The sequence below is a fragment of the Ranitomeya imitator genome, chromosome 1 (genome assembly GCF_032444005.1).
Source record: "Ranitomeya imitator isolate aRanImi1 chromosome 1, aRanImi1.pri, whole genome shotgun sequence".
Taxonomy (NCBI): Eukaryota; Metazoa; Chordata; class Amphibia; order Anura; family Dendrobatidae; genus Ranitomeya; species Ranitomeya imitator.
Genome location: NC_091282.1, coordinates 805,902,246 through 806,046,424, shown reverse-complemented (window position 1 = coordinate 806,046,424; position 144,179 = coordinate 805,902,246). Strand labels below are relative to the sequence as shown.

The 144,179-nt window shown below is 46.5% G+C and overlaps 1 protein-coding gene across 1 annotated transcript; it reads left to right on the top strand.

The window, feature by feature from the left end:
- The first annotated feature begins 81,649 nt into the window (after nt 1–81,649).
- On the top strand, nt 81,650–141,774 carry FRMD6 (FERM domain containing 6). The gene is made up of 15 exons (XM_069738935.1): nt 81,650–81,821; nt 81,948–82,088; nt 119,886–120,127; nt 120,202–120,292; nt 127,862–127,941; nt 129,676–129,752; nt 130,422–130,608; nt 130,861–131,016; nt 133,621–133,686; nt 134,116–134,184; nt 134,479–134,653; nt 137,357–137,692; nt 139,213–139,332; nt 140,568–140,659; nt 140,756–141,774. Exons 3-15 carry the CDS (start codon nt 120,029–120,031, stop codon nt 141,038–141,040), a joined length of 1,833 nt encoding a protein of 610 aa, XP_069595036.1. The 5' UTR covers nt 81,650–81,821; nt 81,948–82,088; nt 119,886–120,028; the 3' UTR covers nt 141,041–141,774.
- The last annotated feature ends 2,405 nt before the right edge of the window (nt 141,775–144,179 follow it).

Here is a 144,179-nt window from a genome sequence, read left to right as displayed (position 1 = left end):
CCCAATGCCAGAGAGGTTCCTTGGACCGGAGAAGACGTGGGCGCTGGCGTTTCGCTGGCCATGTGGATGAAGTGGGCTTCCAGCCTCTGCTGCTTCTTCTATGAGCAGCCGCGCTCTACTACAGTCCAACGGGAGAGTTTGGAACTGTTTTATCCAATGTTTTCCTAGCTCCTGCTGTTTCATGACCACATCAAAGTTCAGGCAAAGAAAGAGCCTATAAAAACCAAATGGTGCAAACATTTAGCAACACTCAATGGCAAAAATGATTTTTTTTTTATCTATATACATGAATTTAAGTAAAAAAAAAAGTCAACACAGGTGGACAATCCCTTTAAGATTTTTCTGGTGCCATAAAGTTTCATGATCTGTCTTACTCCTGGCATCAAGGCGCACGTTCATTTAGCTGGGCAATGAAAGGAGTGTGTTTTAATGTTTTTGTAAATTGGCACATACCGGTAATTGTAGAGAGAGTTATTTACACTGTGGTCTCGGAGATTAAAGGGAATCTGTCACCAGATTTTTGCTGTGTAATCTGAGAGCGGTATGATGTCAGGGCAAAGACCCTGATTCCTGCAATGTATCACTTAGTTTAGTTGTGATAGAATCCCAGTTTTCTCTGCTGCAGCAAAACTCAAAATGCTGAGCTATGTATAACCCCGCCCACACCACTGATTGGCCACTTTCTGTGTTCATTGTATCAGTTCTGGGGGTGTGGTTGGACTAGGAGGCGGAAGACACCTAGTCCTGTAGTGATAATCTCCTGCTGATAAAACATTGATTTTATTGAACCTGCAAAACACAGGCTAGTAAGTGCCACATTGCTGGAATCAGTATCTCAGCCCCCAGATCATGCTGCTTTTGGATTACATAACAAAAAAACTGCTTACAAATCCCCTTTAAAGGTGTCCAAGTATTCATTTTATATAGGGTGGCAACTTTCGTCCCTCCCTACCAGTCACACGGCAGACTAGTATAAGATCAGGACTAGTACATATTCTATGTATCAGTGAACAGTGTCACAAGATCAGGTCAGACGAGCTAATGGACGGCCATGCAGAGCCGCGGTCCCTCGTTGATTAGAGTCTTATCCTCTGGTTTTATCTAGGAAGTGCATCTGGTTCGGAAATGCAGACTAAACATCTGGAAGAGGCCAAGACACAGGAGAAAAACAGGAAAGGCTTTTATCTCACTGCAACAAATAACACGCTTCCCAGGAATTTATACCCAATCTATAGAAAACCTGCACATTCCTCATGTCAATAAATGGGGGCTCCGACCTCTAAAAATCTGGAAAAATTCGAACGCATTTGTATTTTGCCACCATTTTCATGCCAATGGGCAATTTATGCCGCAATATGAGAACTTTTTTTGACCATTGTTAAGCACTTTTAGAGGTAAAAAAATGAGGATCATTAAAGGGAAGGTCTAATTTGGGCACAAATAATGAATTACAGGAGGAGCTGTTGGAGAGAACTTCCCTCAACAGTGTAGGTCCACGACAAGATGGGTGACCACCTGTAATGGCTTTCATCTATTGCCCATGTGGGACGGCAATCTTTTTAAAAAAATTATTAACTGAAATTTTGGTAATTCTTACGGGTGATCACAGGGCCTAGTAGTCTGGGGCGCCATTAGAGGTCAGGACAGGGCAGCACGGAGCCTTCCGGGGTCCTGCAGCTGAAGGCTAGGAAGCTGGAGGAGCTGTGGTGTCCAGCATGTCTCGCAGGAGAAGTGCAGATCACAAATTAGGGAGGATTAGTAGGAGACTGGCTGAGGAAGGGCAAAGAAAAATGTAAAGATCTTGTCCCCTTCCTCATCCGCATGTCCAGATAGGTACGCAGAAGTATGCGGATGGAGGCGGGGCTTAGCGGAGGACTTGCGCAACCCTCTGCAAAGCCCCAAATGCTAATGTGAACCCGGCCTCAGTAGGTGTTGCATTATTGCTCCTGAACATGTGCAACATAAAGACAGGAGAGCAAGAATCTCTCATGTCTGGGAGACTTCGTAGTAGCTGGTCTTTATTCACTAGCCCAGAGACAACTGAAAATTAGAGCCAGAACCTGCAGAGGAGAAAAGTGCTGAAAGAATCGGCATATAAATCATATTATGGCCAGAAAGTATTATTCCTCATGTACAAACACACAACAGCTTATACTAAATGCCACCTGAGACGATCTGTATGTTTAAGAGATCAAACACATTGCAAAGTCCGGTGCATGCATTGTCTGTGCCGCAGTGCGTGAAGACCATATGGCTTCTTAGTCAAGAGCCTCATGGCCTCAGTGGCACCATCATATCAGCTCCACACAGTTGGACAAGGTTCTTCCCATGAATAAGGCATTCAATAGTTCAGGTCAATGGAGATGAAGCAGTAAGGTTCCTCTAACAAACTGAGCCCTCCTGGCCACTGGATCCCACAGAAAGTAATCTGGCACCCACAGTTTAACCCCTTCATGACCTTGGAATTTTCCATTTTTCCGTGTTTGCTTTTCGCTCCTTCCTAGAGACATAACTTTTTTATTTTTCCGTCAATATGGCCATGTGAGGGCTTATTTTTTGCGGGACGAGTTTTACTTTTGAACGACATCATTGGTTTTACCGTGTCGGGTACTGGAAAATGGGAAAAAAATTCCAAGTGCGGTGAAATTGCAAAAAAAGTGCAATGCCACACTTGTTTTTGTTTGGATTTTTTGCTAGGTTCACTAAATGCTAAAACTGACCTGCCACTATGATTCTCCAGGTCATTACGACTTCATAGACACCAAACATGACTAGGTTCTTTTTTTATCTAAGTGGTGAAAAAAAATTCCAATTTTTGCTAAAAAAAAAATAAAAAAATTGTGCCATATTCTGATACCCGTAGCATCTCCATTTTTTGTGATCTGGGGTCGGGCGAGGGCTTATTTTTTGCGTGCCGAGCTGACGTTTGTAATGATACCACTCTTGTGCAGATGCGTTCTTTTGATCGCCCGTTATTGTATTTTAATGCAATGTCACGGCGACCAAAAAAACGTAATTCGAATTTTTTTCTCGCTATGCCATTTAGCGATCAGGTTAGTCCTTTTTTTTTATTGATAGATCGGGCGATTCTGAACGCGTCGATACTAAATATGTGACTTTTTTTATTGTTTTATTTTGAATGGGGCGAAAGGGGGGTGATTTAAACTTTTTTTTATTTTTTTCACTTTTTTTAACTTTTTTTAACTTTTGCCATGCTTCAATAGCCTCCATGGGAGGCTTGAAGCTGGCACAACTCGATCGTCTCCACTACATAGCAGCGATCATCAGATTGGTGCTATGTAGCTGAATTGCAGGCTTGCTATGAGCGCCGACCACAGGGTGGCGCTCACAGCAGGCCGGCATCAGTAACCATAGAGGTCTCAAGGACCTCTATAGTTACTATCCTGATGCATCGCTGACCCCCGATCATGTGACGGGGGTCAGCAATGCGCTCATTTCCAGCCCGATGGCCGGAAGCACCGGTTAAATGCCGCTGTCAGCGTTTGACAGCGCCATTTAACTAGTTAATAGTGGCGGGTGGATCGTGATTCCACCCATCGCTATTGCAGGCATATGTCAGCTGTTCAAAACAGCTGACATGTCCCGGCTTTGATGCGGGCTCACCGCGGAGCCCTGCATCAAAGCGGGGGTTATGACCTCGGACGTACTATCCCGTCCGAGGTCAGAAAGGGGTTAACATATACAGTATCTGTCAGCTGTCTTTGACCACTATGAAATGAAACCAATAGGGGAACAGATGAAAAACATGGCTGTCACAAATGGCAAATAATCTTAAAGAAACAGTAAACCTCATACTGTAGAAATGGGAGTGGTTTAGACAAACCTAGTTTCTATACATGGTAATTCACACTAAATCCCACCCTTCCCAAATCTGTTGTTCCACCCACTAGGGCAGGAAGGAGGAGAAAAAACTGAGGCCTCCGGGAGAATATTAGAGAATACAGAAGATTTTCAGCCGGAGCACTGGTGGTTAAATTGATAGAAACTCATTGATATGAGGCATGATTAATATCTGCGGCAGATCTGTGTCTCCGTTAGGACAGGACTCTGCTGGGAGCATGGAGTAAGCACTAATCCTTTAAGCTGCAATTACTTTTAATTAAATCTTTCAGTGTTGTCAGCAATTAACCGTTATGAGAAAAGCAGTTAATGAGGTCAGTGCACTAAAATCATATCATAAACTGCCCACGACATGTTGGAGATGTGAGAATTATCTCCGGCTCCGTCTTTGGAATGTGTTATTTAGCGGAGCTCATATTGCTGGCGTCCACTACATTCCTGGCTCGTTAGGATCCTGCCTTATTATAACTGGACATGTGATATGTCGGTACCCAGCTCTCTGTTCCTGAGCTGTTGTTTTTTTCCCTTCGGGTGTCTATTTTCAAAAACTATTCCAAGCTTATGTAAGAACATAGGCATGAGGCTATTTATCAGCATCCCCAGGCTATATGGCTCCTTACTGCGGGTCTGTGGCCAGATGGCATCTCCATATACTGCTGTATGGTAGGAACATTACCCCTGGAGGCAAAGCTACAGCTCTGGTGCCCTATAGAAGTCTATAAATGCTCTAATTTGGCTCCTCATGGGCGGGATGAGGGATAGGAAGAGTAGGCGGCAGCCAATGTCACCACTGTAAAGGAAAGAACAAATCATTATTATTTTTTTTTTTTTTTAAATCATAATCTACTTTTTAAATGTTTTTTTCAATGTCTGATGAAACAACTGTGTCTTAAGTGACGGAATTTGTATACGGCTTGTGAAGCAGTGACTTGTGTCACAGGTAGGGGTCGCTGTGTGTTCTCCCCAGGTTGTGTATGGAGACGGATGAAGTCCGTGCATGGCAGTCACGGATTTCCGATCCGGGTTTTCCATGTGTCTGGAAGCCACAGGTTTGTCTGTTAAAAACCCTGCAGTAAGGGGTATGGGTGTGTCAGGTGTAACGTCAGTGTCAGTCTGGTGTGTGCTCTTGTGCAGAGCAGAGGCCTGCAGAGCGTTGGCTGTGTGTGTGAGAAGCAGCATAGGCCAGCGGAGCCAGCAGCATGGCACTTGAATAGCCTGGCACCCGCAGCGTATCCAGCGATGCAAGTCGTCCCTGGTAGCTGTTCTCGGATGTGGACAGTCCTGTGCCCGGAGGTGAACCAGAGGTATTGAACTCTGATGTCATGTACTATAAAATGCTATGCACCTTTATTTGTGAAGTAACACATTAAAGAGACTTTTGTGTTTGAACTTTGTGGGTCACTGCCTCTTCACTGCGAAAAGCGCTACTGCAGCATTACAGGCTTTTTAGGATTCCTGACATGTTTTTTTTTGTTTGTTTTTTGTCAAACGGGCTTGTCCTTACTCACTAATTGGTTAATGTCAGGGTGTGCATGGATACACCCCCTACACCCAATTGTCACGTAATTCATATATTTCCAGGAGGAATGACACAGAAGCAGCACAATATACATCATTTTGAACAACTCCTCCAAATCTCAACACCTCTGAAACCAAGTAATATTGTTTAATCCAGATGAACCTTTGTGGTTTATGCCTGATTTCCTCACCAAGCAGGAAGATCTTTGTTCTGTGTTTTATGCAAATTGTCTCTTCATAGAGGAAGAGAACAAGAACTCTAGTGCCACCTATTGGAAGTAGCAATCCTACAAGTCAATGTCGACCCTTTAACGAGCCTTGTCACATGACTTAGGATAATAGCCAAACCAGAATGTCAATTTGCAGACACTGTGTTTCGGGGTACTGCCCCTCGTCAGTGCAAAGCGGAGATCTGGTTTGACTGAGTGAGAGGCGTCCGACCGATATCCAAGAATTATTGTTTCTCCTTGCTCTGTTCTGTTATTAAAAGAAAACTCTTCTTAAGGCTTCTTAGCAAAAGTGTTTAAACAAGGAAGAATAATGGAGAATATCGGATATTTTAACGCAGGTTCAGTATATTTTAGTGTGTCACTGGAGTGAGATATAAGGGCACGTACTAAATACAGAGGTGGCTTATAGCAAAGAAAATAACCAACTAAAATATACAATGTAAAAAAAATCATGTGGCTCTAAATACAGGGTAGGAGCATCACTGCTGACACGTTGGGCCCCTGCTGGGTTTAGGGCCACTTTCACCACCTTTTTCTGGCATTTTGGCATTCTTAAAGGGAGACTGACAGTAGGATTTCACCCCCCAAACTATTTATATGCTCTTGTAGCTCTTTCAAAGGCGAGTCGAGCAATATCTTTCCATGGCCGATCCGATCCTCTGTGTGAAATCAGCATTTGAATTAATATGCAAATGAGGCTGAAGAGCTATTTATAGGTCTGAAGCCTCCATCACTCCAGCTCTATAACCCCGACCAGCGCCTCCTCCTGCTTCACTGATTTTCTCCTTTGCCTGAAGTCACGCACATAGACCATCAATAATGGAGGAACGGAGTTGTCTTTGAAAGAGCTATATGCACAGAAATATAATGTTGGGTATGAAAAACATTCCCTTTAAAAATTGTAAAAGTTTGAAAAGATGTTATACCTTTTTCATCTTTACATTATTCACTAATTATTGGCAAAAAAAATGTATAGAAAAATGAGGCAAAATTATTTCAATAAGCAAATGAGAAAAAAAAGTTAGAGCTGTTAAACCCAGCCAAAAAAAATGAAAAATGTGCCTAATCATGAACTGGGAAAAATTAATAGCCCGGAGTTGAACTGGTTAATATTAAACTGATACTGCCTGGTCTGTTACTTCCCAGTAGTCATCTATCATCATAAACAGGATAACAGGTAACACCTACAGTACAGACCAAAAGTTTGGACACACCTTCTCATTTAAAGATTTTTCTGTATTTTCATGACTATGAAAATTGTACATTCACACTGAAGGCATCAAAACTCTGAATTAATACATGTGGAATTTTATACTTAACAAAAAAGTGTGAAACAATTGAATATATGTCTTATATTCTAGGTTCTTCAAAGTAGCCACCTTTTGGTTTGATGACTGCTTCAAACACTCTTGGCATTCTCTTGTGAACTTCAAGAGGTAGTCACCGGAAATGGTTTTCCCTTCACAGGTGTGCCCTGTCAGGTTTAATAAGTGGGATTTCTTGCCTTATAAATGGGGTTGGGACCATCAGTTGTGTTGTGCAGAAGTCTGGTGGATACACAGCGGATAGTCCTACTGAATAGACTGTTAGAATTTGTATTATGGCAAGAAAAAAGCAGCTAAGTAAAGAAAAACGAGTGGCCATCATTACTTTAAGAAATGAAGGTCAGTCAGTCCGAAAAATTGGGAAAACTTTGAAAGTGTCCCCAAGTGCAGTTGCAAAAACCATCAAGCGCTACAAAGAAACTGGCTCACATGAGGACCACCTCAGGAAAGGAAGACCAAGAGTCACCTCTGCTTCTGAGGATAAGTTTATGCGAGTCACCAGCCTCAGAAATCGCAGGTTAACAGCAGCTCAGATTAGAGACCAGGTCAATGCCACACAGAGTTCTAGCAGCAGACACATCTCTACAGCAACTGTTAAGAGGAGACTTTGTGCAGCAGGCCTTCATGGTAAAATAGCTGCTAGGAAACCACCGTGTCTTTGTGCGACACAGAAAAGGTGAACAGATGGACTCTACATGCCTGGTTCCCACCGTGAAGCATGGAGGAGGAGGTGTGATAGTGTGGGGGTGCTTTGCTGGTGACACTGTTGGGGATTTATTCAAAATTGAAGGCATACTGAACCAGCATGGCTACCACGGCATCTTGCAGCGACATGCTATTCCATCCGATTTGCGTTTAGTTGAACCATCATTTATTTTTCAACAGGACAATGACCCCAAACACACCTCCAGGCTATTTGACCAAGAAGGAGAGTGATGGGGTGCTATACCAGATGACCTGGCCTCCACAGTCACCAGACCTGAACCCAATCGAGATGGTTTGGGGTGAGCTGGACCGCAGAGTGAAGGCAAAAGGGCCAACAAGTGCTAAGCATCTCTGGGAACTCCTTCAAGATTGTTGGAAGACCATTTCCGGTGACTACCTCTTGAAGCTCATCAAGAGAATGCCAAGAGTGTGCAAAGCAGTCATCAAAGCAAAAGGTGGCTACTTTGAAGAACTTAGAATATAAGACATATTTTCAGTTGTTTCAGACCTTCTTGTTAAGTATATAATTCCACATGTACTAATTCATAATTTTGATGCCTTCAGTGTGAATTTACAATTTTTATAATCATGAAAACACAGAAAAATCTTTAAATGAGAAGGTGTGTCCAAACTTTTGGTCTGTACTGTATATATAGACAGCATAATGACTGATAGCACCTCTATATACAGCAGATATCCCAGGATCCACCATTCACAATAGGTGATGTCACAGCTCACCTCCTCATCCTCCTGTTCAATGACTGATAACACCTCTATATACAGCAGATAACACAGGATGCACCATTCATAACAGGTGATGTCACAGCTCACCTCCTCCTCATGTGCAATGACTGATAACACCTCTATATATAGTAGATAACACAGGATCCACCATTCACAACAGGTGATGTCACAGCTCACCTCCTCCTCCCGTACAATGACTGATAGCACCTCTATATACAGTAGCTAACACAGGATCCACCACTCACAATTGGTGATGTCACAGCTCACCTCCCCCTCCTGTACAATGACCAATAACCTCAATATACTGTAGATTACACAGGATTCACCATTCACAATAGCTGGTATCACAGCTCTCCTCCTCCTCCTGTACAATGACTGATACCACCTCTATATACAGGAAATAACACAGGATCCACCATTCATAATAGATGATGTCACTGATCACCTTCTACCCATTGTGCACAATTGTAAGAGGGTGAACTGTAGTCCCACTGAGAGGGCACTAGGACCCTGTGGTTTTTGCCTATTGCAGAAGAGAACAGACCGTGCAAAACTCCCAGAGACAATGTGTGCTGCTGGGTGGGGTCTAGTGTCTCGGGTGTAAAGTGAAACTAGGAAGTGAGAGCTGAGAGAGAAAAAGGCGGGAAGCAAAGGCAGAAGCTGCTGTGATATCTTAAAGAGAGACTGTGTGTGGATTTACTGCAAGTGTTTTTGGAGGAAAAGAAGCTTTTGAGAGACTTTTTGTTGCTAACGTTCCCCTGGAGAAGAATTAACCTTTTGTTTAACTCTGTGAGAGACTTGTGTTGCTAACGTTTCCTGGAGAGGAGTTAACCCTTTATTTAACAAAAGACTGAGACTTTACTAAGAACCCAGTACGTATTTGGAAGTCTGTGGATTCCCTGTGCATTGAGTGGAGAACCAAGTCTGGACAGACTGCTGATACAGAGACGGACGGGTTATCGTGGAACCATTCCTAGGAGCTACAGAAGCAGAGACTACATCGTGAGACCACTAACTAAGTCCCCGGCGTTTGGGCTCGGCATCGGCCGACAAGACAAGAGGAGCTTGCTGTAACTTATTGGCGCTGAAAATATGAACTGGCTGCAGCCTGTGCGGATTCCTGCCTGAGAGGAAATCTATCTCAGGATACGGTACCATAGTTATAGATACCCGGGTATCTCTGCTCAGAGTGTTAAGTTGTTACTTTAGAGGTGTATCTTATATTAGAGTTGTGTAAGTTATACTCAATGTGCCATTCCAGGGGCTCCCTTAATAACACTACATTCAATTTACACTTGTTCCTGTTTTTAGTTGCCTGTTAGGTAAATTTCTTACTAGTCTGTTGTAGTACACAGTTCTCAGGAGACCTTTGAGTGGCACAGTGATTTCAGCTGCTGCTGAATTAGTGTATCTTTGGGGTGCATCTGCCTTAATATTCTCCATATTACCTTGATTATTTTGCCTTTGAGTAAATACCGTTGGAGATTTCTGCCTTGGTCTTGGTTTGTGACTCACTGGATCTTATTCGGACCTCTGGTCATTACATTTTTGGCGTAGTCGGCAGGATCCAGTGTTTGTCATGGACGAGGGCGACGGTGGAAATGACCCCGCTGTATCCGCATCCTCCTCGGGGGTTGGGGTTCCCCTGGCAGCCGCGGCGACTTCGGGAGGGTATGTGCCTGTAGGAGCTTTACTTCAGCACATGCCGAAATACGATGGGCGCAATATGGCGTTGCAAGATTGGGCTGAGAGAATCCGGAGTATTCTGCGCATGTGTAATTTGACCCCCGCGTTACGCGCTGAGCTGGCATTAAATGCACTGGAGGGTGATATTAGGCGTATGGTGATGGTGCGCCCAGAATCAGAGAGGGATACATTAGAAAAGATTTTGGAACTGTTAGAGGGGAGTTTGGGGGGCCGAGCGCGCGTGGCCCAGCTTCGGTCCCTATTCTTTAATCGTCCCCAGAGAGAGTGTGAGTCCCTGATGCAGTACTCTAATATTTTGCAAGAGATGTTGAATGAGATGCAGCGACTAGACCCGGGGGCCATGGGGGCATTCCGGGAGGTAGACCGCTTGCTCCGGGACCAATTCATCACCGGTGTAGCCAATAGACTTCTCCGGGACAAACTGTTGGAAATGGCCCGGGTTGCACCAGAGTTATCTTTCTGGCAGATTTACCGAGCTGCAGTGGAAAGGGAAGAGAAATCGGCCTATGTTCCCGAGGGGTCAGTGAACAGTGCCCAGCTGGAGGAAGGTGTGTCATCAGGGTCGGGGGGAGAGGGGCTGGTAAGCGTGGTACAAGCTCTGCGTGCTGAGGTGAAGGAGTTGAAGCTGAAATTGTCTCAACTGACAGTTGATCCCGCCTCTACCCCCTCGCGGGAACCTCCTGCCTCACCCCCTGGAACGGTGACCCCGCAAATGGCCAGGTCGTCCTATCAGAATGAGTCAAGCCCTCGCCCACGAGGAACAATCACCTGCTGGAAGTGTGGCCGCCAGGGACACATCTCGCGTTACTGCCGGGCGCTTACAGCCCCAGAAACCCCGTCGCCGGCTTTAAACTTCCGGCCGCTGCCATGAGAGGGCAAGCAGCAGCGGCCCCACCCACACAAAGCCCTCGACGGAATGAACAAGATTTGTTTGCATGTAGTCCAGTGATAGAAGCAGAGTTTGAAGGGCGGAAGATGAGGTGCTTGGTTGACACGGGATCCGAATGTACTATAATGCCTCTAGAAGTATATGAGAGATACTTCAGTCGACTAGTGATTCCAGAGGATGGCCGAGTGATACGACTGACCGCCGCAAATAATGGTCAATTGTCAGTAAAAGGGATCGTGTGGATGCAACTAAAAATGTTTGGTCAAGAGCTGGGGCAGAAAGGGGTAGTACTGGTGGATCACCCCCCTAGAAGAGGGATGGAAGTGACGCTCGGAATGAACGTGCTGCGAGATTTGAATCACCAGATGTATGCCAGTGAAGGACCCCGATACTGGGCCCGTGCGACAAGACACCGACCCACACAGAGAATTCTACACCGTCTAGTGCTGAGTTGCGACTTGCTGAAAAGTGCGGTCCCAGGTGGCCGGGTGGGCCGGGTCCGAGTGACTTCGAAGGCCCCGATCCTGCTGGGACCCAGACAAGAGGAACTCTTAATGCTGCCTGTGGGAGCTGCACAGAGATTGAATGGGCTTGAAGTGCTACTTGAGCCCGTCCGAGAGGGTTCCTCATTTGCCAAGGTACATGTGGCCCGTTCTTTGGCGATTGTGAAGAATGGACGAGTACCGGTCCGATGCATCAATGTTTTAGATGAAGCTGTTGCAATTCCCGCTGGGACCATACTGGCTGAACTGTTCGTGCCGGCAGAGAAGGTGCCGGAAAATGCAGGGTTCGAATTGCGACCAGACCAACAGTCATCCTGGACATTCGCAGTCGAGGTAGGCCGGACTGAACCTCCTACGGAGGAATGGAATGTTCATGTGATCATGGAGCAGATGGGAGTGGATCGGGAGAAGCTGACCCCCGTGCAGTTGGAGCAGTTGGAGAGAGTTTTGTGGGAACATCAAGAGACCTTTTCCCGACATGGAGAGGACTTCGGGTGTACCCAGACGATTGAGCATGAGATTCCAACGGGGGATACTCCACCCATTAGAGAAAGATATCGCCAAATTCCTCCGGCGCTCTATCAAGAGGTGAAGAGCATGGTGGCCAGTATGCTGGACAACCAAGTGATCCGAGAGAGCCGGAGTCCCTGGGCGGCCCCTGTAGTCTTGGTCCGCAAGAAGGATGGGACACTCCGATTTTGTGTGGACTATCGGAAATTGAATGCCCACACCGTACGGGACGCATATCCTTTACCCCGTATTGAAGAATCCCTGTCGGCCCTGGGTCGGGCCAAGTATTTCTCAACGTTGGATTTGGCAAGCGGGTACTGGCAGGTCCCAATGGCTGAAAAAGATCGGGCCAAGACGGCGTTTGTATTGCCAATGGGGCTCTTTGAGTTCAACCGGATGCCCTTTGGCCTCGCTACCGCCCCGGGAACCTTCCAACGCCTGATGGAACATTGCTTGGGTGATCTAAATTTTGAATCAGTCCTGATATATTTGGACGACATTGTGGTGTTCGGAACCTCATTTGAAGATCATCTGGAGAAGCTGCGTCAAGTTCTCCGGCGGCTCAAGAGCTACGGCCTGAAAATAAAGCCAAAAAAATGTCAGCTGTTACGAAACCAGATTGAATATTTGGGGCATCTGGTGACCCCAGACGGGGTACTACCTTTAGCCAGTAAGATTAAGGCGGTACAAGAGTGGCCACCTCCTTGTGACCTGCGAGAAGTGCGGGCCTTCCTGGGCCTAGCAGGATACTATCGGCGGTTTGTGCCTAAATTCTCACAAGTGGTGAGTCCCTTGAATGAACTTTTGAGAGGGACAGCGCTGGGTCCTCGAAATCGCCCCATTCCATGGGGGCCCCTACAGAAAAAGGCATTTGATGGAGTGAAAACCGCCCTAACGAGTGCCCCATTGCTGGCCTACGCCCGGTTTGACACCCCTTTTTTGTTGTATACTGATGGTAGTCTTCATGGGTTGGGGGCAGTACTAGCACAGGTGCAGGACGGCCGAGAACGAGTGATTTCTTATGGCAGCAGATCTTTAAGAGACTCCGAGCGAAATCCGGCTAACTACAGCTCATTCCGTCTGGAATTGCTGGCCCTGGTGTGGGCAATGACAGAACGCTTCGCCGAGTATCTAACAGGAGCTGAGGTGCTAGTCATGACAGATAACAACCCGCTAGCTCACTTAGAGAATGCAAAACTGGGGGCGTTGGAGCAGCGGTGGGTCGCCAGACTGGCCAAGTTCAATTACCGCATTAAATTTCGCTCTGGTCGAGAGAACGGCAATGCAGATGCATTGTCAAGAGTGCCCCTTGGGTCATCCGGGGAAGATGTTGATGAACAACTTGAGGATACTGAAACTCCAGCTTTGGGGCAAATACCTATCTTCCAAAGTGTGGTACACTCAAGTGGGGTGGCCACCGGGATGCCCTGTGTCCTGGGTAAAACACCCTCAGATTGGACAAGAGTCCAGGATGAGTGTCCGGACGTTGCACTTGTGCGCCGTTGGGTACAAAACAAGGCCTGGCCCAGTGCAGAGGACAAGGCTCAGTTGTCCATGGAAGGAATGAAACTCCTTCGACAATGGGATAAATTGTGTGTGGAACAAGGTCTTTTGTATCGTAAGGTGTACCTGCCATCGGAGCTGCAGCATCGGTACCAACTGATAATTCCTGTGGGGATGGGGCCGGTGGTCGCTCGTGAGGCGCATGAGAAGGGGGCCCATTTTGGAAGTGAAAAGACACTTCAGTGGTTGCAGCGAGTCCTCTACTGCCCTGAGTTGGGAGGGATGGTGGCCGACGCGTGTCGGCAGTGCCGAATTTGTGGGCTCAACAAAAGCCCTGAGCAGCGGGCTCCCACACAGTCTATTAAGACTTCAGCTCCACTGGAACTACTCATGATTGACTACGTGTTGATAGGGTACTCTACATCAGGGTACTCCTACTGCCTGGTGATGACAGATCACTTTACCAAGTATGCTGTAGCGGTGCCGACAAGAGATCAGACGGCCAAGTCGGCGGCTGAGGCAGTGTGCCGACATTTCTTCCAAGTGTTCGGGTGTCCGCAGAGAATACATTCAGATCAAGGGGCCTGCTTTCAGGGAACGCTGATGAAAGAGTTGCACCAGCTCTATGGTATCGAGCAGTCGAGAACAACGCCTTACCACCCTCAGGGTAACGGGGCGTGTGAGCGTTTTAATCGGACCCTGTTGCAAATGTTGAGGTCCTTAGAGAGTCAGCAACAGACATGCTGGCCTGAGTATCTCCCCGAATTGATGTGGGCTTACAATAACAGGGTGCACAGTACTACTGGTTACTCACCACACATGTTGATGTTTGGTAGACCTGGCCGAGACATTGAGGATTTGAGCATGCCAGATCCCTCCTCCGCCCCCCTTCGGACTGCATCCGAGTGGGTACGAGAGCATCGGCGGCGGTTGAGGGTGGTGCATCAGGTGGTGGGTGACCGCCTTCGCCAGGTGGTCCATAAGGACACGCGACCTGTACAAACAGAGCTGTTCTCTCCGGGAGACAGAGTGTTGGTGAGGACAAAACGACGGTCAGGAAAGCTGAGTGACCGATGGGAGGCGATACCGTATCTGATAAAAAAAACAGGTGAACCCTGAGATTCCAGTGTACGAGGTCGAACCGGTGGGGACAGGGGGGCCAACCCGTAATTTGCATCGTAACATGTTACAGCGGTGCTGGTTTGAAGATTCGGCGCCTACCCCCCTAGAGCCAGAGGCCATGTTTCAAGGGGCGGAAGCTCTGAATGATCTTGAGTTTGATGGTGTGCTTACTCCTGCGCCTGCTTATTTGCCCCCTGTGACCGATCTGGCCTCGGGTGATGAGAATGTTGGGGATATGGAGGATGTTGTTGAGGAGAGTGCATCAGGTCAACTGCTTAGTCCTGACGCTGTATCACAGGACATCGAGCCGCAGGAGGAGACAACTCCACTTACGCCCACTGACACGACCATGGAAGAGACTCTAGCTCCCTCTAAGGTCGCACCTGTTGATGTAGGACTCAGGAGAACTACACGATCTACGGCAGGAATACCGCCTCAGCGATATGCTCAAGATGAATTTGAGTGGGAAGGTATGTCGAGGACGCCAACCTCTAGTGGGGTGGCATGTAAGAGGGTGAACTGTAGTCCCACTGAGAGGGCACTAGGACCCTGTGGTTTTTGCCTATTGCAGAAGAGAACAGACCGTGCAAAACTCCCAGAGACAATGTGTGCTGCTGGGTGGGGTCTAGTGTCTCGGGTGTAAAGTGAAACTAGGAAGTGAGAGCTGAGAGAGAAAAAGGCGGGAAGCAAAGGCAGAAGCTGCTGTGATATCTTAAAGAGAGACTGTGTGTGGATTTACTGCAAGTGTTTTTGGAGGAAAAGAAGCTTTTGAGAGACTTTTTGTTGCTAACGTTCCCCTGGAGAAGAATTAACCTTTTGTTTAACTCTGTGAGAGACTTGTGTTGCTAACGTTTCCTGGAGAGGAGTTAACCCTTTATTTAACAAAAGACTGAGACTTTACTAAGAACCCAGTACGTATTTGGAAGTCTGTGGATTCCCTGTGCATTGAGTGGAGAACCAAGTCTGGACAGACTGCTGATACAGAGACGGACGGGTTATCGTGGAACCATTCCTAGGAGCTACAGAAGCAGAGACTACATCGTGAGACCACTAACTAAGTCCCCGGCGTTTGGGCTCGGCATCGGCCGACAAGACAAGAGGAGCTTGCTGTAACTTATTGGCGCTGAAAATATGAACTGGCTGCAGCCTGTGCGGATTCCTGCCTGAGAGGAAATCTATCTCAGGATACGGTACCATAGTTATAGATACCCGGGTATCTCTGCTCAGAGTGTTAAGTTGTTACTTTAGAGGTGTATCTTATATTAGAGTTGTGTAAGTTATACTCAATGTGCCATTCCAGGGGCTCCCTTAATAACACTACATTCAATTTACACTTGTTCCTGTTTTTAGTTGCCTGTTAGGTAAATTTCTTACTAGTCTGTTGTAGTATACAGTTCTCAGGAGACCTTTGAGTGGCACAGTGATTTCAGCTGCTGCTGAATTAGTGTATCTTTGGGGTGCATCTGCCTTAATATTCTCCATATTACCTTGATTATTTTGCCTTTGAGTAAATACCGTTGGAGATTTCTGCCTTGGTCTTGGTTTGTGACTCACTGGATCTTATTCGGACCTCTGGTCATTACACAATGACTAATAACACCTTTATATACAGTAGATAACACAGGATCCACCATTCACCATAGGTGATATCACAGCTCACCTTCTTCTCCTCCAGTACAATAACCTTTGCTCAGGTCGCAGACTATGCCCACAAGACTTTTCCATAGAAGTCCATGAACATCTCCAGTCTATTGTTTTCTGTGGTCTATGTGGTTGTGGATCGCCCCCCAAGGGCCGTGGGCTACTCAGCACCGGGCCCTGCGGTTCACAGGGGGATGTAACGGTGGATGACCCGGTCCGTGGCCCTGGGACGTCCGTACAAAAAGGGAAAGGTCTTTAAGGGGAATGTTCGTGACACCACCTGTGGTATTTGGTCAGGGTGACCGACGCTGCTTCAAGGGGGTCCTCTGGGGTGATGTTATGGCAGCTAGATGGTATACCTTCCCACAGGTGAAGTATATCCCCAGGGCTTCCCGGTGTGTAGATGGTGATATGGTGAATGGCGCAGAGAATAACGAGGACACAAGGTTGCAGTCTCTTTACCTTTACTGAAGGCTTCAACGTCCACAGTCCAGAGCACCAGATCACAGGGCATGCAGAGTCCGGCCGGTTTGGAGGCAAGTTCAGAGTCCCCTTGTCCAGGTGGAAATCAATAGCCTTCCCTTGCGCTGTAGTGGTGTAGTCCCTTACTGCTAAGCTTCTCATAAGGGTCTCACATATGTGGTGTCTCTCTCTGTCCCCCATATAGGATAGGATAAAACCCGAATGACTGGTGGCTTGAGGCTGTTTATAGGGACTCTAGCATGCCCTGGCCTCTGAGGGGTGCCACCGTGCCTCCTGGGTGTAGGTGCGGACAGGTAACCTGCAATTAGCTGTCCTGCCGGTCTCTGGAGTAAAGCATAGAGGTCCTTACTCCCTCGGTGTTCCGGCTACCGGGATTCTGTGCCTCAGAAGGAGGCAGCCTGTGTAGGGCTAGTCCCCTTCTGGTATCCTTCTGGTATCCTCTCCTTTGCTTTGCTTTTCTTGCACGCTCGCTGCAATACAAATAGGAGCAGAAGGTCCCCCTGGTGGTCTGGAGTGTGAAATGTGTTGCATGTTTGTGATACCTGGATGCAGTTATCCTTCTTTGCCTCCAAATGTAGCATCATTCTCCCCGAGAGGAAAGCAATACCACTGCGACGACCAGGACCCTGGGGCGCCGCACTTGTCGTAAGTTATATCTCTAAGTGTTGTTACCAGCAACTACGTTAAGACGGTTGCCCCGTAATCACATATAGAGAACAAATGAATAAGAATTCCATTAGAATTTTTTGTAAGAACTAAAAATATGTGGAAATGAAGTATCTCTATGGGATTTCCATGAGGGTAAATAATTCCTATTGCTATGGTCCTTCAGAAATGATATGTGACTAAGAACCTTTGCACGAGATGCTGCAGGCTAAGCAGATGGTAACAGAGACAGTTTTATCTGTTGTTAATTCCAAATAAAGCTTCAAGTTTTATCCGATTTGTCCGAAGTGCTGGATTCTCTCCTTATTGGATTTAGCCAGGATTTCGCACTGTGGTGCACTTGGGGAGAAGACTGTGGCGTGGCCTGCGGACAATCCTCATTCCAGTGTCCTGAATGAATATAGGATTAAAAAACAGTGTTGTAGAAAAATCAGCTAAGGCGGAGTTCACATGCAGCGGTTTTGCTGCGTTTTTTTCTGCTGCCAACACTTGCTCTCTTTTCAGGAAAAATGCCTGTTTTTCAGCGTTTTCTCTTCAGTTTTTTTTTACATTTTTGGGTGCAGATTATATTACAAGTTTATTCAACAAAAACACTTAAAAAAGAAAAAATTAAGAAAAAGAATGTCAAAAGTGCTTGTTGCAGCTTTTTACAGTGTTTTTTCACCTTCTCATTGGTTCCTGTGGCTGAAAAATCGCTGCCAAAACGCTGAAAGAATTGTCATGCCTCAGATTTAAGACATTGCATATGAACATAGCCTTAAAATGTACCAGTCACGTCTGGTTATCCCTCAGAAAAAAACTATCATGAGTGTGTACATGAGGAAAAACACAATTTCTGGATATTATATGACTTGTATTCCTAATCAGTTTCCCCCTCAGCAAGCTCTATCTATAGTTGTCTCTGAGTTAGTGGGTGGAGACCAGCGGCCATGATGTCTCCCATACACAGCACACACAAACATGAGGGATTGCTACTCTTCTGTCTTTATATAGCTCATGTTAAGAAGCACCAGCAGTTTGGAGGATATTGCACATCAGTGCTGAGCAGTGTAGCTGTGAATCCAGGTCTGTGGCGAGTTAATCACTTACAAGATAGTAGCAACATGGAGGACAATTCTGAGCAACACAGCTGTGAATCCATCTATGTGTTGAGATAAACACTTTCTATAGAGTAGAGGCCTGGAGGATATTAAAGCTCAATACTGAGCAGTGTAGCTGTGAATCCAGCACTGTGGTGAGATAAATCCTTACTAGCGAGTAGTGGCTTGTGTGTGTGTCTCTGCCCCTCTTCCTCATTTCATAGACATTGCAGTTCAACTTGTCTTGACCAAGACTCATTTTAGCAGTGTTAAACTATTGATTAACACAAAGTTAATAGAAATTACTGATAGTGATAATTATCACTATTTAAATGGAGATTATGAGAATATAAAGGATCTTCTGTCAGATCCAGTACCCCTCGTGACCATGGCTGTATCTTGAATTGCAGCTTTGCAAAATTAAAATGATTGCTGTAGTACCAAATGCAGCCTGTTGATAAGAAAGGCGCCGTTTCTGGATAAAAAGCAAAAATATGATGGGATCTGATGGCTGCTTTAAGTCCATAGTTGTGAAAGGTGGTTACTGTACCTCTCACATTCAATCAGTCATTATCTCTAATTTTGTAAGGTTTGAACACCAGTCAAATTATAAAGTGTAACTGGTGGCCCGTAGACGTGTGATTCATTGAGGTATGTATACATATTTTTCAAAGCCGCTGATGCTGCTCCTATTTGAGCGCACTTGGCCTGTCTTCAGAAGCCGAGTAATACATTTCAGGGACTATGCAGTATATGATTTCATTCTAGAACGTCTGCGCAGAAGCGGCACAAAAATCTGAGGAAAGGATCTGTCCTTTGGCTGTTACATTTCAGATTTTGGATGTGAAAAAAGAGACCCAAGTAATCCGACCTAATTACATCACTGTAATGAATATTTCACACCTCCAGACATTATATATTCAGAGAGAATTCAAAATGCACGTTCTCTGGGGGCGACTCGTGTTCTAGAGGGGAATGTACCTTAACCCCCAGCACATAATGCTGAAATACTAATACCTGCTGGTTATAAATGCTTATACACTCGAGAATATTCGGGAAAATTATACTTGGTTTTCTAATTATTTTAAAATTATAAACATGAAAATTGTGAGGTGCAATTGTATTCAGCTCGCCTAAGCCAATACTTTTTAGCATCTTCTTCCACATGCTCGCGGTGTCCCCTACATGGTATGTGGAAGAAGGTGCTCTGGTCAGATGAGACCGAAGTAGAACTTTTTAGGTGTAAAATGTTTGGTGAAAAACGAACATGGAACATCACCTTGAAAACACCATCCCCACCGTCACACATGGTGGTGGCAGCATCATGGTGTCTGTGGAGAGGCTTTTCATTAGCAGAGACAGGGAAGCTGGTCAGAGTTGATGGGAAGATGGACAACGACTCTAAACATACAATACTTTTGAAGGACCACCTTTCCCTGCAATTACTGCTGCAGTCTTTTGGAGTCTGTCTGTCCAGCTTTGCACATCTAGAGGTGACATTTTGCCACTTATCCTTTGCACACTCGCTCTCGCTCAGTGAGAATGGATGGAGACGCCTGTGAACAGCAATTTTTTAGTCTTGACACAGATTCTCAGTGGGATTTCGGTCTGGAATGTGAGTGGGCCGTTCACACACATGAATATGCTTTGATCTATACCATCCATTGTTGCTCTGGCAGAATGTTTAGGGTCATTGTTCTGCTGGAAGGTGAAATTACACCCCAGTGTCAAGTCTTTTGCAGCCTCTAACAGGTTTTCCTCCAGGATTACCCTGTATTTAGCTACACCCATCTTCCTATCAACGCTGACCAGCTTTCCTGCCCTGCTGGAGGAAAGCCTCTCCACAACATGATGCTGCCACCATGTGTGACTACGGGGATAGTATTTTCAGAATGATGTGCAATGTTAGTTTTCCTCCACACATAGCATTTTCATTTAGCCCAAAAAGTTCTCCTTTGGCTTCATCTGACCAGAGCCCCTTCTTCCACATACTCGCTGTATCCCCTATATGGCTTTTTGCAAACTGCACATGGGACTACTTATGGCTTTAAAAACTGAATTTCTTCTTGCCACTCTTCGATCAAGGCCAGATTTGTGGCGTAAAAGAACCGGGGTCCCATTAGCATATCGTATCCTAAGATTCTCTCATGCGATATAGTAATAACACTCGGCTCCTGCTTTGCTACGAGTGGGAGCCAAGTGTCTGTGCTCCGATCCTCTCATATGAGAGAATCTCAGCACAGCTGTGGAGGAGACAGAGAAAATAATTTCTCCATCTCCTCTGCTGCCGTTGTCAGCGGGAATTGCACTGCACTCGGTTAATATCAGAGTATAGTCTGATGTTTCACACGCACCCATAGACTTACAGGTGCTTCTCACAAAATTAGAATATCATCAAAAAGTGAATTTATCAGCGCTGACCCCGACTCAAAGTCAAAAGGGGTCTCAAGAGCCCTACATAAGTCATTGGTCCATTCAGTCCTAGATTCTAGGATTGAACCAGAAGGCATCTACATTCTCCTAAAACTTTGCATTAACTCAATGGTATTCACCATAGCTAATTGGTACCTACCCAATAAAGATCCGACTTTAGCTTGATCCGCTATTCTGTCGCTCCTGTCGGATTTCAGGGAGGGGAGTCTGATTGCAGGCGGTGACTTCAATTTTACCCTTGATCCGGAGGTGGATACTTCATCTCAGCATCATTTCCTGCCCCATAGACGTATCAATGCTTTTAAACGTAGGATTCAGAACCTACGCCTGGTAGACGCCTGGAAAGTCCTGCATCCTATGGATAGAGACTATACGTATTACTCCCCGACTCACTCTTCATAGAGCCGCATAGGTATGCTGTTAATAAGCCAGCATGCCCTGACCTGGCAAGCCCTTGCTTCTATTGGTCACATTGCCTGGTCAGACCATGCTCCGGTGTTTCTCCATCTTATCCCACCAAATGGCCTTCATCGACCATGGACATGGCGTCTCAATGATAACTTACTTAAAGACCCTCTATGCACCATGGAGATTAGGAAGTCTATCTTAGAATTTCTAGAAATCCATGAACGTGACCAGACGTCCCTTCCTAACCAGTGGGAAACCATTAAGTGTGTTATAAGGATTGAAAAAAAGAAAGGGCCTCTCTAATTTCCAGTCTGTTCCTGCGGATTAATACATTGGAATCCTCACATAAACAATCTTTATCCTCTTCTGTGTACATGGACCTGTTAAAAGCAAGGGAGGAGCTTAGGGTCCTACTGGATGAAAAATATTCCCGTCAAAAAATCAGATTCCATCTATTTATGTATGAACATGCGGATAAATGTGGCAGGGCATTGGCTAGGGTGCTGCATCTTAGAAAGGACACTAGTTATTTCCCACAAATCATGCAGATCGGGGGGGGGGGGGGAGGTCCAGCACACAGGATCCAACCCAAATTACCGAATCCTTTCGAGCTTATTATAGTGACCTTTATAATATTAAGGGACAATTCAGGGACATGTCAGCTTCATCTCTTCACCTTAAAATAAACCATTATATCAGACAAAATGCCCTTCCAGCTGTCCATCCTGAACTCGCAGACTCTCTGGAGGAGGACTTCTCAGAAGAAGAGATTTCTGCCATTATTAAATCAAATCCTGTGGGAAAGAGCCCAGGCCCTGATGGGTTCACACCAAAATTTTATAAGGTACTTAGCGAACAGCTTGTCCCTTTCCTAACAAAAGTCTTCAGTTCTGTGTCAGAGGGATCCCCATTCGTGCCCCAGTCCCTGGAGGCCCACATCAGCGTTTTACCAAATCCAGGGAAAGATCCATTGTTAATTTCCAATTATAGGCCCATCTCTTTGATTAATGTGGACATCAAAATATTTTCGAAGGCCCTGGCAAATAGGTTGGCACCTTTGTTACCCAGGGTTATTCATACAGCTCAAGTAGGGTTTGTCAAGGGCTGAGAGGCCAGAGATAATACGTATAAAATTCTTCTCCTGATGGCTCGGGCGAGGTCCAGATCACTCCCATTGTGTTTGCTTTCAGTTGACGCAGAGAAGGCCTTCGACTGGGTCAGTTGGAGTTTCATGTTGGCTTCCATGCATCAATTGGGCCTGGGCACCAAATTTATTGAGAAGATTCTCTCTCTATATAGGGGCCCTACAGCTAGGGTTAGGGTTAATGGGTTCTTGTCCTCCCCTATCCACATCAACAACGGTACACGGCAGGGGTGTCCTCTGTCCCCTCTCTTATATGTATTGATAATGGAACATCTGGCTCTGGCAATAGCCATTAGAAAGAACACCAGCATTCACGGTATTCCAGTTAGGGTAGGTCAATGTAAATTGGCCTTATATGCAGATGACCTTCTCATGTTTATATCACAGCCTTGCATTTCCTTCCCCTCCATAGTCAAAGAATTTGAGACATTTGGCCATCTTAGTAATTTTAAAGTGAATTATTCTAAATCAGAGGGCCCTTAATATAACTTTATCTAGAGATGAAGTTCAACATCTTAAAGATAATTTTCCTTTTAAATGGCAGGAAACAGCATTAAGATACTTGGGAGTAACCATCCCGACAGATCATACTAAACTATATTCTTTAAACTTCCAACCCCTTTTGGATAAGACTTTGAAAGACTTAGGTAGCTATGATAAGCGGAAGCTCTCATGGTTCGGCCGTATAAATGCGATAAAAATGGATGTACTTCCTCGTTTCCTGTATATTTTTCAGACAGTTCCTCTAATTCCTTCTCCTTCTTTCTTTTCCAGAATCCAATCAGCCATCTCGAGATTTGTGTGGGGGGGTGGTAGACCCCGGATCGGCATGGGTACTTTATATAGGCACGAAGGCTCCAGGGGTCTTCCGAATTTCAAATTGTATCACAGAGCAGCGCTATTGACACGCATGCTAGGCTGGCAGTTCCACAGTTCAGACAAACAATGGGTGGGAATAGAACAAATTAGCTCTACAATTCCACTCCATAACCTCCATAACCTTCCCTGGATCAGCCCTAAAAGTAGAGGTCAATTCAGTTCTGAAGCTGACCTCCTTAAAGATACACTTAGAGGATGGGATCTGGAGACCCGCAGAGGCTCTCTGTCCTTAGGCAGTGGACCGCTTATGCCTCTCTTCCCTAATCCGGAGTTTCCCCCGGGGGTGGAGAGGGATCGTTTTCTTGGGTGGGAGAGCGGGGACAATACCAGATGCCTTCATGTCCTCAAGGGTTTGGTCATGCCCGCTTTCGAATCAGTGCAGCCGTTAGAAGGAGAGGGCCCTTCTGATTGGTTGGAATACCTCCAACTAAAATCCTTCCTCTCGTCTACAGAGGGCGCAGGCTCATACTCTTCCCCTCCTACGCTGTTTGAAAAGCTTTTCCTGTTGGGGTTGCTGCCTGCACATGCTGTCTCCTTAATATATGCTCTTTTGAACCAAAATACCAAAGACAAGTTCCCCAAGTACGTATGTGGAGAGGTGGAGGGGTGAGTTGGGAGTTGCTATATCGGAGGCGAAGTGGAGGAAGGCGTTCGTATATTCACATAAATTCTCTATTGTCTGTGCCGCACAGGAAAAGAATTACAAAATTCTCACCAGGTGGTATCGCTGTCCTGATGTCTTACACGCCACTTTTCCCTCCGTCTGCGATAGGTGCTGGCGTTGTGGAGTAGAGAGAGGTACCATGCTACACATTTGGTGGGGATGTAAGCATATTAAACCATTTTAGGATTCTGTCTTTTCCGCATATCAAGCCATTAGCGGTCATTTGGTGACCAATTCCCCCAGGTGGCTTTATTATCTATCCTCCCGGGCTCCTAAGATTCTACTTAACTGCTGCGCGCACTGTGATCCCAAGACATTGGAAATCCTCCCAATCTCCTAATGTGTCTGAATGGGTCAAGGAGATGACCAGCTTTCAAAGTATGGAGGAATTGTCCGCTGAGGTTAACAGTTCAATGGAGAAATATCTGCAGGTCTGGAGTCCTTGGATTTTGTATATGGACTCTCAGGACTTTCAATCCCTCTTTTCTAAGCCATAAGGAAGATAGATTGAACAATACGGGTTAGACGGACGTCATTATAGGGGTGCAAGTTGCCCGCTTCTATATCAGACTCCATGGTTCCTCCACCTCCCTCCTTTTTTTTCATCCTCTCTCCTCCCCGATATTCCTCTTCTTAGTCTCATTCTTTCTGTTCGTGTTTATATCATTATTACTTGGAGTGACCTAGCTCCTCCTGTTTGTAATGACTCTATGTAATATATGAATTTCACTTTCTGTATTGGAAAAACTGTATATGGGTCCCTGCGATCCGATTGTCCGGTGCAATAGCAGCATGTTGCGATTATTTTGACATGCCGAATTGGCATGAGAATAAAATCGCAGATGTGAGCTGCATCATAGATAAACATTGGGGCGAGTGCAATACTATTTTTATCGGCTTGTGTTCGTCCGATTGCATCGCAAGCCCTAACAGTCATCCTTTGGACAGATTCTCCCCCTGAGCTGTGGATCTCTGCAGCTCTTCCATTAACTATGGGCCTCTAGGCTGCTTCTCTAATTGGTGCTCTCATTGCTTGGGATGTCAGGTTAGGTGGATGACCCTGTCTTGGTAGGTTTGCAGTTGCGCCATACTCTTTCCATTTTTGGATAATGAATTGAACAGCCCTCCGTGAGATGTTCAGAGCTTGAGCTATTTCTTAGTAACCCTAACCCTGCTTTGCTCTTCTCCATAACTTTATCCCTGACCTGTCTGGAGGGCTCCTTGGTTTTCATGATGATGTTTGATCCCCAAAGTTTTCACACAAACCTCTGAGGCCTTCACAGAACAACTGTAGTTATACTGAGAAGAAAATCTACCCAGGTGGACGCAATGTACTAATTCTGGGGGTGATTGGAGTCTCAGGATTTTATTTAGAGGTATTATTAGACTATACAGGGCTGAATACAAACGCAAGGCGCAATTTTCAGATTTATATTGTTAAAATAATTAGAAAACCTCTCATATCATTTCCTTTACATGTCACAAATACTTGCTACTTTGTGTTATCACATAAAATCCCCATAAAAAAAACATTAAGTGTGTGGGTATAAAGTGAAAAAATGTGGAAAAGTTGGCAGGGTATGAAGACATTTTCCAAGCACTGTAGACAATAGATAGATTGATAGTAGGCAGACATATGGATATAACATTCTGATTATTTTTGAGGAGACAAGAATAGAGAAAAAACCTTCATGATTGTTTTGGTGTTTTCACCGATTCCCATCATTTAATGATGATTACATTGTAGTGTTTGTCGCTTCAAGTATAGGAATAAGATAATTCTGTTTGGTGTTAATAGTACAATATGTTACTATTAGGGTTGAGCAAAACGTATCGGACAAATTCAAAAATCGCCGACTTTCGATCCTAGTGTGGGATCGGCCATGAGGTCGGCGATCTGCGCGCAAAAGTCGCGTTTCATATGACGCTTTCAGCGCCATTTTTTAGCCAATGAAGGAGGACGCAGAGTGTGGGCAGCGTGATGACATAGGTCTCGGTCCCTACCATCTTAGAGAACGGCATGACAGTGACTGGCTTGCTTTCTGCGGCATCACAGGGGCTATAAAGGGGCGTGCACGCCGGCCGCCATCTTACTTCTGCCGATCTTCGCATAGGGAGAGGTTGCTGCAGCCTCATCAGAAGAAGGGATATAGTTAGGAAGGGAAGATTAACCCCGAAACTGCTTGTACTGTAGCGATTTCCACTGTCCAACACCACCATTTTTTTGCAGGGACAGTGGAGGCTATATTTTTGTGCATCAGCTCTCTAGCTTATTAGGCTGCCTTATAAGGCTCCCTGATAGCTGCATTGCTGTTTGCACGCCGCTGTGCAAACCAACTGCTTTTTTAAAAGCAAAAATCCTGTTGCTCCTTTCTGCAGAGTTATCTTGTTTATTTGTTCACACTTTTGTGTGCAGCAGTCCTTTTTTATTGCTGCCATTCTTGTCCTGAGATCATTGTAGGGAGATTGAAATTGTACTACAGTCCTTGTATTTTTTCATATATCTTCCAGCCACTTTCTGCCACTTACATTGTGTTGTTTTATACACTGGGCCTGAGTTTTGGTTCAGTCTCCCCCCCCCCAAAAAAAAAGGGGAGATTCAAATTCTCACAAAGTGGATATACTGCAGTCCTGTTAGTTTGTCATATGTCAGCCAGCCACTTTCTGCCACTTAGATTGCGTTGTTACATACACTGGGCCTGAGTTTTGGTTCAGTCTCCCCCCCCCAAAAAAAGGGAGATTCAAATTCTCACAACGTGGATATACTGCAGTCCTGTTAGTTTGTCGTATGTCAGCCAGCCACTTTCTGCCACTTACATTGTGTTGTTTTATGCACAGGGCCTGAGTTTTGGTTCAGTCTCCCAAAAAAAGGGAGATTTAAATTCTCAACAAGTTTATATACACCTTCTACCTTGTTTTACAGTACCATATAACGGTTGTTATATTGGTTAGATTTTCCAAAAAATAAGGAAGAGCCCGTAGGCGGTGGTTGCCAGCTGGTACTGGTGATGGTGGTGGTGGTGCATCTGGTGGTAGTGGCAAAAGCACAATAGCACCTAAGGCTGGAGGTCAAGTTATTTTGCCCCACCGTCCCCTGCTGACACGTAGCTTGCCTGAAAAATGTCTTGCTTTTAGCCTCCTCTTACTGACTTCTCCAATTCCTCCATTTGCAGCTGCTGAATGTCCACCTTAGGCCATTTTTATACCTCCCTAAATGGGCTGACTCCCCCCACAGGGCCGTGGTCACCACCTGGCGCAAGCACCCGTGCGAGTGCCGTTTGCCTGGACAGGTGGGTGCGCCCACTCTTGGGCGACGGCACTGGCACAGGGTCCCCCATAGTACAATGAAAAGTCTCTAACGCTGGTGGTGCCCAACCAACGTCAGACACACTGTCATAATATGAGGGGCCCTGTGCCAGTACCGCCACCCATGAGAGAGTATTCCCCCAGCTCGAACAGTGCTCTACCACTTGCAAAACTTACCTCTCCCTGCTCCACCACTGTGTTGTCTGTGCTGTTAAATCCTTCAATGGCACTGCCAATACAAATTTGTTGAAATGATAGATGATAGTTAAAATATACAGGGGCCCTGGCCTCCATTTAGACCAGTTAATACTTTGCACCTACTACCACTGTCTGCTACTCAGCAGAGGAGCCCACCCCTGTACCTAGCTATGTCACCTGTTTATTTATGAACAATCTTTTGGCAGACATTTAGCCCACTTTAATATTTGGGCATACTACTAACTGTGTCTGCCACTCATTACAGTTTTCCTCCACTGAACAAAGCAATGCCGCCTGTTTAGTCCTGTTACCAATTTTGAACTGCATTTAGCCTACTTTACTATTTGGGCCTACTAACTGTGTCTGCCATTCATTACAGTTGTCCTCCACTGAACAGAGATATGCTGCCTGGTTAGTCCTGTTACCAATTTTGAACTGCATTTAGCCTATTTTATTATTTGGGCCTATATCTGTGTTTCCTCCTCATCCTGCCCATTGTCCAGCCACTGCTAGATGAGTCTGCTGGTACATTGACCCAGACCACTACATTCCCCTTGCACTCTACACAGCCAGAATCTGACCCTTCTGAAAGTCAGGTTCCCCTTCCCGCATACTACTATACCACCTTACACGGGGACAAAGAGGAAGGTGAAAGTGCAGGTTCCTTCATCAGGTGGGGGGGCATACTCGTTGGCGATGTCACTGGCATAGGGCCCCTCATAGTATGCAAAAGTGTCTCTGCCAGTGGGAGGCACCACCCGCCGTCAAACACACCGATGTACTATGAGGGGCCCTGTGCCAGTGCCAACGAGTGGGCCCCCCCTGCTTGCTCAGGATCACAGCACTTGCAAAGTTGAAATACTTACCTCTCCCTGCTCCACTGCCGTGACGGCAGGCTTAGATACACAACCTTAGATTCACTATCTCACCTTAATCTATCACATTTGATAATGTGTGAAACTGTGCTGCTAACCATTGTACCTAAGCCCATCGTGTGTAATATTGTCTGCTTACATGGAATCTCCTGGACTGTACCTAAGCCAAACACATAGGTAGCCATCATACCTGGCTCTGAGGCTGGAGGGTGTAAGAAATTGGGATCAGGGAACTTCATGATAATTCTCTGGATATATCTAAGCCTATATTGTGTGATGCTGTGCACTGAGCCAGTGTATCTAAGCATGTCAAGTGCGATACTGTCTGCCGAGCCAGTGTCTTTTAGCCTAATGTGTGTGATACTGTCTCATGAGTGAATGTATCTCAGTGCATCATGTGGGATGCTGACTGCTGAAACATTGTATCTAAGTATATCATGTATGATGCTTTGTGATACTGAGCTAGTATATCTAAGTATATGATGTATGATACTGAGCTAGTGTATCTAATGTATCGTGTGTGATGCTGAGCTACTATAGCTAATGTATCATGTGTGATGCTGATTACTGATAAGCGAGTATACTCGTTGCTCGGGTTTTCTCGAGCAAGCTCGGGTGACCTCCAAGTATTTTTTTAGTGCTCGGAGATTTAGTTTTCATCACGGCAGCTGAATGATTTACAGCTATTAGCCAGCATGAGTACATGTGGAGGGTTGCCTGGTTACTAGGGAATCCCCACATGTACTCAGCCTGGCTAATAGCTGTAAATCATTCAGCTGCCGCAATGAAAACTTAATCTCCGAACACTAACAAATATTCGGAGATATCCCGAGCAACGAGTATACTTGCTCATCACTAATGGTGAGCTACTGTATCTAATGTATCCTGTGTTATACTGACCTACTGCATCTAAGCATATCATGTGTGATACTGAACTAGTGTATCTAATATATCATGTGTAATACTGAGCTAGTGTATCTAATGTATCATGTGCGATACTGAATTAGTGTGTCTAAGCCTGCCATCTGTGATACTTTGCTAGTGTATCTGAGCCGATCAGGTGCGGTGCCGTCTTGGAGCACTGTCCAGCACTATTCCTCCCATCATGTAGTTGCTGTGTACAATGCCCGTGACACTGCGGAGTCATCAGTACATGGAGCTCATCCCATGTGCACGCGGCTCCATACGTGGCTCCTGTTTGGCAGGAAATGTACGAGACATCCACTCATTGTAAGTAACAGAGGAAGTGACATTACTGATAAATATTTACTGCCATACAGAAATATCTACAGCATGAAGACATTGATGTCATTGCCAAATCTTCAGGAATATTTACCTTGGGAAATCCACACGTGACTGCGCATTAAAGCTGTTGTTTTTCCTTTTACCATCCCTCTGCTGGAGCAGAAGTGAGAAAGGTTTTTAGGATCCTAAGGATCCTAAAAAGGGAAACAGAAGGTGACCTGAGGCCTCATTTCTGCACAAAGTCCATAAACACTTTCCAGGAATGCTGTACTGATCCTGAGTTACATCCTGCGTTATTCTCCAGAGCTGCACTCACTATTCTGCTGGTACAGTCACTGTGTACATACATTACTGATCCTGTACTGATCCTGAGTTACATCCTGTATTATACCTCAAAGCTGCACTCACTATTCTGCTGGTGCAGTCACTATGTACTGTGATGTACTGTGATGCAGTGACTAGTGTTGAGCGATACCTTCCGATATCGGAAAGTATCGGTATCGGTTTGGATCGGCCGATATTCAAAAAATATCGGATATCGCCGATACCGATACCCGATCCCAATGCAAGTCAATGGGACCAAAATATCGGAATTAAAATAAACCCTTTCTTTCCTTGTAGGTTCATTCTACCTGAAGGAAAACAACTAAGAATAATGTAGGATGTATGGGGGAGGTGGCGGAGACATTAAAGGCAATGAGGATTAGTCCAATCAAATAGAATAGCATGTTTTTTTTTTTTTTTTAAAGACGTTCGGATTGAAAAAGATATTGAGTATGTAAATTTTTTTTATTTTGTCAGATATTGATGTTTCACTATTCCACGCCCTTCCCCTTCTTTTTTTTCTTTTTTTTTTTTCTTTTCCCACACTTTCATCTTCATCATCATCAGCATCCTTGACATCAACTTCTTCACCTTATTCATCTTCTTCTTCATCTTCTACCTATTTTTTTTTTTTATTACATTCTTCATATTCATTTTCTTCAACTATTATTATTCTTCCTATTCTACATATTCTTTTTATTCCACTGTTATTATTCTTCCTATTCTACTTCTTCATCATATTCTCATTTGTGACAGGCATTCCCGTAGTTGTTATCTATAAAAGTTGGAAGATTACACCTTCCGTTCTGCCAGTCACAAAAGTTACATTTGTCCGCGTTCAGTTTGGCCTGCAGCATCAGGCTTTATCCAGGGGCACCACGAGGAGGAACGGACTCACCCCCATACACTGCTTAGTCTTCTTCTGCATATAATTTAGATAATATCTTTTGCTCTGATATTAAGTCTTATGCTTAATGTTCTTCTGCTCTTTGTTCTGCAGCCTCTTGTTCTTCTGCTTCTCGGTCTTCCATGTTGTCGTCTCCAGGGTCTTCGTCTCCAGTGTCGTCATCTCCGCCGTCGTCGTCTCAGCCGTCGTCGTCTCCGCCGTCGTCGTCGTCGTCGTCATCGGGGTGGTCTTCCGGGTCGTCGTCATCGGGGTGGTCTTCCGGGTTGTCGACGTTAGGGTCTTCAACTTGGAAATGTAGCAGAAGGTACAAGAAGGCTGAGAAAATGCCAAGAACCAGCTGATGGAACTGGAACTCGGATGGCTACCCGAAGGTTCAAGAGCCTATGGAACTACCGAGGACCAGCTGACGTTACTGGAACCCGGTTACTAAGCAGGAGGTACCCGTGCTAAAAAGCACTACCAAGGACCGCCTGACGTTGGCGGAACTCGGATACCCAGAATGAGGCACCTAAGCCAAAGGCTCTGCCCGGAACCAGATGACGTTACTGGAACCAGGATGGGGAGCAGAAGGTACAAGAGCAAAAGACACTGCCGAGAACCAGCTGACGGTACTGGAACCCGGATGGGTAGCCGAATGTCCAAGAGCCAATGGAACTACCAAGGACCAGCTGACGTTACTGGAACCCGGTTACTAAGCAGGAGGTACCCGTGCCTGAAAGCACTACCAAGGACCACCTGACATTGGTGGAACTTGGATACCCAGAAGGAGGCACCTAAGCCAAAGGCTCTGCCCGGAACCAGCTGACGGTACTGGAACCAGGATGGGGAGCAGAAGGTACAAGAGCAAAAGACACTGCCGAGAACCAGCTGACGGTGCTGGAACCAGGTGGTGGACCCCAAGGCCCACAGGAGAGGAGAGAACAGCTAGGCCGCGAGGCAGCCGCAGTTACCGAACCCCAACAGTCCTACAGGGGGAGCTGGGCCTACTGGCACTACAGAACCAGCCTTGACTACCAGTTCACGCAGCCCACATAGGAAGCTCCTAAACTGGAGGCACCCTGGAGTTGGCTAACTCGACCGCCCCACGACGGGGCAAGCATAGGCGTCTCAGTGAAGTTGACACAACCCGGAAACAGCTGACGGTGCTGAAACCAGGCTTGGCACGAGGGAGTACCTGTGACAAGAACACTGCCGAGAACCAGCTGGCGGTGCTGGAACCCGGATGCGTTGCCCCAGTGTGCAAGAGCCAATGGCACGACCGAGGACCAGCTGACGGTGCTGGAACCCGGTTACTAAGCTGTAGGTGCCCGCGCTTAAAAGCACTACCAAGGACCGCCTGGCGTTGGCGGAACTCGGATACCCAGGAGGAGGCACCTAAGCCAAAGGCTCGGCCCGGAACCAGCTGACGGTGCTGGAACCAGGTGGTGGACCCCAAGGCCCACAGGAGAGGAGAGAACAGCTAGGCCGCGAGGCAGCCGCAGTTACCGAACCCCAACAGTCCTACAGGGGGAGCTGGGCCTACTGGCACTACAGAACCAGCCTTGACTACCAGTTCACGCAGCCCACATAGGAAGCTCCTAAACTGGAGGCACCCTGGAGTTGGCTAACTCGACCGCCCCACGACGGGGCAAGCATAGGCGTCTCAGTGAAGTTGACACAACCCGGAAACAGCTGACGGTGCTGAAACCAGGCTTGGCACGAGGGAGTACCTGTGACAAGAACACTGCCGAGAACCAGCTGGCGGTGCTGGAACCCGGATGCGTTGCCCCAGTGTGCAAGAGCCAATGGCACGACCGAGGACCAGCTGACGGTGCTGGAACCCGGTTGCTAAGCTGTAGGTGCCCGCGCTTAAAAGCACTACCAAGGACCGCCTGGCGTTGGCGGAACACGGATACCCAGGAGGAGGCACCTAAGCCAAAGGCTCGGCCCGGAACCAGCTGACGGTGCTGGAACCAGGTGGTGGACCCCAAGGCCCACAGGAGAGGAGAGAACAGCTAGGCCGCGAGGCAGCCGCAGTTACCGAACCCCAACAGTCCTACAGGGGGAGCTGGGCCTACTGGCACTACAGAACCAGCCTTGACTACCAGTTCACGCAGCCCACATAGGAAGCTCCTAAACTGGAGGCACCCTGGAGTTGGCTAACTCGACCGCCCCACGACGGGGCAAGCATAGGCGTCTCAGTGAAGTTGACACAACCCGGAAACAGCTGACGGTGCTGAAACCAGGCTTGGCACGAGGGAGTACCTGTGACAAGAACACTGCCGAGAACCAGCTGGCGGTGCTGGAACCCGGATGCGTTGCCCCAGTGTGCAAGAGCCAATGGCACGACCGAGGACCAGCTGACGGTGCTGGAACCCGGTTACTAAGCTGTAGGTGCCCGCGCTTAAAAGCACTACCAAGGACCGCCTGGCGTTGGCGGAACTCGGATACCCAGGAGGAGGCACCTAAGCCAAAGGCTCGGCCCGGAACCAGCTGACGGTGCTGGAACCAGGTGGTGGACCCCAAGGCCCACAGGAGAGGAGAGAACAGCTAGGCCGCGAGGCAGCCGCAGTTACCGAACCCCAACAGTCCTACAGGGGGAGCTGGGCCTACTGGCACTACAGAACCAGCCTTGACTACCAGTTCACGCAGCCCACATAGGAAGCTCCTAAACTGGAGGCACCCTGGAGTTGGCTAACTCGACCGCCCCACGACGGGGCAAGCATAGGCGTCTCAGTGAAGTTGACACAACCCGGAAACAGCTGACGGTGCTGAAACCAGGCTTGGCACGAGGGAGTACCTGTGACAAGAACACTGCCGAGAACCAGCTGGCGGTGCTGGAACCCGGATGCGTTGCCCCAGTGTGCAAGAGCCAATGGCACGACCGAGGACCAGCTGACGGTGCTGGAACCCGGTTGCTAAGCTGTAGGTGCCCGCGCTTAAAAGCACTACCAAGGACCGCCTGGCGTTGGCGGAACTCGGATACCCAGGAGGAGGCACCTAAGCCAAAGGCTCGGCCCGGAACCAGCTGACGGTGCTGGAACCAGGTGGTGGACCCCAAGGCCCACAGGAGAGGAGAGAACAGCTAGGCCGCGAGGCAGCCGCTGTTACCGAACCCCAACAGTCCTACAGGGGGAGCTGGGCCTACTGGCACTACAGAACCAGCCTTGACTACCAGTTCACGCAGCCCACATAGGAAGCTCCTAAACTGGAGGCACCCTGGAGTTGGCTAACTCGACCGCCCCACGACGGGGCAAGCATAGGCGTCTCAGTGAAGTTGACACAACCCGGAAACAGCTGACGGTGCTGAAACCAGGCTTGGCACGAGGGAGTACCTGTGACAAGAACACTGCCGAGAACCAGCTGGCGGTGCTGGAACCCGGATGCGTTGCCTTGCCTATTAAAGATTGTCTTCCTAGAGCCCCAACTAGCGGTGTTGGAGCAAAGGGTAAGCAGGGGGAGATGAGTGTAGGCCGAAGCCTGCACTGGAGGCAGCTTTGTGTCTGCGTTGCGTTTGCAGGACACTTTGCCGGCTACACACTGGGGGAACAGCTGGCGTTGCTGAACCCCACTAACACAATGGCGTGTGTTTTTATCTGTGCAGCTAGCACTTGCGGGCAAAAACTAGCGATGTTAGAGCCCGTGTTGAAGCAGGAGGAGGAGGAGAGGAGCAGAGTGTAGGCCGAAGCCTAGTTGAACCAATTTCAAAGGAAACCTTTAACCCCCCCCTCAGGTGTTACAAAGTACAAGAGACACACCTTGTGCAGTATTAATGCTGCACAAGTGAAAGGTTGCTCTATTAATTTGTCTACTTGCACACGCTGAATGAAAGACATACACAATTTACCCCATTCTACAGTCAAACTGTAGTGGATGCGTGACTTGGTTTTTTGATGAGACGCAGCACAGGTGTCCAAAATAACGCCTTGGTGCTTGGCGCAGCTTCCTGAGCGTTGTTATTTGCTGTACAGGAGTCTGCGCTCTTGTGTTATCCCTTGGCAATGCCCTGTTAGCGCTGCCCATCTTATGACCTCATTTCATGTTGGCCGGTGCGGTTAACGATGGCCATAAATCCCAGACCCACAGTGTCTTTTCATAAAGCCACACTGCGGTGCTGGGATTCGTGGCCTTGAGCAGTAAATATTTTGGCCGCTCACACACGTCCTTACACCTGCTTCAGACTGGGCGGCCTCTGCTGATCCCTTCTCGCATGCCGCGGCCATGAGGCTGCACAGTCTGAAGAAGGCGGAAGGAGATGAGTTAAGACAGGCGAAGATATGCACTGCTCGTGCCCATCAATCACACCCTCGCAGTCAAAATAATTAAGACAACGAGGAGCATTTTATTCAGGCAGGGCGGACGAACAGGCGCAAGTAGCCAACCAATGATGTCAGAAGACGGGAAGCGCTACCAAGGGGGGTGCTGCGTATCATTAGAAAGGAAAGTCACACCTCAGGGACAGTGGAATGGTCTCAAAGAGACACATTTTGTACGTGTTGAGTTCCACGTGGGCAAGGAGAAAACATCAGCCACCTTGTACAAATGCAGCAGTACTGCTGTACAAGGTGGCTGTTATACATAGAAACACCTGGGGGTGGGGGCCAGGCTCCCTTCAATTTCAGTTCATGTGCCTGCGTGGCGTTTGCAGGTCACGTTGCAAGCTGCACAGCAGGGGAACAGCAGGCGGTGCTGAACCCCACTAACACATTGGCTGGTGTTTTTCTCTGTGCAGCTAGCATGTCCGGGCAGAAACTGGCGTTGTTTGAGCCCAGGGTCAGCAGGAGGAGGAGAGGAGCAAAGTGTAGGCCGAAGCCTGCACTGGTGGCAGCTTTTGTTCTGTTGTGCCAGCGTGGCTTGTGCTGGACACGTTGCCGACTACACAGCAGGGGAACAGCTGGCGGTGCTGAACCCCACTAACACATTGGCTGGTGTTTTTCTCTGTGCAGCTAGCATTTCCGGGCAAAAACTAGCGGTGTTTGAGCCCAGGGTCAGCAGGAGGAGTAGAGGAGCAGAGTGTAGGCCGAAGCCTAGTTGAACCAATTTCAAAGGTTACCTTTAACCCCCCCCTCAGGTGTTGCAAGGTACAAGAGCCACACCTTGAACAGCATTAATGATGCACAAGTCAAAGGTTGCTCTATTTAATTTTGCTCCTTGCACACGCTGAATTAAACACGTACACTATTTAGCCCATTATACTGTCAAACAGTAGTGGAGGCGTGACTATTAGTCTTTTTAAGGAGACGCAGCACAGGTGTACAAATTTACACCTAGGTGCTGTGCGCAGATTCCTTACCGTTGTTATTTGCAGTACAGGAAACTGCGCTCTTGTGTTATCCCTTGGCAATACCCTGTTAGTGCAGGCCGTCTCATGACCTCATTTCATGTTGGCCGGTGCGGTTAACGATGGCCATAAATCCCAGACCCACAGTGGCTTTTCCTAAAGTCACACTGCGGTGCTGGGATTCGTGGCCTTGTGCAGTAAATATGTTCGCCGCTCACACATGTCCTTACACCTGCTTCAGACTGGGCGGCCTCAGCTGATCCCTTATCGCATGCCGCGGCCATGAGGCCGCACAGTCAGAAGAAGGCGGAAGGAGGGGAGTGAAAACAGGGGAACATATGCACTGCTCGTGCCCATCAATCACACCCTCGCAGTCAAAATATATGAGACAACGGGGGGCGTTGTGTCGGGCAGGGGGGACGCACAGGCACAGCCAGCCAACCAATGATGTCAGGAGACGGGCAGCGCTAACAATGGGGGTGCTGCGTGTCATTAAAAAGGAAAGTCACACCTCAGGGACATTGTAATGGTCTGTAATGAGACACATTTTGTACTTGTTGAGTTCCACGTGTGCAAGGAGAAAAAGTCAGCCACCTTGTACAAATGCAGCAGTACTGCTGTACAAGGTGGCTGTTATACATAGAAACACCTGGGGGGGTGGGGGGCAGGCTCCCTTCAATTTCAGTTCATGTGCCTGCGTGGCGTTTGCAGGTCACGTTGCAAGCTACACAGCAGGGGAACAGCTGGCGTTGCTGAACCCCACTGACACATTGACTGGTGTTTTTCTCTGTGCAGATTGCATGTCCGGGCAAAAACTAGCGGTGTTAGAGCCCAGGGTCAGCAGGAGGAGGAGGAGAGGAGCAAAGTGTAGGCCGAAGCCTGCACTGGTGGCAGCTTTTGGTCGGTTGTGCCAGCGTGGCTTGTGCTGGACACGATGCCGGCTACACAGCGGGGGAACAGCAGGCGGTGCTGAACCCCACTAACACATTGGCTGGTGTTTTTCTCTGTGCAGCTAGCATGTCCGGGCAGAAACTGGCGTTGTTTGAGCCCAGGGTCAGCAGGAGGAGGAGAGGAGCAAAGTGTAGGCCGAAGCCTGCACTGGTGGCAGCTTTTGTTCTGTTGTGCCAGCGTGGCTTGTGCTGGACACGTTGCCGACTACACAGCAGGGGAACAGCTGGCGGTGCTGAACCCCACTAACACATTGGCTGGTGTTTTTCTCTGTGCAGCTAGCATTTCCGGGCAAAAACTAGCGGTGTTTGAGCCCAGGGTCAGCAGGAGGAGTAGAGGAGCAGAGTGTAGGCCGAAGCCTAGTTGAACCAATTTCAAAGGTTACCTTTAACCCCCCCCTCAGGTGTTGCAAGGTACAAGAGCCACACCTTGAACAGCATTAATGATGCACAAGTCAAAGGTTGCTCTATTTAATTTTGCTCCTTGCACACGCTGAATTAAACACGTACACTATTTAGCCCATTATACTGTCAAACAGTAGTGGAGGCGTGACTACTAGTCTTTTTAAGGAGACGCAGCACAGGTGTACAAATTTACACCTAGGTGCTGTGCGCAGATTCCTTACCGTTGTTATTTGCAGTACAGGAAACTGCGCTCTTGTGTTATCCCTTGGCAATACCCTGTTAGTGCAGGCCGTCTCATGACCTCATTTCATGTTGGCCGGTGCGGTTAACGATGGCCATAAATCCCAGACCCACAGTGGCTTTTCCTAAAGTCACACTGCGGTGCTGGGATTCGTGGCCTTGTGCAGTAAATATGTTCGCCGCTCACACATGTCCTTACACCTGCTTCAGACTGGGCGGCCTCAGCTGATCCCTTATCGCATGCCGCGGCCATGAGGCCGCACAGACAGAAGAAGGCGGAAGGAGGGGAGTGAAAACAGGGGAACATATGCACTGCTCGTGCCCATCAATCACACCCTCGCAGTCAAAATATATGAGACAACGGGGGGCGTTGTGTCGGGCAGGGGGGACGCACAGGCACAGCCAGCCAACCAATGATGTCAGGAGACGGGCAGCGCTAACAATGGGGGTGCTGCGTGTCATTAAAAAGGAAAGTCACACCTCAGGGACATTGTAATGGTCTGTAATGAGACACATTTTGTACTTGTTGAGTTCCACGTGTGCAAGGAGAAAAAGTCAGCCACCTTGTACAAATGCAGCAGTACTGCTGTACAAGGTGGCTGTTATACATAGAAACACCTGGGGGGTGGGGGGCAGGCTCCCTTCAATTTCAGTTCATGTGCCTGCGTGGCGTTTGCAGGTCACGTTGCAAGCTACACAGCAGGGGAACAGCTGGCGTTGCTGAACCCCACTGACACATTGACTGGTGTTTTTCTCTGTGCAGATTGCATGTCCGGGCAAAAACTAGCGGTGTTAGAGCCCAGGGTCAGCAGGAGGAGGAGGAGAGGAGCAAAGTGTAGGCCGAAGCCTGCACTGGTGGCAGCTTTTGGTCGGTTGTGCCAGCGTGGCTTGTGCTGGACACGATGCCGGCTACACAGCGGGGGAACAGCAGGCGGTGCTGAACCCCACTAACACATTGGCTGGTGTTTTTCTCTGTGCAGCTAGCATGTCCGGGCAGAAACTGGCGTTGTTTGAGCCCAGGGTCAGCAGGAGGAGGAGAGGAGCAAAGTGTAGGCCGAAGCCTGCACTGGTGGCAGCTTTTGTTCTGTTGTGCCAGCGTGGCTTGTGCTGGACACGTTGCCGACTACACAGCAGGGGAACAGCTGGCGGTGCTGAACCCCACTAACACATTGGCTGGTGTTTTTCTCTGTGCAGCTAGCATTTCCGGGCAAAAACTAGCGGTGTATGAGCCCAGGGTCAGCAGGAGGAGTAGAGGAGCAGAGTGTAGGCCGAAGCCTAGTTGAACCAATTTCAAAGGTTACCTTTAACCCCCCCCTCAGGTGTTGCAAGGTACAAGAGCCACACCTTGTGCAGCATTAATGCTGCACAAGTAAAAGGTTGCTCTATTTGTTTTGCTCCTTGCACACGCTGACTAAAACACGTACACTATTTACCCCATTATACTGTCAAACAGTTGTGGAGGCGTGACTTGTCTTTTTAACGAGACGCAGCACAGGTGTCAAAATTTGCACCTAGGTACTGGGCGCAGATTCCTGAGCGTAGTTATTTGCTGTACAGGAGTCTGCGCTATTGTGATCCCTTGGCCATGCGCTGTGAGCGCTTCCTGTCTTCTGACCTCATTTCATGTCGGCCGTTGCGGTTAGCGATGGACATGAATCCCAGACCCACAGTGTGTTTTCAAAAAATCACACTGCGTGGCTGGGATTCGTGGCCTTGTGCAGTAAATAGGTTTGCCGCTTACACATGTCCTTACACCTGCTCCAGACTGGGCGGCCTCAGCTGATCCCTTATCGCCTACCACGGCCAGGAGGCCGCACAGTCTGAAGAAGGCGGAAGGAGATGAGTTAAGACAGGCGAACATATGCACTGCTCGTGCCCATAAACCACACCCTCGCTGACAAAATAAATATGACAACGAGGGGCGTTGTTTCTAGCAGGGCGGATGCACAGGCGCAGCCAGCTAACCATGATGACAAAAGACGGGAAACGCTACCAAGGGGGGTGCTGCGTATCATTACAAAGGAAAGTCACACCTCAGGGACAGTGGAATGGTCTCAATGAGACACATTTTGTACGTGTTGAGTTCCACGTGGGCAAGGAGAAAAAGTCAGCCACCTTGTACAAATGCAGCAGTACTGCTGTACTAGGTGGCTGTTATACATAGAAACACCTGGGGGGGTGGGGCCAGGTTCCCTTTTAATTTCAGTTCCTGTGCCTGCATGGCGTTTGCAGGTCACGTTGCCGGCTACACAGCAGGGGAACAGCTGGCGTTGCTGAACCCCACTAACACATTGGCTGGTGTTTTTCTCTGTGCAGCTAGCACTTCCGGGCAAAAACTAGCGGTGTTTGAGCCCAGGGTCAGCAGGAGGAGGAGAGGAGCAGAGTGTAGGCCGAAGCCTGCACTGGTGGCAGCTTTTGTTCTGTTGTGCCAGCGTGGCTTGTGCTGGACACGTTGCCGACTACACAGCAGGGGAACAGCTGGCGGTGCTGAACCCCACTGACACATCACCTAGTGTTTTTTTCTGTGTAGACAACACTTCCAGGTGGCAACTGACAGTGTTGAAACCCAGGGAATCAAAGAGGAGCAGAGTGTAGGCCGAAGCCTGCAGTGGAGCAAGTTGAAAGGGAACCTTTAACCCCCCCCCCCCCAGGCATTTGTTGCTGAAAGAGCCATCTTGTACAGCAGTAATACTGCACATGGAAAATGGTGGCTCCGAAAATTATGCTCCTTGCAAACGCTGAAGTACACACTCATATAATGTGTCCCCTCACACCGTCAAACCATCCCGGAAGTGGGACTTTCCTTTGTAATGTGACACAGCACAGCCGTCATTCCAACCCCCTTGGTGCCGGGCACCACCTCCTCAACGTTGTTTGGTTCTGTCACGGAGCCCGCACTGTAATGTTATCCCTTGGCCATGCACAGTTAGCGGTGCCCGTCTTCTGACATCATGTAGGTGTCAGGCTGGCAGTGCCTGTGCGTCCAAGCTGCCCGAGATCCAACCTTGCAGTGTCATCTAATGTAGTCCCACTGCGGGCCAGGGATCCATGGGCATGCGCAGTGCATATCATCGCCTCTCACTCACCTCCTTCCTGCTTCTTCAGACTGTGCGGCGTCACGGCCGTGGCATGCTATTAGGGATCAGCTGACGCCGCCTAGTCTGAAGAAGCGTGAAGAAGGGGAGTGAGAGGCTAGTATATGCACTGCGCATGGCCATGGATACCAGGCCCACTGTGGGATCACATTAGACGACACTGCGAGGTGTGATTTCGGGCAGCGTGGACGCACAGGCGCAGCCAGGACGACAACAAATGATGTCAGAGGACGGGCAGCGCAAACTGTGCATGGCCAAGGGATAACATAACAGCGCAGGGTCCATGACGGAATCAAACAACGCTAAGGAGGCAGCGCACGGTGCCAAGGGGGTAGCAATGACGGCTGTGCTGCGTCACATTACAAAGGAAAGTCCCACCTCCGGGACGGTTGGACGGTGTGAGGGGACACATTACATGAGTGTGTAGTTCAGCGTTTGCAAGGAGCATAATTTCAAGAGCGACCTTTCCCTTGTGCAGTATTAGTGCTGCACATGGTGGCTCTTTCAGTAACAAACGCCTAGGGGGGGGGGGGGGACAGGTCCCCTTACATTTTAGTTATGCCAGCGTGGCGGTCGCATGACACGTTGCCGGATACACAGCTGGGGATCAGCTGACGTTACTGAACCCCAATAACAGAGGAGCGACTGTTGACTGTGCACACAGCACTTCCAGGCACCAACTGGCGGTGTTAGAGCCCAGGGACAGCAGGAGGAGCAGATTGGAGGTATTGCCGCACACACAGCTGGGGATCAGCTGACGTTACTGAACCCCAATAACAGAGGAGCGACTGTTGACTGTGCACACAGCACTTCCAGGCACCAACTGGCGGTGTTAGAGCCCAGGGACAGCAGGAGGAGCAGATTGGAGGTATTGCCGCACACACAGCTGGGGATCAGCTGACGTTACTGAACCCCAATAACAGAGGAGCGACTGTTGACTGTGCACACAGCACTTCCAGGCACCAACTGGCGGTGTTAGAGCCCAGGGACAGCAGGAGGAGCAGAGGAACAGAGTGTAGGCCGAAGCCTGATTGGAGCAAGTTGAAAGGAAACCTTTAACCCCCCCCCCCAAGACGTTTGTAGCTGAAAGAGCCATGTTGTGCAGCACTAAGGATGCAAAAGGAAAAGGTTGCTCTTTTAATTATGCTCCTTGCAAACACCGAAGTAAACACTAAAAATGTGTCCCTTTATACCGTTAAACCGTTCCGGAGGTGCGAATTTCCTTCGTAATGGGACACAGCACAGCTGTCATTCCTATCCCCTTGATGCCGTGCGCTGCCTCCTCAGCGTTGTTTTAAGCTGCCACGGAGCCTGCGCTGTTCTGTTAGCCCTTGGCCATGCCCAATTAGCGCTGCCTGTCTTCTGACATAATTTGGTGTCAGGCTGTCAGTGCCTGTGCGTCCACGCTGCTCCAGATCCCACCTCGCAGTCTCATCTAACGTAATCCCACTGCGGGCCTTGGAACCATGGGCATGCACAGTGCATAACCTCGACTCTCACTCCCCTCCTTCCCTCTTCTTCAGACTGTGCGGTGTCACGGCCGTGGCATGCTAGGGATCAGCTGACGGCGCACAGTCTAAAGAAGGCGGAGGGAAATGAGCGAGAGCCCGAGGGGAAGATATGCACTGCGCATGCCCATGGATCCCAGGCCCGCAGTGTGACTCAATCAGAAGACACTGCGAGGCGGGATCTCGGGCACCGCGGCCGCACAGGCGCAGCCAGCCTGACACCAAATTATGTCAGAAGACAGGCAGCGCAAATAGGGCATGCCCAAGGGATAACAGAACAGCGCAGGCTCCGTGACAGCTTAAAACAACGCTGAGGAGGCAGCGCATGGCACCAAGGGGGTAGGAATGACGGCTGTGCTGCGTCACATTACGAAGGAAAGTCCCAGCTCCGGGACGGTATAACGGTATCAGTGAACACATTTTATAAGTGTTAAGTTCTGCGTGTGCAAAGAGCTAAAAAAAAAGAGCTACCTTTTCCTTGTGCAGCATTACTGCTGCACAAGATGGCTCTTTCAGTAACAAACGACGGGGGGGGGGGGGGGGGGACAGGTTCCCTTACATTTAGGTTGTTGTGCCAGCGTGGCGGTCGCAGGACACATTGCCGGCTACACAGCTGGGGATCAGCTGACGTTACTGAAACCCAATAACACTGGGTCGTATGTTTTTACTGTGCAGCCTGCACTTCTGAGCCGCAACTGGCGGTGTTGGAGCCCAGGAATAGCAGTTCAGGTGGTAGAAAGATGAACACAGCAGGAGACCTGGATGACACCCAATTACTTAATCAGGCAGAGGAGTGGCAAATTCCTGCGAGATCCAGGCCTGGTTCATTTTCAGGAAAGTAAGCCGGTCAACGTTATCGGAGGATAGTCGCATGCGACGGTCTGTTAGTACACCACCTGCGGCACTAAAGACACGTTCCGATAAGACACTAGCCGCAGGGCAAGCCAGCACCTCCAATGCATACTGGCTTAGCTCTGGCCATGTATCCAGCTTAGAGACCCAAAACTTGAACGGGGAAGAGCCGTCTGGGAGTACAGTAAGAGGGCAAGCCATGTAGTCTGTCACCATCTGACGGAACCGTTGCCTCCTGCTGACTGGAGCCGCCGGTGATGGTGTAGACATTTGGGGCGGGCACACAAAAGTGTGCCAGAGTTGTGCCATACTGGGCTTGCCTTGGGCAGAGGCACTGCTTCTGCTCCCTCTTTGGGCAGAGCCTCCCCCACTGCCTCGACGCACTGAGCTGCTTTGTAAAGCACTAGCAGCACTCCTCTCAGTTGGACAGGAGAAGATGATGGAATTCACCAGTGTGTCGTGGTACTCCCGCAATTTACGCTCCCGGGTCAACGCAGGGATGAGGTTTTGGACGTTGTCCCGGTAGCGAGGATCGAGGAGGGTGAACACCCAATAATCAGGCATGTTGAGAATGTGGTCGATGCGGCGGTCGTTTCTCAGGCACTGCAGCATGAAATCCACCATGTGCTGCAGAGTGCCAACCGGCCCAGAAACGCTGTCCCCTGCTTGAGACATGATCTCTGCCCGCTCGTCATCACCCCACCCTCGCTGTACACACTGACCACTGGACAATTGTGTCGCTCCCTCCTCTGGACGGAGCTCTTCCTCCTCCATTGACTCCTCCTCATCCTCCTCACAAATTGGCCCCTGCGTACCCCTTTGTGAGGAACCACGTGGCGCTGACTCTCCAGAAGCTGATGGAAAAGGTGACTCCTCATCCTCCACCTCTTCCACCACATCATCCCTTAACCCTTGCAAAGTTTGCTGAAGCAGGCAGATAAGGGGGACAGTCATGCTGACTAGTGCATCATCTGCACTTGCCATCCGCGTGGAATAATCAAAAGGACGCAAAACCTGGCAGACGTCCTTCATAGTGGCCCACTCTGTGGTTGTGAAGTCTGATCGGCGCTGACTGCGACTTCTTTGCGCCTGATGCAGCTGGTACTCCATAACTGCTTGCTGCTGCTCACACAACCGCTCCAACATATGTAACGTGGAATTCCACCGGGTAGGTAGGTCACATATGATGCGGTGTTCCGGAAGGCGGAATCGGCGCTGCAGAGCAGCAATGCGGGATCTGGCCAAGCTGGAACGCCGCAAGTGAGCACACTCTAGGCGGACCTTGTGCAGCAGGGCATCAAGATCCGGATAGTCCCTCAGAAAACTCTGCACAACCAAATTGAGCACATGTGCCAGACATGGGATGTGAGTGAGGTTGCCAAGGGCCAAAGCTGCCACCAGATTTCGGCCATTGTCACACACTACCATGCCTGGCTGGAGATTCGCTGGCAGTAACCACACATCGCTCTCCTGCTTTATGGCATTCCAGAGCTCCTGCGCTGTGTGGCTTCGATGCCCCAATGAAACTAGTTTCAAGACGGCCTGCTGACGTTTGGCCACGGCTGTGCTCATGTCGGTCATAGGTAAACGTTCACGGGTCCATGTGGGGGTGGACTGTGACGGATCCTGCAGAGAGGAATCAGAGGAACTGGTGTAAGAGGAGGAGTCGATGCGTACAGACTGGATTCCTGCAATCCTTGGAGTGGGCAGGACACGTCCTGCGCCACTCGCACGATCTGTACCTGGCTCAACAACATTAACCCAATGGGCAGTGAGGGAAACATATCGCCCCTGTCCATGCTGACTGGTCCACGCATCGGTGGTGAGGTGGACCTTGCTACTGACGGCGTTCAGTAGCGCATGTTTTATGTTTGCCTCAACATGCCTGTGCAGGGCAGGGACAGCCTGCCTGCTGAAGTAAAAGCGGCTGGGCACCTTGTACTGTGGGACTGCCAATGCCATCAAGTCACGGAAGCTGTCAGTCTCCACCAGCCTGAACGAGAGCATTTCCAGGGACAACAGTTTGGCAATGCCTGCATTCAGAGCCTGTGCTCGGGGGTGGTTGGCCGAGAATGCCCGCCTTTTCTCCCATGCCTGTACTACCGATGGCTGTAGAGTAGACTGGGAGTGTGAGGATGACTGGGAAGGTGGTGCTGTGGGTGGAATTACACAAGGTCTCTGGGAGGAAGCCAAACCAGCTGTGCGTGAGCTGGAGGAAGAGGCAACACGAGCTGAAGAGGTGGTAGCTGCCGCTGTTGGTTGGCCTACATCTTCAGTGTGTTTCTGTAACTCCACCGCGTGCCTGGTCCGCACATGTTTCCACATATTTGTGGTATTGAGGTTGCTGACATTTTTCCCTCTTTTTACTTTATGATGACACAGCTTGCATTTGACAAAACAAATGTCATCTGCAACTGTGTCAAAAAAGGACCAGGCACTGCAAGTCTTGGGAGCGCCCTTTTTGGCTTTGGAAAGAGACAGGCTCCTAACGGGTGCCAAAGTGGAGGCTACAGGCTCCGCAGTCTTCCCCCTCCCTCTCCCTCTTTGGCCCGTAAGAGGAAGCTCTTCCTCTGAGCTGCTCCCACCACCTTCCTGTTCCTCACGCCACGATGGGTCAAGGACCTCATCATCTCCACTACCCTCTGCCACCAACTGCTCCTCCTGGGTAGTCTCAGCAGCACAGTACGCACGAGAAAGCGGCACCTGAGTTTCATCATCAGATGCGTACTGCGCTGTGGTCACCGGAGGCACTGGCCCACCTGCCTCTTCAGAGTCAGAGAGAAAAAGGTGTTGGGCATCACTGCACACTGCCTCTTCTTCCATTTCTCCAATGCTGCTTGGCTGGCCCCCTGTTTCCAAGCCAAGAGATTCAGAGAACAGAAGTAGAGACGGCTCCTGTCCTGGGCTCTCTGACTGCCTGGCCAATTTGGCAGGTGGTGAAGAGACAGATGGCTGCTCTCCAGTGCTCTGTGCCTGAGAGGATGTGGCACTAACTGAAGTCGATGCCGAGGCGTTAGCTGCCATCCACCCGACAACGGCTTCAATTTGGTCTTCACGCAGCAGCGGTGCACGGCGCTCTCCGACAAAGCTGCGCATGAAGGACTGTTCCCTGCTGAAACTGAGTGACGACGAGTCACCGGCGCCCGCAGCAGGCACAGAATCACCACGTCCTCTCCCTGCTCCTCTCCCTGCTCCGCGCCCACGCCCACGTGCCTTACTCCCTGCCCTCTTCATCTTGGTTGACAGATAAAGATAAGCAGAAAAGTACTAAGGCCTTAGTGTGCTTATTCCTGTAATGCTCCTCCTAACAGGTGTAAGAAACACTAATGTTGTAAATTGTGGACTAAACTTTATTATTTTTCAAATGTGGCCTACACAAGTGTAAGTTGTGTTTGGTGAACTTAACCTTTTTTTTGGTGCAGATCGGGCTACAGAGCTAGTTTAAATCACACGGAGACCGTGCAGACAGCCGTAAACGGCGCTGCAAGGCCAAGAAACCCTCCTCTAGGTTATCCTATATAGTGTTTTTCCACTATTTAGCTGGATACAAGTGGAAAGACACTAATAGGAATTTTTTTTTTCAAATTTTAAACTGGCTGCACTATTTGAAAAAAAGGAAATTGTTTTTCAAGGTATGAGGCAGTAACGCACCCTGAGCTGAATCCAACCGGCTATGGCTGCACACAGACTACAGGGCGAGCTGCGCTCACACAGAGACCGTGCAGACAGCCGTAAACGGCGCTGCAAGGCCCCCAAAAAAACCTCTAGGTTATCCTATGTAGTGTTTTTCCACAATTGAGCTGGAGACTGGTGGAAAGACACTAATAGGAATTTTTTTTTTTTTCAAATTTTAAACAGGCTGCACTATTTGAAAAAAAGGAAAATTTTTCTCAAGGTATGAGCCAGTAACGAACCCTGAGCTGAATCCAACCGGCTATGGCTGCACACAGACTACAGGGCGAGCTGGGCTCACACGGAGACCGTGCAGACAGCCGTAAACGGCGCTGCAAGGCCAAAAAACCCTCCTCTAGGTTATCCTATATAGTGTTTTTCCACTATTTAGCTGGATACGAGTGGAAAGACACTAATAGGAATTTTTTTTTTCAAATTTTAAACAGGCTGCACTATTTGAAAAAAAGGAAAATTTTTCTCAAGGTATGAGCCAGTAACGAACCCTGAGCTGAATCCAACCGGCTATGGCTGCACACAGACTACAGGGCGAGCTGGGCTCACACGGAGACCGTGCAGACAGCCGTAAACGGCGCTGCAAGGCCCAAAAACCCCCCTCTAGGTTATCCTATGTAGTGTTTTTCCACAATAGAGCTGGAGACTGGTGGAAAAACACTAATAGGAAATTTGAGAAAAAATGTGCAGCAGGCTGCACTAAGAGCAAAAAAGAACAACTGTGTGAGGCAGTGTGAACCCCCCCTGAGCTGAATACAACCGGGTATATGGCTGCACACAGACTACAGAGTGAGCTGCACACACACACACACACACACAGAGACCTTGCAGAACGCTGTTAAAACAGCGCTGCAAGGCAAGAGCAAGGTGAACAGTGAAGAACACACAGCGTTTTGCTAAATTAGCCTTTGGAAAGGAAAATAAAGCAATTAGCTAGCTCAACTGGCCCTCAGTTAGAACACAGCGTCCTGTCCCTAACTGAAATCACAGCAGAGTGAGCGCAAAATGGCGGCAGCGCTTTTTTATAGTGCAGAGTGACATCATTTCAGCAGCCAATCCAAGCCTTGCCAGTACTTACATGCCCACCATGCTAAACAGGATGTGCCCACACTTTCATTCATTCCTCATTGGCTGCTGCGTTCAATTTGAATTCTGGGAACTTCCGATTCCGGTATCCGATACGCGGGAAGTATCGGAATTCAGTATCGGAATTCCGATACCGCAAATATCGGCCGATACCCGATACTTGCGGTATCGGAATGCTCAACACTAGCAGTGACCCATGTTACAGATAGGCGGCGCTGCATGGTCTCTTCAGAATATGCACAGAGGCGTATTGAGGCCATAAGAATGCATGGCACTCGTGGGTATAACTGTGGTGATGAGACAAAGTCCGGCAGGATTGTAAATGGCCGGTATGTATCGCAGAGGAAGTCTGCGTGGTAAGCCTGCAATATTGTTGTTCTGGGACCTGTAGTCCCACAAGTATTTGTATAGTTTATAGAGGGAGGCTTACTGGGCTAGTTTGAAGAGCTGGGCAGGTCAAACTAGCCACACACACCTCCCACCTGTGGGGGTGGTTACAGCTTCATAATGTGACCAGGGTGTGGGTCACATGTTTGAGAGTGTTTGGACCTGAATGGTCTGTACTGTAGGTCCTGGAAGAGGTCTGGTCTGTGTTGGAAGCTCCTGTGAGTGGAGACATCCTGGAAGCACCTGGAGAGACCGTGTACCTAGACAGTCTGTGTTGGAAGCTCCTGTGAGTGGAGACATCCTGGAAGCACCTGGCGAGACCGTGGACCTAGACGGTCTGTGTTGGAAGCTTCTGTGAGTGGAGACTTCCTGGAAGCACCTGGAGAGACCGTGGACCTGGACAGTCTGTGTTGGAAGCTCCTGTGAGTGGAGACTTCCTGGAGAGACTGTGGACCTGGAAGGTCTGTGTTGGAAGCTCCTGGGAGTGGAGACTTCCTGGAAGCACCTGGAGAGACCGTGTACCTGCAGAGCCTGGGACAGCTTCTGTGTTATCAAAGACAGGACTGACAAGGAGGCCGCATGAGGAGCGGAGCTCCTGGAAGGTAACCCCAGACAAGGGGATTGTAACATACGGCAGAGAGGTTTATCTGCTGCATGAACAGATTGGTGGTCGTGATATGTTCATGGATGTAATGAAATGGATTTTATGTTATGCGGTTTATGCGGTATAAATAAACCAAATAGACTGTTTTTGTGAGAAAACCGTGCCTGACTATGTTAATCCGCTGCCAAGCGAGTGTCCCCCAACACAAACAGTAGGCGCAACGCCTCCTGCATTACATCACTATTCTGCTGGTGCAGTCAATGTGTACATACATTACATTACTGATCCTGAGTTATATCCTGTACTATACTCCAGAGCTGCACACACTATTCTGCTGGTGCAGTCACTGTGTACATACATTACTGATCCTGAGTTATATCCTGTATTATACCCCAGAGCTGCGCTCACTATTCTGCTGGTGCAGTCACTGCATACATACATTACATTACTGATCCTGAGTTACATCCTGTATTATACCCCATAGCTGCGCTCACTATTCTGCTGGTGCAGTCACTGCATACATACATTTCATTACTGATCCTGAGTCACATACTGTATTATACCCCATAGCTGCGCTCACTATTCTGCTGGTGCAGTCACTGCATACATACAGTACATTACTGATCCTGAGTTATATCCTGTATTATACCCCAGAGCTGCGCTCACTATTCTGCTGGTGCAGTCACTGCATACATACATACATTACATTACTGATCCTGAGTCACATACTGTATTATACCCCAGAGCTGCGCTCACTATTCTGCTGGTGCAGTCACTGCATACATATAGTACATTACTGATCCTGAGTTATATCCTGTATTATACCCCAGAGCTGCACTCACTGTTCTGCTGGTGCAGTCACTATGTAATACATTACATTACTGATCCTGTACTGATCCTCAGTTACATCCTGTAGATCTTTTATTATAAAATGAAAAACATAACAATAATAATAACAGAAACAAAACAGAAATATCAGACAGAAAAATAATCAGTATACTGAACAATGGTCCAGCCGTTCATTCTCTCCTCACACATTACACATACAGAATAATAACTAATATTAAGTACTTACACCTTCTGGTCCGGTCACCAAACAAAATAATAACAAAACAAATAAAATAAGAGCAAACAAAAACTATATAAACTTTTTTTTTAAATAAAATAACCACAAACTGTGCAAATATATACAATACTAAACTATCCACCACCCCACGGTCAAGCCCACTATTCCCAACACCCGCACTGACCTGAGAGCTGGTCCTGCGTCTCATGCCTCAGTCCATGTCCAACGTCCATAGGCCAGATCAGGCAGTGCCAGTTTTTCCCCTAAATACCCCATTGTCCCATAGTCCCACAAGATAAACCCACCTCCCGGTGACTTCCCCATAACGGGAAAGCCACGTCATTATGTCGACCCTAGAGAGTGACTCTTACTTGTCAGTACGGTCACCCTCTTTACACTATTTTGGCGAGACACCGCCTGTACGGCAAAGTCTTGCCAGCAGGGCTCCCCCTTTGCCAGTTCGAAATTCGACCAGAAAAGCTCTAAGCCCTCTGGCCGAACAAAACTGACATCGAAGAAGGAGGTGCCAAACGGAAGAATCAGGGCAAAGATATCAGTTGCCCTGAAGTCCAACTTCAGAAGGAGCTCCACAACCCTCGCCCTTGGCGGGCACGCTTCACTGTCCCTCGACCAAAGACGGACCACATTCCGCCTGGCCACCCTCTGCCCGGCTGTCGGGAGGGACCAAACCGTTTCCCCCTCCCTTTTATCTTGGAAGGCAGCCAGGCCGTGTCTATCCAGTCAAAAGGCCAAGTCCATCTCTATTTCATCGTTCGTTCTCCCTGTTTGAGGGCTTCCAGGAAACGGCACCGCAAGACGCTATCCCTGAGGTCCAGAGTCGAGGAAACCCCCTGACTAGACCTCAAGGCTCCAGCCACCACCCCTGAATAACTCAGAGGACCAGTGGCCGGGGGGCAGATGGACCGGCCCCCTCCTCCCACTACTATCAGACACCGCACCCACACTTGCCACCCTATTCACACTTGCCACCTTAGACACACTGCCACTCGCATCCTCAACCACAGACACTTCCATACCCGCACCCTCCTCATCCACTCCATCCGTCACCCCACTCTCACTCATATGCACACTGGGGTCAATATTATTTTGCCTCACCTTTTGGGTATTTCCAGGTTATGTTTCTCCACTGCTACCGCCACCTACTGGTGGCATCTTCCCTGCTAGGGGGTTCTGCACACACAGTGCTGCTGTCCCTTTAAAAATCGTGCTGCCATAGGGTTTAAGCAGCACTGTCTGACTTGCTAAAGGCTCTGCCACCACAGCATGCACAGAGCTTCCTCCCTCACTGGCAGGTAGGAAGCCAGGAGCAGATCAGCCTCCAGCTCCATCCTGCCTGGTCGCCGGAGCCCCCACCGCAGGTAAGCCCCCAGACTAAGGGGACCCCGCCAGGCAGGCGCCCTTGTTGCTGTCTGCTGCAGTCCCTGCTCCATTGCTAAGATAATTTTTTTTCTTTTCCTTGGGAAGCCACGCCTCCAGCCGCACAGCTATCCACAGCTGCACCTCCATGTTCAGCGGGTGCTGAGGAGGCCACGTCCCCTGAGACCAGCCGCATTGGGATCTCCAGAGCCGACCCGGAGCTGGGTCCACCCCAAGGAGCCCCCCCGGCAGTACCAGTTGCCTGGGGCACAGCGCCCCCACCACGCACCCTGGGCCACAGCAACTCCGACGGCCGTCCCCAGGCTAGGCCACTCCCCCTCAGCGTCCACCAGCAGCAGGGCCCCCAACTTCACCACAGACCCCTCCAGGGGAGCCGACCCCACCATTTTCTTTTTATGAGCCGGTTGTGCCGAAGCCACAGGACCCTCCCCTTTACTTTACTAGGTCCCTGGGTCCCCAGAAGTGATCCAGCTTTAATGGATCCGTAAGTAGGGGACCCAGACACCCCAGCCCTCACCGCCGGAGATGCGGTCCCGGCTGTCACTCTCTTGCCCACCACTGAGCCACCCTCCACATCATGCTCCATATCAGACACATCACTACCCCCTCCGTTACCACAAACAAAGGCAGCGCCCTGCGTGTCATGGCCGTAATCTCCCCGCTCCCATGCTGCGGACCCACAACAGAGCCCGAGCCGGGGTGGATAGCGGGTACCGCACAGCAGGACCGGGGGACCCCAGAGAGGGGGACATACACAAATTTCTGCACAGTAGATGTTTTCTTCTTATTTCTTTTCTTAGCCTTTCTCTTCATCCCCCTCCTGGTTGCCTCTTCCTCGCAGATTTCATCCCCGAACCTCAGCTGGTTAAAACGGACCGGGTACTCGATCTGCCGGATCTGCTGCATGACGAGGCAGCCCCCCTCACTGCTGTTGCTACCACCATTCTCATCTTTCCCCCTTTCTCCCGCTGCCCCCTGAAGGGCCAGAATCTGACGGGAAAGCCACCTGCTTGGGGGCTATCCCGCTATGCGATGCCTGGAGATCTCTTACCAGGCCACCAGGCGGTGGGTAGGGCACAGCCTCCTCATATTTTTCTTCATCCTCCTTCACCACCGGTCATGGCTCTGAATCGGTCATCGTCTCCAACTTTTCACGGAAGGGCCCGCTGCCGGCCAGGATCTCACATCTCCGGCTTTCCATGTCTTGTATGGATTTTTTTATCTTCCTGACCGCGGCGGATAGCTCGGCCTTCTTATTGCTGGAGGCCCTGTCAGACCTCTCCTTAGCTACCCTCAACTCCCCCCAGAGGGATTTTTGCTTCCTTGAGGCATCCTCATTCTCCCAGAAGTGCGCATGGATGCGGGAACCATAGCCCACGGCGGATTCTCTAGCCACCTTGGTGCCCCAACCAAGGGGCACTGCTGCAGCACCCCTGCTCGTACTAGGCCTACCTCTGGGGGAAGGATCCGCCACGGCCATGGCCTCAGGGGTCCTACGGGTCTTCATGGTGGATCCCTTGCCTGATTCTTGGCCAGATCTTGTGACCCTAGCCAGATTGGGAGTCCTCCCACCCCCCGCCGCTTGGACTAGGAGGTGGAAGCCGGGGGCCCAGTCCCGGAGGCCAGTCCCAAAAAGAGCCTTTTTTCCTGGGAGGGAGGAAGACAAAAAGTCCTGGATGGAAAACTTTACCTTCCTTCCCAGGAGCTCTCTCTAGGCAGCACATTATTACTTTAGCAAAACAAAAGTCCAAACGTAACGTTCTAGACGCCTCTGACCAATATTAATACACAAAACAGCACACACAAAGCACACGGCAAGCAGGCTCCGCCTCTTCCTGTATGACACTCCAGAGCTGCACTCACTATTCTGCTGATGCAGTCACTGTGTACACAGATTACATTATTGATCCTGTACTGATCCTGAGTTACATCCTGTATTATACTCCAGAGCTGCACTCACTATTCTGCTGGTGCAGTCACTGTGTACATACAGTACGTTACATTTCTGATCCTGAGTTACATCCTGTATTATAGTTCAGAGCTGCACTCACTATTCTGCTGTTGCATTGACAGTCAGCATATACTGTATACAGACTTCTCTTTTTGCATTAGTTGAGCTCTCTAGTAGATATCTAATCTTATAGATACCTCTGCGGTTCACCTCAGGGGTGTAAACAAAAACCCACTCTACTTTTTTGTAATAAGTTCCAATCCATCAGGTCTTTTGAAAAGAACAGTCACAATGTGTCATCTGTCGAAATCTCCTTGTTATAGGAACCATCTCCGCTGAATGTGCTGCTCTTGCTTCAGGACTACAGAAGCTATGGAGGAGCTGGTGGAGCGGACCCTGCAGTGATGCCACCAGCTCCGTACATGAGGACAGAGCGTGGTTGTACTCATGCAGGCGATGGAAAATCCCATGGCACGTTATTTAGGGATGGTATTTGACCTCTATAAACTATGAAACAAAGGACCCATTTTCATAGATTTTTCCCCATGCATTTCATTGTGGTAATGCTAGTCCGCCTAGAATTATGTAAATGAGAGACGACTTAAATTGCGGCTTCTGGTGCCAAAAACGCCCCCACAGGCACCAGCAGCGAGTGATGTTTGGGTGTGATCATCATTCTCTGAAAAATGGGGCACGAATACAGCTTTGTGGTGTGTGGTGCTTTGGTTAGAACTATAGGGGGTGCAGAGAGGGGAGACGCACCCAGTTTGTAGGGTCCCAAAGCTCCTCGATCACGTAAGACACCAGTAATAGTAATGGCATATCACTGACGGACCCTGTTACAGATTGTAAACTGGGATTGGGATTCTGGGAGTTACACCCATGACAATATGTAGAAAAGGAAAATATTCTTATGTTATCCTAAGTAATGAAGTCACCCTGCAGAACTACAAATCTCAGCATGCCATGTGAACCATATTCAGTGGAGCAGTGAAGGACGCTGACATCCATAATATGCACCTTTTTAGGGTAACTCTCCGTATCGGAAGAGAGGGTGATCAGGGGCGCAGGGAGGTTTGGACTATCTGACTTTTGAGTAATGCCGGTGTTTGAGGTCTCCTAGCGACCTAAACAGCGACGCTGCAGCGATCAGCTCGTTGTCTATATCGCTGCAGCGTCGCTTAATGTGACGGTACCTTTAGACTACACCTAACCTTGTAGTGACTGACAACATAGAACAATAGATTGCAGCTCTTTGGTGATCACAAACACTTTGTCTTGATGCATGTGTAAGGAATCTCAGGCCACTGCTTCTGCCAACCTGGTCTTCGCGCCCTTTTCTGTTTAGGATGCCCACAATGGGCGGCACTGCTCCCATCTTTTGCGCCACTGACCGCCATCTTCATATCTGTGTTCGGTGCCATCTTAAAGTCTCTAACAGCTGCCATCTTTGCCATTTTCAAGGCTCCTCCTCTCTCTGCATATGAGGCATCGCAATCCTGCCAACTACGCCAATTTTGTAAGGAGGCCAGGGTGGTAGTCACGGCAAGGTGCTGCTGTATTCCTACACCCTTGCACCCCACAAAGGAAAGAAAGTAGAACACTCACTTTAGATTCTAAGGTTTCTTCTGCTTCAGCCATGCCGGCTCCAGATTCCCTGTTCTCACAAACAACTCCAGAATCTATATCCATGCTTAACAGTCCAACTTTATTTAGCAATAAGGTTCTTATGTACAGGTGTAGCAGAGTTCTCAAGTAATGCCATTCCTGGAGCTTTCACTGTCTTTGCTGACACTCTGCCTCTTCCTGGCAATCTCTGCCTCGCTGGACAATCCCTGTCCTGTCCTGACAATCTCTGCTTCTTTCCTGGCAACCTCTGCCTGGCCCTGGCAATCTCTGCCTCGCTGGACAATCCCTGTCCTGTCTACAATCTCTGCTTCTTTCCTGGCAACCTCTGCGTGGCCCTGGAAATCTCTGCCTCGCTGGACAATCCCTGTCCCGTCCTGGCAATCTCTGCCTTGTCCCGGCAATCCCTGCCCTGTCCTGGCAATCTCTGCCTTACTTCACTGCTGCAGCACTACACCTTGCCCTGGGCATGGCCACCCGGGCTCTGCTCTCTAACCAGGAAGTACCTTCACTATATCCCACTGTCCTGTACTACACCCATCTGAAACTCCTCCCAGCCTGGAAAACCCCTTAGGGTATGTTTCCACATTCAGGATTGCATCAGGATTTGATCAGGATTTGACCCAGGTAAAAATCTGCACCAAATCTGCACCTGTGGTCACTGGCAGGTCACCTGCGTTTTTCATGCGTTTTTTATGCGTTTTTTTATGCGCATTTGTGTGAGTTTTTGTAAGCTCAATAAAGATATACAAAAAAAGTGATGTAATTTCTTGTCCAACCTCTTCATTTACATACTCTATTGAAGAATAATGTTTACACACACAGACAGATGATAGATAAATGCCGGGCGCGACCAATCAGCGATATTGCAGCGGGATTTAAACACCGCTTCGTAAATAAACTACATATTCTAGAATATCCGATGTGTTAGAATCGGGCCACCATCTAGTAGATATGTAATAGCAAGGCCGATGTTTATCAATGAACGTTCAATTTAAAAAAAAAAAAACAGGAAAAAAAATGGCGTGGGCTCCTGCACAATTTTCTGCGCCAGAGGGGGAAAGCCGAAGGCCAGGGGCCAATATTTGTAGCCTGGGAAGGGGGTAATACCCATGGCCCCTCTCTAGGCTATGAATGTCAGCCTGCAGCTGTCTGCGTAGCCTTTAGTGGCTATTAAATTAGGGGGACTCCCCAAAAAATGATGTAGGGTCCCCCTAAAGATGGAAATAGGAATACTATCTTGCCTCAGAGCAGAACCCCAAAGGATAGGCAGCCCCCCACAAATATTGGCTGTGAGTAGGAGAGGAAAGACACACACAGTCAGAAAACAGGATTTAGCACAAGAGGCCGCTCTAGCTAAAATAGGAAAGGATAGGACAGAGTTCTGTGCGGTCAGTATTAAAACCCTTCCAAAAATATCCACAGCAGATTATACAAAAATTCCTCCATCTAACTAAAGACGTGGAACGTATATCTGCAACTCCAGAGACTACTAAACTCAGAGCAGGAATACAATCAAAAACAAGCACACAGCTTGTGTGCCATAGAAAAAGAAACAGACACTTATCTTTGCTGGATTGGCAGCTAAGCAGGAGAAGCCAGACAGAGATCAAATCCTTCCCAAGAAACATTGACAACTGGCAAGGACTAATGAGTCCTGCAAACCTAAATACTCCAGTCAGAACTGCAATCAGTAGATACACCTGTCCAGGACTGCAGCCCAGAGACAACTGCATTACCACCTACAACCACCGGAGGGAGCCCAAAAGCAGAATTCACAACATGGTTATTGGCCCCCCCGGCTACAAATACCAGCCCCCAGCCACCCCAGAAATGGCGCATCTGCTAGATGCGCCAATTCTGGCACTTAGCCCCTTTCTTCCCACTCCCCTGTAGCGGTGGCATATGGGGTAATAAGGGGTTAATGTCACCTTGCTATTGTTAGGTGACATTAAGCCCGGTTAATAATGGAGAGGCGTCAATAAGACGCCTATCCATTACTAATCCTATAGCAGTGAAAGGGTTAAAAATAAAGACACAGCCAGAAAAAAATAATTTTAACATTCTTAATTTCACCATACTTACCATACTCTATCACCTGCAAAAAATAAAAAATAATAAACCAACCGTATACTACCTTTCCGCCGTAGTCAAATTAATAACGAGTGTCCCACAACGATCTCCCCTATAGAACAGTGACATCGGGTGATGTCACTGCTCTATAGGCCTCCAGTGACACACTGACAGGAGACAATGGCTCCTGCAGTGCATCACTGAAGAGGTTACCGGAGTTCAGGGTCTCACTTTAGGGCAAAGCTGTGTGGGAATTTTCCCACACAGCAGTGCCACAAGTGAGAGTAGGGACTATTTCTCACAGAGGTGGAGGAATACATTGCTGAAGGATACCTTCCTTCATTATATTCCTGGAGCCCCTGGAGAGCGGTCACATCAGCTGAGATGGCTGCTCTCCACGGGAGATCATCGTGGGACACTCGTTTAATTGGATTTCTGCGGATCAGGGAGTTTATTATTTTAATATTTTTTACAGGTGACAATGGCTTCGGGGATCAAGGTGACGGTGAGTATGTACTCTGTTATATGTACTGTATGTCTATATGTATGTTTTATGTAGTGTATTTGTGTTGTATGGTGTATGTTGTATGTACTATATGTTGTATGTTGCATGGTGCATGTATGTAATATGGTGCATGTTGTATGTTGCATTTTGCATGTCATATGTTGCATGTCGCATGGTGCATGTTGCATGTTGTATGTTGCATGCTACATTTGTATGTCGCATGGTCCATGTTGTATGTCGCATGGTGCATGTTGTATGTCGCATGATACATGTTGTATGTTGCATGTCACATGGTGCATGTTGTATGTTGCATGTCGAAAGGTGCATGTTGTATGTAGCATGGTGCATGTTGTATGTCGCATGGTGCATGTCACATGGTGCATGGTGTATGTCACATGTTGTATGTCGCATGTCGCATGTTGTATGTTGCATGTCGCATGGTACATGTTGTATGTCGCATGGTGCATGTTGTATGTCGCATGTCATATGTTGCATGTCATATGTTGCATGTCGTATGTTGCATGGTGTCTGGTGTCTGTTGTATGGTGTATGTTGTGTGTTGTATGTGCACACAGTCTAGACGAGTCCAGCTCTGCTACATCTGGATGCCTGACGGAGCGTCACCGCATTGTAAACAGATATGCTGCATTCTGAAAAGACGCGCCGCATGTCCGTTTATTCAGGTCTGCCGCCTGCGTGTTTTACCACATAGTGGAGAGGGGATTTCATGAAATCCCCTCCACTATGCTGTAACATCTGGACGCTGCGTGTTTAATGCTGCGGCTCTACGCAGCGTCAAACACGCAGCGTTTCCTGAACGTGGAAACATACCCTTATGCTAACTATGCCTGTTCTAAGACTCTCATCCTATCTCTAATGTGCCCCACTATTCTATGCCCACTACTGTCCTATGCTAGCCCTAATCCCATACACAACACATGTAAAGTGCATACACATTACATGAATACATTAACAGTCATAATCACTATGGAACAGCACACATTCAATGTGAATACTGTTCAAAGAGGGGGAGGCATATGACGGCCTCTGTCACCTCCTTACTAGTGATGAGCGAGTATACTTGTTGCTCGGGTTTTCCCGAGCATGCTCGGGTGGTCTCCGAGTATTTACTGTGCTCGGAGATTTAGTTTCTGTCACTGCAGCTGCATTATTCACGACTGCTAGACAGCCTGAATACATGCGGGGGTTGCCTGTTTGTTATGGAATTCCCACATGTATTCAGGCTGTCTAGCAGCCACAAATCATGCAGCTGAGGCGAAAACTAAATCTCCGAGCATGCCAAAATACTTGGAGACTAACCAAGCATGCTCGGGGGAAACCCGAGTAACGAGTATACTCGCTCATCACTACTCCTTACACATGCATCCAGAACTTCGTACACCGTGATTCTCGATGGCTGCACCATTTTGTTTTACCATTGAGCATCTTGTTGGGTGGAATATTGAACGTCTGCACGAAGACGTTGAATCTGCGATTCACCATTAGTGTGAAATTGAAAAGGGAAAGTGCACGTAATACACAATGGATTACTGCCTGGTTATTGCTTTACGGTTTTCTGCACATAATCTTCATGAAAAGACCTTTATTGTGTACACAGCTCTAACGCAGAGCAAAATGTTACCAGGAGTACAGGCTACAAACAAACCCGAAGAGCCTGTTCCTGTAGTCAGATATTGCTCTTGTGGTGCCCCAGGGTCCTGGTCATCACAGTAGCATTGCTTTCCTCACGGGGAGAGTGATGTTACGTTTGGAGGCTAAAAGGGATAACTGGCACCAGGTAAACACAAGCATGCAACACATTCACACTCCAGGCCACCAGGGGCCATCTAGCTGCCATAATATCACCCCAGAGGACCCCTTAAAGCAGGGTCAGTCCCCACTGATCGAATACCACAGGTGGCATCACAAACATAAACTTTATTCCATTTAAAGACCTTTCCCCTTTTTACATGGGCACCCAGGGCCACGGACCGGGTCGCCACAGTGACATCCCCCTGTGAACCGCAGGACCCGGTACAGAGTACCCCACGGCCCTGGCGGGTGACTCACTCTTATCGGTCATTGCTTCTTTTAGACACATCATTGTTCCCCTGTAGATGCATTATTGTTACTCCTATAGATACACCACTGTTACCCCTGTAGATGCATCACCGTTACTTCTGTAGACACATCATCATTACCCCTATAGATGCATCCCCATTACCCCTGTAGACGCATCACTGTTACCCCTGTAGACACATCACCGTTACCCCTATAGATATATCACTGTTACTCCGGTAAATGCATCACCGTTAACTCTGTAGACATATCATTGTTACCCCTGTAGACGTATCACCGTTACCCCTCTGGACGCATCATTGTTACCTTTGTAGATGTATCACCCTTACCCCTATAGACGCATCACACTTGCCTCTGCAGATGCATCACCCTTACCCTTGTAGACGCATCACCCTTACCCCTGAAGATGCATCACCCTTACCCCTGTAGACACATCACACTTACCCCTGAAGATGCATCACCTGTTGTGAATTCTGTGGCAGAGCTCCCTCCTGTGGTCACAAGTGGTACTTCGGCTGATTCTCTCTGTGAGCTTCTGTTGGTGGAGGGAAGTGGTACTGCGGCTTCTGAGTTTCCTCCCTCAGGTGATCTGGTGAGGTCGTTAGGTGCTTCTCTACTTAACTCCACCTAATGCTTTGATCCTGGCTTCCTGTCAATGTTCCAGTGTTGGACTTGCTTTTCCCTGGATCATTCCTGTGGCCTGCTGCTCTGCATAGCTAAGTTCTTCTTTGCTATTTGTTTGCTATTTTTTCTGTCCAGCTTGTCTAATTTGTTGCTGGAAGCTCTGGGACGCAAAGGGTGTACCTCCGTGCCGTTAGTTCGGTACGGAGGGTCTTTTTGCCCCCCTTTGCGTGGTTTTCTTTAGGGTTTTGTGTAGACCGCAAAGTTGCCTTTTCTATCCTCGCTCTGTTAAGAAAGTCGGGCCTCACTTTGCTGAATCTATTTCATCTCTACGTTTGTCTTTTCATCTTAACTCACAGTCATTATATGTGGGGGGCTGCCTTTTCCTTTGGGGTATTTCTCTGAGGCAAGGTAGGTTTTTTTTCTATCTTCAGGCTAGTTAGTTTCTCAGGCTGTGCCGAGTTGCATAGGCAGAGTTAGGCGCAATCCACGGCTGCCTCTAGTGTTGTTTGGAGAGGATTAGGGATTGCGGTCTGCAGAGTTCCCACGTCTCAGAGCTCGTTCTATGATTTTGGGTTATTGTCAGATCACTGTATGTGCTCTGACCGCTATGTCCATTGTGGTACTGAATTGCCTTTCATAACAGTACAGGAAGCCAAAAGTACTAATGATTCTCAATAGAGGGAAAGGAGAAGTTCTGAGACCATTTTTTTTTCTTTGCACTGTGTTTTGCCTTTTTTTTCCCCTAGACATTTGGGTGGTTCAGTACACAGGTGTAGCGATGGACATTAGAAGTCTGTCTTCATTTGTGGATCAGCTCTCGGCAAGAGTACAAAAGATTCAAGACACTATTGATCAGAAATCTATGTTAGAACCAAGAATTCCTATTCCTGATTTGTTTTTTGGAGATAGAACTAAGTTTCTGAGTTTCAAAAATAATTGTAAATTATTTCTGGCCTTGAAACCTCGCTCCTCTGGTGATCCAGTTCAACAGGTTTTGATTGTTATTTCTTTTTTGCGCGGCGACCCTCAGGGCTGGGCATTTTCTCTTGCGTCAGGAGATCCTGCATTGAGTAATATCGATGCGTTTTTCCTGGCGCTCGGATTGCTGTACGATGAACCTAATTCAGTGGATCAGGCAGAGAAAAATTTGCTGGCTCTTTGTCAGGGTCAGGATGAGATATAGGTATATTGTCAGAAATTTAGAAAGTGGTCCGCGCTCACTCAATGGAATGAATCTGCGCTGGCAGCTATGTTCAGAAAGGGTCTCTCTGAAGCCCTTAAGGATGTCATGGTGGGATTTCCTATGCCTGCTGGTTTGAATGAGTCTATGTCTTTGGCCATTCAGATCGGTCGACGCTTGCGTGAGCGTAAATCTGTGCACCATTTGGCGGTATTACCTGAGCTTAAACCTGAGCCTATGCAGTGCGATAGTACTTTGACCAGAGTTGAACGGCAAGAACACAGACGTCTGAATGGGCTGTGTTTCTACTGTGGTGATTCCACTCATGCTATCTCTGATTGTCCTAAGCGCACTAAGCGGTTCGCTAGGTCTGCCACCATTGGTACGGTACAGTCAAAATTTCTTCTGTCCGTTACCTTGATCTGTTCTTTGTCATCGTATTCTGTCATGGCATTTGTGGATTCAGGCGCTGCCCTGAATTTGATGGACTTGGAGTATGCTAAGCGTTGTGGGTTTCTCTTAGAGCCCTTGCAGTGTCCTATTCCATTGAGAGGAATTGATGCCACGCCTTTGGCCAAGAATAAGCCTCAATACTGGACCCAGCTGACCATGTGCATGGCTCCTGCACATCAGGAGGTTATTCGCTTTCTGGTGTTGCATAATCTGCATGATGTGGTCGTGTTGGGGTTGCCATGGCTACAAGACCACAATCCAGTATTAGATTGGAAATCCATGTCGGTGTCCAGCTGGGGTTGTCAGGGGGTACATGGTGATGTTCCATTTCTGTCAATTTCGTCATCCACCCCTTCTGAGGTTCCAGAGTTCTTGTCTGATTAGCGGGATGTATTTGATGAGCCCAAGTCCGATGCCCTACCTCCGCATAGGGATTGTGATTGTGCTATCAATTTGATTCCTGGTAGTAAATTCCCAAAAGGTCGACTGTTTAATTTATCCGTGCCTGAGCACGCCGCTATGCGCAGTTATGTGAAGGAATCCCTGGAGAAGGGGCATATTCGCCCGTCATCGTCACCATTAGGAGCAGGGTTCTTTTTTGTAGCCAAGAAGGATGGTTCGCTGAGACCTTGTATAAATTACCGCCTTCTAAATAAGATCACGGTTAAATTTCAGTACCCCTTGCCATTGTTATCTGATTAGTTTGCTCGGATTAAGAGGGCTAGTTGGTTCACCAAGATAGATCTTCGTGGTGCGTATAATCTGGTGCGAATCAGGCGAGGAGATGAATGGAAAACTGCATTTAATACGCCCGAGGGTCATTTTGAGTATCTAGTGATGCCATTCGGACTTGCCAATGCTCCATCAGTGTTTCAGTCCTTTATACATGACATCTTCCGAGAGTACCTGGATAAATTCCTGATTGTGTACTTGGATGACATTTTGGTCTTCTCGGATGATTGGGAGTCTCATGTGAAGCAGGTCAGAACAGTTTTTCAGGTCCTGCGTGCTAATTCTTTGTTTGTGAAGGGATCAAAGTGTCTCTTTGGTGTGCAGAAGGTTTCATTTTTGGGGTTCATCTTTTCCCCTTCTACTATCGAGATGGATCCTGTTAAGGTCCAAGCCATCCATGATTGGAGTCAGCCTACATCTCTGAAAAGTCTGCAAAAGTTCCTGGGCTTTGCTAATTTTTATCGTCGCTTCATCTGCAATTTTTCTAGTATTGCCAAACCATTGACCGATTTGACCAAGAAGGGTGCTGATTTGGTCAATTGGTCTTCTGCTGCTGTGGAAGCTTTTCAAGAGTTGAAGCGTCGTTTTTCTTCTGCCCCTGTGTTGTGTCAACCAGATGTTTCTCTTCCGTTCCAGGTCGAGGTTGATGCTTCTGAGATTGGAGCAGGGGCTGTTTTGTCGCAGAGAGGTTCTGATTGCTCAGTGATGAAACCATGCGCTTTTTTTTCCAGGAAGTTTTCGCCTGCTGAGCGAAATTATGATGTGGGCAACCGAGAGTTGCTGGCAATGAAGTGGGCATTCGAGGAGTGGCGTCATTGGCTTGAAGGAGCTAAGCATCGCATGGTGGTATTGACTGATCATAAGAACTTGACTTATCTTGAGTCTGCTAAGCGGTTGAATCCTAGACAGGCTCGTTGGTCGCTGTTTTTTGCCCGTTTTGACTTTGTGATTTCGTACCTTCCGGGCTCTAAAAATGTGAAGGCAGATGCTCTGTCTAGGAGTTTTGTGCCCGACTCTCCGGGTTTGTCTGAGCCGGCGGGTATCCTCAAGGAAGGAGTAATTGTGTCTGCCATCTCCCCTGATTTGCAGCGGGTGCTGCAAAAATTTCAGGCTAATAAACCTGATCGTTGTCCAGCGGAGAGACTGTTTGTCCCTGATAGGTGGACCAATAAAGTTATCTCTGAGGTTCATTGTTCGGTGTTGGCTGGTCATCCTGGAATCTTTGGTACCAGAGAGTTAGTGGCTAGATCCTTTTGGTGGCCGTCTCTGTCGCGGGATGTGCGTGCTTTTGTGCAGTCCTGTGGGATTTGTGCTCGGGCTAAGCCCTGCTGTTCTCGTGCCAGTGGGTTGCTTTTGCCCTTGCCTGTCCCGAAGAGGCCTTGGACACATATCTCTATGGATTTTATTTCTGATCTTCCCGTTTCTCAAAAGATGTCATGTCAGTCATTTAGGTGGTCTGTGATTGCTTTTCTACGATAGTCCATCTGGTACCCTTGTCTAAATTGCCTTCCTCCTCTGATTTGGTGCCATTGTTCTTCCAGCATGTGGTTCGTTTACATGGCATTCCAGAGAATATCGTTTCTGACAGAGGTTCCCAGTTTGTTTCAAGGTTTTGGCGAGCCTTTTGTGGTAGGATGGGCATTGACTTGTCTTTTTCCTCGGCTTTCCATCCTCAGACTAATGGCCAGACCGAACGAACCAATCAGACCTTGGAAACATATCTGAGATGCTTTGTTTCTGCCGATCAGGATGACTGGGTGTCCTTTTTGCCTTTGGCTGAGTTCGCCCTTAATAATCGGGCCAGCTCGGCTACCTTGGTTTCGCCATTTTTCTGCAATTCTGGGTTCCATCCTCGTTTCTCTTCAGGACAGGTTGAGTCTTCGGACTGTCCTGGTGTGGATACTGTGGTGGACAGGTTGCAGCAGATTTGGACTCATGTAGTGGACAATTTGACCTTGTCCCAGGAGAAGGCTCAACGTTTCGCTAATCGCAGACGCCGTGTGGGTCCCCGACTTCGTGTTGGGATCTGGTTTGGTTATCTTCTCGTCATTTTCCTATGAAGGTTTCCTCTCCTAAGTTTAAACCTCGTTTCATTGGTCCGTATAGGATTTCTGAGGTTCTTAATCCTGTGTCTTTTCGTCTGACCCTTCCAGATTCTTTTTCCATACATAACGTATTCCATAGGTCATTGTTGCGGAGATACGTGGCACCTATGGTTCCATCTGTTGATCCTCCTGCCCCGGTTTTGGTGGAGGGGGAATTGGAGTATATTGTGGAGAAGATTTTGGATTCTCGTGTTTCTAGACGGAAACTCCAGTATCTGGTTAAATGGAAGGGTTATGCTCAGGAAGATAATTCCTGGGTTTTTGCCTCTGATGTCCATGCTCCCGATCTTGTTCGTGCCTTTCATATGGCTCATCCTGGTCGGCCTGGGGGCTCTGGTGAGGATTCGGTGACCCCTCCTCAAGGGGGGGGTACTGTTGTGAATTCTGTGGCAGAGCTCCCTCCTGTGGTCACAAGTGGTACTTCGGCTGATTCTCTCTGTGAGCTTCTGTTGGTGGAGGGAAGTGGTACTGCGGCTTCTGAGTTTCCTCCCTCAGGTGATCTGGTGAGGTCGTTAGATGCTTTTCTACTTAACTCCACCTAATGCTTTGATCCTGGCTTCCTGTCAATGTTCCAGTGTTGGTCTTGCTTTTCCCTGGATCATTCCTGTGGCCTGCTGCTCTGCATAGCTAAGTTCTTCTTTGCTATTTGTTTGCTATTTTTTCTGTCCAGCTTGTCTAATTTGTTGCTGGAAGCTCTGGGACGCAAAGGGTGTACCTCCGTGCCGTTAGTTCGGTACGGAGGGTCTTTTTGCCCCCCTTTGCGTGGTTTTCTTTAGGGTTTTGTGTAGACCGCAAAGTTGCCTTTTCTATCCTCGCTCTGTTAAGAAAGTCGGGCCTCACTTTACTGAATCTATTTCATCTCTACATTTGTCTTTTCATCTTAACTCATAGTCATTATATGTGGGGGGCTGCCTTTTCCTTTGGGGTATTTCTCTGAGGCAAGGTAGGTTTTTTTTCTATCTTCAGGCTAGTTAGTTTCTCAGGCTGTGTCGAGTTGCATAGGCAGAGTTAGGCGCAATCCATGGCTGCCTCTAGTGTTGTTTGGAGAGGATTAGGGATTGCGGTCTGCAGAGTTCCCACGTCTCAGAGCTCGTTCTATGATTTTGGGTTATTGTCAGATCACTGTATGTGCTCTGACCGCTATGTCCATTGTGGTGCTGAATTGCCTTTCATAACAATCACCCTTACCCCTGTAGACTCATCACACTTACCCCTGAAGATGCATCACCCTTACCCGTGAAGATGCATCACTCTTACCCCTGTAGACGCATCACCCTAACACCTGTAGACACATCACCCTAACCCCTGTAGACGCATCACACTTACCTTTGTAGACACATCACCCTTACCCCGTTGCTGTCACTGGTAGTTGCTCATAAGAACTGTCATTCCTGTGGTGGAAATAAGGACAGTGGAGTGTTCGTGTTCCTTAAAATCACAAACCTGTCTATATAAAGTGGTTGGCACCACTTCTGTGGTTATCATTCTACTTTTCATGGACAATATAACTTGGCAACAGTCGAACATAACTTTCATCTATCCCAGCCAAACAGAGATTAGCTGGGCAGCACATTCCTGTGTGCAGAGCTCTGCACAGATCACTCGTCACAAGAGCTGGGACAACAGTAACATTTGATGGAGTGCGGTCAGAGTAATCGTGTTGTGTGCAGCGTTGTTTACATGCCCAATTAATGAAAAGCACAATGATGTAAGATTCATGAAAGCTCTGCAAATACAGTTGTGCTCAAAAGTTTACATACCCCGGCAGAATTTTTGCTTTTTTGGCCTTTTTTTCAGAGAATATGAATGATAACATCAAAACTTTTTTTCCACTCATGGTTAATGTTTGGGTGAAGCCATTTATTGTCAAACTTCTGTGCTTTCTCTTTTTAAATCATAATGACAACCCAAAACATCCAAATGACACTGATTAAAAGTTCACATACCCAGGTGATTTTGGCCTTATAACATGCACAGAAGGGGTTTGAATGGCTACTAATGGTAACATCCTCACCTGTGACCTGTTTGCTTGTAATCAGCGTGTGTGCATAAAAGCAGAGTGAGGTTCTCTTATCCAGACAGACTCTTGCATCTTTCATCCAGCCACTGACGTTTCTGAATTGTGAGTAATTAGGAAAGCAAAAGAATTGTCAACAGATCTGCGGGAAAAGGTAGTTGAACTGTATAAAACAGGAAAGGGATACAAAAATTAATCCATGGAATTGATAATGCCAGTCAGCAACGTTCAAACTGTGATTAACAATTGGAAAATCAGAGGCTCTGTAAAAACAAAACCACGGTCAGGTAGACCAAAAAAAATTAATCCACAACTGCCAGGAAAATTGCTTGGGATACAAAGAAAAACTCATAAATAGCATCAGCTAAAATACTTGACTCTCTGACAACTAGCGGTGTGGCTGTTTCAAGATGCAAAATAAGGAGGCACTCAAAGAAAAATGGGCTGAATGGTTAAGTCGCCAAAAGAAAGCCATTACTGTGCAAATGCCACAAAGTATCTCCTACAATACGCAACACAGAGACAAGCCTCAAAACTTCTGGAACAAGGTAATTTGGAGTGATGAGACCAACATTGAACTTTTTGGTCACAATCATAAACGTTGCATTTGGAGAGAGGTCAACAAGGCCTATGATGAAAGGAACACCATTCCTACTGTAAGGCACGGAGGTGGATCGCTGATATTTTGGGGGATGTGTTGGCTACAAAGTCACAGGAAACTTGGTCAAAGTTGAAGGAAAGATGAATGCAGCATGTTATCAGCAATACTGGAGGCAAATTTTCAATCATGAGCCTGGAAGCTGTGCATGGGACTTACTTGGATGTTCCAACATGACAACAATCCAAAACACAAAGCCAAGTCGACCTGTCATTGGCTACAGCAGAACAAAAAGAAGGTTCTGGAGTGGCCATCTCAGTCTCCTGACCTCAATATCATTGAGCCACTCTGGGGAGATCTCAAACGCGCAGTTCATGCTAGACAGCTCAGGAATTTACAGGAACTGGAAGCTTTTTACCACAAAGAGTGGGCAGCTTTACCATCTGAGAAAATAAAGAACCTCATCCACAACTACCACAAAAGACTTCAAGCTGTCATTGATGTTAGAGGGGGCAATACACAGTATTAATAGGGTATGTGAACTTTTGATCAGGGTCATTTGGATGTTTTGTGTTGTCATTATGATTTAAAAAGAGAAAACACAGTAGTTTGACAATAAATGGCTTCACCCAACCACTATCCATGAGTGGAGAAAAAGTGTTCATGTTATCATTCATATTCTCGGAAAAAAAGCCAAGAAAGCAAAAATTCTGCTGGTTTATATAAACTTTAGAGCACAACTGTACCTTGTGTTTCAATTCTTTATAATCTTAAAGAACTCTGCTTGCAGTCAGTGAACAAAAACAGTCACAGCTAGAAGTTTTGAGACTGACAAAAAATTTGAGTTACACAAAGTTTGCTGCTTGAGTTTTCTTTTAATGGCAATTTACTTTATCTCTAGATTGTTATGATGAGCAATCAAATGATTTCCAAATATTACAAAGTGAATCTTCCTTGCCATGAAAATTAACTTAGTCACAAAAACACATTTCCACTAAATATAAGCCCTGCCACAAAATGATGTGCTTACATTATTTCAGTGATCTGGTTAGCTCAGGAGAAAGTGTTAACTAGGACAAGGCAGCTGATGGCACTCTCATACTGACTGAACTAGTAGAAAGACTGCTTTAGAAGGGGTTTGGCCCTTTAAATCATCTTTTTCTGCTAACCATGGTTACCTCCAAGAAAACAGGTGCTGTCTTAATTGCTTTGCATTAAAAGAGCTTCACAGATAAAGACATTGCTACCTATAAGATTGCCCCTAAATCTACAACTTATTGGGTCATCAAGAGCTTCAAAGATACTGGTTCAATTGCTGTGAGGAAGACTTCAGGGTGCCCAAGAAAGTCTAGCAAATGCCAAGACCTGCTTCTAAAGAGGATTCAGCTGCTGGATCAGTTCAACATTAATGCAGAGCTTGTTCCAGAATGGCAGCAGGCGGGTGTCAGTGCTCCTGTTTGTACAGTGAGGCAAAGGCTTTTGGAGGCTGCCTGGTGTCATGCAGGGCAGCAAAAAAGCCACTTCTCTTAAAGAAAAACACCAAGGACAGACTGACATTCTGCAGGAAGTACAGAGATTGTACTACAGAGGACTGGGGAAAAGTTGAAGCTCCCTTCAGACTGATTGTCTGGAGTAGAAAGGTGAAAGCTACCATGAGTTCTGTATCTGCCAACAGTAAAAGCTCCACAAGACCATTCATCTGTTGGGTCTTTTCATCCATGGAGGGGGTTTCTCACAATTTTGCCTAATAAAAAAATAAAGAACGGGAACTAAACATCATCTAGGATCAAGTTGGCGATGATGAATGTTTTTTCCAGCATGATGGAGACTATGTCACAAGGTAAAAGTGATAACTACGTGGCTAGGGGAACGATACATTGAAACTTTGGGTCTATGGCCAAGAAACTCCCCAGATTTCAATCCCCTTGAGAATCTGTGGTAAATTCTCATAAAGTAGGACAAACACAAAACCAAGAAACAGTGATAAACTCCAATCCCTGATGAGATGAAAACGGGCAGTCATCAGTCAAAATCTGGCCCGGAAGCTGATATCCAGGTGCTAGGGCAAAAGGCAGAAGTCCTAAAAATATGGGTCAGTGCTGGAAAAATTGAGTCTTTTCATAAATATCATGTGCAATGACACATAGTTACATGCTAATGGTTGGCTGTTATGAACAAGTAATTCAGAACCACAATGGACATAGAGGTACTGAGCACACAAAGTGACCTGACAATTACCAAAAACAAAGGACGAGCTCTGAGACGTGGGAACTCTGCTGACCGCAATCCCTAATCCTAACACACCACACTAGAGGTAGCCGTGGATTGCGCCTAACGCTCCCTATGCAACTCGGCACAGCCTGAGAAACTAACTAGCCCTGAAGATAGAAAAAAAAGCCTACCTTGCCTCAGAGAAATTCCCCAAAGGAAAAGGCAGCCCCCCACATATAATGACTGTGAGTAAAGATGAAATACAAACACAGAGATGAAATAGATTTAGCAAAGTGAGGCCCGACTTACTGAATAGACCGAGGATAGGAAAGATAGCTTTGCGGTCAACACAAAAACCTACAAACAACCACGCAGAGGGGCAAAAAGACCCTCCGCACCGACTAACGGTACGGAGGTGCTCCCTCTGCGTCTCAGAGCTTCCAGCAAGCAAGAAAAACCAAAATAGCAAGCTGGACAGAAAATATAGCAAACAAAAAATAACACAAGCAGAACTTAGCATATGCAGGATAGAGAGGCCACAGGAACGATCCAGGAGGAAGCAAGACCAATACTAGAACATTGACTGGAGGCCAGGATCAAAGCACCAGGTGGAGTTAAATAGAGCAGCACCTAACGACCTAACCTCATCACCTGAGGAAGGAAACTCAGAAGCCGCAGTACCACTCTCATCCACCAAAGGAAGCTTATAGACAGAACCAGCCGCAGTACCACTCATGACCACAGGAGGGAGCTTGGCCACAGAATTCACAACAGTACCCCCCCCTTGAGGAGGGGTCACCGAACCCTCACCAGAGCCCCCAGGCCGACCAGGATGAGCCACATGAAAGGCACGAACCAGATCGGCAGCATGGACATCAGAGGCAAAGACCCAGGAATTATCTTCCTGACCATAACCTTTCCACTTAACCAGATACTGGAGTTTCCGTCTCAAAACACGAGAATCCAAAATCTTCTCCACAATATACTCCAACTCCCCTTCAACCAAAACCGGAGCAGGAGGATCAATAGATGGAACCACAGGTGCCACGTATCTCCGCAACAATGACCTATGGAACACGTTATGGATGGAAAAAGAAGCCGGAAGAGTCAAACGAAAAGACACAGGATTAAGAACCTCAGAAATCCTATATGGACCAATGAAACGAGGCTTAAATTTAGGAGAGGAAACCTTCATAGGAATATAACGAGATGACAACTAAACCAAATCCCCAACACGAAGTCGGGGACCCACACAGCGCCTGCGGTTAGCGAAACGTTGAGCCTTCTCCTGGGACAAAGTCAGATTGTCCACTACATGAGTCCAAATCTGCTGCAACCTATCCACCACAGTATCCACACCAGGACAGTCCGAAGACTCAACCTGCCCTGAAGAGAAACGAGGGTGGAACCCAGAATTGCAGAAAAACGGCGAAACCAAAGTAGCCGAGCTGGCCCGATTATTAAGGGCGAACTCAGCCAAAGGCAAAAAGGACACCCAATCATCCTGATCAGCAGAAACAAAACATCTCAGATATGTCTCCAAGGTCTGATTGGTTCGTTCAGTCTGGCCATTTGTCTGAGGATGGACAGCCGAGGAAAAAGACAAATCAATGCCCATCCTAGCACAAAAGGCTCGCCAAAACCTCGAAACAAACTGGGAACCTCTGTCAGAAACGATGTTCTCTGGAATGCCATGTAAACGAACCACATGCTGAAAAAACAATGGCACCAAATCAGAGGAGGAAGGCAATTTAGACAAGGGCACCAAATGGACCATCTTAGAGAAGCGATCACAAACCACCCAAATGACCGACATTCTTTGAGAGACGGGGAGATCCGAAATAAAATCCATAGAGATATGCGTCCAAGGCCTCTTCGGGACCGGCAAGGGCAAAAGCAACCCACTGGCACGAGAACAGCAGGGCTTAGCCCGAGCACAAATCCCACAGGACTGCACCAAAGAACGCACATCCCGCGACAGAGACGGCCACCAAAAGGATCTAGCCACCAACTCTCTGGTACCAAAGATTCCAGGATGACCAGCCAACACCGAACAATGAACCTCAGAGATAACTTTATTCGTCCACCTATCAGAGACAAACAGTTTCTCCGCTGGGCAACGGTCAGGTCTATTAGCCTGAAATTTTTGCAGCACCCGCCGCAAATCAGGGGAGATGGCAGACAAAATTACCCCCTCTTTGAGAATACCCGCCGGCTCAGACAAACCCGGAGAATCGGGCACAAAACTCCTAGACAGGGCATCCGCCTTCACATTTTTAGAGCCCGGAAGGTACGAAACCACAAAGTCAAAATGGGAGAAAAACAGCGACCAACGAGCCTGTCTAGGATTCAACCGTTTGGCAGACTCGAGATAAGTCAAGTTTTTGTGATCAGTCAAGACCACCACGCGATGCTTAGCTCCTTCAAGCCAATGACACCACTCTTCGAATGCCCACTTCATGGCTAGCAACTCTCGATTGCCAACATCATAATTTCGCTCAGCAGGCGAAAATTTCCTGGAAAAGAAGGCGCATAGTTTCATCACCGAGCAATCAGAACCTCTCTGCGACAAAACAGCCCCTGCTCCAATTTCGGAAGCATCAACCTCGACCTGGAACGGAAGCGAAACATCTGGTTGGCACAACACAGGGGCAGAAGAAAAACGTCGCTTCAACTCCTGAAAAGCTTCCACAGCAGCAGAAGACCAATTGACCACATCAGCACCCTTCTTGGTTAAATCAGTCAACGGTTTAGCAATGCTAGAAAAATTAGCGATGAAGCGACGATAAAAATTAGCAAAGCCCAGGAACTTCTGCAGACTCTTCAGAGATGTTGGCTGAGTCCAATCATAAATGGCCTGAACTTTAACAGGGTCCATCTCGATAGTAGAAGGAGAAAAAATGAACCCCAAAAATGAAATCTTCTGAACACCAAAGAGACACATTCCTTCACAAACAAAGAATTAGCACGCAGGACCTGGAACACCATTCTGACCTGCTTCACATGAGACTCCCAATCATCCGAGAAGACCAAAATATCATCCAAGTATACAATCAGGAATTTATCCAGGTACTCTCGGAAGATGTCATGCATAAAGGACTGAAACACTGATGGAGCATTAGAAAGCCCGAATGGCATAACCAGGTACTCAAAATGGCCTTCGGCGTATTAAATGCTGTTTTCCATTCATCGCCCCGTTTGATACGCACAAGATTATACGCACCACGAAGATCTATCTTGGTGAACCAACTAGCCCCCTTAATCCGAGCAAACAAATCAGACAGCAGCGGCAAGGGGTACTGAAATTTGACCGTAATTTTATTTAGAAGGCGGTAATCAATACAAGGTCTCAGCGAACCATCCTTCTTGGCCACAAAAAAAAAAATAATGATCTTAACTTGTTGAACTGGATCACCAGAGGAGCGGGGTTTCAGAGCCAGAAATAGTTTACAATTATTTTTAAAATTCAAAAACTTTGCTCTATCGCCAGAAAATAACTCAGGAATAGGAATCTTAGGTTCCAACATAGGATTCTGAACCACTAAATCTTGAATATTCTGTACATTTATAGCGAGATTATCCATCAAAGAGAACAGACCTTGAATGTCCATGTCCACACCTGTGTTCTGAACCACCTTGATGTAATGGGGAATAGAGAGACAGAACACAGTGCAAAGAAAAAAAAATGGTCTCAGAACTTCTCTTTTCCCTCTATTGAGAAGCATTAGTACTTTGGGCCTCCAGTACTGTTATGAACAGGTAATTCAGAACCACAATGGACATAGAGGTACTGAGCACACAAAGTGACCTGACAATTACCAAAAACAAAGGACGAGCTCTGAGACGTGGGAACTCTGCTGACCGCAATCCCTAATCCTAACACACCACACTAGAGGTAGCCGTGGATTGCGCCTAACGCTCCCTATGCAACTCAGCACAGCCTGAGAAACTAACTAGCCCTGAAGATAGAAAAAAAAGCCTACCTTGCCTCAGAGAAATTCCCCAAAGGAAAAGGCAGCCCCCCACATATAATGGCTGTGAGTAAAGACGAAATACAAACACAGAGATGAAATAGATTTAGCAAAGTGAGGCCCGACTTACTGAATAGACCGAGGATAGAAAAGATAGCTTTGCGGTCAACACAAAAACCTACAAACAACCACGCAGAGGGGCAAAAAGACCCTCCGCACCGACTAACGGTACGGAGGTGCTCCCTCTGCGTCTCAGAGCTTCCAGTAAGCAAGAAAAACCAAAATAGCAAGCTGGACAGAAAATATAGCAAACAAAAAATAACACAAGCAGAACTTAGCTTATGCAGGATAGAGAGGCCACAGGAACGATCCAGGAGGAAGCAAGACCAATACTAGAACAATTGACTGGAGGCCAGGATCAAAGCACCAGGTGGAGTTAAATAGAGCAGCACCTAACGACCTAACCTCATCACCTGAGGAAGGAAACTCAGAAGCCGCAGTACCACTCTCATCCACCAAAGGAAGCTTATAGACAGAACCAGCCACAGTACCACTCATGACCACAGGAGGGAGCTTGGCCACAGAATTCACAACAGTTGGCCCCCTGATGAAGAAATCTTTCCGAAACGCGCGTTGGGGTGGGTTGGTGACGGCGTGAGGCTCGGAACCTCTGATCACTTGGTATGTTCACCTCCAATCTATACCATTGACTGTATAGTGATATTAGGTCTGTGCATGCAATTATATGTACATGCTTTATTTGATAAATATGGTGTTTACTGACCTATTCTGATCTATGTTACTATTGGTGGTGTTGTTTGTGTATTTATTTATTTACACACTATACAATACCAAATCCTCATGCTGTTTACCGTCCCTTGTCTATATGCTGCTTGGTTGTCATGATACACTCCTGCTATGCCTTTTATCTGTTTATTATTAAATAGTTTTTTCTACCTATTTATCTGGACTATAAGGGTATGTTCACACGTTCAGGATTTCCATCCTTTTTTTTTCCTGACTGTTTTTTAAAAAACTGCAGCTCTTGGCAGAAAACGCAGGTCCTTTTTTTGGTCCTTTTTTGGTCCGTTTTTGATGCGTTTTTTGATGCGTTTTTTGATGCGTTTTTTTGATGCAGTTTTCTAGCCAGAGTCTGTGTGTTTTCTAGGAATTTTTTTAGGGTTAAAATGGCTGAAAATACCCTAACCCTACCCCTACCCCTAACCCTACCCCTAACCCTAACCCTACCCCTAACCCTACCCCTAACCCTAACCCTACCCCTAACCCTACCCCTAACCCTACCCCTAACCCTAACCCTACCCCTAACCCTACCCCTAACCCTACCCCTAACCCTACCCCTAACCCTACCCCTACCCCTATTCTAACCTTAGTGAAAAAAAAAAAAAAAAAAAATTCTTTATTTTTTTTATTGTCCCTACCTATGGGGGTGACAAAGGGGGGGGGGTGTCATTTACTATTTTTTTATTTTGATCACTGAGATAGGTTATATCTCAGTGATCAAAATGCACTTTGGAACGAATCTGCCGGCCGGCAGATTCGGCGGGCGCACTGCGCATGCGCCCGCCATATCTGCCGGCCGGCAGATTCGGCGGGCGCACTGCGCATGCGCCCGCCATTTTGCAAGATGGCGGCGCCCAGGGAGAAGACGGCCGGACGGACACCGGGACGCCGGGTGAGTATAAGGGGGGGAGATTAGGGCACGGGGGGGGCATCAGAGCACTGGGGGGGGGCATCGGAGCACTGGGGGGGGGCATCGGAGCACGGGGGGGCGGGATCGGAGCACGGGGGGGGCAGCCACACTCCGCCCACGCACTTCCGCCCGCTCCCCGCACTTCCTGCTGCAGCGGTTCTGCACATCAAACCGCAGTAAAACCCGCAGATATATTTTTGATCTGCGGGTTTTACTGCGGTTTGGACCTGACAATGGAGGTCTATGGGTGCAGAACCGCTGCGGCTCCGGAAAAAGAATTGACATGCTCCTTCTTTTTTCCGGGAGCTATTCAGCGCGTCTTTTTTTTTACAATTTCCGGACCATGTGCACAGTGTGTCCTGTTTTCCATAGGGTACAGTGTACTGTACCCTGCATGGAAAACAGCCGCGGAACCGCAGCGGCAAAACCGCCGCGGTTCCGCGGTAAAAAACGCACTGTGTGAACATGGCCTAAAACTGCTTTTGTCCGCTCAGTTTGTTTCTTATTGAATTATGCAGTAGTCCTGCACATGTCCATGTATCTACTTTGGGTGCCACTTATATATTGTGTTTGATTTGTTAGTAACCACTTACTTTCCAATTTGCATATTATGTTCTCCAATCATTTTTTCTATCCATTGGTTGGCATAAATGTAGCTTGGATCTCTGTCGACCACTACTTATCATTAAATGATAATTCAATTGAGCCAAATTAACATGCTGTGAGAGATAAGTAGCTGCCATATACTTCTTTCACTGCTTATCTCTGGGAGAAACAAGGGGATCAAACAGGAAAAACAGGATAATGTTCCGCCATACAGGCTTTGTCAGGGGACTCTACCTGTCACATCTGCATGTGGCCCTCAGGGTAACACATATTGGGCTCCCCCTCAGCTTACTTATACAGGCACCTGGTGAATTTATACCTGAGAGCTATTCTTAGTGAGTACAATTTCGGATACTTGAAATGCGCCCAGTGTAGGGGGAAGAAGATGCTTATCAAGTGCTGCGCTGTCATTTGCTTGTTGAGCGTTCAGCGGTTTTTACAAAGCACCTGCCACAACACAGGTAATTACCCATTCATATTAATTACTACGTCTCCCTGTCCTGGCAGCAGCGAGAAAACCTTTTATCTTCTTAGCCTAATGAGGCTCTAAAAACTCTTTAATTTTGTAATCTTTGAATTCAGGGTTATGTGCACGCAGCTCAGATTTGCTGCAGAATTTCTGTTGCAGAAATTCACTACACATTTCAACTTTTGCATCGTGAGAATGAAAATTTGTAGAAAAAATGTTTCATGCTGTCGATTTTAAAATTTGCAGCACCACACAATTTAAGAATTATCTCCACAATATATCCCAAAATTGAGAGTCTACTGTGTGTGAACCCTGCGACCACATATCCTGAGTGTACATAAGAATTTTACAGATTGAATTCAGTAGAGACCCTACTTCAGTATCTCCACAAGATAATAACTTGGGGAAAGGGGATTTGAGCGATGCATCCATTCCTATATCCATCCCCCTTTTACGCTTACAGGGGCTGCACAGACAAAGTCCTGATTTTGGGGTAAGCATCTTAGCTCTTTTGGGTGCCTCACAACTTACGATAGGTCATCAATGTCTGTTTGGGGGTGAAACATCTGGCACCCCGCCGATCAGCTGTTCCCGGTGTTAACGGTGGCCGGAACTGCTCAGTTATTGAGCTGCACAGCACTGTTGACTAGTGGTCACGGCTGGGTACTGCACATGCACCCCCTACTCAAATCAATAGGGTGCAGTACCCGGCCACGGCAAGTATCAGTAGAAAGAGCAGCTCTATAACTGAGCAGTTCCAGTCTCTGCCAACACCGGGAACAGCAGGGGTGTCGGGGGTCACACCGCCAGGGATCAAACATTAAGAAAGTATCCTAAGGATAGGTCATCAATATTAAAATCCTGGACAACCCGTTTAAGAGTTTCCTCTATGTTATTTCTTAAAAGTTGGCAACTTTGCTTTTATCTCACATGTACTGCCTTGACTATAAAAAGACCTGGCCAGAAAGTATTCCAGGAACTCACGGTCGGTCATAAGACTCAGCCATATTTCCCCCATGAGCTCAGTGTTGCATGCTATTTCAAATCGCAAGACTAATAATAAGCTTCCGTCATTGTTTTGTGTGGAGCATGGAAGGGTTAATTAGGATGAGGGTACTCGTGTTTGTTTGGATCTGAAGGTAGCGGAGAGACAACTAGCTCCCAGTTCAATCTGTTCCATCACAAAAAAGGGAAACATGCGATCAAAGCTTTTTCTGATCTGTTCAACCTCAGTGAATGTAAAATGGCTTTCTGCCAGGAGGCAGAATCCGCACCAGAAATTCCTAAGGCTAATCCGCAACGTGTGCACATAGCCTAAAGCTGTGTAGGAGAGCATAAGTGATGCAGCCTTGCCATCACACAAAGTGTCAGAAATCAGGAAGCTGGGGCGTTATGTGCTCCTGAAGAAAGGTGATGCCATGAGTCCAAAATTGTGGGATCATTTTACCTAATGACCCTCGTCTAGGCAGATTCACCAGAAACGTGATCAAGTCGTTCCCCTTTCGTTGTCCGGCTTGCGAGACCAGCCTTCGAAAAGCAAAATGATTCGCTAGTTGGCACTAGTGTGGGCGCTAACTTTATATTAGAGGCGCGCGAGGTGTTGGACCGCCCTTGAGTCGTCTAGTTTATTAGTTAATTTTTAGATATTAGATTTAGTGGCCGGGATGTAGTAATTATTAGCCCTTTCATTTTGGAAGCCAAACAGCAGCCCTGCACTTTATTCATATTGCAATTTGCCCTCGAATTTCAGACAGTGATCACAGATGATAGACTGGGCGTCTATAAGTCTCCATGCCCCCTCAATACTGCAGTTATTAATTGTTAGCACCCTGGGGAGACTCCAGCTCCTTCATTGATGGTCACAAGAATTGCTGGCATGTGTGGAATTACTAGGAGGGAGGCGGAGACATTGTTCCCTTGTCAAAGAATCACAGCTGAAACCTGCTGCCACAAAGTGTCACAGGGGAGAAGGAAGATTTCTCTTTTTTTTTTACTTCAGTTGTAGCAGAGCTGAATTTGTCATCTGAATCTACAAGGATGCCATAACTTGGGCGACCTGATAACGATTGACTGCGGCTTCGGCTACATTGCTATGAGGTTACATTTCCTGTAGATGGATTTGCTCTTTTCTGGGTTACGCTTGGTTCGATTATTTATTTTCATTAGTGAAGTCTGTACAAATAGTAATAATGTTTTGTGTAAACATTTACTTTCTGTATCTCAGATATTTGTAAACATAAATATATATAACATTCAAATTAGAGTCTGAAGCCACAAATCGGGGTCCTATATTGTTCCCCATGCTTTACACTGCTGCTCTGTAACACAAGCTGAGCAGGTTTGTGAACCTGGGTGTCTCCATGGTTACAGACTACAAACAAATCCTGTGTAGTCTGATCCTGCAGTCATGTGCAGCTTCTACTTCCAGTGCTGCTTCCTCCTACTTCACTGATAACATCTATGCTGTGTGACTTCAGGCAAAGGAGCCATCAATCAAGAAGGAGGAGGTGGCACTGGTTGGAGAATAGAGCTGGTGTGACGGAGACCTTCAGATCTACTCATAGCTCTTCAGCCTCATTTGCATATCCGTTCAAAGCTGATTTTGCAGTAAGGGACCGGCCATGTAAAGTTATTGCTAGACTTGTCTTAGAAAGAGCTACATGCACAAATAAATAGTGAATTTCTGCTGACAAATTCACTTTTAAAGGAGATGTCCAGGACAGCTATGGACCTAAAAACTGAGGCAACAACCTGCATATACTACTCGGCGATTCAGTTGCTCCACTTCAACAGATCAGCTCTGCTGTGACTGCCGATGTCCTGCTGATTGACACAATCAGCTCCCCGCAGTTAGGCAGTGGGGAGCCGACTGTCAGCAGCATGACGTCAGCAGAGCTCAGGAACTGTGATTGTTCTTGGTCCGCAGCAAAAAATTAAATAGTCCTGGATAGGGTTGAGCGAAACGGATCGGACAATTTCAAAAATCGCCGACTTTTGGCAAAGTCAGGTTTTGTGAAACCCGACCGGATCCTAGTGTGGGATCGGCCATGAGGTCAGCAATCTACGCGCCAAAGTCGCGTTTCGCATGACGCTTTCAGCGCCATTTCTCATCCAATAAAGGCGGACGCAGAGTGTGGGCAGCGTGATAACATAGGTCTCGGTCCCCACCATCTTAGAGAAGGTCATTAGTGATTGGCTTTCTTTCTGTGGCGTCACAGGGGCTATAAAGGGGCGTGCACGCCGACCGCCATCTTACTTCTGCCGATCTTAGCATAGGGAGAGGGCCTACTAACGGTGTCTTCCGCTCCTTGTTTTCTCCTCCACTGAACAAAGCTGAGCCTCAATTTTCATCCTGTTTCAGATATTAAACTGCATTTTGCCTACTTGTTTGGTTGGGCCTACTAACGGTGTCTGCCGCTGCTTGTTGTTCTCCTCCACTGAACAAAGCTGAGCCTCAATTTTCATCCTGTTTCAGATACTAAACTGCATTTGGCCTGGCCTACTAACGGTGTCTGCCGCTCCTTGCTTTTCTCCTCCACTGAACAAAGCTGAGCCTTAATTTTCATCCTGTTTTGGATATTAAACTGCATTTGGCCTACATGTTTGGTTGGGCCTACTAGCGGTGTCTGCCGCTGCTTGTTGTTCTCCTTCAATTGTACAAAGCTGAGCCTCAATTTTCATCCTGTTTCAGATATTAAACTGCATTTGGCCTACTTGTTTGGTTGGGCCTACTAACGGTGTCTGCTGCTCCTTGCTTTTCTCCTCCACTGAACAAAGCTGAGCCTCAATTTTCATCCTGTTTCAGATATTAAACTGCATTTGGCCTACTTGTTTGGTTGGACCTACTAACGGTGTCTGCCGCTGCTTGTTGTTCTTTTTCAACTGTACAAAGCTGACCTCAATTTTCATCCTGTTTCGGATATTAAACTGCATTTGGCCTACTTGTTTGGTTGGGCCTACTAACGGTGTCTGCCGCTGCTTGTTGTTCTCCTCCACTGAACAAAGCTGAGCCGCCTGTTTACTCCTGTTACCAATTTTGAACTGCATTTGGCCCACTTTATTACTTGGGCCTACTGTGTCTGCCGCTCATTACAGTTGTCCTCCACTGAACAAAGCAATGCCGCCTGTTTAGTCCTGTTACCACTTTTGAACTGCATTTAGCCTACTTTATTATTTGGGCCTATATCTGTGTTTCCTCCTCATCCTGCCCATTGGGCAGCCACTGCTAGATGAGTCTGCTGGTAGATTGACCCAGACCACTACATTCCCCTTGCACTCTACACAGCCAGAATCTGACCCTGCTGAAAGTCAGGTTCCCCTTCCCGCATACTATACCACCTTACACGGGGACAAAGAGGAAGGTGCAGATGAAAGTGCAGGTTCCTTCATCAGGCAGGGAGAGGTAAGTATTTCAACTTTGCAAGTGCTGCAATCCTGAGCAAGCAGTGGGGCCCACTAGTTGGCACTGGCACAGGGCCCCTCATAGTACGCAAAAGTGTCTCTGGCAGTGGGAGGCGCCACCTGCCGTCAAACACACCGCCATACTATGAGGGGCCCTGTGCCAGTGCCAGCTAGTGGCCCCCCCCCTGCTTGCTCAGGATTGCAGCACTTGCAAAGTTGAAATACTTACCTCTCCCTGCTCCACCGCCGTGACGTATTCCGCGTTTCCCGGGCCCACGAAAATCTTGAGCCAGCCCTACCCCCCCACAACTTTAGCCAAATGAGCCCCTGTTTTCAATGCCTAACTATTTTTATAAAGTAAATTAAGATTGACAAGCTTCAGTAATACGAATTGATGTTTTTGGTATTAAAATGGGCACTGTAGGTGTTTTCCTGTCCTTCACTCACTGCCGACTTTTATTTCCCACTGACTTGCATTGGGTTTCGTGTTTCGGCCGATTTCACAATAATCGGCCAATTTCACCCGACCCGACTTTTGAGAAAGTCGGGTTTCGCGAAACCCGACTCCATCCTAAAAAAGTAAAAGTCGCTCAACTCTAGTCCTGGATAACCCCTTTAAAAACATAATAATTCTAATCCTGAAATTCTGCTCATTTTATCAGTCCATTTCAGTTTTTTTCTTATTGTCTTTAATCCCCCTGAGTGACAAACGTGAGCGACTGTTCCACTGGTACATTGTTATTGTTCGAAACGTAGAAGTTTCTTTTTCAGTTCTTCTGGGTGTTTGTTCCTTTCTAATAAAGCAAGTACAAAAAAAAGGGAGTAGAGAAAAAAAAAATCATCAACATCATCATCATCAACAGCAGCAGCACCAATATGCTTTCATTCCAGAGCTGAGCTGAGATCTGGGAGGGAGGAAATGGGGGAGGGACGATCAGGAGGATCTGGGAGTGTGGGAGTGTGGAAGTGCTCACACTGGTTTGGGCAGGGGATCGGCAGGGAGGCACAGGCGGCCGATCAGGAGGCTGGGGCAGCGGATCGGGAGGCTGGGGCAGCAGATCGGGAGGCACAGGCGGCCGATCAGGAGGCTGGGGCAGCGGATCGGGAGGCTGGGGCAGCAGATCGGGAGGCACAGGCGGCCGATCAGGAGGCTGGGGCAGCGGATCGGGAGGCTGGGGCAGCAGATCGGGAGGCACAGGCGGCCGATCAGGAGGCTGGGGCAGCGGATCGGGAGGCACAGGCGGTGGATCGGCAGGGAGGCTCGGGCTCTGCCTCACTCCAACTTTCTTCCGTTCTCTTTGGTGTGAACCTTTGCTGGCTGCACCGGGGATTCTCCAGGCGGACATGCAGCCATCCAGCCCCTGCCAGGACATAGGTAAGTGGCTGGCATCCCAGTACTCTGCATGTAATGTGCATTAGTCTATGCGCCCCTATGACAAATACATGCCTGTACATTACTACACTGCATTCACGGAGATGTAGCAGAGCTGACTCTGTCATATCGTGAGTGAGTTGTAGGACGCGATAAACTCTATAGATTGGCACAATGCGGTGTGTTCTGTGCATTAGTTTATGCACCCCTGTGATACACCCAGGTGTTGACAATTTCCATGATTGCCACCGGTATATACAGATGTAGCAGGGCTGAGGCTGTTAGACAGCGCTGTGTGCTGGACTCATACAGATGTAGTAGAGCTGGGTTTGTCATTTAACTTTGTGCCTATACTCTTATAGTGCAGAGCATCCCTGGATTTCCATCATGTTACAAAGTGGCGTGCTGTGTATGTGCCTCATTTATTCATGATTTACATTGCAGCAGAGCTGGATACAGGGATGTAGCAGAGCTGGATACAGGGATGTAGCAGAGCTGGATCAGCCACTCTTAGATTCAAAATACAGAATTATGCCCTTTGATCGATGTTGTGATCTTGCTATAATTTGTGCCAGATGACATATTCAGCTCTTCTACATCTGCAGTGCAATACCATATTTTCAGCACCTTATCAGGCATAGTGTAAATTTAATGACCTCTTCCCCTACAGTTTTGCATAAACAGTAATTGTGGGATTGCTCCATGCCCCGGACAATGCGCTCTTGGTGCAGCACCCACTGTGTGCCCACCATAAATACTTGTTCGTCCAGCATTGTGTGTGCCCGTCATACATACTTGGCAGTGCAGCACCTGGGGTGCACCCATCATACATACCTGTCAGTGCAGCACCCATCATACATGCCTGTCAGTGCAGCACCCATCATACATACCTGTCAGTGCAGCACCCATCATACATGCTTGTCGGTGCAGCACCCAGTGTGTGCCCACCATAAATACTTGTTGGTGCAGAATTCAGTGTGTGCCCGTCATACATACCTGTCAGTGCAGCACCCGGTGTACGCCCATCATACATACCTGGCGGTGCAGCATACGGTGTGTCCCCGTCATGCATACCTGGCGGTGCAGTATATGGTGTATGCCAGTCATAAATAATAATAATAATATTTATTGTTATAGCGCCATTTATTCCATGGCACTTTACATGTGAGGAGGGGTGTACATAATAAAACAAGTACAATAATCTTAAACAATACAAGTCATAACTGGTACAGGGGGAGAGAGGACCCTGCCCGCGAAGGCTCACAATCTACAAGGGATGGGTGAGGATACAGTAGGCGAGGGTAGAGCTGGTCATGCAGCGGTTTGGTCGATCGGTGGTCACTGCAGGTTGTAGGCTTGTCGGAAGAGGTAGGTCTTCAGGTTCTTTTTGAAGGTTTCGATGGTAGGCGAGAGTCTGATGTGTTGTGGTAGAGAGTTCCAGAGTATGGGTGATGCGCGAGAGAAATCTTGTATACGATTGTGGGAAGAGGAGATAAGAGGGGAGTAGAGAAGGAGATCTTGTGAGGATCGGAGGTTGCGTGTAGGTAAGTACCGGGAGACGAGGTCACAGATGTATGGAGGAGACAGGTTGTGGATGGCTTTGTACGTCATGGTTAGGGTTTTGTACTGGAGTCTCTGGGTAATGGGGAGCCAGTGCAGGGATTGACAGAGGGGAGAGGCCGGGGAATAGCGGGGGGACAGGTGGATTAGTCGGGCAGCAGAGTTTAGAATAGATTGGAGGGGTGCGAGAGTGTTAGAGGGGAGGCTACAGAGCAGGAGGTTGCAGTAGTCAAGGCGAGAGATGATGAGGGCATGGACTAGGGTTTTTGCAGATTCATGGTTGAGGAATGAACGGATTCGTGAAATATTTTTGAGTTGAAGTCGGCAGGAAGTGGAAAGGGCTTGGATATGTGATATCTGGCGGTGCAGTATATGGTGTATGCCCGTCATACATACCTGGCGGTGCAGCATATGGTGTGCGCCCGTCATACATACCTGGCGGTGCAGCATATGGTGTGCGCCCGTCATACATACCTGGCGGTGCAGCATATGGTGTGCGCCCGTCATACATACCTGGCGGTGCAGCATATGGTGTGCGCCCGTCATACATACAGTACAGACCAAAAGTTTGGACACACCTCATTTAAAGATTTTTCTGTATTTTCATGACTTTGAAAATTGTACATTCACACTGAAGGCATCAAAACTATGAATTAACACGTGGAATTATATACTTAACAAAAAAGTGTGAAACAACTGAAAATATGTCTTATATTCTAGGTTCTTCAAAGTAGCCACCTTTTGCTTTGATGACTGCTTTGCACACTCTTGGCATTCTCTTGATGAGCTTCAAGAGGTAGTCACCGGGAATGTTTTTCACTTCACAGGTGTGCCCTGTCAGGTATAATAAGTGGGATTTCTTGCCTTAAAAATGGGGTTGGGACCATCAGTTGCGTTGTGCAGAAGTCTGGTGGATGCACAGCTGATAGTCCTACTGAATAGACTGTTAGAATAAAAAAAAAAAAAAGAAAAAAGCCGCTAATAAAGAAAAACGAGTGGCCATCATTACTTTAAGAAATGGAGGTCAGTCAGTCTAAAAAATTGGGCAAACTTTAAAAGTGTCCCCAAGTGCAGTGGCAAAAACCATCAAGCGCTACAAAGAAACTGGCTCACATGAGGACCGCCCCAGGAAAGGAAGACCAAGAGTCACCTCTGCTTCTGAGGATAAGTTTATCCGAGTCACCAGCCTCAGAAATCGCAGGTTAACAGCAGCTCAGATTAGAGACCAGGTCAATGCCACACAGAGTTCTAGCAGCAGACACATCTCTACAACAACTGTTAAGGCTACGTTCACATTAGCGTTTTGCGCGGTTGCGTCGGGCGCAGCCGCGGTGATGCATGCGTCATGCGCCCCTATATCTAACATGGGGGGCGCATGGACATGCGTTGTGCTGCGTTTTGCGACGCATGCGGTTTTTTTGCCGCAAGCATGGGGCGCAGAAAACGCAGCAAGTTGCATTTTTTTTTCCGTCCAAATTTCGGCAAAAAAGGACGCATGCGTCGCAAAACGCTGCGTTTCAGCGTGCGTTTTGTTGCGTTTTTGTTTGCTTTGTGCGTTGCGTTTCCGACGCAACATCGCACAATGCAAATGTGAACGTAGCCTTAGAGGAGACTTTGTGCAGCAGGCCTTCATGGTAAAATAGCTGCTAGGAAACCACTGCTAAGGACAGGCAACAAGCAGAAGAGACTTGTTTGGGCTAAAGAACACAAGGAAAGGACATTAGACAAGTGGAAATCTGTGCTTTGGTCTGATGAGTCCAAATTTGAGATCTTTGGTTCCAACCACCGTGTCTTTTTGAGACACAGAAAAGGTGAACGGATGGACTCTACATGCCTGGTTCCCACCGTGAAGCATGGAGGAGGAAGTGTGATGGTGTGGGGGTGCTTTGCTGGTGACACTGTTGGGGATTTATTCAAAATTGAAGGCATACTGGACCTGGCATGGCTACCACAGCATCTTGCAGCGGCATGCTATTCCATCCGGTTTGCATTTAGTTGGACCATCATTTATTTTTCAACAGGACAATGACCCCAAACACACCTCCAGGCTGTGTAAGGGCTATTTGACCAAGAAGGAGAGTGATGGGGTGCTACGACAGGTGACCTGACCTCCACAGTCACCAGACCGGAACCCACTCGAGATGGTTTGGGGTGAGCTGGACCGCAGAGTGAAGGCAAAAGGGCCAACAAGTGCTAAGCATCTCTGGGAACTCCTTCAGGATTGTTGGAAAACCATTCCCAGTGACTACCTCTTGAAGCTCATCAAGAGAATGCCAAGAGTGTGCAAAGCAGTCATCAAAGCAAAATGTGGCTACTTTGAAGAACCTAGAATATAAGACATAAATTCAGTTGTTTCACACTTTTTTTGTTAAGTATATAATTTCACATGTTAATTCATAGTTTTGATGCCTTCAGTGTGAATGTACAATTTTCATAGCCATGAAAATACAGAAAAATCTTTAAATGAGAAGGTGTGTCCAAACTTTTGGTCTGTACTGTACCTGGCGGTGCAGTATATGGTGTATGCCTGTCATACATACCTGGTGGTGCAGTGTATGGTGTATGCCCGTCATACATACCTGGCAGTGCAGTATATGGTGTATGCCCGTCATACATACCTGGCGGTGCAGTATATGGTGCATGCCCGTCATACATACCTGGCGGTGCAGTATATGGTGTATGCCTGTCATACATACCTGGCGGTGTAGTATATGGTGTATGCCCGTCATACATACCTGGCGGTGCAGTATATGGTGTATGCCCGTCATACATACCTGGCGGTGTAGTATATGGTGTATGCCCGTCATACATACCTGGCGGTGTAGTATATGGTGTATGCCCGTCATACATACCTGGCGGTGTAGTATATGGTGTATGCCCGTCATACATACCTGGCGGTGTAGTATATGGTGTATGCCCGTCATACATACCTGGCGGTGCAGTATATGGTGTATGCCTGTCATACATACCTGGTGGTGCAGTGTATGGTGTATGCCCGTCATACATACCTGGCGGTGCAGTATATGGTGTATGCCCGTCATACATACCTGGCGGTGCAGTATATGGTGTATGCCCGTCATACATACCTGGCGGTGTAGTATATGGTGTATGCCCGTCATACATACCTGGCGGTGCAGTATATGGTGTATGCCTGTCATACATACCTGGTGGTGCAGTGTATGGTGTATGCCCGTCATACATACCTGGCGGTGCAGTGTATGGTGTATGCCCGTCATACATACCTGGCGGTGCAGTATATGGTGTATGCCCGTCATACATACCTGGCGGTGTAGTATATGGTGTATGCCCGTCATACATACCTGGCGGTGCAGTATATGGTGTATGCCTGTCATACATACCTGGTGATGCAGTGTATGGTGTATGCCCGTCATACATACCTGGCGGTGCAGTATATGGTGTATGCCCGTCATACATACCTGGCGGTGCAGTATATGGTGTATGCCCGTCATACTTGGTGGAATTTGCATCCTGTCAATATTCAGGGATGTGAACTGTTACAATGTGTCGTCCACCCTGGGCTGTGTGTGTTGAGCAGAACTTTCTGCATTTGGCACAGGTGTGTAGCTGAAGGTGTCACACATGACAGTAGGTGCGGGATGTGACTAGTTGCCCTGGTCTCCTGTATAAAATCCCCTGGTGCAGCTGGAATAAGAGGAGAAGGGCAGGACGACATCCGGCATCTGGTAGCGCTGAGAGTTTGTGCATTATCCATGTGCCAGTATGATTCCTGCCTGTGGGCATTACCACGTCTGATGATCTGTCTGCAGGCTGGCAGGGCATGCTGAGAGTTGTAGTATTGCAGTAGTTACATCCATGAGTAATTCAGCCTTGGGTTATTTTTTTTTTTTTCTCTATAATTTGTCCTTCAAAGTCCAGATTATTTTTTTCTGGACTATACAAGGAAATTTCATGCGTTTGCACTTGGGAAATGTGTGACTGCCCAAAGCGGTTAACATCCAGCGTTATGCTGCCGTGGTTCCCCTTAGCTGAGGCGCCGCAGTTTCCCGGAGCTGAGGTGCCGAGCTTGTATATTTTCCGTCCTGGTAAATATAGGATCGATTTGTTATAGTTGCCGTATGTGACAAGCGGGTCGGGACGGAGTGAAACTGGGCTCAGACACTGATGGATGCACAGCGTACACATGGAACGATGGCCGCCTTACTTACCGTAGTTGTTTACTGACAAAACCGTGAGGAAACAGGCATTCGAAAACTGCAGCATTTGTGGTAAAACTGCCTGTCAACAGTGGCCTTCGCCTTAGTCAGAATCTCAGCGTTGTAGATTGCTTTCAAAATAAATGTGTGATGTTGCAAACGGCGTCACTTCTGTTCACTGGTCATTATGGTAGACCGAAAAAAATGGTTGCGGTGTCATCAGTGTACGGTCTTTGTGTCCGTTTTTAATCATCCGTGTGTCTCTTGTTTACCATCGGTGTCATCAGTGTACGGTCCGTGAGTCCATGTTTTCCATCGGTGTGCGGTCTGTGAGTCCATGTTTTCCATAAGTGCACGTCCCGTGAGTAAATGTTTTCCATCAGTGTGCCGTCCGTGAGTCCATGTTTTCCATCAGTGTGCCGTCCGTGAGTCCATGTTTTCCATCGGTGTGCGGTCTGTGAGTCCATGTTTTCCATCAGTGTGCGGTCCGTGAGTCCATGTTTTCCATCAGTGTACGGTCCGTGAGTCCATGTTTTCCATCAGTGTGCTGTCCGTGAGTCCATGTTTTCCATCAGTGTACGGTCCGCGAGTCCATGTTTTCCTTCAGTGTAAGGTACGCGAGTCCATGTTTTCCATCAGTGTAAGGTACGCGAGTCCATGTTTTCCATCAGTGTATGGTCCGTGACTCCATGTTTTCCATCAGTGTACGGTTCGCGAGTCCATGTTTTCCATCAGTGTACGGTTCGCGAGTCCATGTTTTCCATCAGTGTACGGTCCGCGAGTCCATGTTTTCCATCAGTGTACGGTCCGCGAGTCCATGTTTTCCATCAGTGTACGGTCCGCGAGTCCATGTTTTCCATCAGTGTACGGTCCGCGAGTCCATGTTTTCCATCAGTGTTTTTCCCGGATGGATAAAGAAATAAATGACAAATCTTCTCTTATACTTTGCAATGTTAAACTGGCGGCGTGAGGAGGCGGTGTGACTAGTGCTGGTCTTCAGTGATCCACGACTGCAGCACGAGGTCAATTACAGAAGCGACGCTCTCCTGAGTGCGTAGAACCTGCGGGAAAGAGATGAAAGAAGCATCAGGTTCTGAGCAAAATGGAGATTACGGATAATGTGGTGGAGGAGCCTAGACTCGTGTCTTCATGGCGCGCTATGGTTTGGGTAAAAGCGGATGTACTCGCATCGTTTATGCTGCATTTTACCTGAAACGTCGTTTCTGAAATATTTCTGGACGTCGTTGTTTTTTTATTTTTTTTTATACATTTTGCATGTAAAATGGTGGCGGCTTCCAAACGGAAGATTCACCACAAGTTGTTGTGACATTGTTCTGCTTGTGTTCAGCACTTTTTATGTTTTATTAGCACAGCCTGTATCCGTCAATGCAACATGTTATCCGGATCGTAGGAGCTGGAGAAGATTGAAAGTTGGGACTATTTTTTTTTTTTTTTTCTGCCCCCGCAGATTTTGCTGCCGATCAGCAGGTGGTCCTCAGAACGAGAAGTTAATGGTGGGAAAATCTGCATCAAATAATTGCTCTTTCTGTAGCAAAAAAATATTAACAAGATGGGAAAATGTAAAAATCTGCAGCATGTGGATGAGACTTCTTCACATCTCATACACTTCCCGTCTCATCTCAGCCGTCCTTACTGAAAAGTGGCACTTTTCTGGAGGCAATTGATCTGCTGTGGACCTGACCCCAGGGAATGGCCAGGTCAAATTGAGGACAACTGTCCTTTTCTTAGGAAAACATTTTCTGGTATGCAGCATCTTATATGCAAAGTGCCTGATGGGGGTAGTTGGAGGTCCTTGGAATTGTCCTCCACAAGATTTAGTTTCCTTCAATTCCCCTGTCCCTTTCAATCTCTTGTATGCAGAAATGTCTGAATGGCTTTTATGTCTAGAGAAACATATGGCCGAGGTTGTGGAGACATCCTGGAACTTGTAGTTCACAACTATTCCAGAGACTCCTTTTTACCCTCACCCCTCACCATGTTTTGGGCTATTTTGCGGCTCCTTTTAGGACAAATGTCCCATGCACAACGGCAGAGGGGATGATTTATTAAGGGTAAACTTGGCTTGGCAAACACCCATCCTGTATGAAAAGCAAAGATATAGTGCAGCCATATATTAACTACTAATGAATAGAAAAATTCCTTTTTTGTGGGCTCTTTTTATGCGGTGTTTTTTTTTTTTTTGGTCTTTTTCATAAAGAAGTGTCCTCTAGGTATTGTGTAGTCTTAAGGGAATGGGCCTCCCCCCAATCTTTGCCTCAGACAAGTCCAGCGACACCTTTACATGACTGGTCTGATCATCCATTCCTGAGAAATTGGCGTTTGAATGTATATACAGTGGGGCAAAAAAGTATTTAGTCAGTCAGCAATAGTGCAAGTTCCACCACTTAAAAAGATGAGAGGCGTCTGTAATTTACATCATAGGTAGACCTCAACTATGGGAGACAAACTGAGAAAAAAAAATCCAGAAAATCGCATTGTCTGTTTTTTTAACATTTTATTTGCATATTATGGTGGAAAATAAGTATTTGGTCAGAAACAAAATTTCATCTCAATACTTTGTAATATATCCTTTGTTGGCAATGACAGAGGTCAAACGTTTTCTGTAAGTCTTCACAAGGTTGCCACACACTGTTGTTGGTATGTTGGCCCATTCCTCCATGCAGATCTCCTCTAGAGCAGTGATGTTTTTGGCTTTTCACTTGGCAACACGGACTTTCAACTCCCTCCAAAGGTTTTCTATAGGGTTGAAATCTGGAGACTGACTAGGCCACTCCAGGACCTTGAAATGCTTCTTACGAAGCCACTCCTTCGTTGCCCTGGCGGTGTGCTTTGGATCATTGTCATGTTGAAAGACCCAGCCACGTTTCATCTTCAATGCCCTTGCTGATGGAAGGAGGTTTGCACTCAAAATCTCACGATACATGGCCCCATTCATTCTTTCATGTACCCGGATCAGTCGTCCTGGCCCCTTTGCAGAGAAACAGCCCCAAAGCATGATGTTTCCACCACCATGCTTTTCAGTAGGTATGGTGTTTGATGGATGCAACTCAATATTCTTTTTCCTCCAAACACAACAAGTTGTGTTTCTACCAAACAGTTTCAGTTTGGTTTCATCAGACCATAGGACATTCTCCCAAAACTCCTCTGGATCATCCAAATGCTCTCTAGCAAACTTCAGACGGGCCCGGACATGTACTGGCTTAAGCAGTGGGACACGTCTGGCACTGCAGGATCTGAGTCCATGGTGGCGTAGTGTGTTACTTATGGTAGGCCTTGTTACATTGGTCCCAGGTCTCTGCAGTTCATTCACTAGGTCCCCCCGCGTGGTTCTGGGATTTTTGCTCACCGTTCTTGTGATCATTCTGACCCCACGGGGTGGGATTTTGCGTGGAGCCCCAGATCGAGGGAGATTATCAGTGGTCTTGTATGTCTTCCATTTTCTAATTATTGCTCCCGCTGTTGATTTCTGCACTCCAAGCTGGTTGGCTATTGCAGATTGTCTTCCCAGCCTGGTGCAGGGCTACAATTTTGTTTCTGGTGTCCTTTCACAGCTCTTTGGTCTTCACCATAGTGGAGTTTGGAGTCAGACTGTTTGAGGGTGTGCACAGGTGTCTTTTTATACTGATAACAAGTTTAAACAGGTGCCATTACTACAGGTAATGAGTGGAGGAAAGAGGAGACTCTTAAAGAAGAAGTTACAGGTCTGTGAGAGCCAGAAATCTTGATTGTTTGTTTCTGACCAAATACTTATTTTCCACCATAATATGCAAATAAAATGTTAAAAAAACAGACAATGTGATTTTCTGGATTTTTTTTTCTCAGTTTGTCTCCCATAGTTGAGGTCTACCTATGATGTAAATTACAGACGCCTCTCATCTTTTTAAGTGGTGGAACTTGCACTATTGCTGACTGACTAAATACTTTTTTGCCCCACTGTACTTCAAACCACATATCCAAGCCCTTTCCACTTCCTGCCGACTTCAACTCAAAAATATTTCACGAATCCGTTCATTCCTCAACCATGAATCTGCAAAAACCCTAGTCCATGCCCTCATCTCTCGCCTTGACTACTGCAACCTCCTGCTCTGTGGCCTCCCCTCTAACACTCTCGCACCCCTCCAATCTATTCTAAACTCTGCTGCCCGACTAATCCACCTGTCCCCCCCGCTATTCCCCGGCCTCTCCCCTCTGTCAATCCCTTCACTGGCTCCCCATTGTCCAGAGACTCCACTACAAAACCCTAACCATGACGTACAAAGCCATCCACAACCTGTCTCCTCCATACATCTGTGACCTCGTCTCCCGGTACCTACCTACCCGCAACCTCCGATCCTCACAAGATCTCCTACTCTACTCCCCTCTTATCTCCTCTTCCCACAATCGTATATAAGATTTCTCTCGCCCATCACCCCTACTCTGGAACCCTCTACCACAACACATCAGACTCTCGCCTACCATCGAAACCTTCAAAAAGAACCTGAAGACTCACCTCTTCAGACAAGCCTACAACCTGCAGTAACCACCGATCGACCAAACCGCTGCATGACCATCTCTACCCTCACCTACTGTATCCTCACCCATCCCTTGTAGATTGTGAGCCTTCACGGGCAGGGTCCTCATTCCTCTTGTACCAGTTATGACTTGTATTGTTTAAGATTATTGTACTTGTTTTTATGTATACCCCTCCTCAAATGTAAAGTACCATGGAATAAATGGCGCTATAACAATAAATAATAATAATATACGAATGAGACTGAAGTGCTTTGGGTATGTGGAAGCACTTCCCAAGCCTCTGTCACTGTATTCCTCTATTCAAGTTGGTAAATTGGGACAATTTGCGTTTAGCGCGAATAAAAAAAAAAAAAAAAGCCCACCACCATTTTACACAATGCAAAAGATTGAATAGGTCAGAAGAAGCCCACATGGCCTCAAGTGTGGCCATATGGACTTCCCCATAATGCTTTGTACCTATCGCATGACAAGGTATAGCGCATCCAATCAGGAGGGAATGTTATACCCTGTATAGAAGCAGGGAATGCAGCAGCCCTTTTGTGGTGAAACTGGGTAGTGAGAAAACATCACGGTTTAGTCATAGAGGTAGGAAGGGAAAAATGGAAAGATCCATCAAACTGAAGCAGGACGCGGGGAGAAGCCGGCCTGGGACCGTATCGGACTAATCGACGGAGACGCATAGTCGCTGGCCAGCTTTTCAAAATATGTGTACTCTGAAACTCTGCAGCATTTCCCAGATAAATATACCTGTCTGGGGGGTGACAAAAAAGTTTTGTATAAGGGTCCAGCCATCTTTCATACAAAGGCCTGTAAATATGAATTTGCAGGAGCCATCACCAGACAATGTCTATATGAACAGTTAGAGTGCACTAGGCTACAAGGCATGCAAGGGATATGTTGAAAGAAGGCATTAGGTTCTTAGAATTCATATAGAATGAGGAGGAATGTTATAGAAGTGCTGAAACATTTTGACACTGGGAATTAACCTGATTGTCTGTGGTAGCACATTATACAGGACTGGCGCAGCACTAGTAAAGTCTTGGAGACAGAAGTGAGAAGTTTGGAATGTGGATGATGGTCTTTAGATCGTTGGCAGAAGATAGTGGATGGTATGCAGAGATGAGGAGAACATACAGGGCAGTGTAGCACTGTGGATGAGCGTAATAAGTTTATATGGTATATATGGATAGACAACCAGTGTAATGACTGGCACAGGGTGGAGGCATCGGTGTAGCGGCAGGACTGTAATATGTGCATGGCTGCTACAATCAGGATAGATTAGAGAGAGGAGAGTTTAGTGAGAAGACTAGATAGGAGGCATGCCGCCCATGAATTAGGATAGTGCCAAGATTATGTAGCATTCTAGATGGTGAAATCACAGGGAGCGTCAGCTTGAGAGCGAGTGAGGACGTCACGTTACATATTCTACTTCTCTATATCCCTGTTATCATTTCTCCCTCCCATGTGAATGGCCTAGTTGGCGATTGCCGTGTTCTGTATTTCCATATGACATTTATTGCACGGGCTGTCGTGTAGCCACAGGGCGCTGCTCGCGGGATTACTAAGCGCTGAGTACACCGTCTCACTCACCAGGAATGTCAGTCATTTCCTCTCCCGAAGCTGCTGCCCCGATATGTTCAATCCAAACCCCGTGTTTCGTTCTCTACGTCTGGGATATGGAAACTTTCTTACAGACTCGCCTGAATTGATGACTTGTTCATTAAAAAAGAACAAACTCTGTTTGGAGCAAATTCTGGACGTTCTTATAGGGTTAATGGGATCGTTTTCAAAGGGAGCAGAATTCTAATAGAAGCAATGTGGTTGTGGAATGATTATGAAGGTTTTGATCAAGTTTCTCTAGTTAATACTTTTAGTATTCGCTACTAAACTACATTGGGTAAAAAAAGTTTTGGCTCAGGACATAACAACCCTAACTAATGCCGCTGCACTTGTGTGGCATTATGAGACTTCTAGTTCTTTTCTGGGAACGACACTACACATGGAGTAAAGTAAATCCCAAAAGCTTTCTTATCAATATCTGATTACAGCAGATGTGTAAGTCCCATCATTATTAAACTATATTACACCCCAAAAAATGGGCATAATTGTACCAGAATTTACACCTTTTTATATTTGAGAATGATCCTGGAGCACAAAAGTCTCAAAGATCATGACGCTGGAGTATGAACAAGTCCAGATGACAATACCAACCATCTGTGTGCACTTGCTACTGGCAGAAGACCATTTATTGTCACCTCTGGCCACATAAGACCAATAACCAAAGACGACAATCCAAAGTCGTTTCCATTCAATACCAGGAAGGGTATTTCCAGCACATTCTCTTCTGGCACTCCAGTTTGCTTTTCCAGTGTCCTCCTTAGTGTTCTAGCCTGTATGATTACATCTCCTTCTGATGTCCCTTTCTGTTATTATGAACCCCTGTCCATCCATCATGTTCTTTCGTCTTCCTATTGGATGCCACTGAGCCTAGCCAAAATGGTGCAGGAATGGTGGCGCCCCCATTTCAAGGAATAGTGGGAGATGGGGTTCTACAATGACATCATCTTTAGGGAGTAAGGTCCTGGCAGGGCAATACCTAAATATGTACAATAGCAATGTCTGCTATTAGTAAATGACCAAAGGGAGGCGGGAGGTGCAGCAGTGTCCAGAAGAGATAGAAGGGAGTGAAGCAAATGGCCAAACACACTTTGTGCATCTTCCATCTTTGCAATGAAGATATAAGCACAGACAAACACGGTCGCTCGACTGTCCAACCAAGGTTAACCTCTGTGGGAGTCTTGGCTGCTGGACCCCGACTAGTCAGACATTTTTCCAATATACTATAAACAGTCTTTATTTTTTAGTTTAGAGGATCCACCTCGCCTAGTGTGCTTCTTCATGTTGCATATAGATGTGAGAGGTCATAGAACATGGGATAGAGACAGGAAGTGTGATGACCTTACCCTATTGTGCTGTGCACAAACCCTATGGTTACAGATGTCAGAACAAAGAGCTGTCTATCATGGAAGTCCTGTAGTCTTCAGATACTTTGTCTGGATGTCAGTGCGGTGGTTTCCTTCATTATGATGCTTTAGCTTATCACTTCATACTATCATGTTCCTGTTTTTACACCAGCCGGTTAAGATGTCTGGAGAACTATGGTGAAATTACTTTCCGTACATTAAGACCTTTAGTGCTACATGAAAAATTGGAGGTGGGCATAAATCTGCTCTGTGCCCAGGATCTTCTAAGTTGTGTTTTGTGCAACTTTGTGTCCCTCAGAACTTGGTTATGGGCTTCCTGAAAGAAGGCAGCTTCTTCAGTGGCCAACTTTACAGTAGGAACGGGGTAACGGTAGAGATTTTCCAAGAGAGTCGTCTTCAGGGTCAATTTTTACTTTGCTTTTTGAAGTTCTAAATAGTTGAAGGACCTTGCAGTTTTCTAATCTTCATCTGATGAATCTCTTTCGAATGTGTAAACCATGAAGTGAGCATCTGATTTCGTAGGAAAACGGAGATGTCTAGGTGTCACATTTTTAAAACCTAAAAAGTGGAAGATCCGAAGGAGCGCAGTTCTCTCATATCTTAGAATTTGTAGAAGAGCAACTCTGTGGATCACATCTTCATCTGTTTTTTCACAATTTTTTTTTTTTATTGTTCTGATATATCATAGATGGCAATTGAAACGACTTTAGAAATATCTACAACTTGTGCTTTGTGTGTTGAGACTTATGTGAGGTGCACTCTGTGCGCATCTACTCCCCCTCGAACTGGCTGTCATTTACCGCCCCCAGGGCCAGCTACCAGCTCCTTTGACCACTTTACCACCTGGCTACTTCATTTAGTTTCTGCGGACGTGCCCACTGTCATCATGGGCGACTTCAACATCCCCATTACCACTTCCCTCTCAGCTTCCACTAAACTTCTATCTCTCACTTCCTCCTTCGGCCTCACTCAATGGTCTTCTGCAGCCACTCACAAAGATGGTCACACACTGGACCTCATCTTCACCCGTCTCTTCTCCCTATCTAACCTCTTCATCTTTCTGACCACAATCTTTTTACATTCTCTTCCCTCTCCACAATCCCCACCCAACAAACTTTCACACCCTCGCAGAAATCTTAAACACCTTGATCTACACACACACTCTCTGAATCCCTCCTCCCTCTCACAGACATAAGTTCCCTACACAATGCGGATGATGCTGCCGCTCTATATAACACCACAATAGCTGTAGCTTTGGAATCTCTTGCCCCTCTCACACATACCAAAGCTTGCGAAATCAACAGACAGCCCTGGCACACCAGCCTGACCAAAGAACTGAGGCGAGTTTCCAGGGCTGCTGAGCGGAGATAGAAAAGATCCCACTCCAGCGAGCACTTCATCACATTCAAACAGTCCCTCACTACTTTCAAGACCACACTCGCCATAGCTAAACAAACCTACTTCTCATCTCTCATATCCTCCCTGTCTCACAACCCTAAACAGTTATTCAACACCTTCAATTCTCTCCTCCGTCCCCCAGCACCTCCTCCCTCGCCACTGATCTCAGCTGAAGACTTTGCCTCATTTTTCAAGCGATAGATTGATAACATCAGAGACCGTTTTAGTCAACAACCCCCAGAGCCCTTCCTCCCAACTGCCCAGCCCTCCACTTCAGAGGCGTAGCTAGGGTTTTGGTCCAGGGGGACGAAGCTTCTGAGTGGGCCCCTAACCAGGTAACCTGGATTACAACTCAGTGACGCCCCCTAATACTGAAGGAAAACCTCAGCAGATGACCACGCTGTTACTGAAGATGATCTCTATATAAAGACCAATATGGATATTACCGCCATATGGTCAGTGGTAGATACCAGCCCTACAGAACACATGATCATTGCACAGTTACAGATAATGTCTTACCGCTGACGTCCTTTCTGATGGAATCATTCATTTTTCCCGTCTTTTCCATCTGGCCCAGACAGACATGACAACTTCTTCCAGCAACGACTCACCTGCAGAGAATACAACAAACCTATTTAACTTCTCATATTCCAGCCATCACCATCTATTCCCAACCTGCACAAACTCCTCATCCTACTGATACCCCAATACTGAGCCGCTGCTGCCGTATGTGACCCTATTACTGCACCTGATATCCCAATACTGAGCCACTGCTGCCGTATGTGTCCCTATTACTGCATCTGATACCTCAATACTGAGCCGCTGCTGCCATGTGTCCCTATTACGGCACCTGATATCCCAATACTGAGCCTCTGCTGCTGTATGTGTCCCTATTACTGCCCCTGCTGTGTGGTTCTCTGTGCCCTCTATATTCTAAAGCACCCATCTATAACATAGTAATGCCGGGTGCAAGTGCCCTTGGAAACAGTGCCCATATTTTGCCCCTAGAAAGTAATATTGTCCTGTGTGCCCCTTTGATAGCCACAGTAACCTGAGTTCCCCTATAACAATAAGTGCCCACTTTACATTTAATAAAGTCCCGAGTCTCCCCCTGTACAGCTCCCCTATACACAGTATACTGACCCCTTAGTAGCCCCAAAACTGTTTGTTGGAGCTATCAATGTATAATGACCCCCACACTGTAATCTCATACTGTATGATGGCCCCCTAGATAGCCTCCATATACAGTAGCATAATGCACCAAATAGTCCACAATATAGTATAATGCACTCCCCATAGGCAGACTCTATAGCATACGGCAGCCACCATAGGCAGTCACTGTAATAAAGTAGCACCCCCATATAGTCAGACCCTGTAATAAGGCAGCACCCCCATAGTCAGACCCTGTAATAAGGCAGCACCCCTGTAGGCAGACCCTGTAATAATATTACTAACAATAGTAGTAATAATAATAATAATAATAATAATAATAATTTTTATTTATATAGCGCCAACATATTCCGCAGCACTTTACAATTAAGCGGGGACATGTACAGACAATAAATTCAGTACAAGTTAAGACAATTTAAACAGTGACATTAGGGGTGAGGTCCCTGCTCGCAAGCTTACCATCTACAAAGAAATGGGGGGACACAATAGGTGAAAAGTGCTTGTCATTTCAGGTCTGGCAATTATAATAAATAGGGATTTTCATATAAAGCTGCATGATCCGGTCATCAGCCCGTGTGTTTAAGTGCAATAGTTAAGTATCAAGTGCAGTTATCATGTGCATGGAGGGTGTGGAGACAGGAGAATAGTAGGGTGCAGATTCAGAATAATATTTGGAAGGAGGGAACAGGGTAAAGATAGTTTACTGAGTAGTTGATGTGGTAGGCTTGTTTGAAGAGATGGGTTTTTAAAGCGCGCTTGAATAGGTCGGGGCTAGGTATCAGTCTGATCGTCTGGGGAAGTGCATTCCAGAGAGCTGTCGCAGAACGAGAGAAGTCTTGGAGATGCGAGGTTCGGATTCCGGGGGATGTTAGTCTTAGGGCATTTGTAGAACGGAGGGCACGTGTAGGGCGATTGACAGAGATGAGAGAGGAGATATAAGGCGGTGCAGAACTGTGGAGAGCTTTGTGGGTGAGAGAGATGAGTTTATACTGGACCCTGTGGCGAATGGGTAGCCAGTGTAATGACTGGCACAAGGTGGAGGCATCGGTGAAGCAGGTGGACAGAAATATGACCCTGCCTGCCGCATTCAAGATGGATTGGAGAGGAGAAAGTTTGGTAAGAGGGAGACCGATCAGAAGAGAGTTGCAGTAGTCCAGACGAGAATGAATAAGAGCGACGGTATGAGTCTTAGCAGTTTCAAAGGTGAGAAAAGGTCGGATTCTGGAGATGTTTTTAAGATGCAGGTGACAGGAGTTGAGGTGAGTGATCGGATATGGGGAGTAAAGGAAAGCTCTGTGTCGAATATGACCCCAAAACAGCGGGCGTGCTGCTTGGGAGTTATGGTTGAACCCTCCAGGGTAAGTTCGATGTTGGGTAGAGTGAGGTTAGTAGAAGGGAGAAACACAAGTAGTTCAGTTTTGGAGAGATTTAGTTTCAGATAGAGGGAGGTATTTTGAATTATGGTAGGGGTGATGTCAAGGGAAGAAGTGTATAATTGGGTGTCATCAGCATAGAGATGATACTGGAACCCAAATCTGCTGATTGTTTGTCCAATAGGGGCAGTGTATAGAGAGAAAAGGAGGGGGCCTAGGACTGAGCCCTGCGGAACCTCGATAGTAAGGGGACGAGGAGAGGAGGAGGAGCTGGCAAGATACAGTGAAGGAGCGGTCAGAGAGGTAGGAGGAGAACCAGGAGAGGGGTATGTCCTTGAGGCCTATGGAGCGGAGCATAGTGAGAAGGAGCTTGTGATCCACAGTGTCAAATGCGGCAGATAGATCCAGGAGAATCAGCAGAGAGCAATGACCTTTGGATTTAGCTGTTAGATCATTAGAGACTTTAGTGAGAGCAGTTTCAGTGGAGTGTAAAGAGCGGAAACCAGATTGTAAGGGGTCGAGAAGAGAGTTATCCGAGAGAGAGATAGCGGATTTGATGGGAGTGGACCAAGCATTCCAGGAGTTTAGAGATGAAGGAAAGGTTAGAGACAGGTCTGTCGTTAGCAGTGCAGTTCTCGTCCAGGGATGGCTTTTTAAGTAAAGGGGTAATGATGGCATGTTTAAATGAGGAGGGAAAGATGCCTGAGGAAAGAGAGAGGTTAAATATTTTAGTCAGGTGAGTGGTGACCACTGGTGAGAGAGACTGCAGGAGAGGTTAAGGAATGGGGTCACTGTTGCAGGTTGTAGGCCGAGCAGAAGTGAGGAGCTTGGAAACTTTTTCTTCTGAAACAGGCTCAAAGACGTCTAGTGAACTTGAGGTGCGGCAGGGAAGGGGATCTAGGCACTGAGGAGATTGGGGTAAGATATCATGATGGATGTGGTTGATTTTTTTTCTAGGAAATAAGTGGCCAGATCCTCACCACTGAGATTGGTGATGGGGGCCTGTACTTTAGGTTTCAGAGGGAGTTTAAGGTTTCAAAAAGTCATTTTAGGTCGTTGGATAGTGAGGTGATGAGGGTGGTGAAGTAGGATTGTTTGGCCAGAGAAAGGGCAGAGTTATAGGTTTTGAGCATGAACTTATAGTGGATGAAGACTTCTGCTAAGAGAGATTTTCTCCACTGCCACTCTGCACACCTTGAGCAACGCTGAAGAAAGCGTGTTCGCATAGTGTGCCAGTTGTCTGTGTCGGGTCTTTCTGCGTGTAGAAGGTGCTGCTTCATCTAGGGCATTCTTCAGTGTAATATTGAAGTGTGACAATGCTAAGTCTGGACAGGAGAGGGAGGAGATGGGGGCTAAAGATGTGTGGAGGTTGTCCATAAGCTGCTGGGTATTAATGGTACGTGTATTCCGATAAGTGTGGTAAGTGGGGGTGTCCTGGGTGAGGAGACAATTCTTGACAGAGAAGGAAAGAAGGTTGTGGTCCGAGAGCGTGAGAGGGGAGTTAGTAAAGTCATGTAGCGATCTGGGACAAGAGAAAACCGGGACCAGAGTATTCCCGTCTTCATGCGTAGGAGAATTAGTGAACTGTGAGAGGCCGAATGAAGAAGTTAGGGAAAGAAGATGACAGGCAGATTGGGAGAGGGGATCATTGATGGGGATGTTAAAGTCTCCCATGATGAGGGTGGGGATGTCACAGGATAGAAAGTGAGTAAGCCAGGTGGCAAAGTGGTCTAGGAACAGGCGGGAGGAGCCTGGAGGGCGATAAACAACTGCCACCCGCAAGGAGAAGGGCTTAAAGAGTCTGACGGCGTGGATTTCAATGGAAGGAAATGTAAGTGGGGGAACCAGGGGGATGACCTGGAAAGCACATTGTGATGAAAGGAGCAAACAAACACCTCCACCCTGTCTGTTCTCAGGTCTGGTGGTATGTTAAAATTTCAGCCCACCAAACAAGAGAGCGGTAGCGGCGGTGGTGTCTGAGTGCTGGATCCAGATTTCTGTAATAGCCAGAAGGTTAAGGGAATTAGAGAGGAAAAGATTGTGAATGTGAGTTAGTTGGTTACACACAGACCGTGCATTCCAGAGAGCACAGTGGAAAGCGATAGGAGAAGGTATGCACTAAATGTTAATAAGATTAGCAGGGTTTCTATATGCAGCTGGAGGAGAGTAATATATGCTGGTGGAGGGAGGCCCAGGGTTGGGGGAGATGTCTCCTGCAACTAGTAGAAGGAGAAAAAACAGAAAGAGCAGGTGGTGGGATGATTTGTATGAACGTTTTGAGTGCTGCATGGAGGTAGTGGCTGGTTTGGAGTGGGTAAGAAATGTCAGTAGAGCCTGAGTTATCATTGGGTGAGGGGAGAAGGGAGGGGTGGATATAGAGAGAGTGCCCAGAATGTGTTAAAGGGCGGGCGAGTTGTGAGAAAGCAGATTGATATGATCAATGCATAATGTAATAAGGCAGCACCCCTATAGGCAGACCCTGTAATAAGGCATCACCCCCATAGTCAGACCCTGTAATGAGGCAGCACCCCCATAGTCAGACCCTGTGAAAAGGCAGCCCCTGTAATAAGGCAGCACCCCCATAGTCAGACCCTGTAAAAAGGCAGCCCATGTAATTAGGCAGCACCCCCATAGTCAGACCCTGTAATAAGGCAGCACCCCCATAGTCATACCCTGTAATGAGGCAGCCCCCAAGTCAGACCCTGTAATAAGGCAGCGCCCATAGTCAGACCCTGTAATAAGGCAGCGCCCATAGTCAGACCCTGTAATAAGGCAGCACCCCTATAGGCAGACCCTGTAATAAGGCAGCCCCCCAGTCAGACCCTGTAATAAGGCAGCCCCCCCCCATAGTCAGACCCTGTAATAAGGCAGCCCCCATAGTCAGACCCTGTAATAAGGCAGCCCCCCATAGTCAGACCCTGTAATAAGGCAGCCCCCCATAGGCAGACCCTGTAATAATGCAGCCCCCCATAGGCAGACCCTGTAATAAGGCAGCCTCCCCATAGGCAGACCCTGTAATAAGGCAGCCCCCCCAAAAGGCAGACCCTGTAATAAGGCAGCAGCACCCATTAAAAAATAAATACTCACCTCTCTTCTTCCTGCTTCCTGTGCTGTTCCCGCTGATCTCCTGACAGCGGGCGCCGGGCAGTGACGTCATTGTGCCCGCTGTTAGTGTCGGCGACGTCAGAAGCTAAATGCCGGTACAGCTGATCTTCCGATGATGGCGGGGGGCCCACTGCTGGCATCCGGGCCCCTCCGCCTGCTCAGGGGCTGCACAGCGGCCGGGCGGCACAGCAGGGAGATTGATTCTCCCTGCTCTGCCTCATTAAGTAACTATCAGTTACAGTAGCGTAGCTCCGGGTGGGCCCGCACCCTCTGCCCCCCCGGTAGCTACGCTACTTCTCCACCTCCAAAACCAACTTCTCCCCCATTACAGAAGATCGACACTCCACTCTACTCTCAAGATTGCATCTCACCACATGTGCACTTGACCCGATCCCATCCCACTTCATCCCAAACCTCGCCACAGTCTTCATCCCAACCCTAACCAATCTCTTCAACCTATCACTAACAACTGGTGTTTTCCCCTCAAGCTTTAAAAATGCCTCAATCACACCTATCCTTAAAAAACCCTTTCTTGACCCATCCTCTGTATTTAGCTATCACCCTATATCACTTCTCCCTTATGCCTCAAAACTACTGGAACAACACGTCCGTCTTGAACTATACTCCCATCTCTCTTCCTGCTCCCTCTTTGACCGCTTACAATCTGGCTTCCGGTCACACCACTCCACTGGAACTGCCCTAACTAAGGTCACCAATGACCTATTAACCGCCAAAAGCAAGCGACACTACTTTGTCCTCCTCCTCCTGGACCTGTCCTCTGCCATTGACACAGTGGACCATTCCCTATTACTACAGACCCTCTCATCCCTTGGCCCTATCCTGGATCTAGTCATACCTAACAGACTGGACTTTCAGCATCTCCCACTCACACACCACCTCCTCACCTCGCCCCCTATCTGTCGGAGTCCCACAAGGTTCAGTCCTAAGGCCCCTGCTCTTCTCCATTTACACCTTTGGCCTGGAACAGCTCACAGAATATCACTGTTTTCAGTGTCATCTCTATGCTGATGACATGCAGATTTACAGCTCTGGACCAGATATCACCACCCTACTAACCAGAATCCCTCAATGTCTGTCTGCTATTTCATCCTTCTCCTCTAGATTTCTAAAACTTAACATGGACAAAACAGAATTCATCGTCTATCCCCCATCTCACGTGACCTCCTCCCAACAAACCTATCCATTACAGTAAACGGCTGCCCACTCTCCCCAGTCCTACAAGCTCGCTACCTTGGGGTAATCCTTGACACTGATCTCTTCCTCAAACCGCATATCCAAGCCCTTTCCACTTCCTGCCGCCTTCAACTCAAAAATATCTCATGGATCCGTACATTCCTAAAACAAGAATCTGCAAAATCCCTAGTCCATGCCCTCATCATCTCCCGCCTCGACTACTGTAACCTCCTGCTCTGTGGCCTCCCCTCTAACACTCTCGCACCCCTCCAATCCATTCTATACTCTGCTGCCCAACTAATCTGCCTGTCCCCTTGCTATTCCCCGGCCTCTCCCCTCTGTCAATCCCTTCACTGGCTCCCCATTACCTAGAGACTCCAGTACAAAACCCTAACCATGACATACAAAGCCATCCATAACCTGTCTGCTCCATACATCTGTAACCTCGTCTCCCTTGTACTTTCCTGCACGCAACCTCCGATCCTCACAAGATCTCCTTCTCTACTCCCCTCTAATCTCATCTTCCCACAATCGCATACAAGATTTCTCTCGCGCATTACCCCTACTCTGAAACTCTCTACCACAACATATTAGACTCTCACCTACCATCGAAACCTTCAAAAAGAACCTGAAGACCCACCTCTTCCGACAAGCCTACAACCTGCAGAAACCACCGATCGACCAAACCACTGCACGACCAGCTCTATCCTCACCTACTGTATCCTCACCCATCTCTTGTAGATTGTGAGCCTTCGCGGTCAGGGACCTCTCTCCTCCTGTACCAGTTATGACTTGTATTGTTTAAGATTATTGTGCTTGTTTTTATTATGTATACCCCTCCTCACATGTAAAGCGCCATGGAATAAATGGCGCTATAATAATAATAATAATAATGTGCTTCCATAATACCAGACTATAATGTTTACTGATAGTGATTTTAAATGGGCTGAAAATTGGGGAACGATCTTTCCCTGTAACACTTGTTACTGACCGCTCTGAACAAACCAGCAATCACCCGACGAATGAGCAAAACATTAATTCATAGATGCAATGTTTTGGTTTTTTTTTTTTAGCCAGCTTAAAAGTCATCGTTCTCGGCAGCACATCGTCCTGGACGGAAGTGCAGATTTTTAATTTTCTTTATTTTTCATTCTAGATATATTGGAACAAAAATGGTTACTAAGGGGGGCATTGCTGTTAAATTTGACAACTGTAACCTGAGTGGGACACATTTGACCGGCTGGATATTAGATTGCAAAGTATCACATCTCCTAGAAGATTGCGTTGCCTGTGAATGAACAGGGTGTTTTTATTTATTTGTCCTGTAGACATGTAATATATCCAGAACGAGCTGGAAAAATGAATGTGAAGCCAAATGTGAATTATCCCTAATGTGTAACAGATGAGGAGTTGTCGTTGACTTTTACATTCGGATGATCTCAGCTGTTTTTTTTGTTGTTGTCCATTTCGGGACCCCAGATGGGAAATGCAGACATCTATCTGTGGTTACCAAATCCTCACATTCCTATGGTTTTATTTCCATCTTGTTTTTTGTGTTGTCCTTACTGAGTTAAGCTTTTTACTTTTTGGTTGTAGGCAAATTATTTTCCATGTTTACTAAGACGTCATCAAGGGCATTGTAGGGTGGTCGTAAGGGTTGAGGTGTGACTCTGGATGTGAAGGATCAGCTTGAAGTGCCCATAAACTTTTTAGGTCAGCCATAATGGGCAATTTGTTGGCTCATGATTGGCTGGAAATGTTATATGATCATACACAGATCATGTTGGGAATTTTTTGGTTCTTTGTTGGTTTAGGGTCATCAATGTTTGGCCTCTGTGGCCAAAGGATAAATGATCATCCTGTGGAAAACAGTTTAAGGCTATGTGCACACGTTCAGGTTTTTTCGCTTTTTTTTCGCACTAAAAACGCTATAAAAACTCATTAAAAACGCATACATTATGCATTCGATCATTTAGAATGCATTCTGCATGTTTTGTGCACATGGATGCGTTTTTTTCCGCGAAAAAAACGCATTGCGGTAAAAAAAATGAGCATGTTCATTATTTTTGCGGATTTTCTGCGTTTTTCCCGCAATTCTATGCATTTGGGAAAAAACGCACAAAAAACGCGTTAAAATCGCGGTAAAAACGCATGCAGATTTCTGGCAGAAATGTCCGGTTTTTGTCAGGAATATTTCTGCAAGAAATCCTGACGTGTGCACATACCCTCAGGGTTGCTCTTTTGCCAGTGGCATGCACCATGTCATCTTAATAGAGAGCCACTACCAGACATCTGGCCTTGGGTTATCTGCAGCAAAAATAAAGAAATCCAACATTCCCAACCCTTCTTTCCCTCTATATCTGTTAACAAGGAAGAGTTGGGATACATATTAGATGGTCAACCAGTAAATTTTGCCACAATCCAATTTGTATGGCTATGTTCAAATATCGGCAGGCATTTGTTTTCCAAGGGGAATGTTCAAACTGTCTCTTTTTTGCCTTTTTTGAGCAGGTCCTTTAAAAAAAATGGACGAAAAAAAAAACACATGTTCAGTCTTTTAAAGTGTCAAGCATTTATAAGAAGTGACCCTTCCATTCTGCTGGAGTTTTCTACTAGGAAGACGTTCATTACTTTACAATAGAAGCCAAAGCGAAGGCACAAGAGATGTCGAGCTGATGCTTCTGGCCTAAGAACAGCAAAGTGTATAATGAAATTAGATTTCTAAGAGTTCTCGGGTTATTTTTTGTGGCTTCTATATAACCTCGTAGACTCCCCCCGGTATACGGAGACCTTCCCCCCCGGTATACGGAGACCTTTCCCCCCCCCCTGGTATACGGAGACCTTTCCCCTCCCCCCGCCCCCCCCCCCCCCACGGTATACGGAGACCCCTTCCCCCTGTATATACGGAGACCCCTTCCCCCTGTATATATGGAGACCCTCTCCCCCTGTATATATGGAGACCCTCTCCCCCTGTAGATACGGAGACCCTCTCCCCCCCACCTCCTGTAAACGGTGACCCCCTGTATACAGACCATCTGTATAATGTAACCTGCTGACAGCGGATATTCTCAGCCGTCTGTACACAATGGTGGCGAGTCATCTCACTTTCTGTCTATCGCCAGCAATTTTCCAGCAGATGTAACAACTATTCGACTGCATCTTGTACCCGTCACTGTGTGTAACAAACAATTAAATATGATGAAAATCTGCTTAATCAGTAAAAAAAAAAAAAAAAAAAAAAGTAATCAGCATTTTGGAAAGTTTCCTCTCAAACCTCTGATGGAGCTGGAAATGTGTAAAAGGCAGCAGAGCTGGAAATGTGTAAATGGCAACAGAGAAAATGTCTCTCTGGTGATGTAATCAAATCATAATTACCAGATTATCACAGATCGTGCTGACAATCTTGGTCCAATTTGCCAAAATCTGTTGTCTCTGGTAGGAGTCAGACCCTAAGGGTACCGTCACACACTGCCATTTCGATCGCTACGACAGTACGATTCGTGACGTTCCAGCGATATCGTTACGATATCGCTGTGTCTGACACGCAGCAGCGATCAGGGATCCTGCTGAGAATCGTACGTCGTAGCAGATCGTTTGGAACTTTCTTTCGTCGCTGGATCTCCCGCTGTCATCGCTAGATCGGTGTGTGTGACGCCGATCTAGCGATGCGATCCAGCGATGCGTTCGCTTGTAACCAGGGTAAACATCGGGTTACTAAGCGCAGGGCCGCGCTTAGTAACCCAATGTTTACCCTGGTTACCAGCGTAAATGTAAAAAAAAAAAAAACAGTACATACTTACATTCCGGTGTCCGTCAGGTCCCTTGCCGTCTGCTTCCCGCACTGTGACTGCCGGCCGTAAAGTGAAAGCACAGCGGTGACGTCACCGCTGTGCTGTGCTTTCACTTTATGGCAGTCAGTGAGTGCGGGAAGCAGACAGCAAGGGACAGACACCGGAATGTAAGTATGTACTGTTTGTTTGTTTTTACGCTGGTAACCAGGGTAAACATCGGGTTACTAAGCGCAGTCCTGCGCTTAGTAACCCGATGTTTACCCTGGTTACCCGGGGACCTCGGCATCGTTGGTCGCTGGAGAGCTGTCTGTGTGACAGCTCCCCAGCGACCACACTACGATTTACCTACGATCACGGCCAGGTCGTATCGCTGGTCGTGATCGTAGGTAAATCGTATAGTGTGACGGTACCCTTAGCCAATAAATAAATCTGGAGGTTCTGAGATAACTGGCACCAGACTTCTGGAAATTGGTTGTGTTTGTTAACTTTATTAAAGGGAATCTGTCAGGAGGTTTTTGCTATATAATCTGAGAGCAGCATGTAGGGACTGAGATTCTGATTCCAGTGATGTATCATTTGCTGTCATTTTGATAGAATCAGTTTTCTCTGCTGGAGATCTAGCGGAGCTCTGAATGCTGAGCAGTGTATAATCCCGACCACACCACTGATTGGCCACTTTCTGTGTACATTGTATCAGTTCTGGGGGCGGGGTTGGACTAGGAGGCACAAGACACCTGGTCCTGAAGTGATAATCTCCTGCTGATAAAACACTGGCCTAATAAGTGACACATCGTTGGAATTGGGCTCTCGTCCACTACATCAGATTACATAGCAAAATCCTTATAGGATTTTAAGCCTCTGAGCTTGGATTGATTTTGTGGTATTAACCCTTTAAATGACAAAATTGCTGTGGTGTGGCTTCTCAGTCCCTGTATGTGATTGCGAAGCTTGGCGTGCTCATGTGCTTTGCCGCGTAACAATATGAATATTGTTTTCCAGCCAACAGAAGACATATGTTATAATGAATGAGACTCGTTACCGCGCTGCCAGAACCAATGAAAAATAGATGCATGAAAACAGCAAGACCACAACAGTAATCCTTTTAATTGCTTGGAAATACGTGCAGGATGATATAAAATGTAATTGGTTTTAAAGGCAACTTCATCTAAAAATTACCTAGGAAATTTAAAATCTGTCTGTGGGGCCAAATCAGTAGCAGTGGGGCCGAGGGACCTTTCCAGCTCCGCATTAGACCCCTAGTACGGAGAGGTATTATACAATGCACCTGCCGGACTGCTGTCTGAGGCCAGATCTGATTAATAACACAACACTTGCCAATTTTTTTTGACGGGTTGTTGAGAAAATATGAAAAGGAAGATTTTCCTGAAATCACCGACCAACAGCCAGCCATCATGAATAACCGTGCGCTCGGGCAGTTTTTATTTTATCCGAAGTCATTTCTCTAACTTCACCCCGTTCCTTCTTTCCTTGCATCCACGCAGAAATGTACTTTTGGTGGAGGCCAGTAGTAATGACTTCCCACAGTGCACAACAATCAAAGAATGATGTTCCACAGATACATCCGCACCGCCCATGCACACACTATGATGTCCCCATAGTACCCTCCTTACAGTATGATGTCTCTCACCATGAATTCCCCCATCTCCACACACAGTAAGATGACCCCAGTGTCCACCCTACACAGTACATTCCCCACTGAACTCCTTGTGTTTCCTCCCTCCACTAACCTACCTATGCCTGATATTGCCATTTCTGTGTGTGGTTCTACCATAAAGGTACCGTTACACTAAACGATTTACCAACGATCACGACCAGCGATACGACCTGGCCGTGATCGTTGGTAAGTCGTTGTGTGGTCGCTGGAGAGCTGTCACACAGACAGAGCACAGCGGTGACGTCACCGCTGTGCTTTACGGCCGGCGCTCACAGTCAGTGCGGGAAGCTGACGGCGAGGGACGTGACAGACACAGGAATGTAAGTATGTAGTGTTTTTTTTTTTTTTTTTTTACATTTACAATGGTAACCAGGGTAAATATCGGGTTACTAAGCGCGGCCCTGCGCTTAGTAACCCGATGTTTACCCTGGTTACCAGTGAACACATCTCTGGATCGGGGTCACACACGCCGATCCAGCGATGTCAGCGGGAGATCCAGCGACGAAATAAAGTTCTGGCCTTCTGGCCCGACCAGCGATGTCACAGCAGGATCCAGATCGCTGCTGCGTGTCAAACACAACGAGATCGCTATCTAGGATGCTGCAACGTCACGGATCACTATCGTTCTCGTTGTAAAGTTGCTCAGTGTGAAGGTACCTTTACTCCCCGGCAACACGCCCGCTGTCTTGAGGGTCACTCTTGATTTAGATCTTTCCTTCACTCCTACATCTGATCACTCCCTCACTCCTATCGCCTACACCTCAAAAACATTTCTAGAATTGTACCATTTCTTACCTTTGACTCTGCAAAAACTCTTACTGTAGCTTTATTTATTCTCAACAGGATTATTGTAACTCTCTACTAATCGGTCTCCCTCTTACTAAACTTTCCCCTCTCCAATCTGTCCCGAATGCTGCCGCCAGGATCATAATCCTCACCAACCGTTACACCGATGCATCTACCCTGTGCCTGTCGAAATTCACAGAGAAGATAAAATACCCTTGGGGATATATTTACAAATTCACAGAAAAAAATCCCCAAAATTCAAAAAATAAAAATTAACCTTTATTAATACAATTTAATAAAACGACCACATATGTGCACCACTTAAACCATCACCACAATAGCAGAATAGCAGCATACTATAGGAAAGGCCCAGGTGGTGCCAGGCCCTACACTCCACTAAAAGCATCCTACCTATCAGCGGAGGTTGGCACCCTATCACCTGCGCATTGGCGCCCCCGCTCCTCGTCGACTCTCCCTGCTACCCCTGTTGGGCCCTGTTAGGATGGGGAATAGAAAGATAAATCATACATACAGTGCCCCACTGAGAGTGTCTCGAGTCAACATAGGTAGATTGGCAGACCTATACTCATGCCTGTCGGTTCCTTCCTGTCAGCGAGGGTTGGCACCCTCTTGTAATACGCAATTGGTGCCCCCGCTCAACGACGACTGTCCTTTAATCTGGCCCTTATTATATAGATGAGGTCCAAACAGATAGGTTAAGGTGCTATAGTGCTTTAAAGTGTCAGAAAGTATATAACCATCAGTTGCTTCCACATATCAGGGGTGCCCTTAGGGTACCGTCACACTATAACATTTCGATCGCTACGACGGTACGATTCGTGACGTTCCAGCGATATCGTTACGATATCGCTGTGTCTGACACGCAGCAGCGATCAGGGATCCTGCTGAGAATCGTACGTCGTAGCAGATCGTATGGAACTTTCTTTCATCGCTGGATCTCCCGCTGTCATCGCTAGATCGGTGTGTGTGACACCGATCTAGCGATCTAGCGATGCGATCCAGCGATGCGTTCGCTTGTAACCAGGGTAAACATCGGGTAACTAAGCGCAGGACCGCGCTTAGTTACCCGATGTTTACCCTGGTTACAAGCGTTAAACTAAAAAAAAACAAACAGCACATACTTACATTCTGGTGTCCGTCAGGTCCCTTGCCGTCTCTGCTTCCCGCACTGTGACTGCCGGCCGTAAAGTGAAAGCAGAGCACAGCGGCTGTGCTTTCACTTTCACTTTACGGCCAGCAGTCACTGAGTGCGGGAAGCAGACGGCAAGGGACGTGACGGACACCAGATGTAAGTATGTGCTGTTTGTTTTTTTTTAGTTTAACTCTTGTAACCAGGGTAAACATCGGGTAACTAAGCGCGGTCCTGCGCTTAGTTACCCGATGTTTACCCTGGTTACCCAGGGACCTCGGCATCCTTGGTCGCTGGAGAGCTGTCTGTGTGACAGCTCCCCAGCGACCACACTACGATTTACCTACGATCACGGCCAGGTCATATCGCTGGTCGTGATCGTAGGTAAATCGTATAGTGTGACGGTACCCTTAGGGTACTGTATTTACACATAAAAGGATCCCTTACTGTGATAATCATTCATACTTCATATAACCGTCAGATAACATGCCACATGATTTTTAGATGAGTATGTTCATAAGGACAGATGAAAGAACCAATATCTCAATAAAGACCCTATGTCCACATCAGGACCAATAACAAATATCAATATAACAGTTCATGCCATCAATGAGTATTGAACAAGTACACCCCCTTTTTTTGGATATGTGAAAACATCAAGTCATAATCCTACTCAATGTCACTACAATGCATCCCTTTAGAACTCACAATGCATTCCTTTGTAACTCAACGCGTTTCCCCTCTTCCAATTATAAGAGGTTCATCAGGAGTGAAATAGATATCAAAAGGGTTACTTAGCTTAGTCAGATTTGGCGTATATAAGCGATACAGTCCGCAGTACCACCGGGCCAATCCCCTATCGATATGGTGCTTCCTGTCATTGCACTGCTTACTCATTCACTCCAGAGTTTAATATAAACTTATAACTCTCACCCACAAAGCGCTCCACGTTTTAGCACCACCCTACATCTTCTCCCTCATCCATCTTCCAACCGACCCGTGCCCTTCATTCTGCTAATGACCTAAGATTGAGAGGAAGACTGAGGTATCATTCATGCGATGCTGATATCTAAATATCTGTAAAATTAAAACGTCTTTCTCTGTGTCTTTGGTCGTCCTTTTGACCGGTATCTGTGCAGCAGCTGTTTTATGTGCTCGTTATGTGTTGCCATTCAGCAACCTAACCAGGTGAGTGTATCTCCCCATTCCCTGACACCCCATTGTCATCGGATAAGACCCTATTGCGCTTCTTCTTTCCCAGTTTCTTTCTTTCGTAATGACCTAAGATTAACTTCCTCAATAATCTGAACCTCCCACTCGCGCCTGCAAGACTTCTCACGTTCCTGCCCCAATTCTTTGGAATGCACTACCCAGGACAATTCTATTAGTTCCCAATACCCACAGTTTTAAGCGTGGCCTAAAAATGCATTTCTATAGACTGGCCTATCACCTCACCTCACCATCATTTGGTCGATAAGAATATCTTCACCCTCTTATCATTTGTTCTCACATTCTTTTTGCATTTAATATCTCTCTGTACCTGTACTGTACACATACTGGCTGGTGAACAGTTCGTGCAGCATTACGTGAACACCTGATTTTATTATATTATGGCTGGTCTGTACACTACAAACACCTTTTAACATTTTACCTTTTGCATCTCGCCTATTTCCTCATATATTGTAAGCTTTCGAGCAGGGCCCTCATTCCTTTGGTATCTGAGTTATGTGTTTATTCTATAATGTCTTTGTACATGTCCCCTCTGAATTGTACAGTGCTGCGGTATATGTTGGCGCTATAGAAATAAACATTATTATAATTCCTCCATCTTCATACACATTAAGATGACTTCAGTATCCACCCTACACAGTATGATGTCCCCACAGTGCCCTCCATACAGTATGATGCCTCTCACCATGGATTCAACCACAGCTCTCCATGCACAGTAAGATGACCTCAGTATCCACCCTACACAGTATGATGTCCCCACACTTCCATACTATTTGACAGTGTTCTGCCTGTCTGCTGAGCTGGTGTGTGCTGCCAGTCAAGTGGCCTGAGAAAATAACATGGCTGAAAGGTCCTGCAGTCTCAACCCAGACTAAACCATGGAGAAGGAACCTGCCTGTTCCCTGCTCCACCATTGTACTTGGCTGAATCAGCAGTTGAAGTAAAGACATACGGTACTCCCACCTCCCAGAGCAGCTCCCTAAATACGGTACAGTCCTGCAGGATCCAGAAAGGCTGAGAAGTAGGAATAGCCATGTCAGCCACATGGCTATTAAGCAGGCATGGTGTTGCTCGCTGCTTTTTAATCAGATTTTTAAAATCATACTTTTAGTTGGAGGATACTTTGAGGCAAGTACATTTTTCATTGCCATTAGTGATGATGTTCTGTAGCCTCAAGCTGATGCAAATCTACAACCCCCAGCATGGTATGACAGTCACAGGCAACAGATGCAGTCAACCATTATAGTGGCCTCATGGTTTTCCCTCAGATTTCTGCACATACAAGGTCACATTAATCAACTATTTTCCCTGAGACTTTACTATTGTTGTTGCATCAAGGGTCTCAGGATAGAAAGCCGGTCAGAACCCTGATCAGGATGGCACCAGCATTACACCTGTCTGAATGTGACCTAAATTTGATTACTAACGCCCCAGGTGCCACATAGTATGACTAATTGTAGATGAAGCTGAAAATCTCTAAATCCACACTAGTATACCAACAGCCGCCATCAATAGTGCCAGCCCACATGCATAATACATCGGCTGGGCAGTACTCGCTGCTGTAGTAATCAGATTTTTTTTTTTCTAATGGATGCATGCAGTTAGAGGATAATGCACATTAATTATTGGTAACAGAGTCTAAAACCGTCGTCTCAAGCTATTGCAAATCTACAACCCGTCTATCAAGAGAATGCTGGGAGTTGTAGTTTTGGCACAGTTGCTGATTTATAGGGTGGAAATCGCTGTGATGACTCCTAACATGTCCAGTATTTCTGTCCATTATGTATAATCCTAACTAGTGCTCGGATAAGGCATTATCATGCTTGGGTGCTAACAGTGACTTCGACGTGCTCTAATAATATGTTTGGGTCCCCAAGGCTGCACGTCTCAAAGCTGTTCGACAGCCACAACACATGCAGGGATTGCCTGTTTGTGTTGTCTCATGATCCTGCCTTCAGGAGCACACTGCTCTCCCGCCATCGGGAGCACACTGCTCTCCCGCCATCGGGAGCACACTGCTCTCCCGCCATCGGGAGCACACTGCTCTCCCGCCATCGGGAGCACACTGCTCTCCCGCCATCGGGAGCACACTGCTCTCCCGCCTTCGGGAGCACACTGCTCTCCCGCCTTCGGGAGCCCACTGCTCTCCCGCCTTCGGGAGCCCACTGCTCTCCCGCCTTCGGGAGCCCACTGCTCTCCCGCCTTCGGGAGCCCACTGCTCTCCCGCCTTCGGGAGCCCACTGCTCTCCCGCCTTCGGGAGCCCACTGCTCTCCCGCCTTCGGGAGCCCACTGCTCTCCTTATGATTGACAGTTAATGACGATGACATGGCTAAGTCGCCGGGCCAAAGTGTGTGTTCTCCCATGCTGTAAGCCTAGGTAGGTTTGCCTCTGTAACATCGGTGGGGCACAGAGGCAGTAATTCCTTGCAAGTGTGTTCTCCTTGCCTGGGGAACCTGCCACCACTGATAAACTGCAGAAGTGGCCTGTAACCTAGGCAACAAACTATGAACTATAGACTTAAGAATCCCTCCATTCTTGAGGACACAGAGGGTTTTGCAAAGTTATTGTTGCTTTAGTTGCAGGAGAAAGCCCTTCTAATCAGTGACTAGGACCCAGCTAGACTGCGATGGTGGGGGAGAGGGGGCCATGGACAACTCTTGTAGGGATTTGAGTGCCTGAGTCAGATCAGGTTACTTAGCAATTATCTTTACACCTCATATTAAGTCATGTTCTTCATCACATCCTCATGTAGAGATGCTCCTGACTCATTAGGACATGGAAACGCATTGCGTGCAACATCAGGTCGCCAACGGATTAACAGATAATTGAAGGGCCAATGTGACGAGGTGCTGCGATAGTCACTGCTGCGATCCGGTGTGAGGCGCCATTAGTAACTTGTCAAGTATGTCGTCCTAATCTCATGATGGCCGCAGCAATTTGTTCCTTTGGTGCAGCACATTTGTTGGGACTTGTTGCATTTGATAACATCTATTACATGCCCGGCGAGCTCTTCTTCTGCGTGCTAAGCAGAAGTTGGACTGTTTTTCTTGTAGAGTGGGGAATGGGGCTCAATTTACAAAAAATAATATATATAATCTGCACGGAGTTATACGTCATTCAGGGTTTGTGGAAGGCTTGGTAACGACCACTTGGGGTACTATATTGCGGTTTACTTTAGTTTTGACCTATTTCTGTTACCCAAAAAAATTCTGTCTTTTTTCTGCAGCACAATTGCCTTTGCAGTGGAGGATATAACCTGTACACAGGGTATATGCACTTCCAGTGGTCAGGCCATGTTGGGGGTTGTAGTGTCTGTCTATAGAGTACCTTTGCATTAAGCTCATGCTGGAAGTTGTAGTGTTATCAGCGATTTAAAAGGTCCAGTTATCAGTCCTGACTGACGACTCTATATAACAGATTCCTTGCATTAAACATTTTATTTTTTTTTCTCCCTGGGGAAAAAAAAATTCTGCTTCATGCATCAGAAACGAGAAAAACTTTTGCGCTTACTCGCTAAATCTGACATGTCTTCAGATCGCAGGCAGCAGTGGAATGGAAATAAAAAAACAAAAACAAAAAACCTTTTGAGATTTACACCTGACATGTATCCAGCTAATAACATCTGATTATTCACAGCTTGGTAGGAAAACGTCAGTCTGACAGTCAGATGCGAGGTGAAGTTCTCACTCCGCTCCTCGCAGCTCCCCGAGATCCGTCTGCGCAGCCAGATTTATAATATATTATTTAAAGCCGCTTGTATGTCGAGCTAGAACGTCAGGAGGTGCCGAGAGCAGCGAGACATTGTGAGAAAAAAGACAGCACGAGACCATTGGGGGTGAACCCCATCAGCACCCTGAGTGGTTGTGCTATCACATTGGATCAGGTGGCTTAGGATAGTTATTGTGCCCTATTGTTGAGAATTGAGTTTGATTTATGTGACCCCTACCGATTCCTAAAATAAAGTGGTCTGGAGATAGCAACATGTCATACACTGGCAGATCTGCCGCACTTTTTTTTTTTTGAGGGGGCATGATTACGCCACTCCAATTATTGGTAGACCTTCCAAACAACCTACAACCAAATCCAGTGGGAGCCAACAGGAAATGTTCTAGAGATCACCGTTGCAGACTGTACTTTTACTAAACCTCTGTCTCCAGGTGTATCTGGACCCTTTCCTAATCCACCATTGGCTTGCCAAGCGTAGATCAAGTTTAGGGAGATTCCCATGTACCTCCAAAGCTCAAAGGGTTTTGACATCTGCCCAGGGTTTGCTTGGTTTTGTCTTTGGGTGTAGGAAAATGTTCAATCTGACTGTAATAATTTAGCTTTCACTGTTCCTGCAAAGGTTTGAGTGTTCTTCTTGGCTGAGGGCACTGAACACGAGAAACATTATGTAATGTGGGACGGTCACTCCCTAGCTGCTCATTCTGGCAACAGTGCCGGGGACTGGATCCATCTTCTCACTGGAGGTTGGGTGTGACCAACAGATGTTCCACTTGTGTGGGAAACCAAAGGGTTGAGGATTAGGGGGCTGAAACCTCACAGCATCAGCCACAAGAACCAGGAGTATTGAGCCTGGCAAAGAATAGTCAAACGTGGCCACATCAGGAAGTGTGAGGAGTCATTTATTCCACCATACTGGTCATCCATGGCTGTCATGAAGGATAGCAATAATGAGCAATCAAGGAACATCTCTCTTAGGTTCCATGCAAGTTTTCTTTTCCAAAGCTAAAAATGTTTTGATGATGGATAATGTGGGGAATTTACACAATACGTTGGATGATGAGGTGTTTTTAGAAACTCTGATGTACAAAGTTTTCAAATGAAGAACAGGGAGGATGTCGCAGTATGAGGGTAGAGGATGAGGAGGTCGCAGCATGAGGGTAGTGAAAGGGAAGGTTTCACAGCATGGAGGGAGAGGATGAAGAGGTCTCACCGTATGGAGGGAGAGGATGAAGAGGTCTCACTGTTTGCAGATAGAGGATGAGGAGGTTACAGTATGAGGGCAGAGGATGAGGAGGTTGCAGTATGAAGGTAGAGGAAGTGAAGGTTTCACAGTATGGAGGGAGATGATGAGGAGGTCTCACAGTATGGAGGGAGAGGATGATGAGATCGCAATATGAAGGTAGAGGATAAGGATGTTCTATGTGCCATGGTGGAGAACAAGGAGATCATGCAGTACAAGGAGAGAAGTGTACAATTTACCTTATAACACTTCAGGATAATGTTTTCTTACCAACCACAGACTCTTGAATGAGTGGTGTGTTAAAAAAACAAACTATAATGATAATCTTTATATGACCACAAATAACCTACATTACTATCAATCAGCCCAAAACAGTAATCAAAAAACACAGTATACGTAATATGGCCAAGAGCATATTCATATCAAGCTGACTGAATGTGGCCCAACAGTATCTCTTGGTCATTGCTTGTAAGTCATCCTATATAACTATTGTCTGAGTCATGTCCATTCACACCTTTCTTCCTCCCACAGTCCCATTGCCTCCTGGCAGTTGCACTGTCTGTCATGTTGAGCTGAGATAATACCCTCACAATAGCGTAGTTGGGGAGGTGGCGTCTACTGGAAACAATAAAGGGTGACATCGCTGTGGATGAGAAATAATGTCCTTGGGTGGTGTGACTTTTACTAGGATGCAAAAAAAATGAGATTACAGTCACTCAGAGAAAGCATAAGTATGGAATACACAGAGTACAATCTTCTGCAGATGCTTCCAAGCCATCGGTACCTGAGGGGCTACTATGCTCCATTAGAGGACATCATTACTATAAATGGCAAATCGTGATTTAGAAGGAATTGATTTAGATTTGACATTGGAGCCAAAAAAACATCAAGCTACACCTCTGATAACCTTCAAGTATGGTGCATTAGACCTTATGTAATATTGGTTGGTCAAAGATTTGGAAACTTTATTAAGTTACTACATCATTATGGTCATTGGGTTATTAAGGTCCCAGCTATATAGGGCTCATAGGCAGCATCTGACATGAGATGTTTACAATCATGTTGGTCTTTCCCTTGTTCCCTATAACTTTTCTCCTCCAACTGTCCCCATCCATCATTCATGTTGTTGACTGCATCTCTTGAGTGGATGTGGCCACCTAAACTTCTGGGCTCCATAGCTTCCCCTTATTTCTTGTAGTTCTGCCTATTTGGTATCCTATCGATCTGCCCAAGACCCAGTTTAGGACAAAAGCAAATGGCCATGGCCTAGAGATAAAAGCTGACATTGGCATGGGCCAAACAGTCTGCCCTACCAGTGCCATGCTGACATTGACTTGACATCTCCTCAGGACAGGACTTGAGTCCTCCAAAGCATTGCTAAAAATATTTCCGTTAAAGAAACCAAATCCTACAGCTTAGAAAAAAACGACGTGTTTGCGTAATGTTATTGGACACGACTGGGGATCTGAGCTCCTTCCTTTGAACTTAAGATCATGAATATTCTGCGTTCTTTTATCAAGGATTGGCATTCTGGACATATTCATGTGCAAAAAAGATGTCCTGCTATGTTAAAGGGCAAAATATCTCTATGAAGAAGTTAATAAAATAAAGGATGGGGAAGGCTGCCAACTTCTGAAAAATGGGGTCACCAAGAAGTCATCTGGCTGGGGTTCTGTGGAGGCTTCATGTGTTTGTACAAATAAGAAAAACACACAACGATCTAAGCTAAATTATGTCTTTCCTGTTGGATCACTGGGGCTGAAACTAAGGGTTTACCTTCTACAGAGACAGCAGCTACATGGAAAGGAGAGCATCTTGGGTTGGATCGATCCACCTTCACCAAGAATGGTGGTTAACCAGATGAGGCTACAGCTGAGAACATGGGAATGGGACTTGTCTGAGGGTCCTACTATTACTTTGCTCAATGATGGGTCCATAAACATGCACTGGGTCTCTCCTCTATGGAAGTGGTATACGAGTAAACAACATTCTTCCAAGCAATAAATGTAATATTTTGGGGTACCTGTAGATGGGTGGATAGATGATGTAAAAAGATGAGAAATGTCTGCATAGCTTAATGTCAGTGTAGCTTCTCATCTTGAAAAATAACCATGAGAACTATCGTTTTTTCAAAGATCTTGATCTCACTGATGTTTGCTTTTTGTTCCATCTCTTTGTATGTTTAAAAATATTAACGTGAAAAATAATCCTCTAAATAAGGATCTGCTGGTGATCAACTCATTTTTTGGTAGATGAAAGCCGCAAATTTTTCCTGCAGCAGCCACTACAGGGGAAATGTAGTATTACATGATGGCGCTATCCGAATGAATAGCTGACCATATAAAACATGATTAATCCAAGTCCTCCAGAAACGAAGGCTCATGTTTTAGCTTCTACTAATTAGGCCATATAGATAGGGGTCCCCGTACCACCTTTATAGAGCACTTCCTCCTGAAATAAGATAAATGTGAGCATTGAAGTTGTTAAATATTCTGCTGGGTGACTTCCAATAGTGGCGTTGTTAAAGCTACCATAAGGGACCACCTGGGTCTAGATAGGTATAAAGTGATCCGTTCTGTCCATCACAATGAGGCAGATGGTAATTCAGGGATCTGGTAGTGTTGGGTGGGAGATGTAATGGCCCCCATTTATTGACTGCCATATACCTGGATACAATAATGAACTCTTGGCATCTCTCTCTCTTTGCAGCAATAATTCGTGAGCTGAAAAGAACTTGCTGATAATGATGACGACGGACTATGGGCGATCGGTCAACGCTGAATATTTGATAGGTCGCAGGGGGCTCGGCGCTGCACAGTGACCTCCCCCTGAAAAAGAGGGCGAAACAAAAAATGAGCAAGCTCGGCTTCCAGAATAACAGAGTCATGCAGGATCGGCGGAGCGTATGTGTCTTCCTTCCAAGTGATGAGACTCTGAATATCATCATTAATGTAAGTACCCCCCGAGGCATAGTGCATTATGGGAACTTTATCACCCATAGTTAACACTACGTTGTGTTTTCCAGGTTAAAGCACTTTGTCAGGAGTTACTGGATCAGATCTGCGATCTCCTCCGGTTGAAGGATTGTCATCTCTTTGGGCTCAGCGTTATCCAAAGTAAGTGACAGCTCACAGGTCATTTCCCCACAAATAATCCTATTAAATGTCGACCAATGCACAAAAAAACCCCAAACCATTAACCTCCTCATTGCTGGGTTACTTTGCAATCATAGAGGTCCGTGCTTTCCAGTTTGAACACGTCTGATCTCCCAGTTAGACAAGCCGCTCATATCGCCGCACAGGATCGCGCCGGCAGCTCTCACATCATCCCAGACTGACAAGTTCACATACTTTACACAGATGAAATCTTCTCACCTTTCAGCTGCCAAGTACAAAGATAGCGGGAAAGTGAAGGGTAATGATGTAGAGGCAGGTAATCGCTGTGGGACTGTAATAGGAAGGTCAGAGGGAGGGCAGATGCCAAAGATATTACATAGTCATGGTGTGTGGTTGCCACTTGCCAGCACACAGGACAATGCAAGTATTGCGCCCACTAACCCAGTAATAATGCCCACCAGTGTCCCCTTCAAAAGTAGTAATGACACTTTTCTGACACACCCTAACAAATTACAGTTAATGCTGACCTGTTCTGATGGACTGAGCCCTCTTCTTCAGAGCGGGTGGCACCAGGGGCGCCATGCAGTGATGGTATTGTGCCACCTGACAAGGACCCCGACTTCTTGTGGGCACTATGATGTAGAGTTGTAGGGCCGATGACTCCCTGCTCCTCCACTGGATCCAACTTTATCGGCGTCATGTTGACACATATGAAACATGGAAAGCTTGTGTCTGCACTGACGGCTTGTGAAGAAACATCGGACGCCAGAAGTTGTATAAACGAACAGTTTCTTTTATTTTTCTGCGCGTTTCAAAGTGTAACCATCTTCTACTTCATGGAACAAGAAACCATATACGGTACATATACAGGGAATTGCAGAGATTATACAGAGGTGAGGTCTAAAATAGGCCGCCGAAAAAAGGCTGCATGACGGTGGGTTACACTTAGAAAAGCGCAGAAAAATCAAAGAAACCCTTATTTCTGAATATTTCTGGTTCCCGACGTTTCTTCACAAGCCAGCAGCGCAGACATGGACCACAAACCTTCCATGTTTTATGTGCTCTTCTGGTGAAATCATCCGTGGATCCACAGCAGCTTTTCAACTCGCTCCTGTCAAACCAATCTAATCAGTTTTTATGAAGAGGTAAGCTATAGGCTGGACCACGGTGAGTCATTGGACGTGGTATATCTCGATTTTTCCAAAGCGTTTGATACCGTGCCGCACAAGAGGTTGGTACACAAAATGAGAATGCTTGGTCTGGGGGAAAATGTGTGTAAATGGGTTAGTAACTGGCTTAGTGATAGAAAGCAGAGGGTGGTTATAAATGGTATAGTCTCTAACTGGGTCGCTGTGACCAGTGGGGTACCGCAGGGGTCAGTATTGGGACCTGTTCTCTTCAACATATTCATTAATGATCTGGTAGAAGGTTTACACAGTAAAATATCGATATTTGCAGATGATACAAAACTATGTAAAACAGTTAATACAAGAGAAGATAGTATTCTGCTACAGATGGATCTGGATAAGTTGGAAACTTGGGCTGAAAGGTGGCAGATGAGGTTTAACAATGATAAATGTAAGGTTATACACATGGGAAGAGGGAATCAATATCACCATTACACACTGAACGGGAAACCACTGGGTAAATCTGACAGGGAGAAGGACTTGGGGATCCTAGTTAATGATAAACTTACCTGGAGCAGCCAGTGCCAGGCAGCAGCTGCCAAGGCAAACAGGATCATGGGGTGCATTAAAAGAGGTCTGGATACACATGATGAGAGCATTATACTGCCTCTGTACAAATCCCTGGTTAGACCGCACATGGAGTACTGTGTCCAGTTTTGGGCACCGGTGCTCAGGAAGGATATAATGGAACTAGAGAGAGTACAAAGGAGGGCAACAAAATTAATAAAGGGGATGGGAGAACTACAATACCCAGATAGATTAGCGAAATTAGGATTATTTAGTCTAGAAAAAAGACGACTGAGGGGCGATCTAATAACCATGTATAAGTATATAAGGGGACAATACAAATATCTCGCTGAGGATCTGTTTATACCAAGGAAGGTGACGGGCACAAGGGGGCATTCTTTGCGTCTGGAGGAGAGAAGGTTTTTCCACCAACATAGAAGAGGATTCTTTACTGTTAGGGCAGTGAGAATCTGGAATTGCTTGCCTGAGGAGGTGGTGATGGCGAACTCAGTCGAGGGGTTCAAGAGAGGCCTGGATGTCTTCCTGGAGCAGAACAATATTGTATCATACAATTATTAGGTTCTGTAGAAGGACGTAGATCTGGGTATTTATTTATTATGATGGAATATAGGCTGAACTGGATGGACAAATGTCTTTTTTCGGCCTTACTAACTATGTTACTATGTAACTCTGGATCAGGTCAGCACATATCGATACAGTTTCTGATATTTATCAACCAGATAAGAGGGGATCAAAAACCTTTTTATTTTTTTATTTTTCTTAAATTTTGCGCAAAATGCAACTGCCCCTGTGAACTCCTCACCCCCCCCCTCAAACTCCTCCACTGGTACAGAGATGTATGTATGTATGTACTATGTGTAGGGTCAACAATAGGAAGTTTCACTTTAGTGGATGAAGAGGTTGTATCCTCAGTAATGACTGAAAAGGAGGCAATTGGGTCTCATGGTCGGCACATCCGGATGCGACTCCATTTCCCCATTTTATTGACTGTATGCCTATATTAATACTGTGAATTAAGAAGGATGGCATCAACCGAAGTTATGGCATCAAACAATGTAAAAAACAACTTAGAAATGAAGGTTTAAAGTAAACAGCTTGGTGATCTGCTGCAGACAGAGCATTGGGGGGAGGCTCCTGCTGCAAACAGTAGTGGGGGAAGCTCCTGCTGCAAACGGAGCAGTGGGGGAGGCTCCTGCTTCAAAGGAAGCGGTGGGGGGAGGCTCCTGCTGCAAACAGAGCGGTGGGGGGAGACTGCTGCTGCAAATGGAGCGATGGTGGGAGGTTACTGCTGCAGCCAGTTGTTTTACAACCACATTGCTCCTTAAGGTCTACAGCCAGTCCTGACACTGACAAAGCAACGTACATTGATGACCCACGTCTTGCCACCTTATTAATGCTTCTATAGCTATATTGAAATGGTGGCTCTGCCAGCTTTCACTTTTATCCAGTTTTGCGGAGTGTTGATTTAAAGTAGCAGCTTAACATGTGGAGTTGAGTGTGATGGATGGGGACAGCTGAAGCCGGCCCTGATAGATGCCTCCGCTCCTGCAGGACTCCCATTCCTCAGCCTTCACATTCCTGAACAAGAGCAAACACCAAGAACATCAAGAGCTACGATTTATTTTAAATGGGCTTCAAAAACTTAAAGCAACAGGGCGGCTAAACAAACAAGAAGGCCCATGGGGGTAAGAAAAAATGACGAGTGGGCTCTTTACATGATACATGTAGCAGCAAAGAAGAAACTTGGCAGCACTCACCGATCTTCTGACAGGTCTTTATTACACAACTTCACGGCACGGGGGTGTGTACAAGGAGTGGAGCAGGTGAACGACGGCCGTTTCGCGCCCTCAACGTCTTTACATGATACATACTTTGTGGACTCTAAGCAAATTTGCAAATGTTTCACAGAGAAAATTTAAAAGGAGTGGTGAACCTCAAAGGGAACATGTCATCAGAAAATGACCCGTGGAACTGAACAGGTGCAAAACCTGTAGACAGGGTACGTGCCCTGCAGGTATTGGTAGATGTAGCATCAAAGGCTTCACTCGCCTCCTGATGTGGAAGTTGGCAGCGCAAGAATACATATTTAAAGAATATTTTTTTTTTTGTCTGAATTTTTGGTGTTTTTTTTTATTTATTTTTTTTAGATTTTTTTTATAACCATTTATATTAACAGTAAATCTTGCAGGTTTTCACTCTGACCACTAAGCCTTATAATAGGCCGACACTGCCTGTGTATGGACAGTATATCTAACACAGATGTAGTTAATGTATATGTATATAATATACCGTATATAATCGAGTATAAGCCGAGGCACCTAATTTTGCCACGGAAAACTGGGTAAGCTTATTGACTTGAGTATAAGTCGGGTATGCATTGTCCCCTCATCCCTGTCCTGGTATGCGTGGCTCCCCTGTCCTGTCCTGGTATGCGTGGCTCCCCTGTCCTGTCCTGCTATGCGTGGCTCCCCCGACGCTGTTCTGGTATGTGTGGCTCCCACCCGTAGCTGTCCTGGTATGTGTGACTCCCACCTGTAGCTGTCCTGGTATGTATAGCTTCCCCCATAGCTGTCCTAGTGTGCGTGGCTCCCACCCTTCCCCGGTAGCTGTCCTGGTATGCATGCTTCCTATTACAAAAAAAGCAAAACAAGAAACAAACATCCTACTAACCCTCCAGCGTGCCCTCGCAGCACCTTGTTCCGGTGCCAGCAGCTCTTCCTGTGTTCAGCAGTCATGTGGCACCGCTCATTAAGATAATGCATATTCCCTCCACGCCTATGGGAGTGGAGACGCGTGCATATTCGTTACCTTAATGAGCAGTGCCACGTGATCACTCGGCACAGGAAGAGCTGCTGGAAGACAGAATCAACAAGTTGCTGCGAGGACGCCGAAACCAATGAGATGCTGTGAGGGCACACTGGAGGGTGAGTAGGATGTCTTCTGGAAGCCGGCGGCTGCAGGTGTCGCTGTCCGCGCTATAAGAGAAATCCACATTAATTTCTCTTTAGCCACAACCGCCGGCTCCTGCCTCTGTGACCCGCTACTCCGCCGCTCCCCCTCCCCTGCCGACTTTCTGGGACAATTGACTCGTGTATAAGCCGAGGGGAGTGTTTTCAGCACAAAAAAAGTGCTGAAAAACCACGTGTGTAGATAGATAGATAGATAGATAGATAGATAGTCATACATACAGTCATACATACAGTGCCTTGCAGAAGTATTCGGCTCCCTGGAACTTTTCAACCTTTTCCCACATATCATACTTCAAACATAAAGATACGAAATGTAAATTTTTGGTGAAGAATCAACAACAAGTGGAACACAATTGTGAAGTTGAACAAAATTTATTGGTTATTTTAAATTTTTTGGGGAAATTCAAAAACTGAAAAGTGGGGCGTGCAATATTATTCGGCCCCTTTACGTTCAGTGCAGCAAACTCACTCCAGAAGTTCATTGTTGATCTCCGAATGATCCGATGTTGTCCTAAATGCCTAATGATGATAAATATAATCCACCTGTGTGTAATCAAGTCTCCGTATAAATGCACCTGCTCTGTGATAGTCTCAGGGTTCTGTTTGAAGCACAGAGATCATCATGAAGACCAAGGAGCACAACAGGCCGCTCCGTGATACTGTTGTGGAGAAGTTTAAAGCTGGATTTGGATACAGAATGATTTCCAAAACTTTAAACATCCCGAGGAGCACTGTGCAAGTGATCATATTGAAACGGAAGGAGTATCATACCACTGCAAATCTACCAAGACCCGGCCGTCCCTCTAAACTTTCATCTCAAACAAGAAGACTGATCATAGATGCAGCCAAGAGGCCCATGATCACTCTGGATGAACTGCAGGGATCGACAGCTGAGGTGGGACTGTTGTCCTATGGACAGACTATCACTCATACACTGCACAAATCTGGCCTTTATGGAGGAGTGGCAAGAAGAAAGCCATTTCTCAAAGATATCCATAAAAAGTGTTGTTTAAAGTTTGCAACAAGCCACCTGGGAGACACACCAAACGTGTGGAAGAAGGTGCTTTGGTCAGATGAAATCAAAATCGAACTTTTTGGCAACAATGCCAAACGACATGTTTGGCGTAAAGGCAACCCAGCTCATCACCCTGAACACACCATCCCCACTGTCAAACATGGTGGTGGAAGCATCATGGTTTGGGCCTGCTTTTCTTCGACAGGGAAGATGGTTAAAATTGATGGGAAGATGGATGGAGCCAAATACAGGACCATTCTTGAAGAAAACCTGTTGGAGTCTGCAAAAGACCTGAGACAGGGATGGAGATTTGTCTTCCAGCAAGACAATGATCCTAAACATAAAGCAAAATCTACAATGGAATGGTTCACAAATAAACGTATCCAGGTGTTAGAATGGCCAAGTCAAAGTCCAGACTTCAATCCAATCGAGAATCTGTAGAAAGAGCTGAAAACTGCTGTTCATAAATGATCTCCATCAAACCTCACTGAGCTCGAGCTGTTTGCCAAGGAAGAATGGGCAAGAATTTCAGTCTCTCGATGTACAAAACTGATACTTACCCCAAGCGACTTGCAGTTGTAATCGCAGCAAAAGGTGGCGCAACAAAGTATTAAGTTAAAGGGGCCGAATAATATTGCATGCCCCACTTTTCAGTTTTTGATTTTCCACAAAAAATTAAAATAACTAATAAATTTTGTTCAACTTCACAATTGTTCCACTTTTTGTTGATTCTTCACCATGGACTTGAACTAAAATTGTTGAACAATATCAACATTCTGAAGGTTACAAGTCCTCAGACAGTTCTCTTCTCTTTCTGTTCTCCATGCTTAGCGTGGTACACACAGACACACAATGCAAAGATTGAGTCAACGTTTCTCCTTTTTATCTGGTTTCAGGCATGATTTTCATATTGCCTACACCTGTTACTTGCCACTGCTGAATTTGAACAGGCAGCCTATGCGTGACACAAAGTTGTTTAACTACAATTTTGGAAAGTTGCCAGTTAATTTAGTCCAGACCGTTTTTGTGGTTTTGTGTGAAATTATGTCCAATTTGCCTTTTTATTTAGGCTATGTGCACACGTTCAGGATTTCTTGCAGAAAATTCCTGAGAATTCCGGACATTTTCTGCAAGAAATCCGCATGCGTTTTTTTTGCCGCGTTTTTGCCGGACACTTCCCAATGCATTTTGGAGTGGGAAATCCGCAAAAAAAACGGAAAATTAATGAACATGCTGCGTTTTTTGCCGCGATGTGTTTTTTTTCGCGGAAAAAAACGCATCATGTGCACAAAACATGCGGAATTCATTCTAAATGATGGGATGCTTATTGTATGCGTTTTTTTTGCGGTTTTATAGCGTTTTTATCGGGAAAAACCGCGAAAAAACCGCAACGTGTGCACACAGCCTTAATCTGTTTTTGTTGTTGTTCATTACACGCAAAGGAAATAAAAATGTATTTTACACTCACATATATAATATTCCTGTATTTGAAATAGTTTATGGGATCACAATTACAACAGCAGGAGCTATGCGATGTTTTGTCTTATCATTTTATCATTGTATTTATTGGTAGTGATTTAGTCTGTGCTGATTATTGTCGAGGGGTTCAAGAGAGGCCTGGATGTCTTCCTGGAGCAGAACAATATTGTATCATACAATTATTAGGTTCTGTAAAAGGACGTAGATCTGGGGATTTATTATGACGGAATATAGGCTGAACTGGATGGACAAATGTCTTTTTTCGGCCTTACTAACTATGTTACTATGTTACTATGTATTGTGACTTATAACATTTATTATACTTTTATTTTGTATTCTTCTTTTCTGCTTCCTATTTATTTCCTCAATCTTGGTCTTTCTCTCGATGCAGACAATGAACATGTGTACATGGAACTTTCCCAGAAGCTTTATAAGTACTGTCCCAAGGAGTGGAAGAAGGAGGCCAGTAAAGTAAGTCAGATGATGGTGGGTGTTTGTGCTTTTCTTGGCCGGGGATCCTGGGGAATGTTGCCGTTGGCATAATCCGGAGGAGACGTATTTCATCCTGACGTCAGATGGCTTTGTGTATATATAGTCCGCCTGCTCTAGAAAGTGACTGGGGCAACATTTGTGTGGCTGTGGCCATCTGTAGACTGGGGAGCTTGACATGTGGGCACCGATGCAGGCGAAGGAGGGCGCTGTGCAGCTCCCAACAAAGCATTCTCCATCCAGAGATAAGATGGGCATACCCCTTCCCACTAAGCACTGCAGGCAGGACAGGTATTTAACCCCTTAATAACTTGTGACATTTTTCATCACAAGTTGCATGGAGCAGGCTCAGGTGCCTAGTCCACTCCTTACACATCAGATGCCAGCTGTATTTTACCAGCAGCGACCTAAATGAGCACAGATTGCTTCCGTTCAACCAGTTAAATGGTTTTGTCAATCAATGGCTTGCTTGAGGTTGGGCACCCATTGACCAACCCCAGAGTTGAGATGGCGAGGTGCTGATGGGTTACAGGTGCAGCCAGGGCCTCATGAAGGCTTCCGTCTCTGACATCCTAGGGTTCCTCCTGTTTCACCAAAGTCATAAGCAGGGTTGTAGGGGAGACTGTGATTTGCACCATATACTGAAGCACCAAAGTGTTACTAGATCTCTGGATCCCATGGTGAATCAGGCCGATCACCAGCGCTTACTTCCTCGGCTCATGACATTGTATGTGCTGTGATTGTACCCGAAGCCCCATAACATAACTGCTCCGCTTATATAAGGGAGAAATGCCCGTGATCCCGCAGGCCGGGTATAATTGTGTGAGGAGCCGTGTGATTTACAGGCCACATACATTAGAAACACTTGGATCTTATTAATCCTGGAGTCGTTTAACGCGCGGGCGTCCGGTTTCACATTGTCCCATTACTAGCAGAGAATGGAGTCCGCGCCAACTGTCACCACCCGTGGGAATGAATCACAAGTGTGAGATCAGCTGTCGGCCTCTCGGCATGCGGACGTTGCTGTCTTGTCACACAATTGTCAGATTTTGGTCCTGTTACTAGGCCGAAGCTTGCTGCCCGTAGTATCGTGATGAACAATGAGGCCCTCATAATGCTATAGGTAAGAGAGTCAAAGTGGGTCCTGTTTTGGGATCCCCGTGGTTCATGGACTGGAGCCATCTACTAATAACATCTAGAGCCACAGTCAAAGCGGAGAGAGCCACGGTTTCCCAAAAATTAAGCACCACGGTGCCCCAAACATTGACTGTCACTGTGACCCATAACCCTGACAACAATGGTGGTCCAAACATTGACAGCCATGGTGCCACAAACAGCCAATATGGCCCATAGCCATGACAGCTACTGTGTCCCAAACATTGACAGCCATGGTGCCCTAACATTGGCTTATAACTTTGCCAGCCATTGTAGCTACAAGCTTGACAGCTATACCACAGTAACCGTGACTACCACGGTACCCCGGTAGCACAAATGACCGAGGTGCCCACATTGAGGGCAGTAAGTGCGCCCATAACACCACCAGCCACAATGATGCCCCGGTAGCCCAGAGTGTATATACAGTATGTATATGCACCCCATCATTAATGATGCTAATGTTTTTATTACATGAGGGCATTCAGTGCAAGAAATCTGTGCACAGCATTCAGAACGTACTCCTGTGCAGCGCTGATGATCATGATGATCCTTCTCTTCCAGGGTATTGACCAGTTCGGCCCTCCGATGATCATTCATTTCCGAGTTCAGTACTATGTGGAGAACGGCCGATTAATAAGGTACGAGCCCCCGTTATATCATAGTTTTCTCTATTGAAAACCTAAATTGTTTTTAAGTGTCCCACAACTTTGTATAATTCATTTTTGTTGAAAGGGTCACAGAATAAAAAGCTGATCACAGGGTGTCCTGCTGCTGGGACCTCTGCCTATCATCTGTATGAATTTTCCTGCAGCGCCTCCACAGGAGAGATTAAGTATTACACAACCTCCATTGAAATGATTGGAGTATTTGTGGACATGCAGGGTCCTGAAGAGCGAGGGAGACTTTTTGTAGGCGCTTTCTGCTCAGGATAATGTGTGCCCTTAGACTGATGGCACGATAAGGCCTCTTCTGATCAGTTACACACATGCAGATGTGTCCTGGGTGCGGTGCAGTCACAATGGCTGCTTTGTTATTTAGGCGCCAGTTTCAGCATCTGGATCCCATCAAATAAATGAGATACAGAAAATGTAAAAATTCCAAAGGAGAAAGATAAAAAGATTGAAATCAATGTATTACAGTCACTAAAAACATGATCCTACATCCAGCCACATGCTGGAAGCTGAGATATGAGGAGCTGTTTGCACAGTGGATCTCACTTGTATTATGAGAGGGTGGCTCAGCAGAGTCCAGGGGTCGGGGATGTGGAAAAGTAGCTTATTACATTTGGTTATGGTGTCGCCCTCTAGTGACAGAACGGCGCGGTACTATTACTACTGCCATCTAAGGAAACAAGTCTTACTATCCCGGAGCACAACGAGGGAGGAGGCTTACTTTCTGCTGGCCGCCTTCGCCCTACAAGCCGACCTGGGTAACTTCAAAAGGAACAAGCACTATGGAAAGTACTTTGAACCAGAAGCCTACTTCCCTCCTTGGGTAAGACTTACTGTTTCCAATTTTTGGCACTTGGTTTTTAGTAATTAAGGATGTAGTTCAATATTTTTAGACTGATCGATTTCGCTAATTTTCATATTCTCTGTAAGAAAGTGTTCAGTTTGCCTGCAGCACCCCCGCAGGGCAAAGGAAGGATTGCATCATTCTCGCTGAATCGTGTACCATATGGATGTTCTGGGTCTTCCATGAGAGACACTTTTTGTAGCCGCTCTTTCTGGTTTCACGTTTCTGCAGGTAATTAAAAAGAGGGGGAGAGATTATATATTAAAGCACATTCCCAATATCCACCGCGACCAATTTGCACTGAACGTATCGGAAGCACATCTGATGTATATTAAGGAGGCAGCGAGACTGGAGGACGTCGCTGTCCATTACTACAGGCTGTACAAGGTGAGCGACAGCTGTTCACACCTAGAAAAACACATGCATAGGCCATGTTAGATTTTTGTAGGAGAGAATTACATGCAGTGCAATTGCCATAGTGTCCCTGAAGTTTATTTAAACAAGGATGCCAATACGCAATACAGAAACTATGCACACAGTGATGTCAGAGTACAGGGATAATACACAGGGATGGCACAGTACAGGGATAATACACACACTGATGTCACAGTACCGGGATAATACACACAGTGATGTCACAGTACAGGGATAATGCACACAGTGATGTCACAGTACAGGGATAATGCACACAGTGATGTCACAGTACAGGGATAATGCACACAGTGATGTCACAGTACAGGGATAATGCACACAGTGATGTCACAGTACAGGGATAATGCACACAGTGATGTCACAGTACAGGGATAATGCACACAGTGATGTCACAGTACAAGGATAATGCACACAGTGATGTCACAGTACAGAGATAATGCTCACACTAAAGGGTGAACTGATTATGAGGCAGAAAGTGTTGTCATGAGGACACATACAGTTAAGTCCATATGGGCAGCACGGTGGCGCAGTGGTTAGCACAGCAGCCTTGCAGCGCTGGGTTCTAATCCCACCCAGGACAACATCTGCAAAGAGTTTGTATGTTCTCTCCGTGTTTGCGTGGGTTTCCTCCGGGCACTCCGGTTTCCTCCCACATTTCCAAAGACCTACTGATAGGAAATTTAGATTGTGAGCCCCATCAGGGACAGCGATGATAATGTGTGTGCAAACTGTAAAGCGCTGCGGAATATGTTAGCGCTATATAAAAATAAAGATTATTATTATTATTATTATTATTATTATTTGGACAGAGACAGCATTTTTCTAATTTTGGTTATAGACATTACCACAATGAATTTTAAACAAAACAATTCAGATGCAGTTGAAGTTCAGACTTTCAGCTTTCATTTGAGGGTATCCACATTAAAATTGGATGGAGGGTTTAGGAGTTTCAGCTCCTTAACATGTGCCACCCTGTTTTTAAATGGAGCAAAAGTAATTGGACAATTGACTCCAAGGCTATTTCATGGACAGGTGTGGGCAATCCCTTCGTTATGTCATTCTCAATTAAGCAGATAAAAGGCCTGGAGTTGATTTGAGGTGTGGTGCCTGCATTTGGAAGGTTTTGCTGTGAAGTAAACATGCGGTCAAAGGAGCTCTCCATGCAGGTGAAACAAGCCATCCTTAAACTGCGAAAACAGAAAAAACCCATCCGAGAAATTGCTACAATATTAGGAGTGGCAAAATCTACAGTTTGGTGCATCCTGAGAAAGAAAGAAAGAAAGCACTGGTGAACTCATCAATGCAAAAAGACCTGGGCGCCCACGGAAGACAACAGTGGTGGATGATCACAGAATAATCTCCATGGTGAAGAGAAACCCCTTCACAACAGCCAACCAAGTGAACAACACTCTCCAGGAGGTCGGCGTATCAATATCCAAATCTACCATAAAGAGAAGACTGCATGAAAGTAAATACAGAGGGTTCACTGCACGGTGCAAGCCACTCATAAGCATCAAGAATAAAAAGGCTAGACTGGACTTTTGCTAAAAAAAATCTAAAAAAGCCACCACAGTTCTGGAAGAACATTCTTTGGACAGATGAAACCAAGATCAACCTCTACCAGAATGATGGAAAGAGAAAAGTATGGCGAAGGTGTGGTACAGCTCATGATCCAAAGCATTCCACATAATCTGTAAAACACGGCGGAGGCAGTGTGATGGCTTGGGCATGCATGGCTGCCAGTGGCACTGGGTCACTAGTGTTTATTGATGATGTGACACAGGACCGAAACAGCCAAATGAATTCTGAGGTATTCAGAGCCATACTGTGTGCTCAGATCCAGCCAAATGCAGCCAAACTGATTGGTCGTCGTTTCATACTACAGATGAACAATGACCCAAAACATAAAGCCAAAGCAACCCAGGAGTTTATTAAAGCAAAGAAGTGGAATATTCTTGAATGGCCAAGTCAGTTACCTGATCTCAACCCAATTGAGCATGCATTTCACTTGTTAAAGACTAAACTTCAGACAGAAAGGCCCCAAACAAACAGCAACTGAAAACCACCGCAGTGGAGGCCTGGCAGAGCATCAAAAAGGAGGAAACACAGCGTCTGGTGATGTCCATGAGTTCAAGACTTCAGGCAGTCATTGCCAACAAAGGGTTTTCAACCAAGTACTAGAAATGAAAATTTTTATTTAAAATTATTGAATCTGTCCAATTACTTTTGGTCCCTTTAAAAACAGGGTGGCACATGTTAAGGAGCTGAAACTCCTAAACCCTTCATCCAATTTTAATGTGGATACCCTCAAATGAAAGCTGAAAGTCTGAACTTCAACTGCATCTGAATTATTTTGTTTAAAATTGATTGTGGTAATGTCTATAACCAAAGTTAGAAAAATGTATCTGTCCAAATATATATGGACTTAACTGTACGTAAACCATCTGCAGATATCATATCTGTAACTTAAATCCGTGGTAAACCGCAGACATTTCTATTGTACATGATTCCAGTGATTCCCTTGTACTTGGCTAAATTTGCTAAATTCTTACATTTTAGGATAAGAGGGAGGTGGACGCCTCATTGATTCTTGGACTTACGTTAAGAGGAATCCAAATCTTCCAGGTCAGTATTGCTCCAGATATAAGCGCATGTGTTGAAAGCCCGATGTAAAATTCAGTTTTGAAGATTATGGGGATGATAGCAGCACAGAGTATTTCAGGAGAGAAGCATACTTGTCCACTCATATCAATAAGATAGAGAGGACTGGGCTGTGTGTGCCAAGGATGGAAGCTATAGAGGGAAGGAGGAAATCATACACAGGTACTTAAGGCAGGGTTTCCAGCAGCACAGAGTATTTTAGAAAATGAATGTACGTACTTCAGTGTAGGTGTATGGGGACTTTGTAGGGAGACTTGTGCAGTTATGTGACTGGGATGAATGGAGAAACACAAAGTGATAGCAAGGCGATAGTGTCCACAGCGCAGAGTATTTCAGGACATATCACTGTGATGTGTAGATTCTTATTAAGTTGGCGTTTCTATCATTTTCTAGAGCCTGGGCGATGAGAAGCAGCTTCTCTATGACTTCCCCTGGACTAACGTAGGAAAGTTAGTGTTTGTGGTGAGTAAACGGCAGCTGGATGTGTAATGTAACGAGCCAGCGGGATCATCCATTATGTATGAAGGCTGCGCTCCCCCCGACAAAGGCGCTGTCAGCACAACACGACGGCGGGATTACAGCTCATGACAACTTAATGAGGACGTACCTGCTCACACTGCGCCTCCCCCACCTGTGATGTAACTGCACTCAGGACCTGGTGCCACATTGTGGGGGGTGTGGGGGGTGTGTGAGAACAATCGTTTCCGTGGTTACGGTGATACATTGTAACTATGTGACGTGTCTGATACTTCACAGGGAAAGAAGTTTGAGATTCTGCCGGACGGTTTACCCTCGGCCAGGAAATTGATGTACTACACGGGCTGCTCTGCGCGCTCTCGGCACCTGCTGCAGCTGCTCAGCAATAGTCATCGATTATACATGAATCTCCAGCCGGTCCTGAGACAAGTCCAGAGACTGGAGGAAAACGAGGGTGAGACGGACCAACCACCGGCTCAGGATAAGCGGCCCCGGCTCATGTCGTACCGCTGCTCATTAGAGCTTATGATTATATTATCTGGTTCTGAATGATAACTGTGCGGTTACAGCTCTGGGCCCCTGGTTAAAGGGGTTGTTTCCTTCTCAACATCTCCTCTAGTGTCAGGGACGCTTTCCCCAGGGATCCCTAGCATACATCCACGATCTGGACCATCCAATCTGCTGTTGGTATCTGCCCATGGAAGGGAGTGCAGAGTTGGGTTTCTCGCTTTTTGACGTCCATATTCCCCATTATGCCATATTAAAGAGGCTCTCTATCATACGTTATAACTTATATGAAGGGATATGGGAAGGATTCCAGAGGGAGGAATAGAAAGCAGCATCCACATCGCACCGCCAGACCATTTATTGGGGTCAGGCCAGAAAGCACCATTTGGATCGCTAGTGATGCATGAAAGCATTTTAGCACACACGGAAAGTGAATACAGATTACACAGCAGACCATCTAAATACATAACACTCCAAACATATGCAGACACCAGAACACAAACACTAATTAAGGCTATACCCCTTCGAACACATATATAAAGCGCAGAAGAGACCCCTTAAACACATGCAGTCTTCAGGCCAGACACCTAATGAAGTCTAGGCTACCTAAACAAATACAGACTCTACATCTGCCCCCCTCTAAACGCATACAGACACCAGACCATACCCCCTAAATACTTCCAGACCCTTAAAAATGTATAGATCCCTGACTAGACCCCTAAACTCTTACAGATTAAGTGCAAGACCTTTTTTTTAACACACATATGGTCATCGCCAAAAGTATTAACACCCTAAAAATTGTTCCAGAAAATGAAGTATTTCTCCCAGAAATTTCTAGCAATTCCTCATGTTTTGTTATACACATGTTTATTTCCTTTGTGTGCATTGGAACAACGGAAGAAAAAAAAAAACAGGAAAAAAGCAAATTGAACATAATTTCACACAAAACCCCAAAAATAAGCCAGGCAAAATTGTTGGCGCCATCAACTTAATATTTGGTCATGCCCTTTGGAATAAATAACTGCAATCAATCGCTTCCTATAACCATCTACAGGCTTCTTACACCTCTCAGCTGGAATTCACTACTCTCTTCTTTTGCAAACTGCTTCCGGTGTCTTACATGTGAAGGCGTCTTCTCCCAATAGCAATTTTAAGATCTCTCCACAGGTGATCCATGGGAATTAGATCCAGGCTTATTGCTGCCCCTTCAGAACTCTCCAGTGCTTTGTTTCCATCCATTTCTGGAGGCTTCTTGTATGTTTGGGGTGAATGTCCTGTTGGAAGACCCTGACCTTGGACGCAAATCCAGTTTTGTGGCACTGGGCACTACATTGCCACCCCAAATCCTTTGGTAATCTTCTGATTTCATGATGCCTTGCATGCAGACAAGGCCCTCAGTGCCAGAGGATTTGACTGTAGGGACTGTGTATGTGTATATTCTGGTTATATACAGTGAAGGAAGTAATGATTTGATCCCTTGCTGATTTTGTAAGTTTGCCCGAAGACCTGAACAGCCTATAATTTTAAGGGTAGGTTAATTTTTACATTGAGAAATAAGTATTTGATCCTTCTGGCAAACAGGACTTAATACTTAGTGGCAAAACCCTTGTTGGCAAGCATAGCAGTCAGATGTTTTTTGTAGTTGATGATGAGGTTTGCGCACATGTCAGGATAAATTTTGGTCCGCTCCTCTTTGCAGATCATCTCTAAATCATTAAGATTTTGAGGCTGTAGCTTGGCAGCTTGGAGCTGCAACTCCCTCTATAAGTTTTCTATGGGATTAAGGTCTGGAGACTGGCTAGGCCACTCCATGACCTTAATGTGCTTCTTTTTGAGCCAATCCTTTGTTGCCTTGGCTGTATGTTTTGGTTCATTGCTGGAAGACCCAGTCACGACCCATTTTTAATGTCCTGGCAGAGGGTAGGAGGTTGTCACTCAGGATTTTACAGTACATGGCTCCATGCATTCTCCCATTGACGCAGTGAACTAGTCCTGTGCCCTTAGCAGACAAAAGCCCCCAAAACATAATGTTTCCACCTCCATGCTTGACAGATGTGTACATGTATGATTCTTGCAGATCCATTAAACTAATAGGGACCCAAGATCTGAGCCTCCAAAAATGTAGACCCCAAAGCCAAACTTTGTAAAACAAAAAAACACATCTTAAAAAAAGTTACACCAGAACACACCCCTCGCATGTTTATAGACCCCCATATTAATGACCTTAGACTGGACCCTAAGCCGCCCTTTCACAGACCTCACACTCCTGTTCACATACTGATCCCTCCCCGTTCTGCATCAGCACTTTCTGCAGTGCCTGGGAACAGAGGGGTGCAGGAACTGGGAATGAGGTGGTGTGCACAGCTTTTTGACAACTTTTAGGGGGAAGATCCTGTCCTTTTTTTCCGGAAGTCTCCTTGTCATTGTTGGAGAGTTGACAAGTACAGTCCCACCAGACATAAGACCTCATAAAACTTGGTAGCTTAGTGCCTGCCTCCATCCATTGCCCATCAGCCATGAGTGATGATAGGACACCCTCTCTTATGGTTGCCCCAGAGTTAGTGGGGACGTTAAGCAGGTGTTACTACAACCCTACTTGAAGATAATCTGTCAAAATGGTATAAAATGAGAATTGTTATTGATTTTACAGAGAAGAAGCAATACAGGGAGTCCTACATCAGCGACACATTGGATCAGGACATGGATCAGCTGGAGAAGAGGTCGAGAGCGAGTGGAAGCAGTGCAGGGAGCGTGAAACAAAAGAGGCTCTCCCGTCAGTCCACGGCCAGCCACAGCAGCTCGCACACCTCAGGGATAGAGGCGGACACCAAGCACAGGGACATCGGAGGAGAGGACAGCTTTTCTGGGACATCACTGCACCGCAAGCTGAAAACCTGCAGCTCCATGACCTCTTACAGCAGCTCCCACACCTCTGGGGCAGAGAGTGCCAGCAAGGACAGGCTGGAGGATGACTCGCAAGATGATGGTAATCTACGCTGATAGCCCTGCCACCTCCTTCACATCAGTCACATCCACTTCTAACATGGGCCACAACATAACAAAACATTGGCTCCAAACTGGGGTATAGTAAATCTCACAAAATCTGATTTTGGTAGATTAGCTCAAGTCATGGGGAGTGGAGCAAATTTGATTTGTATCAACTGATTATTGAAGACTAAAATAATTTCACCCTATGATTATGAGTTGTTACCAAAAGTTGCTGTGAAGAGAGGCAGCATATCTGTGTGGCAAAGTACATTTCTTTTATTAGGACACATTAAACTGCCCTATAAACACTTTACTACAGTCATTTGCACACAAAGCATAGAAAGGCACATCAGTGGTATACACTACTAGTGTGTCACAGGTGAGTGCTGGCCTAGCTACACTGATACTCAAACTGGTAATATTTCATTTTTTTTTATTTTTGTTTTTTAAATTACCCATTTTTGGTGTGCAGAACTTCTATTCAGAAAAAAAATGCAGGAACTTCCATGGGTACCTGACAAACCCCATTATAAGCCAATATAATCTACCACGATTCATTCAGATCTTTCTGAAAATCGATCATCATGATGCTAACGTGACCTTCACCTGTTCATTGTATTAAATAAATTAATTCATGAAAAAAGTAAATAAATTAAATCAGCCAGGACAAGGTTAGAAAAAAAATTATACTTGCCTCTCCTCTGCCCTCACCGTACTTAACACAATCGGCTCTACTATGTTCTGTCTTTGATTCGGCCTGGTCTTACATTGACTGTCTCATGTCGTCACATGGAGCGCAATGAACTTCACTGCCGTGCGTCACTTCCACATGACATTGTGGTGCCTAGTGATTGGAAGACCTGGCCAGAAAGAAGACGGAAGACTCAATTGCAAAGAATGCAATCCAAATTTGTTTGTAATATTTGAGGCCGATTCGACTCCTAACCCTTCCATGATTTACCTGCTTCTAGAAGTGCCGGAAACTGGCCAATCCCCCCTGTCCCTGGAGAGGCAAAAAAAAAAGACAATTTGGGTATGTTCCCGTGGGTTACATACAGCATTGGCAAAATACAGATGTGGAATTTGTTTCAGAAATTGCACATTTTGCACAGATGCTTAATTAATGCGGCAGATTTTTCTCCAAGTGTTTGGATGACTTTTTCACAAAATCCACAACGGTATTAAGATGGTGCGGATTTTCCATCTTAGAGAAAATTTGCAGCTGAAATCGCCCGTTGCTGTGGATGTGAAATTGCGTCAGTTTATGCTACAGATTTTCAATGCAATTTCACCCATTGCAACAAAATCTGCACCATCTAGTGCGTGTTTTGCTCCATGTGCACAGAGCCAAAATGTGGCAAGGAATGACAGACTGACGTCTGGTAAGTGACCAACTAGAGGGTTTTTTTTGGCAAACTTATGTAACCTGTGGGGTCTTCTATGTAAAATTCCTCGGTGGGGAAGAAGCCTTTGAAATATGTTAGTACGTTCAATAAACTATTGCGATTTTTCTCGCAGAGATCGAGATGCTGGTAGATGACCCGAAGGACATGGATCTGCCTCTGGATATTAGCCCTGACCTGTGTATTTACATCACGGAAGACATGTTGGTCTCGCAGCAAACAAATGGATATTCTGGTGCGTGTGCAATAAGCCGCTTTATTTTCGTAAGGTTCACTACCTTTCGCTATCGCCATTTGAAATGCTTTCACATATTAGGTCCCACCGATGCCAAATGAAAGGAATTACACCTTAGTTTTACTAAATGAAGCTGAGCTGCAATACCAGGCTCAACCTGTGGGCAGATGTGCTGCTGTTTCTGGGAGAAAGCAGCCACCTATCCATGACCATGTATTACATTGTGTTAAAGAATTCTTCTTTTATTACGAAGTGGTATAAAAATAAAGCTACAAGGGAAGAAAAAAAAAAAAAGAGATGGTGGCCCATTCCCCATTTTTGATGAAGCGACGGTCACATATGTATGGCGCCCCCTATTGAAATCAGTAAATGGAACAAGCAAATGTCATCTGATTTATTTGGACTGCCTGTTGGTAAACCTACATCAAGGGTCACAGGGGTCTCAGCATATCTTCTGTGACTGCCTTTTAGCATCCCTACATCAGGAGTCTGAGCATCTCTTCTCTGTGACTGCCTGTTGAGAACCCTATATCAGGGGTCTGAGCATTTCTTCTCTGTGACTGCCTGTTGGGATCTCTACATCAAGGGTCACAGGGGTCTGAGCATCTCTTTTGTGACTGCCTGTTGGGATCCCTACATCAGGGGTCTGGGCATCTCTTCTCTGTGACCGCCTGTTGGCATCCCTACATCAGGGGTCTGAGCATCTCTTCCCCGTGACCACCTGTTGGCATCCCTACATCAAGGGTCACAGGGGTCTGAGCATCTCTTCTGTGACAGCCTGTTGGGATACCTACATCAGGGGTCTGAGCATCTCTTCTCTGTGACCGCCTGTTGAGAACCCTATATCAGGGGTCTGAGCATTTCTTCTCTGTGACTGCCTGTTGGGATCTCTACATCAAGGGTCACAGGGGTCTGAGCATCTCTTCCCTGTGACCACCTGTTGGGATCCCTAAATCAAGGGTCACAGAGGTCTGAGCATCTCTTCTGTGACTGCCTGTTGGGATCCCTACATCAGGGGTCTGAGCATCTCTTCTCTGTGACCGCCTGTTGGCATCCCTACATTAGGCGTCTGAGCATCTCTAGTCTGTGACCGCCTGTTGGGATCCCTACATCAAGGGTCACGGGGTCTGACCGTCTCTTCTCTGTGGCTCTTGTTCTGGATGCCATAGTAGTCACGTGATGGTGATGTAGGAATCTGGTGTGCTATTAATATGGGCCCGCCTTTTCTTTTGTAGGATTAGTAGTCAAAGAAGTAGACTCGTCCACCTCCAGCTCTTCAGAAACCGTGGTGAAGCTCCGAGGTCAGAGCATTGACTCGTTGCCACAGGTGAGTTATGACGACCTCCCGCCTCATTGCATCCAGCCTTGGTTATCTGATGATGCGCGATGAGGTTGTCTCCTTAAACTCAATATTGTTTTCCAGACTGCTCGTAGGAAACCAAAGACCTCGACGGATCGGCACAGCCTGAGCCTGGACGACATCCGCCTGTACCAGAAGGACTTTCTGCAGATGGACGGCCTGTGCCAGGACACTGCCCAGAGCTTCACCTTCGGCTGCGGCCACGACGCAGACAACAGAGGCCTTTACTGTAACGGGTGCCTTGCCCAGCAGTGTGTCACCATGCAGGAGCCCTTCGTGGCCAAGAAAGCCAGCAAATACTTTTCCTTGGACCTTACCCACGATGAAGTCCCGGAGTTTGTAGTGTGAACTGTCTTCTAATATCCCAGGCCTGGATGTCTGCAATCCCCTCCATTATCCTGTAGGAAGATTGGATCTTTCTACCTTTTTTATTTTATTTTTTTTTGTTTTATACTTTTTATATTTTGATACTAAAATGAAAGCCAAGGGGACTTTCCTTTGTGTACAGCTTAATATTTTGTGTTGTATCAGATCAATACTGGGTACTGTGTCCACGCCAACGTTGACTCACCACATATGCCAAAGAGCCGCCGTCTGCGCCACAGAGGCGGGAGACGAGTGGTCTTCTCATATTCCTCAGAGTGAAAAGTATTTTTGTAAGTAAAAAGGATGGCACTGGGTTAGTAAGAATATTAATTATAGGGGCCCATATACTGTTCTGGACCCCTACACAGAACCTGGCATGGGGATAAGTGGATGCCCAATGCTCAGAATTCTGGCTCTGGAGCCATGGATTGGAAGTTATTAGGGCAGATTAATGTGGTTGTGATGCATTTTCATAGCTAAGTCGTGATAAAAAAAACAGCGTGAGGATGTGTCCTTTGGTCATATTCACACTATGCGATCTAGAATCGCAGATCAAAAGGCTGAAATTTTTCTGTTTTTCAGTGATTTTTATTTTTTTTCCCTTTTTTCTGGAAAAAAGACTGCAGCTCAAACATATCGTGTAAACATGGGCCTAATAGTAAAATTATTTTTTGCCCAAAGCAAATAATCGCAGCATAACTCCCGCTTTACTAGAGCAGTTAAAAAAAAAAAAATGAAAGCAACTCTGAATTTTTTCGGAATTTAATTTTGCAAGTAAAAGGAGCAGTCAATCCAGACATTATTTTGATGAATTATTTTGAGGTTCGGAAATAGGGTTAAAATAACTTAAAATATATATATTTTCGACACTTGTTCTTATGTTGCCGCCATAACAGCTCTCCCGATCCTTCACGCCGCTGTGATCTATGATTGAGACCATTCAGAAGGCTCAGATTACCGGTGCGGAGGATCAGGGGGCTCCGCCGGCAATGGGTAAAAATAAGGTGGGAGTCATTTGTTAACCCTTTATTTTAGTTTAGATTTGGACAGAATCGAATTTTAGAGAAATCTATCCGAATTATCCGAATTATATTTTCGGGCGATTCGCTCATTCCTTCTTGCTACGATCAACAGACAAGTTTTTCTTGAATTGGCCCCGAAATCTTGGTCACGTCCTACAATCTAATAGAGTCCAGGCAGCACTATTCTTTAATAGTAATGGCCCCCTCTTACCTCTCGGGCCCCTATACAGGTTGTACATGTAGTAGGACTTGACCTTGCTCCCATATGGATATTTCTCCTAACAAAAAAAAAAGTGCCAAAAGTTTTGCTCATTTAGAGCCATAGAGATTGCAACAGTGCCACCTAGGGGGAAAAAAATCTGCTGTAAGAAAAGGATTTTGTATAAAGTTGTTTTATAGGGGTCCAGGAGTCAATCTCAGAACTCGATGTCACTGTGCCAAGGCATTTCTCTACATCAGGAATTGCTCCTCGTTTATAGCTCTTTAAAATTGTGAAAAATATGGAGAAAAAAAGTGGAATATTTTTCATGGTTATTTTTTGGTATTCTCTACCTCTCTCGCCATACAGCAGCTAAAGGCTAAGATCCACATGTTCCAGTGACTGCGACATGACGCTAGACCTATGCATCAGCCGCTATACTTTGTACCATATATGCAATGTCAAATTTGGTAAGAAAATTGGGTAATTATCTTGGCTGAAATTTAAAGCGACACTTCACCTTTAATGTAGATGGTATATATTAGCAGTAAATGTGTCTTACTCTGTAATAAATATCCTGATTTTTTTTTTTTTTTTTTAAAATTCTGAGTAAACCAGAAAAAATGTTACTTGGAAACCGTCAGTAAGCACAAAACATGTTGATGGATTTTAGTTATTTTTTATTATAATTATGGCTTGTGTAAACAGTTCATTCCACGCATCAATACCTGATGTCGGCTAATACTGCCCATCCAGGTAATCTTATAACCAGGGTATTATACCGATAGGTAGTACATGGCCCCTTAATTACTCACACCATGCTTTTAAGCTTAGCTGTAGTTTTAATTTTCTGTAGTCAAGTCTAGTGGTTTTTTTAAGGGCCCCTTACCTTTAACGTCTGGGGGGGCCACCGATCGGTCTCATTAGGCCCTTGATTATGACATATTTTTGCACTTATCAATTGCATATCTCATAATTTTACCTTCTCTGCTGTTTTCATTATTAGTTTTAAATTGGAAACCATCAACAAGCTGATATTGGCTGTTTTTCTATTTAACAAGATCAGTCATCATCAGCTTGCGGATAGCCATTTTTCAATTTGGAAACTGTTTTAGTTCCTTTTGAGCAGTTTTCTAACTTGGAGACCAGCAAAAAGCTGCTGTTGACTGATATTGTATGCTCTCTTTGTAGCCAATGCAGCACATCTGTAATACATCCACATTACCTTCTTTGGTAAAAAAAAAAAAAAAAAATGAACGAAAACAGCAGAGAAGGTAATGTGGAAGTATTACAGATGTGCTGCATTGACTACAAAGAGAGCATACAGCAGCTTGTTGCTGGTCTCCAAGCTGGAAAACTGCTAAAAATGAATGAAACAGGCTTGCAAGTTGAAAAACGGCTAAAAATGAATGAAAACGGCAGAGAAAATAATGAAGATGTATTACAGATGTTCTGCACTGACTATGAAGAGCGCATAGAAGATCAGTCAGCAGCAGCTTATTGATTGTTTCCAAGTTGAAAAACTGGAAAGAAGAGGCAAAACAGGCGAGAAAGTAATAAGGATGTATTACAGATACAGTACAGACCAAAAGTTTGGACACACCTCATTTAAAGATTTTTCTGTATTTTCATGACTATGAAAATTGTCCATTCACACTGAAAGCATCAAAACTATGAATTAACACATGTGGAATTATATACTTAACAAAAAAGTGTGAAACAACTGAAATTATGTCTCATATTCTAGGTTCTTCAACCTTTTGCTTCGATGACTGTTTTGCACACTCTTGGCATTCTCTTGATGATCTTCAAGAGGTAGTCACTAGGAATGGTCTTCCAACAATCTTGAAGGAGTTCCCAGAGATGCTTAGCACTTGTTGGCCCTTTTGCCTTCACTCTC

Bases quoted from the DNA above. Each gene is read 5' to 3' on its own strand.
- FRMD6 (XM_069738935.1), top strand. From the start codon at position 120,029: ATGAGCAAGCTCGGCTTCCAGAATAACAGAGTCATGCAGGATCGGCGG. The intron at 120,293-127,861 runs GTAAGTGACAGC...CTCTCGATGCAG, and splicing joins TGGGCTCAGCGTTATCCAAA to ACAATGAACATGTGTACATG. The intron at 139,333-140,567 runs GTGCGTGTGCAA...TTTCTTTTGTAG, and splicing joins GCAAACAAATGGATATTCTG to GATTAGTAGTCAAAGAAGTA.